General features: G+C 37.7%; 8 protein-coding genes across 18 annotated transcripts; 4 read left to right on the forward strand and 4 right to left on the reverse strand.

Annotated features, from left to right (window-relative positions):
* Window positions 1-16,940: 16,940 nt before the first annotated feature.
* On the reverse strand, window positions 16,941-24,020 carry LOC311299464 (E3 ubiquitin-protein ligase TRIM39-like). Its single transcript, XM_084423037.1, has 7 exons — window positions 23,815-24,020; window positions 21,829-22,382; window positions 21,619-21,714; window positions 21,167-21,400; window positions 20,937-21,075; window positions 18,042-18,068; window positions 16,941-17,886 (listed from the first exon to the last, which is right to left on the reverse strand). The coding sequence occupies exons 2-7, from the start codon at window positions 22,378-22,380 to the stop codon at window positions 17,336-17,338; spliced, it is 1,599 nt and encodes a 532-aa protein (XP_084279163.1). The 5' UTR covers window positions 22,381-22,382; window positions 23,815-24,020; the 3' UTR covers window positions 16,941-17,335.
* A 582-nt stretch (window positions 24,021-24,602) lies between these two features.
* Window positions 24,603-29,486, reverse strand: meaf6 (MYST/Esa1-associated factor 6). Of its 2 annotated transcripts, XM_084423057.1 has the most exons (8): window positions 29,298-29,486; window positions 28,606-28,721; window positions 28,429-28,516; window positions 28,293-28,338; window positions 26,768-26,957; window positions 25,842-25,871; window positions 25,524-25,557; window positions 24,603-25,002 (listed from the first exon to the last, which is right to left on the reverse strand). In XM_084423057.1, exons 1-8 carry the CDS (start codon window positions 29,385-29,387, stop codon window positions 24,988-24,990), a joined length of 609 nt encoding a protein of 202 aa, XP_084279183.1. In that variant the 5' UTR covers window positions 29,388-29,486; the 3' UTR covers window positions 24,603-24,987. The 2 variants fall into 2 exon arrangements, with proteins under 2 accessions (XP_084279183.1, XP_084279184.1); XM_084423058.1 differs by lacking the exon at window positions 25,842-25,871 and having other exon boundaries at window positions 29,298-29,481.
* Window positions 29,487-29,623: 137 nt separating this feature from the next.
* stpg1 (sperm-tail PG-rich repeat containing 1) lies at window positions 29,624-34,220 on the forward strand. Its single transcript, XM_084423066.1, has 9 exons — window positions 29,624-29,714; window positions 30,911-30,969; window positions 31,068-31,174; window positions 31,261-31,359; window positions 31,577-31,756; window positions 32,169-32,280; window positions 32,692-32,860; window positions 33,799-33,989; window positions 34,121-34,220. Exons 2-9 carry the CDS (start codon window positions 30,939-30,941, stop codon window positions 34,192-34,194), a joined length of 963 nt encoding a protein of 320 aa, XP_084279192.1. The 5' UTR covers window positions 29,624-29,714; window positions 30,911-30,938; the 3' UTR covers window positions 34,195-34,220.
* A 5,546-nt stretch (window positions 34,221-39,766) lies between these two features.
* Window positions 39,767-80,551, forward strand: LOC311299444 (uncharacterized protein). 4 transcript variants are annotated; one of them, XM_084423010.1, is made up of 19 exons: window positions 39,782-40,117; window positions 60,695-60,889; window positions 62,549-62,617; window positions 62,940-62,960; window positions 65,463-65,626; window positions 65,879-65,987; window positions 67,613-67,717; window positions 71,908-72,027; window positions 72,923-73,065; window positions 73,615-73,745; window positions 74,683-74,921; window positions 75,090-75,372; window positions 76,242-76,401; window positions 77,995-78,099; window positions 78,225-78,275; window positions 78,364-78,412; window positions 78,539-78,617; window positions 78,727-78,959; window positions 79,996-80,551. In XM_084423010.1, exons 1-19 carry the CDS (start codon window positions 40,051-40,053, stop codon window positions 80,004-80,006), a joined length of 2,334 nt encoding a protein of 777 aa, XP_084279136.1. In that variant the 5' UTR covers window positions 39,782-40,050; the 3' UTR covers window positions 80,007-80,551. The 4 variants fall into 4 exon arrangements, with proteins under 4 accessions (XP_084279137.1, XP_084279138.1, XP_084279139.1 ...); XM_084423011.1 differs by lacking the exon at window positions 62,940-62,960 and having other exon boundaries at window positions 39,767-40,117; XM_084423012.1 differs by lacking the exon at window positions 67,613-67,717 and having other exon boundaries at window positions 39,780-40,117.
* Window positions 80,552-81,700: 1,149 nt separating this feature from the next.
* thrap3b (thyroid hormone receptor associated protein 3b) lies at window positions 81,701-98,735 on the forward strand. Of its 3 annotated transcripts, none has more exons than XM_084423005.1 (11): window positions 81,701-81,911; window positions 89,131-89,277; window positions 90,108-90,884; window positions 91,335-91,910; window positions 92,002-92,177; window positions 92,327-92,438; window positions 92,537-92,612; window positions 93,744-93,904; window positions 95,539-95,821; window positions 97,119-97,265; window positions 97,465-98,735. In XM_084423005.1, exons 1-11 carry the CDS (start codon window positions 81,841-81,843, stop codon window positions 97,693-97,695), a joined length of 2,757 nt encoding a protein of 918 aa, XP_084279131.1. In that variant the 5' UTR covers window positions 81,701-81,840; the 3' UTR covers window positions 97,696-98,735. The 3 variants fall into 3 exon arrangements, with proteins under 3 accessions (XP_084279131.1, XP_084279133.1, XP_084279132.1); XM_084423007.1 differs by lacking the exon at window positions 81,701-81,911 and adding an exon at window positions 83,886-84,028; XM_084423006.1 differs by lacking the exon at window positions 81,701-81,911 and adding an exon at window positions 85,772-86,083.
* Window positions 98,736-101,231: 2,496 nt separating this feature from the next.
* On the reverse strand, window positions 101,232-107,386 carry eva1bb (eva-1 homolog Bb (C. elegans)). Its single transcript, XM_084423061.1, has 3 exons — window positions 107,177-107,386; window positions 102,398-102,529; window positions 101,232-101,785 (listed from the first exon to the last, which is right to left on the reverse strand). Exons 2-3 carry the CDS (start codon window positions 102,462-102,464, stop codon window positions 101,370-101,372), a joined length of 483 nt encoding a protein of 160 aa, XP_084279187.1. The 5' UTR covers window positions 102,465-102,529; window positions 107,177-107,386; the 3' UTR covers window positions 101,232-101,369.
* A 3,389-nt stretch (window positions 107,387-110,775) lies between these two features.
* On the reverse strand, window positions 110,776-129,024 carry LOC311299467 (U7 snRNA-associated Sm-like protein LSm10). 5 transcript variants are annotated; one of them, XR_014629131.1, is made up of 12 exons: window positions 128,761-129,024; window positions 128,034-128,063; window positions 127,541-127,695; window positions 123,023-123,190; window positions 122,524-122,604; window positions 122,226-122,329; window positions 121,913-122,047; window positions 120,937-121,006; window positions 120,599-120,756; window positions 120,275-120,335; window positions 116,668-116,825; window positions 110,794-111,388 (listed from the first exon to the last, which is right to left on the reverse strand). XR_014629131.1 is itself a non-coding variant. In XM_084423040.1 (12 exons), exons 1-11 carry the CDS (start codon window positions 128,870-128,872, stop codon window positions 116,706-116,708), a joined length of 1,188 nt encoding a protein of 395 aa, XP_084279166.1. In that variant the 5' UTR covers window positions 128,873-129,024; the 3' UTR covers window positions 110,794-111,388; window positions 116,668-116,705. The 5 variants fall into 5 exon arrangements, 4 of the variants coding, with proteins under 4 accessions (XP_084279168.1, XP_084279169.1, XP_084279166.1 ...); XM_084423040.1 differs by having other exon boundaries at window positions 121,919-122,047; XM_084423041.1 differs by lacking the exon at window positions 127,541-127,695 and having other exon boundaries at window positions 121,919-122,047; window positions 128,761-129,018.
* A 6,127-nt stretch (window positions 129,025-135,151) lies between these two features.
* On the forward strand, window positions 135,152-142,913 carry zc3h12ab (zinc finger CCCH-type containing 12Ab). Its single transcript, XM_084423019.1, has 6 exons — window positions 135,152-135,304; window positions 136,237-136,792; window positions 138,571-138,710; window positions 140,242-140,476; window positions 140,585-140,685; window positions 140,968-142,913. The coding sequence occupies exons 2-6, from the start codon at window positions 136,272-136,274 to the stop codon at window positions 141,876-141,878; spliced, it is 1,908 nt and encodes a 635-aa protein (XP_084279145.1). The 5' UTR covers window positions 135,152-135,304; window positions 136,237-136,271; the 3' UTR covers window positions 141,879-142,913.
* Window positions 142,914-144,179: the final 1,266 nt, after the last annotated feature.

Here is a 144,179-nt window from a genome sequence, read left to right on the forward strand (position 1 = left end):
GCACGAGCCACAGGATGAGCGAGGCATTTGCAACAACACCTCGCGCTCTTTTAGATGCAAGTGTGTCGCGGCGGACACACAAAACACACAACACAGAGCAAGAAAAGGATATATATGCTGGATGGCGCAGCAGGCAGGGAAGGCTGAAGGCGGCAAGCGGCCGGCGTCCTCAGGCTGAAATCCTCGGCGTGCTGGTCGCTTGATTCGACGGCGGCTTCCTCGGAGATCAGCGATGCGAAGAGCTTCGCTGAAGAGACAGAAATCAGCGAAGCAGCCTCTGTACCTTGCTTAAATACGCTAAGCCACACCCCTATGACGGGCTGTGACGCATTAAGCGCGCCAAGCGCGCTCATTGGACGTGACGTCACGCGCAAGGCTCAGCCATAGGCTGCTGCAGTTGCCGCAGAGCAGCCAATGGGCACGCGATTCGCCTGCCCTAGGTCTGCAGGCTGCCGCACTGCGTTGACAAGATTTAAAAAATTAAGGATAATTTTTGGCTTCAGTATCTCGAGAAAGGAGACTTTCCCGCAGCGTAAGCTAGCTTACGCAATACGAGAGAACCTCTCGTAAGAGAACATATTCTGTCATTGACCCGATTTTAGCAATAACAAAGATAACTGATGGATCCTTTATGGTAATACATATGATATGGTACTACAGCGCAATGCAAATAGTAAATATAAGATAAAGTGAGAAGTAGGCTAATAGTAAAAAGTTTAGTCAATAAAATAAACAAACAGTATACAGCAAATAAAATAGTAATGAAAAGTATAAATATATAATATAAATAATAATAAAATAATAATAATATATTGATAATAGCATATAGTTTATGTATAATACTATAATAATAGCAAAAGAATATGAAATATCAATTACAGAATATATAGACAATAAAAAATAGTCTTTAAAATGTATAAGAAGCTATACAAGCCAATAAATACAGTAAACGATTATTCAGTCAAACACACAGCAGGCTACAACGTTAAAGTTAAATAGCCTAAATAAATAAAGTTATGAAACTTCACTTTGCCCTCAGCCAAAACAATTTGCCAAGAAACAAATTATAGATTAATGAGACTAAAGATCGCTCATGTTTAAGACATCAGATCAAGCGGCGAACGTCAGAAGCACTATAGCCGAGGTAAGGCTGTTCTCGGCGGGGTACATGAGCGCTGAGCGCCCGGTGATCGCTAGATCTCACAACTCCGAAACCGTCAGATAACATTTTTAAATAGGCGCTATCTTTATAAATAAACCACAGATTTGAGCTTTAACCAACTACATTGTCGACTGAAAAACTCTTAAAACTACATTTCGTGACACAATAACAGTAGTATTTTTAAATTTCGCGGCCTTTCTCCTCTGAAAATAAAAATAGTAAATGAAATGCAACCAAAAAACAAATTTTCAGTTTTGCTTGAGAAAGGTAATTCCCTGAGACCTGTTTTCAATTGTGTGGCGATTTGTAAATCCCCAAGCAGCACACGAAATAGGCATTTTTCTCAATTCTCGTTATGAGAGGTATGGGAAAGTTGCCCTCCGCAGTATGGCGGCGCCGTTGACGTACGATCCAGCGGCCAATAGGGCGTCTATGTATTTATTATGTCTATGGTTACAACCATAGACATAATAAATACATAGACGCCCTATTGGCCGCTTTGGAACGTTGCTGCGATACGTCAACGCGTCCGCCATTTTGCGGAGGGCAAGACTGCGCTGTAATCAATGCAAATGAACAGGTGAGCTGCGGTTTTTCTGGATAAAAACCAAAAAAAATATTACTTTTATCAACCGATTTCAGTGGTTTGTATGTGGTGTACAAAAAAGTTCCATCTCTAGTTATTTAAAATCTCGACAGTTAGATTTATAAAATATATTTTTTTAATAAGGAATGGCCAAAGCTCAGGCTTGTCATGTATTTGGCTTTTTATTCTTGGATAAGAATTGTGAACTGAGATACTGAGATATTATTTAATTTTCACATTAAATTAAATAAAGTTTTCTTATTGTGGAAAAAGCATATTCTGTCATATTGACCAGATTTTAGCAATAACAAAGATAACTGATCCTTTATGGTAATACATATGATATGGTACAACTACAGTGCAATGCAAATAGTAAATATAAAATAAAGTGAGAAGTAGGCTAATAGTAAATAGTTTAGTCAATAAAATAAACAAACAGTATACAGCAAATAAAATAGTAATGAAAAGTATAATTATATAATATCATAAGTACTATAAAATAATAATAATAATATATTGATAATAGTTTATGTATAATACTATAATAATAGCAAAAGAATATGAAATATCAATTACAGAATATAGACAATACAAAATAATAAGTTAAATAGTTACTATGGATAGTACAATAATTTAACAGCATAACTAATAGATTGATAATCGCAAGTGGTATATTATTATAATAACAATAATAAATAATGTAAATTTATATATTTTAAAATATTCTTACATAGGCTATATAAAATAAAATGATGCAACCCTGTCTCTTTTTGTTAAATTTCAGTTTTTAAAAGGTATAAGACGCTATACAAGTCAAGAAATAAAGTAACGATTCAGTCAGACATACAGCATGGCTACAACGTTAAAGTTAAATAGCCTAAATATATAAAGTTATGAAACTTCACTTTGCCCTCAGCCAAAACGATTTGCCAAAGAACAAATATAGATTAATGAGACCAAAGATCGCCCGTTAGATATACACAAGACGAATTATTCTCATGTTTAACCACTAGACTAAAGACATCAGATCCAACGGCGAACGTCAGAAGCACTATAGCCGAGGTAAGGCTGTTCTCGGTGGGGTACATGAGCGCTGAGCGCCCGGTGATCGCTGGGTCTCACAACTCCGAAACCGTCAGATAACATTTTTAAATAGGCGCTATCTTTATAAATAAACCACAGATTTGAGCTTTAAACAACTACATTGTCGACTGAAAAACTCTTAAAACTACATTTCGTGACACAATAACAGTAGTATTTTTAAATTTCGCGGCCTTTCTCCTCTGAAAATAAAAATAGTAAATGAAATACAACCAGAAACAAATTTTCAGTTTTGCTTGTGAAAGGTAATTCCCTGAGAGCTGTTTTCAATTGTGTGGCGATTTGTAAATCCCCAATCAGCACACGAAATAGGCATTTTTCTCAATTCTCGTTATGAGAGGTATGGGAAAGTTGCCCTCCGCAGTATGGCGGCGCCGTTGACGTACGATCCAGCGGCCAATAGGGCGTCTATGTATTTATTATGTCTATGGTTACAACGGCCAACTTTTGTGAGATAGGACTGAAGGTGTTTCTCAATGTCAAGGATACTTCCTTGGCAGGACTGATCCTTCCAAGTCACTTCCTTCAGAGGCTAGGCGAGGCTCCTCTTTAGCATTCGGAGAACACGTTTTTCAACGGCTTTGGAACAGGCTAGCAAGTGCACGTCAGTGCGTCATTACGTCAGTGAAAATGAAAAACAGAGCGTTGCTATGGACGCAGTTCTGGCAATATAATCGTTTTTAAATCAATAAACTCCTTTTTAATCATATTGATTATTTGACTGTCAAGTGTGTTTAAACAGTGCAGGTCAATTTGATCCATAACATAATGGATGTAATTATTTTTTTAAAACAAATGTTTGGTAACGTAAATATATTTACATTTGAAAGCATATTGACCCGTTAACGCTCCGACTCCGTTAACGTCCAACATTTTGAATTTTTTGAACAAGATAGCAAAGCTGCGCGCATAGGATTGTGGGTGATTTGAGAGCGTGAAGAGCGCGAAGGCTACACATATGCATCCTTTCCTGTATATGGGATATTTTTCGAACGAAGGACTCAGTCCTTGGTGGAAATTCCGAGGATCCTCGACATTGGAACAGTCCTTCGACGGATGTCGATGACGTAGCATCCTCGAAATTCTGGCTTCCGAGGATCCTTCCTTGACATTGAGAAACGCCTAGTGTCTGACTGCAGCATGACAGTCTGAGGCCGGAAGTGAGCGCAGCAACGTTTCAAAGTTTAAAACAAAGTTATTATAAATATATTTTTAACGATTTTATTGAAAATATAATATATCTAAAATATAAGAATTATGTTTTTTCCTATTAACAAAATACAGGCCTATACTGCAACAAATGTTAAGTTTTTTAAAAGTTAAAATTATACTTGATCCATTTGTTTTGTTGAGTCAAATGATTAATGATATATTTTGAAACAAAGAACAAAGCTTAAGCGTTATTTGAAAATATTTTTTAATACTCAAACCATTTTACAACTAACCTTTTTTTTCTTAGACCATAAATTATATGATAGACTGAAAACTGTGAAAAGTGAAAGAATAAAAACTCCATACAAATTGAGTTAATCCTGAGGCACCTTTCATCTCCTACCTACTAACTCCAAACCTACTCAAACTTATCCTGTGTGTTTGCATGTTGAATGGGATGCATTCATAGATCAATATTATAATAAAATATAAATACAGAAATATATAATTGGTTGTTTTGTAAGCTTACGTTTTAGTGTGGATTGTTTATGTAACCTTTACGTTAATGAAGAATTTAATATTTTGTCTACTCTATATCATGCAGAAAACCATCTAATTCCAAAGAGACTAAAATTAAATATGTGTATCTGATTCTGCGTTCCAGGCAACCTGTAACCCGTGTTTTTCCAACACGGCTATGTGACGTCAGAGCTCGTAACTGAGAGTACATCAATCTAGTACGAGTTCACGGGTGGGAAGTCACGGGTTTGACTGCCGTTCCAGTGCACTTTCACGGGTATAAGTTTGTAGAAACACGGGTTACAGGTTGCCTGGAACGCACACAGGTTGTGAGTCGTGGTTTGAAGTCATGATTTACGAGCTCAAAAACCTGCCTGGAACGCAGCATGAAATGCAATTCAAGTTGCTTTGAATAAAAGCGTCTGCCAAATAGATAAATGTAAAATTATAGGCTATCTATTGCCACTGTACAACTACAGATTTTCACACCTCCATCAACAACAAAGTGGGCCTTTTTAAAGTGGATTTTAATGGGATTATTTAATTTGTCTTTTTAAAAATACCGCCATCACAAAAAGGGCAATGAAAATTTCTGCAACATGTTGTGCATTGCTCAAAGTGGTAGCGCTGAACCTTTCTAAATTGTTATGTGGTTCTCTAGGTGAAATAAAACACAATTAATGCTATTCTCATGGTCAGAAAATTTAATAAATGCTGTAAAATACAACGCCAACAACAAATTAAATCATACATATTTGTGACTTAAAGTGATACAATCCAACAGTACATACAATCCTTGGACTAAAAAAGGGAAATCGTAATGCTTTAGTATAAGAAGACATTATGTATGGTTTTGTACAATGCTAATCTTTTTTTCTTTTTTCCTCAGGTAAAATATGTTTTTTTCCTTAGGCAAAAAAACAACAACACTGCTCTGAGGTAAGAATGGCTGATCAAATGCATGATTTCAAATCAAATTTGAGACGCAAGGCAGTTAAATCAGTGTCTAATTTGCTGCAGGGTATTGAGAACGACAGTAAGCTTGTTGACAATGATCTGACTGATGACCACACTGTACATGACTTGCATGTTGATTTAAACTGTGACAACAGTAATGACTTTATTTCTGACTGGAACTTTGACAGTGACTGTGATGATAAAGAGGGACCTTCTGAGGATAGTCCTAGACCTGACCTGGCTGATGATTTAGTTAATTGGGCTTTGCAGTTTAACATCACCATGGTTGCACTTACTGCCTTGTTGTCCATCCTAAGGCTTCACCACCCAAATTTGCCAAGAGATGGGAGGACTCTCCTCAAAACAATCACAGACTACAAAATCCTACCTGTAGCAGGAGGTGCCTTCTTTTACTTTGGCATATTGAATGCTATAACAGGCCTTCTTGAAAATGTGTGGATGAAACTCCCTAGCAAACATTGCCTGCAGTTACAGTTAAACTTTGACGGGCTTCCATTGTTTAAGAGTAATAACCAGCAGCTGTGGCCCATTCTAGGTTTGTTGAAGGAAGTAGGTAAATATCCATTCATGATTGGTGTTTTCGGAGGGGATTGCAAACCCAAATCACTCACTGAGTAGCCTACTTGAGGGACCTGGTGAGTGAGTTGAGTAGTCTTCAGTCTGGGTTTTGGTTCAAAGGAAAGCAGTTTTTTCTGAAAGTCTGTTCTGTTGTGTGTGACGCTCCAGCCCGGGCTTTTGTTAAAGGCATAAAGAGTCATTCAGGCTATTCAGCTTGTGATAAATGTGTACAGACTGGTGTATATATAAGCAACCGCATGACTTTTCCACAGACTGACTCCACCTTAAGAACGGATGCTAGTTTTAGGCAAATGTTGGATGAAGATCATCATGTAGCACAGTCTCCTCTGACTGGACTTGGCATCGACATGGTACTTGATTTTCCTCACGATTATATGCATTTGGTGTGTCTTGGGGTTGTACGTCGGTTGTTTGACCTGTGGTGTAGTGGGCCTTTGCCAACTCGCTTGTCTGGTCAGCTGGTTAAAGCACTATCTCAGAACCTACAGAAACTGAAGAATCACATTCCGTGCGAGTTTGCTAGAAAGCCTAGAGCTTTTGAGGAAAGAGGGAGATGGAAGGCTACGGAGCTACGGCAGTTCTTGTTGTATACAGGCCCTGTCGTTCTTGTAGATATTCTGGCTGCTCCAGTCTACTACAACTTTATGCTGCTGTCGGTTGCTATTTTTATGCTGGCTAATCCTGAGGTTGATGTAGGGATATGTGACTATGCAAAGACACTACTTGTGTCATTTGTTGAACATTTTGGCAGACTTTATGGTGAGGGCTTTCTGGTGTACAATTTGCATGGCCTTGTTCATTTGGGAGATGATGTTAAGAGACATGGATGTATTGATGAGATATCTGGGTTCCCTTTTGAAAATTTTCTTGGCGAGGTAAAGCGCATGGTGAGAGGGCCAAATTTCCCAGTTGCCCAGATTGTCCGTCGCTTGTCTGAGCGTACCAATAACAGAAGGGTCCATGAAGGCGATGTGAAAGCTGGAACTGTATTAAAGAAAGAGCATGTCGGTGGTCCCTTGCCACAGGCTGTTAGAGGAGGAATACAGGAGTTTAGAGAATTGCACAGGGATCAATTTTGTGTTAAAATTACAGAGGGGGATAAGATAACTGTATTAAAATAGGTAATGACATTGGCTTGCTTCAGAATATCATCTTGCTTGAAGGTAATGTGCACTTGGTGTATTATCAGTTCTGTGCTGTTGAGCCATTCTACACATACCCCCTCAGTTCATCTAGCCTAGGTGTGTTTCTTCTCTCACAGTTGTCAGAGAGTTTGAAGTGTGTTAAAGTTGACGATGGCCTTCGTAAATATGTCCTCCTCCCTTTCAAAGACAAACATGTTGGAATGCCTTTGTTGCATTTACATTAGGCTTAATTGTTGCGTTAAGAGATTAAAGGAATAGTTCACCTCAAAATGAAAATTGTCATCATTTACTCACCCTCAAGTTGTTTGAAAACCGGTATGAATTTCTTTCTTCCGCTGAACACACAAAAAAATATTTTTAAGAATGTTGGTATTTATCAGACAGTTGATGGTACCTATTGACTTCCATAGTATTTTTTTCCTACTGTAACTTTCCACATATGACAGTGACTGTTAAATGTCACATGAATCCAAAATGAAATAACCCAAAATACTCAGAGAAACGTTAAACACAATACTATGTACAGACAAATATACCCACCCCATAGAAGGTACAACCCATTAAATAATATCAGAAATACAAAACCATCAATCATAAATTACTGCACATATATGTTAGTTAACATCTTTAACAGTAATATATATCTTTAAATAACATGGATGGCAAATATAATTAAAGAAATGTAATAGATGCAACAGTGAAACCCCTCCTCACCTTTTCACAAGGAAAACAGAACTGCTCCACCCATGTGAAGAAGAATGAAACCCTCTTAGAGCACAGCTCTCCCTTAAGGCTGGGAGAAACACAGATCTTTCCCTACACTACTATGGAAGTCAATGGGCTCCATCAACTGTCTGGTTACCGACATTCTTCAAAATATCTTTCTTTGTGTTCAGCAGAAGAAAGAAATTCCTACAGGTTTAAAACAACTTGAGGGTGAGTAAATGATGACAATTATCTAGGGCTGTCAAACAATTAATTATGAATGAGAACTCTGGTTAGTTAGAGTGTATCCAGCTGGGTTGTGTATACAATCCTTCCGACGGAACACTATTTGTTGTTTTGTTTATTATTTTGCCTTTTTTATTTTTAAGGGTTATCCTGGGTGGAGATTTAACTCTCTGTAGGGGGTACGCTTTCGGACTTTCAGTTCAACTGATTGTTGCGGATTTCAGCATTTAATGAGGCCCCGAGCCCAGTACACCTTTGAAGACTAGGTAGTAAATAGTTAAGTGTTTTTTCATAGATAGGAGCTGGAGTTTCTCAGATTATAGAGGTGAACCCATTCTACAAATATTTGTAAATAATTTCTTGTGCGTGTGCGTGTGCGTGTGCTTGTGCGTGTGTATAGTCTTCTCTTCTTCTCTTTGTTGTTCTCTTCTTTTTTTTCGTGCCTACAATGTGTTTTGACTTGCAAGTCTTTGGAACCTAGGTTACATAATCTGACATTTCTTTTTTATAGAATGTATCATATCGTGGAATTTGTAAATTCAAAGGAGGTTGAAGTTGTCCATTCTAATTGGCTGAAAGAAGGCGAAAGTTTCTGGCCCCCTTTTGTTTCTCTTGCAAAGCTGCGTAGGGCAGCTAAAGATGGAGTGATGCCAGGTGCTGACTGGACTCGATTCAAAGTCCGTGTGATGTATTCGCATGGTATAGTAATGCTTCATTTTCAAATAATACAGTTTTACACTTAAAGGTGCATTCAGCGATCTCACACGTTTTTTAAATCAGAACATTTCTGTTCACCTACCGCAAACATCTCGTCACTATCCGCTAGCTGGCTGTCTCCTGAACACACTGTAGAGAAACGAGGTCTCTGCAGTCAGTCTAGTCTCCACAAACGCAGCTCAAACTGAGCAACAAATAGTTTGACCCTCAAGCATAAAACATAATAGACTGTTCCAGCCAATCACTGACAAGAATGATGTGGGGTGGGATTTGGGGGGTTTGAGGAGGAGGGAGGGGCTAGCTAGCCTCTGTTTTGTTTGATAATAGTTCAAACATCAACAAGAGGTTACGCCAACTGGGTTCGCTGATAGCACCTTTAATGAATTGAAACTTTTCTGCACAAGTAACACAAGGAGCCCTTCCATTTCGGGCTGGGCAATATTATCAATGACATTGTTATGCACATCTCATCAGTAAAGCCGGTTCCTTGATTAGTAGTAAATCACCATCACCTGCTTTCAGATGGAGCGGTATTTACTACACAGAGCCGTAGTTCACTCACTGACAAGCTGAGCCATATCACATTAATTATCGCATGTGTATGTAGTAAATGCCACTCCATCTGAAAGCAGGTGATGGTGATTTACTACTAATCAAGGAACCGGCTTTACTTACGAGATGTGCATAACAATGAAATCGATAATATTGCCCAGCCCTACTTCCATTTATACCTAATCTGCATTTGTGTTGTTCACAGATGTGTATGAGATTGCCTGTGCAAAGCTGCTAGAGGCAACAATTACCTCTGATCTAAACACTGAAGAAGAAGAGGATAACAGGCCAGAGTACATGAAGAGAAAGAATAGGTAGGAGTGTCCTATAATTTCCTTTTATGGCCGCTTCAAAAGTTACAATATAACTGGGCAAACAATTAGGCAATGCCTTACAATGCACTCCTGACAAAACAAACTTCATCATTTATAAATTAATTTATTATTCATTCCAAAGAAAAACTGACATCCCTATGTAATCAATGATAGAGGCTGTAAAAGAATCGTATCCAGCAGTGAAGAGGAGGAAAAGGAGCAGGGTAGGACTGCTGCACCTTGTGCTCCAACCAAAAAAAAAGAAATCTTACACTCCACTTACACCAGTCCCCTGCATCCCATATCTTGGTGGTAGGCCTGTTACAATTGTTACAGTGGTTTAGATTAATCTTTTATTAAGCATCTGTGTGAAACTAACACAACTGCCAATTGTACCTTTGTGACAGCTCTAGGTGATGGGAGTCAGCTAGCTGGTCAAGGCTTTTGGTCACCAGGCCATATTTCAGAGACCACAGTTGATCTCCCTTCTGATGGAAACAGCTCAGCAGCAGGTCCGTGGGCTTCTTTCCCGTCAGTGAATATCACAGCAGCGGCTAGTCCACCACCGTGGTCTCCAGTCTCAGTCTCCACTACCAACAGCCTGAGGGCTCCTACTGACACCCCAACTTATGCAGCAGCTGGCAGTAGTCGGTCATCTGGCCAAGATAGATATCAAGTAAGAAGGGCAAGAAAGCTATGCTAAAGCTTATGGAAATAAAAATTCACTTTGGTATGTGTGTAATGAGATATAAAACTTTTTATTTTTTTTCATAGAACACTCCACAAGTACATGACCCTCAGAACAGGTCTTCTCGGGAGGCGGTGCCTACAGGTAGAAATTTTACAAAGCGATCCATCTCTGTTTACTCTGACATATCTACGTACAATGTTTTGCTACTTTATCTGCTTTGCCTGCTTTTTCATGTCTTACAGCAATTGCCAAGGAGATCCTCATCCAGCTCGACTCGATCAGAGAGCAGCAGTTGCTCATCCTGGTGCAGCTCCAAAAAATCACCAGCAGTCAAGCTGTTCCAGACGTCATACCAGACCCAACACATTTTGGGCTCCCGCTTTCAACTATAGAGGAGCTACAATGCTTGGAGGAGACATTAAAAAATCCAGATGAGAAGAAAAATCTGGTGAGTTAAATTATGCATTAATCAAATAATTCCTAAAAGTCAGTCCCCACTCTCACTCGCGCTATATTCCTTAAATCACTAATGATGTACATGTCTTTTATTTCAGACTGTTCTCCTTGGAATGATTGGAGGCATGACTCTTAAAGACACTGTGGGAAGGGTCCTGAGAAGAGCAATGAACACTTCACTGGCGAGACTCATTAATTGGAGTGGGGCCAACCGAAAGCCTGCGTTCAAAGGGCTCACTTTGAAAAATGTGGTTCTGGGTAAGTGTCGGTGCTGTATTTGTATTGAAAAATTGTACTGACCATGTTTTTTTACTCCAAGCGACAGTGAATAAAGTATGTAGGTGCACCAGTGCAACTGACCCGATCAGGTTCTATGGGTGCACACTAGGGCTGTCAAAATTACTCAAATGACATTAGAATATTCCCTCTAAAAAAAACACACATTCCAACATCTGGTTGCACATTTTGTCAATGTTGCGTTATGTCAATAACAAGTAAGGGTTGCACGACTACTAATTTCTGCTAGTCGATCTCTTATCAAAACAATGATTGTTGTTTATTTTGCGCGCTCAAGTTTATTTCATTATATGTTCATATAAGTTTATCCTATCGTTTATGTTCATATAAGTTTATTTCATATTGTGCAGCAAGCGCACTCATAATGGAAGCGATGCGGTCACGGCTCGGTCGTTTTTGCCAGGCACGCTCAGGTAAAAATTTAAAAGGAACTGAATAAGATGTCAAATATAACCCTCATGAATAAAATCAAGTAGGCTAATATTTAGGCAGAAAGAACAGTTCACCTAATAAGTGGAGGCTTTAAATCATTTTTGTGGCAAGTGTAAAACTACATGTTTACTGGTCTAATTTGCCATTTAAAGGCATTTCAAAGAAGTAAAATGACTGGCTAAGATATATCTGTCAAATATAATAACCATGAGCGAAATCAGGTCATTTACCCCAAACAAAATATCATGACTTATGTCTATTTACAGGTTATGCCCATTTGTTTCTGATAAAAGGAGTGTTAGATGTGTATAAACTGGGGCAATACAGCTTTAACACGATGCACGCTGACTTTCGGCTCATTCAAGCCAGCAAATTTGCAACGAAATACGCTTCAGGTGTCTTTCACATATAACGTACCCATGTCTTAATGCCAGACCCGCAATATATCTTTTTTTTTACATAACTAACCCTCTGATGGTCTTCGTTTAGCAGTCACACTGGGGGCCTTCCCGGTCATAAATGACCGGACACCTAAAAATGAAACTTCCTCCATCCCAGTAAAAACCAATGCAATTTATTTTTGTTCTATAATATTTATTCTTTTTAATTTAGAATTTTGAGACAATTTGATTGAACTTATTAATATTTATGCAATATTTATAGTCCATTTTTTGACATTGAAGATAATGATTTTTTTTCTATGCAGAAAAAAAAATTCTATGCAGTATTTTCGGGTAAAATAGAGACTAGGCTTTCAGAAAAAAAAAAAAAAAAAAAAATTCATCAATTTATTAATCATAAAATTAAATAAAACATGATATTGCATGGGTTTACCACTAGATGCCTGTATAGCTCTAAATGGAGATGTTTGTGAATTCTAGTTGTTTTTGGACCAAATTACTTACTTTTAAGATGTGGATTGAATGTATTTTTTTAGAAATTCTCAAATAATACTTTTTGCCAAGGTTTATAACATTTTATTAATTATTATTTTAATAATTTTAATAATTATTATATTAATTATATATACATATATTAATTATAATTATTAGTTATGTTATGTTTTTCACTCTTGATGTTTTAGAGCTTCACCCCTTCATTGCTGAGCATTTTTTTTCTGCATCGTGGCTGATTTGTAGAGAATTTGTGTTTTTGTCAATTTCCCATTCATTTCCTATGGGGGTAATTTTGACCGAAGACCAAAATCATAACTAATTTTTTTACGACCACTTAGCATGCTCGGATCATGAACAAAATTTTTTTGTGTGTTCACATACCTAATGCCAGAAAAGTCACCAAGTTTCGTAACATTCTGATGAAGCTGTGATTTTTAAAAATTCAAAACAGATTTTTGTAATCTGAATTTATTGGTGTGTATGTGTATAAACGTGTGTTTGTATGTGTGTGTGTGTGGGTGGGTGTGAATTTTTTGCACTCTTGATGTTGTAGAGTGTCACCCCTTTACTGCGGTGTACTTTTTTTTAGAATCGTGTCCGATTTGTAGATTGTACAGACAAAAATTCAGAGAATTGTGTTTTTGTAAATTTCCCATTCATTTCCTATGGGTCGGTCATTTTTGACCGAAGACCACGAGTGTGACTATTTTTTTTACGACCACTTAGCATGCTCGGATCATGACCTCAATTTTTTTTTTTGTATTCACATACCTAATGCCAGAAAAGTCACCAAGTTTCATAACCTTCCGATGAAGCTGTGATTTTTTTAAATTTCAAAACAGAAAATTATTCGGTCAGAAATGACCGAGGACCATCAGAGGGCTAATTCAAAGTAAAATGTTGTTTCATCAGTCATCTATATCTCCAACTGCTGTTGGCTCACAGTGTGTACGTGGTTAAACATAACTCGTGGCCACAAGAAATAGATGTTTTCTCAAAATATGAAGTCGATGCCACAAGATAAATATATTGTTTCCTCAACATATGATCTCGAGGCCACAACTTTGCATCGTGTGGCCACAACATGATGTCGTTACCGCAACAAAATTATCTCGTGGCCACAACTTAATATCCCACGAGATATTATGACGTTCCCACGACTTAATATCAGGTTCCCACAAGTTTATATGTTGTGGCCACGACAAAACTAATTGAACCGAACATGTCCCTTCCCGGTCACCATACAAATCAACTCAGTCAAAATCAAGTTTGTTTAGTTATGCAAGATCGCAAATTATCTTCTAACAATATTACAGACATGACATGATTGTGCAGTGATATATTAAGGGACTTACATTTTAGGGACAGTGGTCAGATTTATGCTCTGTTTCAACAAAAATAGTTCAAAACAAAATCAAAGCTAAATGTTTGGGCATCTCTAAACAAGTGTTTCGTTAATGAATGAATGCGTTTTCATATTAATCTAGTGAGTCTATGATTCAATCACCCATTCATAAAGACAGTCGCTTGCTTTTGTCACTGAATATTCAATCGATTTGTTTAAACTGGAACTAAGTGGCAAAGAAAAATGGGGCGTGGCAACTGCAGGACAGAGAGGAAAACTTCCAAACACTACTGATTTCATTTGATTGGTAACTTTTGTGTCTTATTATTCTAACTCTATTTATGAATTTGTCATAAAAGATGAAAATTAATGATGTTAAAAATGCAATTTGACAATTTATAGTAAAATATAAATCCCCTTATAAAGGGAAGGTGGATTTGTCATTGATCAGAAGGTGCTTCTAAACTTTTTAAATTAAAAATAAATGTAAGAGGAGAGGAGAGCCCTGCATCCAAATTAAGTTTAGGATCTCACATGGTAATGCTGCCCTCTTCTATCTTGTGTTTTTCTCAGATGCAGTCCGACGGAATGCCCTGACCAAGGATTCCACAGAGAAGGAAATTGAGATCCTCATCACCAGATGGCTGCAGCTTGCCTCTGATAGGGATGGTGGCCGGAGCCAGAGGGCAAACAGGCAGACAACATAGACCAAAGTGTGTGTGTGTGTACGTGCGAGCGAACGTGTGTGTGTGTGCGTGTGCGAACGAACGTGTGCGTGTGCGTGTGTGTGTGTGTGTGTGTGTGTGTGCGAACGAACGTGTGTGTGCGAACGAACGCGTGTGTGTGGGTGTGCGAACGAACGTGTGTGTGTGTGTGTGCGCGAACGAACGTGTGTGTGTGCGAACGAACGTGTGTGTGTGTGTGTGTGTGTGCGTGCGAACGAACGTGTGTGTGTGTGTGTGTGTGCGTGCGAACGAGCAAGCATGATGAGCCGACTATGGTTAAGTGTGATCCAATAAAAAAATGCATTTAATGAACCTGTCTTCCTTGTGCTGTTTTATTTTCAGTTTATCTTGCATAAATAACGGTTGCTAAGATATTTTAGTAGGCTATTATCCTGACATGAATGAATTAAATAAGGTTTAAATAAGCCCTCTCACTCGGGGTTCCGCAATCGGGCCGCATTAAAACCGAGCGCTCGCAGAGCAATCGGACCTGCCGAGGATCGGCCGAGTGTTTAATCGGGCCGCGTCAAAACCGAGCGCTCGCAGAGCAATCGGACCTGCCGAGGATCGGCCGAGTGTTTAATCGGGCCGCGTCAAAACCGAGCGCTCGCAGAGCAATCGGACCTGCCGAGGATCGGCCGAGTGTTTAATCGGGCCGCGTCAAAACCGAGCGCTCGCAAAGCAATCGGACCTAGATTCATGCCGAGGATCGGCCGAGTGTTTTTGCCTTAATGGGGCCGCTGTAGGCCCGCGCCTTTTTTGCTAGTTTGTGCTGTAGTTAAAGCCCGACTCCGACAAGTCGAAAATAAATGTGCGTTTCCAACAAATTAATAATGTTAAAACGACAATCTCACGAGTCACGGGAAAAAATATATATCTCAGAAAGTGCACTATCGCGCTGCGCTGGACTTCCCGTATCAGCTCCGCTGCAGTCTAATCCTGTTTACATGAAATAAGCCTGCTCCCGAGCAGGTTTAAGATTGCGCACCTGTTGCTATGACAGCAAGTCCAGGATGAGCTTCGAAGAACCAAACAATCCAAGATCATGCCAAATCACCAACAATCAAATCCAGCTAACAAATCCAGTTAGCGACGTACGAAGAACGGCCCCAGAGGAGTAAGTTACCGAAGTCTCTGATTCTTTGTTTTGAGGTAATGAGGGCGTTTACAGGTCTGCATTTCTCCGCGTGGATAATTTGCATGTCAATCGCTCGTGCGCGCGTGGGCGTGGTAATATTAGAGTTAATGAGGAAGCATTTGAGAAACTGTACATGCCGCTGCTTTCATACAGATTACTTAAACAGAGAATATTTGTTTTTTATATAACTTTAAAAATAGAGACTCCAAGCATTGTATAGACATGCGTTTCAAGTCTGTGTGACAAATATTCGTAATTTTTTAGGTCATTTTCTGTCGCGTTTCAGAATGAGTTTCACATTGAGAGAAACGGCAGAATGCGCATCATGTTTATTTTCTTTATTTTACGAAAAACACAACATTTTGTTTTATTATGAGTGTACACAAATAAAACAAGACATTTAAGCGTTTTGAGTGATGTATAACACTTACATGTAAAATCAAAATCAACAGACTATTTAGACTCTCTTTTGTACTGATAAGAAAAAAAAGTGAGCTGGTATCGCTGGCCCCCAGGGGGTTAAAGAGATAAAGTTGTGTGATCTCTCTCAGAACAATGTGAAAAGACCAGAATGTGACTATTTTCTTTTTAAACAATGACCTTATTTTATCACTATCTACTGTAAAAAGAAGCTGTCCTCAATTTTCATACAGATCAAAATACATTAAACATAAACAACAATATAAAGGCTTCTTTAATAGAATACTCCCTCTACACTATGTCTTGAAAGAAGGAAAATATTTTTATAAGGTTTCCTTTTTGTATCTCTACTTCATATCAGCAACATCAGATATTTAACAGTCCTATATTTTATTTGAAGATGTATATAACTGTATCAATAAGAAATTAGCATTTAAATGAATCTGATGTGTGTTGAAATGTGTCTATTATTCTATTCTATTCTATTCTTATGGTTAAACATGCCGAGTTTTAACATGGATTAAACATTTTACGTCACCTAATAGACCTACAATGTGTTCTTCTTCTTCTTTTTCAATTTTTTAAATATTTTGTTATTACCATGATCATAATATCATGGTGTTTTTTTAGGTATACTTTGAAGATCCAGAGTGTTGTGAATGAATATGGTAATCATACAGTTCTATGATATTGAGGTATTACCATCTGATTTACCACAGTATTATCACAGGTCATTTTGTAATTGAAATGGTAGAAACAGCTTTGCTATCATTTATCATGTAATCATAGTTTGGTTTATTTTAATGTAAAAAAAAAAAAAAAAAAAAAAACACTTTCACTTTGTCAGGTTGAGATGGGAGAAAACAATGGCATGAATAATTATGAAAAGACGAAAATAAAATTGTTAATTATAATTTGCAATTATTTGTAATTTGTTAATTAAAATCACAGGCACTTTCATTTTGTCAGATTGAGATGAGAGAAAACAATGGCATGAATAATTAAAAGTTCAAAATAAAATAGTTAAACAAGCATTATATTTTCACAATATAATTTGCAATTATAGCTATAGATTTTAACAATGAAAAACGAATTATGAAAATATGGCAAGACATTTAGATTTGTAATTACTGTATATAAATCATTTTCATTGAGTATCTCATATTAGGGCTGTGAAATTCATTTATTGTGTTTGACAGGTGTGATGATCAATGGAGTTGAGTTTTCACCTCCATCATTAGGGCACGGGCTAAAATATGGATAGAGTTTCCCAGTGAAAGACTGATCAGTGAAAGAGTAGAGATGAGAGCTGGACTCCACATCATAAAAGGAGACCAGACCCTCCTCATAATCCACAAACACACCGACCCGCTGCGGCTTCACTCTCACACGCAGAGAGACATCAAAGGGATCATCACAGGCTTTATATTCATTCTCATTCCTCAGAATCACAGTCCAGTATCCATCACTGGGACACAGTGTGATCTCTCCCTTCCTGTCAATGGATTCTCTGGCCACTCCTAATTCCCATTCAGTCTTTCCCTTCACCTGCACCTCAAAATAAAATCTCCCTGAGGAGAATCCCTCCTTTCCCAGGACATTTACACAGTAATCAAATCTCTCTGGGTTGTCTGGAAGTTTCTGCTCAATGTCTTCATCTCTCACTTGTTTTCCATCATCAGACAGGATGAGATTAGGATGAGCTGTATCAGGATCCAGAGTCACATCCACTGAGAAAACAGAGAATATGAATCACAAATTCACAATACAGATATTTAGTGCTGATGTTTGTAATATGTAATCAGTGTTTAATCATACTGTCGGTCAGTGATGAAGCTGTGAGTATCTGAATGTAATCTAGTGTAGTGCAGACAGCACACTGTACCTGCATACTGCTGTATCCTCTTCAGTTCTGTAGAGACACATGACAATAAAACACCATCAGATCTTTGACATGTTTATGTGTGAATTATAGACAAGATGTAAGATTATATTTAAAGAATTGTACAACATCATGTTTTATCTGATCAATGTGTCTCTGCTGATATTTGGAGAATCCCTGAACTCCTATTGTGTTTGAGCTCGAAATATTCCTCCTTTTAGAAGATCTTTGGGAATGTTTTGTGAAACATTTTATGAAATTTGTATTTTAGATATTTGTATGGCTAATGTTATTCATCTCAGTTTTGGAGTGGATTAGTGTTGTGGTTATTCACTAAAGACAACACTATAAAAAATAATCTTTAAGAAAAATGGAAATGAAAATGAAGCCCAGCACTGCGAAGCTGTTTGAACTAGAGGTCAGAAATATTCTAATAAAAAAAAGAAAAAATTTGCATCTTAAATTCATGATGTCTATCGATTTGATCTTCTTCTGCTAAACTGATTTTATGATCACACACTTCTCTTATTTCAGCTTTAACAGACTCATTCTTCATTACTGATATTAAAGGGTCATGAAACCCCCCTCTTTCAGCTCAAGTCTAGCACAATCTTTTTGAAAAATGCTACTTAAATGGGCGTGGTGGCTGTGAGAAGAAGGGAGGGGAGTGGGTGTGGTATGGCACGGCAGGGGAGAGGAGAGGAGAGGAGAGGAAACTGTCATCGCCAGTGGCCTGCATATCGACTGTCACTAAAAATCAGTGGTAACACGTGAGGAAATGCTAGATTTTGATAGCTGGAAAAGTTAAAGTCTAATGAAATACACGGACACCTTATTTTTGTCCTTTCAAAAGTAACTGAATGCCCTGCTACATATATTAGCCTACCTACAGTAATCATAATTGTATTTAAATCAAATAAATTGTTTCTATACACACTATAAATGCATTTATTTGAAAATAATAAATTTTCCGTTTAAAAAAAAACCTTCCGTACACAGCCTAGATCTACGCGCTCCCTAAACCCACATAAGATGGACAGTGACAGAAATTTTCACAAATTAAGCATTCGTTTCGTACAATTGAGGTATTATCGAAATATCTAAATTTTTAATAACGAGTGATTATTTAACAAAAGGCAAGTAAAACAGTCAGGGTAACATTTTAGATACACACACACACACACACACACACACACACACACACCTCTGAAGCGATAGAAAAGTCCTCGGGACCGCATCACTAGACGCAACCTGCATTGGTGTACAAGGCTGAAGTCCACCATTCTCCCGTTGAATGGTTGCTACACACACAGAGTTTAGATGTGTCCGTGGTTGATGGTCAACCAACCGCCCGCAGTCAGAGTCTAGCCCGGGCAGCATCGCGGGGAAAAATGCACTGGAACTTTTGCACCACGAAAACAAACGCGCGTCCCATCATTGCTCTCTCATCTACTACGCAATATCAGTTTGACTGTCTGTTCCACGTGGTATCATGAATAATTAAGAGAAGTGTCTTCTCATTGGATAAGAAAACTCAGTACATGAATAATAATGAGACACCGATGAGTCATCAAAGTACAGCCTGTGACGTGGACACGATGAAGATTTTAAACCCGGAAGATGAAAATAGCGGAAAAAAACTAAATTTTAACCATTTCCCCCCAACTATTAAATCTAACAGATGCTAACATTGTCTTCAATGGTGTTCAACACACATACTTCTGTTAAAATCTCAGAAAATTTGGCTTAGGGTTTCATGACCCTTTAAGTAGTAGTATATTGATGCTGCCTTCACGTGCTATGGAAAAGATGATATTTTCCACTTGTGAACTGGTATTTACCAGTGTGTTGTGTTCAAGTGCTTTTGTTGTCGTAATGTAGTACCCGCAAGGTCTGTGTCAGTAGAGTATCTTTTTTATCTTTACAAAAAAAAAAAAAAAAAAAAAAACGTAAGTGTGGTGCTTTCTGATGATTAAAACATAATTAATAATTAAAAAAAATAAAACATGACATAAAATGATTAAATATGAACCAAGGAAATTGCGGCGAAGTTGAAAATTGAGTGTTAACGCATTATATTACAATCGTTAATGACACAACATTGTATAGGCTACAAAAACTATCCGCTAACAGTATTCAAGACTCTTGCGTTGCTCTCCGCCATTTTGAAAAGGTTAAAGGTTATCTCATCTCGGCAACTCGTGCATCAAAATATTCTACGAGTTGCCCAGTTGAAAATACCACATGAGGGGGTGTTCATGTGCATTTTCCATGTCGGCTTTTGGTATTTACCATAATTACCATAGCACGTGAAGGCACCATTATTGTCCCTTTAGGGAAATTCTTTTTCACATTTTCAAACGCTTTTTATTGTACATATTCACGGCACATATAGACATACATATTTCATACACAATAGACATTTGACACAAACATATACTTATATCATTGGGGTTTACATGGGAAAAACATTATTTCACTGCATACAATTATTTATCTGTGTGGCTTTGTCTTGTTGAGTGTTTGGATGGCTGAAGGGATTAGGCTTCTGCTGAAGCGGGCTTTATTGCACCTTATGCTTCTAAACCTCCTGCCAGAGGGTAGAAGTAAGAAGTATCGGCTGAGTGGGTGAGTAATGTCCAGGGATATTACATGAGCGATACGTGTGATGGCTTTGGTGTTTAGTTCTTGTAGATTTGGAGTGGGCAAACCTATTATTTTGGTGGCAGTATTGGTTATCTGGGTAAGTTTGTTACGGTTTTTTACAGTAAGCATGTTGAAAAAGCAGGTGGAACAGTATAATAGGATGGGTTGAACAATGCTGATATACAGTAGTAGGAGTAAATGTAAAAGATGATAAATATATGTATCTGTACGGTGTATTTGATATTGCTGTACCAGTTAGTGTGAGTTTCTCCTGTAGAGAGTCCTGCAGTTTAGTCAGAGCTCTCCTCAGAGTCTCCAGACTCTCATCAGTCTTCACACTGATCTCAGACCAGTTCCTGGTGTTTCTAGAGCTGCACAGGGATGAGTAAATCTACAGCAGGAGAGAGGAGAAATCCTTCAGCATGGGGAGTGTTATGGTGTCATATACTGCATTATCATTGATCAGAGAGATGTTGACTGACCTGTAGGAGGTGGAGGTGATCTTCAGTGTGTGAGAGCTGCTCCAGCTCAGTGTTTCTCATCTTTAGCTCAGTGATCTCCTGCTCCAGCTCTTCAATGAGCTCTTCCTCCTGTTTCTCTGCTGCTTTCTGCTGCTCCTCCATCATCTCCAGCAGTTCAGTCTGACATCTCTCAATGGAGCGGATGAGATCAGTGAAGAGCTCCACACGGGCTGCTTTCTCCTTCTCTGTGTTTCTCTGCTCAACCAGGACAATCAACACATTATTAGTGGTGTTTGTTAAGAGAAGAATCAGTGTTATTATTTCTCATACTTCAGTGTTTTTAGGTGGTTTTCAAAATCTTCAAGATATTCAGACCAGCAGTGTGACTGTGAGTGTGAAATTGCTTTTATACAACAATTCAATAAACAACAATAGATATTAAAATTAATTTAATTTAATTATTTTAAACTCACTTTTCTAACTTCTGCTGAGTGTTTGACATCTTGAATCTTCTTGATTCTGTCCTGGATCTTCTGCTGTGTGTCTTTCTGTGTCTTCATCAGTTGAGTCTATAGACAGAGAACAACACACAATATGTTTTCATAACTGATTCATTTATATTTAAGAACATGGGATTCCTCATGATAAGAGCCATTTAAAATCAGTTTGTCAGTAACTTTTACCTTCTTCTCTTCACTCTCCTCTTCTAAAGAAACAGTGTTGTGGTTCTTGTGTTCTCCTTCAGTGCAGAACAGACACACGATAGTCTGATCATCTCTACAGAACAGCTCCAGAGGTCTCTCATGTTTCTGACATATATAGTCCTCCAGATTACTCACAGGATTGATCAGTTTGTGTTTCTTTAAACCTGCCACTCTCAAATGAGTCTCCAGGTGAGTTTCACAGTAAGAGCTCTGACACACCAGACACGACTTCAGGGCTTTCAGCTTTCTTTCCTCACAGACATCACACAGAACTTCAGCTTTTTTCGCAGGACTTTTCTTTTTACAGTGATCTACGAGCTCTCGGAGTGTGGTGTTAATCTTGAGATCAGGTCTGTGCTTGAATGTTTCTTTACAATATGGACAGTTGCAGGTCTGGCTGTTGTCCCAGCACTTATTCAGACAGGTCTTGCAGAAGTTGTGTCCACATGGAGTGGTGACTGGATCAGTGAACACGTCCAGACATATAGAGCACTGAAGCTCCTCAGTCAGTGGACCGCTGGAGGAAGACATCGCTGGAGAGAGAAATGATGAAGATAAATCACCTACACTAGTGTAAAGTCAAAACCATCTTGAGAGAATGTCCAGAATGTACAGAGATTGAATCTAAACAATGCATGGCTATTTTCAAGATAAAATATAAGATAGATTTGAGTGGGTTATTGACTCATGGAGGATCACTCCCTTTCCTTTCTCATTTTTTAGTTGATGGTGGGAAAGATTCTGCCATTGTTCTTCTCCCTTTTCATGCCTTTTCAATGCAAAAGAAAACAACAACAGAATAATCTTAAACAGGAAATTATGTTTATATTAAAGGACAAGTACAGATAACCTTTCCCCCAAAATTAACAAATATTTTGTATGTATTTTGTAAAAATGTCTTCAAAATAAACTGATGTAAGCATAGCTGCCTTTTAGTAACTAAACTGAATTTTATTAGGTTTAGTGACAATGTTTACATGGTACAATTTCTGGTAAGCTACGCTTTTTTTATTATTTCAGTTCAATTATTGTGATTTGTTTTAATATTGACCCATTTGGATAAATATTAGGTAGGCTACACAAGATAGGTTGTAACGTTGTATCTTTCAACAGTGTTCGTGTTTATTTAGGCTATTAGTTGAGATGATAGGTTCACGTGCGCTAGGGATCTGTCGTCACATTTACAAGCGCCAAAACGGTATTCATTGTTTGAATTTCGTAATAAAATTGACAGAATCTGAGAGCTGAGATTTTTTTATATCATAAAATAACCTGCTCGGTCTAGTCTGTCGGTCTCCGTGTCCTCTTTGCTTCGCGATTTTTCTGTGCGTGAGAAAATGGATGTGTGGCGTGAGAGCGTGTGAAAAGTGTCAATTGCGTGTGTCTCACGGTGAATGCGTGAGAGTTGGCAGCTCTATGTCAAGTGCGTGTCTGCATTCAGTCATACTTTCTTCACCCTTCATAAAGTGTTTGACACATTAGTGCACAAAACTTTGTAACCGGTTCAGCAGGTTTTGTGTTCCGGTTACTTCCTGTTTCTTTATGTCTTATGATAAATTTAAAAAAGCTCAAACTTTGCGTCACAACCAATCAAATGACATAATTATACAATTCTGATACCATTTCAGTGCAGTAAAGAAATAAAGTAGTTGAGTGAGTATTTGACGATTACTTCCTCTGGGAAGTTGCTATTAAGACTGTCTAAAGAACTAAATCACAGTTATTTAGGGGTTATCGGTCTTACTTTTTGGTATCAAATTAGACCAACCTACGTTTTCATTTAACTGACTTAAAGTTATGAAGTCTTAAAGAAAAACATTTGATTAACTTGTAAGACAAGTCTTAGCAGTTTATGCAAACAGACCCTGATTCTGTTCAATTTTTGTTTGACATAAACCAACTAAACCAGATCACTTCCATTAGAAACCTGTTCAGCACAATCTCTCTTATATTTCTATCTCTTACCTGTGAGGATCAGATGTGTCCACAAGACTCTTTGAACGGATCAATAAATATTCTGTTGTTTAAAGAGGTTGATCGTTTCAGGCGTCTATATTGTTGTTGATCAAGTTAGTTTTACTTTCTCTGAATCTCTCTGAACTACAGTGATGTCAGAGCTCCTCCTGTATTCACACATTTACATTTGTCCCTGTATTCGGTGTGTTTGGTTCATTTGTTTATTTGTATTGGGACTGATGTTTCTGTCAGGTCCTGAAAAAGAAAAATAGCAGACTTACAAAAGCTTGATTGTTGTTGTTGATTGTCAAATATTTTCTGACAAAAATGTCTTCCCACAAAATACACTGATGCATTATTTCTTGTCAAGTGCGTGTCTGCATTCAGTCATACTTTCTTCATTCTTCATAAGGTGTTTGACAAATTTGACAAAAGCTTGATTGTTTGGTGATATCTGAAGAGTTTCCAGGACAAACGCTGCTCAACTTACAGTTGTTTCATAAAGTCATAAGGATTGTTAGTCAATCTGTTGCTCTTATATCTGATATTTAATGGGACGGTCTGTCACTTTCGTAGAGGCAGGGTTTAGTCGATCTGCTCTGAGAAACACTGCTATGATTTTACAAAATCCAAATTAAAAGGTTTATAATGTCTCAAGCAAAAGAAAGCAGCAGTAAAACGAGTTTCTCTACATAATTTATCTCAGTGTTTGAACAACTAGCATAAATGGTTTTAGTAACATTTATCAAGATGCTTACAGTCCAGTTTTTAATTTAAGAATTGGCCACCAAACAACACACTGTCTCAGTTTTATTCAAAACAAGATGGTAAAAAAACAAAACAAAAAATAATGACATAACCAATTTTTTACAATAGCTACACAAGTTTGATGGATATCCAAAAGCAAAAGGCAACGGTCTGGATCCACTGATGCATCTATGTAACGTAATAAATAAAAGAATTCCAGCATTATGAGCAGTTCTGGAACCTCATTTTTGCAATATATATCATGCAATAACAGACTACAAATCACATGAGAGCTTAGGAAAAAGGGAAGGTAAAAAGCAAACACAAGTGGAGAAATGCAGGAGAAGATCCAGACGTTCTGGACCAGAGAGAATCAGGATTGACTGAAGAGGTTTGGTTTGTGTGAATGTCTGTGAGTGAGACTGAGGGGATCCGTTAGGCCGAGTAATCCTGCAGAATCACACAAATCACACTATTACACTCTGGAGAAAAAGAGGTGTTAATATGTGTGAAAGCTTCGACAATTCAAATTGACATTATTTTATTAACAAAAAATTTACCAATATATTAAGCAGTGGGAAAACATCAGAATATGCAAATACTGTCATCACTGATTGGTCTGTAGTGACATGATCTAGCACATTCAAACTTTAGTTTATAATGGCCCGGTTTCACAGACAGGGCTTAGACTAAGCCAGGATTAGACCATAGATCAATTAGGACATTTAAGTAATTTTTATAAACATGCTTAGAAAAAAACATTACCGATGTGCATCTTAAAACTAAAAAGGCACTGATATATTTTTAAGATCAGTCAGTGCAAGTTTATTTCAGTGGAAACAGCTCAGACTTACATTTTAGTCTAGGACTAGTCTTAAGCCCTGTCTGTGAAACCAGGGGATAATATTATATTTAACAGCAAATATTTTAAGTTATTTACATGTGTACGAGATGAGTACATCTGAACTTACCGCTCTGGGTTTCTTGTTCATCTTCATGTCAAATCTGTAAGGAGAAAACAAATGAACTCCATCATGGTCAGATCAACTATTAATACCCGTTTAAAACCCTGCATGCAACTCACTAAAAAACCCAATATGTCTATGAACTCCACAAGCATGCAGCTGAAAAATAATAAATGCAAAACCAAAACAAAACTGCAGCAACATCTGCGAATGATGAGGCAGAAGCAAGCATCACAGCATTAATCCACGCGACGTGGACGGCCCTACGCAGCTAACGGACAGAAGACACGCGACTGAGAAACAGGAAGTAAAATTTAGACTTACTCAAAGTCATAATCAAACATGCCAGAGGGGCTGAAGGGGGCAGCGTTAGGAAGGAAGAGAGCATCAGAGGTTAGTGCACTAGACGACCAGCACATCAATCCCACAGTGGACTAGATAGGGTTTCAACACTTGGGTTTATATGTAGACACTAAAGCATCCTCTATAGGGCATCAGTGAATATCAGACCCTAACTAGTGCTCATCTTATTTAATGGGAAACAATCCTGGATGCAAACTGCTCCAAGGCAAACCACACATAACAAAATCAAGATTTGCCATCATTTTTGTGGCTTAGTGATAGGATTATATCAGCAAATGGATTTTGTACAACAATAAAGAAAAATTTGAAAGGGTTGGAAAATAGTCAATATATTAGACCCAGTTATATCAAACCTTCCAATCCATAGTAATTTTCAATAAAAATCTATAAATACAGTAAGGAAATGGGATGTATATCCTCTGCACTCAGTGAGACGTTGAAGACTAGCTCCTCAAAAACTTCCTTCTGTCCATCTAACACAAACACAGATTCAAACGGTTTCATTTGATTCGGTTTCATTCTCTAATCAAACCGGGCGCTTATAGGTCTGAACTGGACCAAAACAGCATTAGATAAACATTAGGACAGTGAGTCTTTAGGCCAAATCCATAAGAGAGGAAAGAACAAAAATAAAAGAACAGAAAGGAAAGAACAAAAATGAAACTGAAGTAACTCCTCCCGTTTGGGAAAAGAGGCGTGGCAATCATAATCATCTATGAATATGTCAATTTATAACTGCTCCCACATCTACTCAGAGGAGTCCACAGGTTATTACATCAAATATTTCACAGCCTGTTCTGAATTAGCACTGGATCAGCTGGAATGAGGTCATAAATAAATAACCATCTTATATCCTGGACCCCAAGGGCATGCTGGAGATCAGGTACCTGTGTCTGTTCTTGTTCTTGCGTTTCTTGTGGCTGTTGTGGTGGCTTCCAGAGGAAGACGAAGCGGCTTTCTGGGGTTTCAGGTCCTGTAAGGCTCCGTCTGCCTCCTCTGTGTCTTCCTGGCTGGGTTCGTTTTCCTGGTTCTGGAGGTCCGGGGACGTGTCGCTCTCTGTCCCGCTGCCTGGCTCGCCTATAGGAGCAGAGGAAAAGGAAAGTTTATAAACATAAAGTGATTACCACATCAGGCCACTAAATACACTGAATCAAAGTAACTTACAATTCTTGCAAAACAATCGTCAAATTGGCTGTTTCTCTTTAAGGCACACTATGTAACTTTTTTTTCCTCAATACATCATCAATCCTTCTTCCAAAAAGTGTTTTTGTCTTACCCTACTAAACATGTTGTAAGTGTTTATATTTTAGACCTGAAGGGATGTTTTTTTGCGTGGGCAAATTGGCAAATTGCATTGATTGCGTGTCTCGTCATATCCGTAAATAGAAAAAAGTTGCTCCGGCTACTTTGACACGTGTCTGGTGTGGGAGTGGCATAGATTAGTTTTCACAACGAGCGAGAAAGGTTGACATGGAGCAGCTAAATCTCAAACCTCTGAGAAACTGCTGGCAAAAAGAGAACATGACAGAGCTCGTAATAAAACAAGAATCAACATCGGCTTGGCTTTTCAGAGATGCCGAGAACTGATTTAAAATGTTGTAAAGGCGATGTGGAGATGGTGTTTTTATTATTCAACAGGTGGATATTTGATTGAACAGATAAATTGTCATTTGTAGCCCTCTAACAGAGTTGATTGTAAAGCATTATCTATTGTGAAGGGTTATGTCATTATGGTTGTTGTAGCGCTGTACTGTAATTTATGTTCAAGGAAGTACAGTGTCTATTAATGGGTAAAGCTACAGTAACGTCTTCAGCTCGTCAGCTTGAGATCCTTTCCTTCTAAACTGGTTATATCTCTTAAGACTAGTAGTGAATGTTTTATGAGCAGTAGAATAACCATATTCATCCGCACAGTCACGCAGAGCCGAAGCACAACCAGAACAATGTTCTTCAGCAAAAGTTCCATTGTGTACCTTTAGGTGTGTTCGACGTAAAACGAGACAGAGAGAGATGCAGGTCGGAGTAATGGTGTGAAAAAAGGTGTGTTCGACTTGAAGTGGTGCTGTGAAGACCGATCGGTGTATGACATCAAAGCACTGCGAGAGCGATTCGAAACCATACAGAGCCGTCTGCTCTCGTAGTACTTTGGTCTGCGCAGTCCAAGTCAAACACACCTTTTACCTTTGTGAGCTGCCAACCTAGACAGGATTTCTGGACTTCACATGCACATTCTGAATGTTCATTTGACAATACCCAAAAATGCTGCCTAGGTAGATGATGAGCCTATGAGGGAGGGTAATCCCTACACAGGCAGCTCACTAGGTTTTAAAACACAGTCCATTTAACAATAAATGAAGATTCATGATTAACTGAAATTCCTTGCAAACACAAGAAGATTGAGATTCTACTCACGTTTTTCATTCATATGATCAGGAATCCCTCCAAGAGCACAAACAGCCTGTAAGACAATTCACACAAAAATAAAGCTCTTAATTATTGTTTAATATCTTTGTTCTTATTTATTATTATATATTTCTAAAATACTGACCGCCACTGATGTGACAGAGGACTTGCTGAAAAGACGTTCCGCTTCCTTGAACTTCCTGTTCCTCCGATCAGTCTTGCTGTTGGAATTCCTAAAGCAGAAGAAAGCTGATGCTGACCTGGATGACTTTAAGATTTATATTATACATCATTAAACCACATGATGTCACTTTACACTCACTTTTGATTGGTCAGATATCGGTCCCATCCTCGAATGATGTTCCCGTACATCTGAGTGTCCTCCAGGTAACTGCCTTCAAATGCATAAATCTGTCTTTCCAGATTCACCAGAGTCTCCTAAGAAAAATACATGCAAAATCTGTAAACTATATATATACACTCTGTGCATACTGTTCATTTAAACATAGAGCTAAAAACGAAGTCAAGCCAAATAATTGTAAGCTGCAGCTGTCAATCATACATGGCCTACATATGATCACATCGTAATAATATTAATTTTACTGTGCAGTTCTACGTTCTTCACTCATTTTTAAAATGTACAAAGTAAACCTCAAGCTATGCACAAGTGGCATGTCTTTAATGTTGTATTTCTGCTGTATGTTGTGCATCAGGAGGCGCCATAACAAAAGCGGCTAACACAGTTAGCATGTTAACATAAATATACAAGATATACAGCAGTAATTGGCAGAGTCATTTTGATATATGTAGCACAAAAATGATTATCTAAGACTATCCGATTATTAAATACAAACACACATGCCTTCATTTTAAATAATGTATGTACAAGTCTATTTCAGTCTCGCGTTAGCATGCTTATCACAAATACGGGTATTCCAGTCAATATACGCATTATTTAGTGCCGGGTCAATATGGATTTAGGTCTTTTGGATATTTAGAAACGTGTATAATTACCGCAAGCTCTTGCTTTCTCTTGACCAGCTCGGAAAGCTCGCGGCGGGTATCGGGGATCTGCGGTGGAGTCGCTTTGGCGTGCATCGCCATGATGGAACTGAACTGGTCAATGACCGAGAAGAGCTGATGCGGATCCTTCTGACTGGAGTACTTCACATGTCCTCCAGTCCGACAGGGGACGCTCGCTCCCTTCCACAGGAGATTTCGAATCGAATCAAATGAGGGAGTATTTATTTTATTTTTTTATTCAAGAAAGAAAAATTACAACAGTGCAAACACGCATCTCTTAGAAATCTAGAACATTTCCAACAATGTACAAATTAAACAAGTAAAATCATTCTTGCACAATCATAGGACAAAAATGAAAAGAACGAAACAGAGAGAGAGAAAATAAACAGCAAACAGATATTAATCATGGTAAGTTACATGAAAGATCTCATCATACATTTTCTATTGTCAATTATTCTTAGTGATTTTATTAAATATTCTACTTTACATTTGTGAAAATAAAACTTTGCCACAAGAATAAGAAAGTTAACAGTAGATTCTAAAGATTTGTTTGGGTTTTCAAAAAGACAAAAAATGATCGAGTATTCCTCCAAACCTCTATGCTCCAGCTGTAACGGGACCCTCCAGGATTTATTGATTTTTAAAAATAGCAGTTTTCGATTAATATCATAAGGTATGTGAGTGATTAACCTTAACGGAAGACGTTTGTTTTCTGTTGTTATCCCTCTAAATTGAAGTTCTTTAGGCCTTTCGGTTTGGCTACGATCAGTTTTATGCCAGGGAAATATAATAATAATATTCTGACGGTGGGTCTATACAATTGAAGCCCATATCCATGTGTGTCAATCAATGTAAATTACAATAAATAAGAAATATAACATTTATCAGATTTTAATACTCAATGAGATTACATAAGTATGTGTTTCCATGTGACGTATCCTCTTTGACCAATGAAACACGGACACTAACGGATAAGCCACGCCTTCGTGATATTTTATGTTTGCGTTCTTTTTCTTTCTAGCCAATATGAAATTTCTATGCCTTCAACTAAATAACATGGAGCTCGTGCACAACACGATATCGCGCTTTCTCCCGCTTTTTTTTTTTACTTTCCCGTTATTTTATCCAGTAGCCACCAAGCGGCGCCAGAGTAACTTATTTGTTATAAAAGCAACTAGCCTTGCGTTTACTAATGTAAAAGCATGCCTTTGGGGTAAGATTTAGGGAGGACAATGGAACGAAATGAAGAAAAAACTAGCATATTAATAAATTATTTGATTAATTCAATATCCTTTTAAACCTAATGGGTCGTAAAATTGTAGAATTTTCTAAATCATTTAAAATAGTTTACTTTTTTATTTGTAGATAGTTTTGTGTATTTGTTTTGTTTGTAATGCGTTTGCCAAACTATTTTTCTGAACCCGCAGCGTGACGTTTACATGTTGCCATGGCAACAAAGAGTAAGACCGAAACTCTTGAGCGAGTTCACCTACAACAGCCTAAAAACACGAGCACAGGCAGTTCTCTTGATGTTTAATCTGACTGGTCATTAATAAATAAAGACTTATTTCTGTTTATCTTTTTCTTTCTCCCTCTACACATAGAGAACTGCATGAACAGGGAAAGGAAGGCATGGGTAAACTACACAAAGGACTGAATGAATGTGAGTGATTTACCTCTAGTGTCATTAAATCTGCTGAAAAGTTTTTTTTAGTACTGTATTTATTCTTATTCACAGTCGTGTATCTGTTTCTATAGTAGGTCAGGGATGTACTTCATCCATTCCTACCAAGTACCAGACAGTCATCATCAGTAATGAAGAGAAGAAAGGCTTTTCCTCACAGACAAAGAGGTTTCAGGATCACCTGGTGAGTTTCATAAGTAATCCAACTCTCCCACATTCAATAAAAAAAATAAAAAATCTGTCTGTCTGTCTGTCTGTCTATCATTTCAGAATGAGAACCCAGGTCCTGGTTCATATGTCTCACACGCAGCTGCTGAGGAATGCAGTCCTTCATTCTCTAAAAGAGGAACGGGCAGCTTTGCATCAAAAGTGAGACCCTGATCATCAGACACTTTAATTACTGATTTATCTTACATTAATCAATGCATGTGATGTCTGTTTTATCATTATGTAAGGTCTTAAATCTTAAAAATTCAAAACATACTTTCATTTTTAGACATTAGGCACTTTATATTGTTAAATAGGTTCATTCCTTGCAGCTCACTGAAATATGACATAAATATAACGACTGTTTTTACATCTCAAGGCTGGTCGTGTGCCCCGTAGCTTTCCGAAGTTATGCCCAGGACCTGATGCTTATAACCTCCAGACGTCTCTTCTTTACAAGCACGATTTTAACAGAGGAGAATCCAGAACGTTCCGTCTGCCTCTTGCAGTAAAGAGGGAAACGCAAAAAAGTGAAAATCCTGCACCAAATCAATATGATGTACGTAGTATCACTGATTACAGTAAATATGACTTTAGCAAGTACTCCAGTCTTCAGTGTCACATGATCCTTCAGAAATCATTCTAATTAATATGCTGATTTACTGCTCAAGAAACATTTATTATTATTATCAATGTTAAAAATAGTTATGCTGATTCATATTTTTGTGGAAACCATGATACATTTTTTTCAGGAATATTTAATGACTAGAAAGTTCAAAGAACAGCATTTATTTGGAATATAATCTTTTGTAACTTTTTAAACGTCTTTGCAGTGACTTTTGATCAATTTAATGCGTCCTTGCTAAATAAAAATAAGAAATTATTTAAAATATCTTACTGTCTCTACATTTTTGAATGGAAATGTATGATTTATTTAATTAATTAATTATTTTTTTTTTTTTTGCTGTCAGGTTTCTTATGATGTCGTGAACAGAAATTCAACTGTTTCGGCTCAATGTGCATTTCGCTCCAAAACCAGACGCAGTGTTACTTTAATGGACAACTTTAAAGGACCTTCTCCCTGTGAGTAACTCACATATTTGACCAGTTTTAGAATAATTAAGTTAGAGGTGCAATCCAAAATGCTAAAATTGTCAACACTTCATTAATTAACAGTAATTAAAACCATTATTTGAAAGCATATGAATATTGATGAGTGTTGTCGGCTTTTCAAGGGTGTGAATGTTCCTTTGCATGTGCATGTAATTACAGCCACTGTACAGTTGGAATTATGGGTTGTATTTTAAATTCAGTAGTGAAATGAGGTATAGTATTCTTTGGAAAAGAAGAGATATGTCTTGCTGTAATCACAATCAAATATTGTAATGCTATTAATCTATTTATTCATATGATCATGTTTAAAGCTATCTACTGCCAAACAAACGAAAGATATTACAGATTATGAATCTTTCTATCTCTGTCCTTGTTCTGAAGGCCACTATAAAGTGAGTGATGCTTTGGTCCAGAAGACTCCTCTAGTTCCTGTCTCCTGTTTTAAATCCACCACTGCCCGGATCCAGCCGCCAGTGAGAAACAACATCCCCGGTCCCGGGACATACAACCCCTATCAACCACCAGAACCCGTGAAGAGAACCGTTCTGCCGTAAGTGTTCAGTCACAACTGGACTGCAATAAACTTAAACCAATCAAATACATTTTATTTCATGCTCTTAAAGGGACAGTTCCCCTAAAAATGTAAATCCTGTCATCATTTACTCACCCTCATTTGTTCCAAGCCTGTGTGAATTTCTTTCTTCTGCTGAACACAAAAGAAAATATTTGCTAACACTTTAATATGGGGAACACATATCCACTATTAACTATGACTTTTGCCTCAATAAACTCCTCCTAATTTACTGTTTATTAATAGTTAGTACGGCAGTTTTTGTAGAGTTTAAGTTTAGGAATTGGGTAGGATTAAGGGATGTAGAATAAGGTCATGCAGAATAAGGCATTAATATGTGCTTTATAAATACTAATAAACAATCAATATCCTAGTATGCATGCTAATTAGCAACTAGTTAATAGTGAGAATTGAACCCTAAAATAAAGTGTTACCAGAAATGTTGAAAGATGTCAGTAACCAAATGGTTGATGGACCCCATTGACTTCCATGTGTTTTTTTCCCTAAACTATAGAATTCAACTGTTTGGTTACTGACATTCTTCAAAATATCTTCTTTTGTGTTCAACAGAAGAAAGAAAATCATACAGGTTTGGAACAACTTGAGTATGAGTAAATGATGAGAGAATTTTCATATTTGGGTGAACTATCCCTTTAAGAGCAATAATGCACTGGTGGAACGTCTACTATAAAATAATAACTTTTTGGCCGTTTAAATATTGCTTGCAAAGAATTTCATCAGAATACACAGCTACTTTTGAACATATTTGACATATCACAGCTGCTTTTATCATTAACTAGTTTTCTAAAGCCGTATAAAGATAATCATGATATCTCAGATGTCTCATCATTCTTCACACTGGATTAAGCTGTTTTATGTTTGTCACATAAAATGATCAAAGTTGTATCGCTGTGCAGAAGGAGACACTACTTAGGATTATCAGCGCCACCTCTGATACCCGCCAAAGACCCACCCTTCCCCGGTCCGGGACACTATGACATAGTGAACAACAATCCTCCAGCCAAACACCTCGTGTCCAGCGCCGCCTTCCTGTCTGGAACAAGCAGGTGGATACAGGAGGACAAAGGACAGGACATACCTGGTCCAGGTAACACTTACATCATCTCTGCTTCATTGAAAAATCAGGCTTTTTTACTTAATTTAGCTGGAGCTGGCTAAAGAGTTTAAACTTTTGATCATGGAACGATGTACTGAATATCCTAAATTTCCTCCTCCCAGGTTTCTATGAACCCACAGTCCTTTCAAAGCCATCGTTCTTGTATAATCCTGCAAAAATATGGATTCCTGCTTAAACAGCCATAGTAAAGAATTTACTTATTGTACTCTTATTTCATAAAATGTCAGCCACAGTAAGATTATTATTTCTTCTTTTTTCTTATTGTGAATTATTATATCAAATTTTTACTATGACAGGTTAAGGACTTTCTAAATGTGTATCACTTTAATAAAACCATGTCTAGTAGCTTTTGAACTTCTAGCAGACATGTCTCGAGTGATCTGAACGAATCAAAGCATTCTCAGAAGCGTAGATCTGCTCTCTCGGTCTGACTCACGTCTGAACAGCTGAGCTCCAAACCCTTGATCCCTCAGCAGCTGATCCTGGACCTGCTGGACAGTGACCATGATGCTTTGAGGGATGTGCTTCAGCTGATCCTGGGTCAGTGGTGTAATGAGCAGCTGTTGTGGGACTAGAGGAGGGTGTGGAGGTCTGTGCTCATCTGAACAATGCCAAAATCTATGAGGGGATTTCAGACGCTCATGACTTGAAAATGTCCTCTGTCGCTTCAGGGAATGACCTCTGCGCAAGGTCAACATGATGCATAAAATGATTCATCAGGGCTGTTTATTTTCTCTTTTTTAGATTATGATGTCACAATTTATAAGATTATTCGATTATGATTTTGCTATGTATTATTGACAACATGCTAATATACACTAAGACCTTCAATGTTTTTGAAAGGTCTCGTCTGCTCACCAAGGCTGCAATTATAAAAAATAAAAAAAAAAACAGTAAAAACAGTAATATTGTGAAATATGATTACAATTTAAAAGAAGTGTTTTCTAAGTTAATAAAATGTAAAGTGTAATTTATTCCTGTGATCAAAGCTGAATTTTCAGCATCATTACTCCAGTCTTCAGTGTCACATGATCCTTCAGAAATCATTCTAATATGATGATTTCTTATTTTTACCAATGTTAAAAGCTGCTTAATATTTTTGTGAAAACTGAGATAATTTTTTCAGGATTCTTTGATGAATAGAAAGTTCAAAAGAATAGCATTTATTTGAAACATAATTTTTTTGTAACATTATAAATGTCTTTACTGTAACTTTTATCAATTTTAATGTGTCCTTGCTGAATAAAAGCATTCATTTCTATAAAAAAAAATAAAAAAATTTCTTACTGACCTCAAACTTTTAATGGTCGTCTATAAGCTAATACATTTTTTAATAATAATTATGAATACATATACTATAAATCTTCCATTTTGTAAGCTTTAAGATAAGATCTACAGTATTGAGGTCTTTTTAACTGTGTTGAATTTGCATTATTTATTTAGTTACATTTAGGGCTGTATTTAGACATTTCATTTCTGAAATCTGAAATTGTGTGGTTTTTCCCTGTACATATTTGTTATAGGTGGGTGCCAGGTCATTGCTATGCAGTTGCTAATGTGTTCTGGGTGATGTTGGTGGTGGTGATGATGGTGGTGATGTTGAGTGTGATGCAATCAGACGTTTTAGTATTAAATTAGACCAATCTACATTTTTATGCAACTGACTCTTGTCAATGTGATGACTAGCAGTTTATGCAACGGGCCCCAGATATTATCCCATTTGAAAGCCTTTAAATAAGAATTTGCTTTTAAAGAACTTCGCTTCATTCATACTAGATCTAGCTGTTGAAATATTTGAAGTAATAAGAGTGCAGAAATGCAGAATGTTCACCCATCCCGTATGTCGCCTGTTGGTGATATCTCAAACCCCGCAGCTGTTCGGACCACCCCCGTCAGCAGCTGTGAATATGTTCAAATGCTGACCTCACCATTGTCCGATACAGCTTTATCTGCATATCATACAGATTTCATAAACTGGTCTTAGCTGATAATGTGATGAGATGTTTTTGAGATGAGCATGCTATTGACCAACATATTCTAAAAGGTAATCTTACATTACATGTGAGGAGGGATCAGCTATAATGAGGTTTCCTTAATACAATAATTCACCTTTAAATGAAATACATCTACTTATAATCTGCTCATCCTTATGATGAACCTATAGGTTTTTGTGTGTTGAACATAAAAAGATGATTGCACACAATGAAAGTAGAATGTCACCAGTTTTCCAAAAAAGTCCCATTAAAGTAGTCCATCTAATTTTGCCGGCAATAAGTCAGACTTGTTCCCGGTGCATGTTGGACTGCCCAGGGCTGGGCTGCCCTTTGTCGCCGGTTCTGTTCATTATTTTTATGGACAGAATTTCTAGGCGCAGCCAGGGGCCGGAGGGTGTCAGGTTTGGGGACCACACGATTTCATCTCTGCTTTTTGTGGATGATGTTGTCGTGCTGGCCCCATCAGACCAGGACCTTCAGCATGCACTGGGACGGTTTGCTGCCGAGTGTGAAGCGGCTGGGATGAGAATCAGCACCTCCAAATCCGAGGCCATGGTCCTCAGTCGGAAAAGGGTGGCTTGCCCGCTTCAGGTTGGTGGAGAGTTCCTGCCTCAAGTGGAGGAGTTCAAGTATCTTGGGGTCTTGTTCACGAGTGAGGGAAGGATGGAACGGGAGATTGACAGACGGATCGGTGCAGCTTCTGCAGTAATGCGGTCGATGTACCGGTCTGTCGTGGTGAAGAAAGAGCTGAGCCGCAAGGAGAAGCTCTCGATTTACCGGTCAATCTACGTTCCTACTCTCACCTATGGTCATGAGCGAAAGAACAAGATGCCGAATACAGGCGGCCGAAATTAGCTTTCTCCGCAGGGTGGCTGGGCGATCCCTTAGAGATAGGGTGAGAAACTCGGTCACTCGGGAGGAGCTCAGAGTAGAGCCGCTGCTCCTCCACATTGAGAGGGGTCAGCTGAGGTGGCTCGGGCATCTGTTCCGGATGCCTCCTGGACGCCTTCCCGGGAAGGTGTTCCGGGCGCATCCCACCAGGCGGAGACCCCGGGGAAGACCTAGGACACGCTGGAGGGACTATGTCTCCCGGCTGGCCTGGGAACGCCTCGGTGTCCCCCCGGAAGAGCTAGAGGAAGTGTCTAGGGAGAGGGAAGTCTGGGCATCTCTGCTTAGACTGCTGCCCCCGCGACCTGGCCCCGGATAAGCGGAAGAAGATGGATGGATCTAATTTTGTATGAACAATAGCCCAAGATATACGTCGTTACTCACTTTTCTGTATGTTCCAAATTTGCCATTTGGCAAATAATTTTTTAACTGCTCGATTTCCATCTTGGAAATGGTGGATGGATGGTTCACTCAAAATGTTTAATTCTTTCGTCATTTACTGACCCTCATGTTGTTCCAAACCTGTATTCATTTCTTTCTTCTGTTGAACACAAAAGAAGATATTTTGAAGAATGTTGGTAGACAGTTGCAATAGCCATTGACTTCCATAAGTCAACTGTCTGTTTACCAACATTCTTCAAAATGTTGAAGAATCTAGAAACCCCTGAGCCTAGGGGCCTGTGTAGACTTTAATCCGCCCATGTAGATGACAGACGGCCACTTCTGAGAACAATGCAAAATGCATTAGATTGAAGTGCTGTGAAGGTGTTTTAAAGGAGACGTCAACAGGCTTGGGCTTCTTCAAAAGCACATCCAAAAACTCCATTATACTCCAGATGCATCCCAATTCACATACACTATGCCATTTTGTAGACTAAAATAGTGTGAGTAGTGTGTTCACAGTGAAAATTCAAACAATTAGAAGTGTACTTCAAATACCTGGATGATGCATTTATTTAACCAACCAGAAAAACGAAGTGAGGAATGTTGACCCTTCGTGCACTTAATTTGCACCATTTTAATTATGTAGCGAAGGGGGAGGCGCTATCAGCTGTATAAATGTATACACTAGACAGAGTATATAGTACATACTAGTAGTGTATGTCATTTGGGAAACATCATCAGATTTGCCCTTCTTATCAGTGATGGTGGTGCATGTTAGTTGTTGGGTAGATAACAAAATACCTCACATTTTGTCTAACCTCTTTTACCTGTAGTTCTGCCTCTCTTTTAGGTTTATTAGCTGACCATATAAGAAGAAAATTTTGATGTGAAATCTTTACAAAGCACTGCACATATATATAAAACCCATCAGTATCTACTCTTAAACCCTGATTTAAGATGAATCACATTTGTAAGTTGCTTATAGCGTCAGCTAAATGGTTTGGTGGGGTCCAGTAAAGACTAACCTGACCGCATTCTCACCTATATGACTCAACAAAGCCTCTTTTATCACATATGTGCTGTTCTCCATAGCAGCGAGACATAACAGATGATTTTAGGAAGGGTATACGTAACGAGTGTGCGATGACGCCGGATACACATCCCCAGGGTTCTGCGCTCTACAGATCTCAATTGTTTAACTCATGACTGATTGGATCTACATTTATCTCGAAATGCCCGCAAGCATGGACTGAAAGCAGACTGAGAAAAATCTCCTCATGACTGCGTTGCATGCGGTTTTTGACCTCTGTGTTATTTTTTGATGTCTGCTTTAGCTGCATTCTGATGTCTGCGTGTCTTTTTTTATCCATTTGACCATTTTTGTATGGTCTCACACAAATGTAAGTGGTTTAATGCAGGTATGCTCCACTAGTTCAGTGCTGGTATTGTTGGCTGAGTTATGTCAGTGGTACCAGATGGCTGATTTACTCCGTGCTGCTATCATGGCCTGATTTCAACTCTTAAATGCTCTAGTTAAAGTATTAAATAAGACCAGCCTCACATTTGCTTACACATGACCCAATCCAGTGGGAACCGTGATGACATTTCCAGCAGTCTCAGATTGTTGTGGTCTCAGTTAGAAGGGTCTGAGGGTCTTTGATTAATTATTATAATTTGTGTCTTGGGCATGGTTCACTTTAGTACATCTTTAACTGTAGTTCTAGCAAAAAAATTTTTATTAAAATGTAATTTAATGTGATGTTTGATGGTTTTTTTTAAGAGAAATAATAATGTTATCAGTTTGCTACGACTAGTTTCAAGGCAGACCTGGTACTTAATTAAATAAATGCAATATGAATTGATTAGTTAGTTTGAGATATAAGGCAACCTGCTTTTAATTTCTTTGTTGTTGTTTTTGGAGAACTATATAAAAAGCTGACCTGTAGCCTTTGTGTAAAAGAAGTAGGCTAAATGAGCAACACATTCGTTAGTATATTTAATCATATATCATAATTACCTTAATTACTTATTATTAAAATAGTAAGCATTTTTACAGAACAATTGTTCAGCTAAATGCTCAAATTTATTATATATATATTTTTTAATCACTCTAGTAATCATATATGTTGGGTTTGCAGGCCCACCAGTCATAGTGTGTGTTGGATGACTTCTAAAATATGGAATCTACCTCAGTTTTCCAGTGGGACGCGTTAAAGGACGTGTGTCCCTCCATCCTTCTGCCGCAGATCCAGCTTTTAGAAAGCAGGGGGAGCCATGCTGAAAAGACCAACAAAGCTACCTTTTTCTTTACAGCACGTGGCAGACTCCAGTATTTTCCTTCGCTTATTGAAACAAATTAGATATATACAACCAGAAATAGTTTATATAAACACGAGAAGCCTTTTTAAACGTGGTAACTGTGTGTCAGTGCCCCCCATGCAGGTCAATGGTGCGGTCCGGTGGACAGGCAGAGACCGTCCCGCATTGAGAAGCTGTATTCGGCGAACGGCTGCTGTGTGGTGGGCAGGGCCCCGGACCTGGGCCCCCCTCTTCTTCTGTCTTTAGTTTTCACAGCTGAGATTACACAAATTAGTGGGAATAGCGAATTTAATCAATCGTCGATCGGTTTTCTCTTTTAATAGAGCGCAACTGTTTGTTACTGGTAAAATTTAAAGGGCTACTGCATTCGGGTGTGTTCAAAACTGGGAGTTCCTCTTTTTACGCGTCTCTTTTGGACCCTGTAATGGAATGACTGACTACAAACCATGAACAAAATGGAGAACAAGGCTCTAGAGAGCAGCTTTGAAGAAAAACTGACGCTGTCAGACAAAGGTATGTAGCCTACAACTGAAATTAAGAAATACGAACACAATGTCCATGAAACCCTGGATAAACGCACGGGTTGTCAAAGGACACTGAATATTTCAGGGGAGTCTTCGTATGTACGCATCATTTCTGTCATTTTATAGTGTTTATTCACTGTATGACCCTATTAATATGTTAAAGGTGGATGTTTCTGTGCCGCCTGTCATTAAAAAACGATAAAAGTAGCGGCTCAGTTGCGCGTGACCTGGATAGCGGTTATTCGCATTTCTGTGAGGAAAATTTGTCGTGTATTGTGAACGCTGTTAATTTGTTGTCCCTAACATGATTCGGACAATATATACGTCGTTTTGTTCATTTGATCATTACTATATTTACACAAAAAAAAAAAAAAAACATAAGTGCGTTTATTAAGAGGTTTCATAGGTCTAAGCGCAGTGCCGGTGTGCGCAAAAACAACCACGCGCACGACTGTTTACCCGCTACTGTCTATTACAGTAATTATCCAGCAAAAAAAATGAAAGCTCACAGCTTTTTCTGCCATCATCATTAACCATCCTGCTCATGATACAGCACTCAATGTCATCCTGCAATTAGTAACTATCTATCATTCTTAATCAGTATTTTTATATTGTTTGCAAGTAAAAATATATAAAAATACAAGATTAAGGTATTTGCCAGTGGGGTAAGAAAAATACATTATTATATGTAACGTTTGCACAGTCTTATAGGCTTATCTTTAATTTTTCATTTTGTATAAGAAAATTAGTATAAATGTATCAGCATGAAATGCAAGTTAGGGATGTTATTTGACACAGACTATTAATGCACATCATAAAATAAAATGTTCTTAATCAGTATCTTTGTCTTATTAAAAGATATTAGATGAATAGTATATATATATATATATATATATGTATATATATATAGTATTATACTATATACTATACATGTATACTATACTATACATATATACTATACATGAAAGAGAGAAATTAGTTTATAATTGTGCATTGGATCGTATTTAAATGGATTCTGTATAGTTGTTATAGATCTGTGGTTTAAACTCAGAGGTTGCAGGTTCAAATTCCATTAGGTGTGATTCGTGAACTAGCTATTGTGTCCTTCAGCAAATCATTTAACCTCAGGTTCTTGTCATAATGCACAGTAAGTCTTTTGAAATAGGATGCAATCCCTTAGGTTTCACTAGAGTCCTCTCATAAATCACCTTTAATGGCAAGGTCAGAGCTTCCAGATGTGTGCTTGCAGGTAGACTAATGCCAGTAGATCAGTGTGTGTTATGCTAAGAAAACATCCTATAGTCATTATCTCACAAGATCTCACATTCCTGTCTCTTGATATTCGCCTGGTGGATTTAAAATGTAAAATTCAAAAAGGGTGTTTTGAGCTGGCATACCACATGTACACTTGTGCGGCCCTAAATGATAATAATGTTCAAAAGAGGAGGAATCTCAGTATAGTGTAAATGCATTCCTATGTGATGACTGTGTTAAAAACAGACCTCGTTCTCTTAATTTTTGTTCTGGGCCAGTAAACTTCAGCCTAGCAGCAACCATGATGATGAATGTTACATTGTAAAGCTCCTCTACTATAATATAATATTCTTGTAGCTCTTTAATAGCCTCATTCCTTCTTTTTCAGTTCTGATCTGGTTCCTCCCACATGTTTTTCTGGTATCCGTTATTCACATCCTGTGAATGTAAAGCTGATTCTAGATCAGTGGCAGCTGTATGTCTCACAGCTTCGGCTATTTGAGTCACGGACAGCAGTGTGGCGTTATTATTGTCCTTGTCCTGCAGTCTAAGAGAGAGAGAGAGAGAGAGAAAGACAGGTCAGAGAATCCAGCAACATTGATTGCTTTGTAGTGAGTGTTTTGGGCACTGGACTAAGACTCTTCAAGACTGAACTTGTTCAAAAGGACACTGTTTCCCCATCACAGATGAGACGGTACAGCTCTCTCTACAAAGACTGTCTGGTTTTCTCTCTCACACACTGGAAGACATTTTCTGTACACTGCACATAGAGATTCTACTTGATTTTGTACAGTTATATATCTTTGCTGTCTTGCAATAAAAACCAAGAAGATTTTAGAGCCTTATGCCAGACGAGAACCTTTAGGTTATAAAACGTTTCATTCTCTCGTTCACTAGGATTGTATTTATAATTAAACGTTTGCAATTTCAGCAAAACAGCTATGTTCGTCAGCTAACGTTATTCTTGTGACGTATTTAAATCGGCAGAATTTGCAATAAAAATGTTCATCCGTACAGCCGAAATGTCTCTTGAGAAAGTGCAGAACCACTGAAGAACCTTTATTTTTAAGAGTAAGCCCAGTTGAGAACATTTGTGAGGTTTATTTCAAGCTGAAGGCTTTTGTCTATGTTAGTAATGTATGACGTGGATATTCTCATTCTCAGACACTCAGAGCCACTGACGAAATATTTCCTGCTTTTTTTTCCAAGAGGTCTTCGAGGGTTGGAAATTTCAATATCTGGCCAAAGTGGCCAGCTCAGCAAGACTGCACTGGATTCTTGCGACAGGTTTCATACATAGAATTTCATAATAATATTACCCAACAAACTGCTATAACAAAAGAAAAAGCATGCTTTAAAAAAATTCTGTCTAAAGCAAAGCAGTTTAAATAACCTGAAAAGCGTCCACAGATTTGAATCATCTAAATTGCCACATCAAACCAAAATTTGCCATTATAAATATAGATCCAAGAAACGCAAGAAATTTTTACTTCTGCTTTCAGTGGAAAAATGAGTAGTTTGTGGCATATCACCAGATTTTGTACGATTTTATGTTGAATACATCATGGCAGTAAGTAAGTGTGTTGTTTTCCAATGTTGTTATATACAAGTAGACCAAGTAATGAGGGGATGACTTCTATTTCTGGAGGTATCTTTGGCATGGGCTGCTTGTCATAACCGTGTGGGAAGACGGAAAAGGAAAGGGAGGAGGAAGGAATAGAGAGAGCAGGGAAGCGGCAGCATGGAAGGATTTCATTTGAATGTGAGATGTTTGTTTCCAGAGGCTTGAATCTGAAGTTTTATGTGGGCGGAAGAGCAACAAGATGAGACAAAAAAAAGACGAGAACTAGAGAGAGCTATAAAATCTGCCCGGAAACAGCTTGGATTGTGGCACTATATAGGACAGAGTATGTTTTCTAATAATATTCATTTGCTGAATTAATATCAGAGATTGAATTTGCAAGACTTATGAGATAGCAACCATTCAGACCATCTTACCAACCAGAAATGCATTGTTATTATCCTCAGTCTTTAAATAATTCCTCTTTATATGAGATTCTTGTTTTTCTTGTTTTTCATTGTAAGTTCTGCAGATCAGTATTGTGGTTTCTTCAACGCACTAGTACATTTTCAGTGTTTAGTTCAATATTTCATGGTTAAGAAGTTAGTTCACCCAAAAATGAAAATTCTGTCATCAGTTGTTCACCCCAGTGTCGGCCCTAGATTTCTGGGGGCCCTTAGCAAAACTTTAAGGGTCCCCTGTCAGTGCATTGATAAAAAACACAAACCTCTGATTCAACCGATTCAACCTCTTGATCTGTTTTTTTTTTTTTTTTAGCAGGTAAAACAGTAATACAATAAAAAAGAAGAAAATTACAAACAATAGGACAAATACAGTATAAAAAAAAGATACAAATGAAACATTTCTCAAAAAGAAACCACTGCATAGTCTTCACGGTATGATTTAAATATACATTGATTCCTATTAAATCTGTTAAAGTTATTCAGTGAAGAGCAGTGAATGATTCTCTCTTCTTTTTGTTGTTTTATGAACAATAAATGACAGACAGCAGCAGTAAGATGCACAGATCTAATATAAGCTATTGACAAGCAATCAGTTTGGACATAATTTAATTTGTTAAAGTGAAAACTCCCCAAGATGAACATATTTCTACATATTTATGTGTGTTTTTGTCCAGTTAAGTAAACGCCTGAAGCTCAGAGTAGACTATACTTGTCCATGTTTTGCTCTATCTCAGAGCTTGTGCACAGAAAGCCTCCTTCGCAGTTCAATATGATTTAAAAATAATAATAATTTGTATCATGCAAGTCCGGCAGGAGACTGTATATTACACGTTACATGATTTAACTTATTTGTATAACACGTAGGAAGCCTTAAGGAACGGAATGTGGCATAATGTTTTCATAATCGTTGGAAGCAAAAATCAAAAACGAAACAAAAATGATATTAATCTCACAGCCCTATAGGCATTAAATCATCTTTGAGAGCAAGGGGCCCCACTGGTGGTTTGGGGCCCTACGCAACTTGCGTACTTTGCTATAGGGAGGACCTTCATTTGTGTTCTGAAAAAAAAAGGAAAAAAGGTCTTACGGGTTTAGAACAAAATGAGGGTGAGGTAAATTATGACATCATTTTCATTTTTGGGTGAACCATCCCTTTAATTATAAGCTATCCTATAGATAACCTCAGAGATCCACAAAGATTTGAGTCGTCAAACAAGAGAGATGTTTAATAGAGTCCAATTTTTGCATTCTGCTTTAGTTTTATACAACCGTGGGAAGTTTAGGAAATGCACATCCGGCTCTACTTGGACACTAGATGACCTGGATGTCCTTCTTTCCTCTAACATCAATAACAGACTTTTCAATGACCTCTTAATAACCTTAAGCAGCAATAGGCAGACAATGAAGTCATTCTAACATGGAGATACACCATCATTTGGCAGTTCTTTCCACTCCGCGCTCTGTTTACCCTAAAGCTCATAATGATGGTGCGCACTGATGTTTTAGATCAAAACCATTTCTTTTTTAAACTGACAGTGTGCGCTATGAAATTAGAGATGAATCGTCTTCTGCTTCAATGATGAGGTGTGGCGTCTGCAGGGCCGTGGAAGTCAGGATCATGTTTTTGTTGGCAAAACTGTTTTGTCGCAGCAGCTGAAATGCAAACAAAGTGAGAATTTGTGTGATTAGATCAAGTCTTCACTGTTGCACAATGACTTCTCTTGGCGGCAGGAAAACAGTGGAAATCTGTCTCCGTCTTACGTAAGCGGGGCGTGTGAATTCCTTTTGAGTCAGAACATGAGAAAACAGGATCTCCTCAAGGACAGAAGATTTTACATGAACCGGAATGAATATGTGTTTACCAACACAGAGATCTGAAAATGAGGTCAAACTTTGAATAATTTCTGAATAATGCATTTCATTGTTGGTGCGCTGAGAGAATGTTTGTAAACGGTGGTTATGTATGTTAATTTATGCAGAAATGCAGTTAATTTTTCTGTAATTAGAAACAACGCTACATGCCCAGAGTCCATTATATTCAAGCTTGTGGCGTTCTAGCAAACTTTACTCAGCACTTTCAGTTTAGAGTACATTGGTTTGATTTCTTTCATCCTTTCAGACCAAAAGGGATTTTCAGACTTCTGTAATCTCCTAAACTTCTACAGAATAGTGGAGAATTTAAAATTCTTGCTGGTTTTCAAAGCTTTCTTTTGCTCTGTAAATCCTCTGACATAGTGTTTTCTTTGTTGAAGTGAACTTTTAGAGTTTACTCCACTGGTCCGTGGGCTCTGTTTATTTTTTTACGCCTTGTCTACAGGGTTGGTGGTCTGTATGTAGAATCAACAAAGTGTGGTTTGGAATTTAAATTATTCCAATTTAATTACATTTAGAATTTAAAATATGTATTCGTTTTTCTGATTATAGTATCCAAGTATTTTACTGTGATAAAACAATAAGCCATTACAGGTTGTGCTTAAAAGGTGATTTTACCAGTGTTAAGTTTTGTTTGGAAAAGCACAATGCCTTAAACGGGAGGGGGTTGTGATACTTAACATTTAATAATATAATATTTAGGGGTTCAAGCATGAAATGCTGAAACCCTATTGTAATTGTAAGGATTCGTAAAACGCATCGTGCAGGCCGAACCGTAAGGCCTAGAGACGTGAAACCTGGTCAGATGGTAGGCCTCAATTTGGGGACAACCTATCAGAGTATGACCCCGATTGGCCCATAGGTGGCGCTACAGCAACCAAAAGTACAAAATCGCTCATAAATCTTAGGCCGTTTGACCTAGACTCAAGTGTCTTACACCACTGTGATCCCTGTGAGAAATGGTCTTTTTCATCTATGTCAGTGGTTACATGCTTGCTAAATAAAACTTAATAACTTTTGATGCTTTTGTGCTTAAAGGCCTTAACTGCTTGAACCCCGATAAATGCTGCTTGCAGCTTTAATTTGTTTTGTTTTTTTATTCAAAGCCGATGGTTCCATGAAGAACATTTAACATCCATAGAACATTTCCATTCTGCAAAAGGCTCTTTAAAGTCCCCGTGAACCGGAAGTTGCAAACGACTTTTCTCCAGTGTTGTGACGTATTTCCAAGTGAAAGGGAATATTGAACAGAGGGCAGGGTTTAGCGCTCCTCCTCTCCATCTCCGCTCATTGCAGACTAACGGTTTGAGGAGTGGTTAAGCGTTTTCAACCCGAGCCGTGTATTTTTTCTGTGTATTAACTTGCACGGATTAATTGTTCTAGACTAGTAATATGCGCTAACAAAGTAAATAGGGTCAATTTTGATTTCATGTCGACTTTAAAGTGGAAAAAGGTTATTCTTCTTTAGATTATTATGATGTTCTTCACACTAAGAAAAAAATAAATGTCCACCAAAAGGTTCTTTGATGAACCAAAAATGGTTCTTTTATTGTATTGCTGCAATAAAAAAGCTGCAATAAAAGCTTCTGAAAATCAGGTTTATTTCTGGCCCTGGTTTGTATATGTTGAACACAGTGTGTGTTAGTGTCAGATGCTGTTGTTTAGTGTATGCTAAGGCTGTTGGCATGAACTTTGTGTGGTGCACATATGAAGTCTCAACTGGTTCACCAGCAGCTGTAGCCATCAGTGCGTCTTTGACGAGAGACATGAGTGTTTAAGAAAGAGAAAACAGCCGTTAGCATGTGCTTGTGTGTGTGTTCGCACACCCCGTCCGTCGCCTGTCCCTCTCCAGTGTGGTCGCAGAACTGGCCTACTAATATTAGCTCCGCAGCTGCACAAGTGCGTTGGCCCCTTTGCTCATCATTATTGCCACATAACGCTGATCTAGAAACAGCATTGCCACACCTTAAAGTGTTTCAGCAGTCGTAATATAATCTAAAACAGATGCTCTATGCAATTGCTAAGAGAAACATCTATTATGATGTGGTGGGAGAGAGTCTGCAGCATGTGTCGTGATCTCAGAAGGCGTTTCCTGTTGGGAATGAGTCACATGACTCAGAATTTCTTGGGTTCTTTCCCTGATGTTCCCACATCTGCTTCTGGTGACCTTCAAAACGATTCTTGTGTCGCCACAGCATGTGCCGCAGGACGACTGATTAACACTTTCCCCCAAGTGTGTCTGAATATTTATAGACACGGTCATATGATGAATGTAATATTAGCTGCTCTTCACAGAACGCTGCCTGATCTTCTGTTTTTATGTTTTAAATATCGAGTCATGGTGGCTTGGGTAGCCGCCGGTGTCATTTCCGCATTCGTCTTGGCTTGGGAGAGACAGGTTGCCCGTCCTCCATTAAATGACCTCGGCATCAAGTGGCTCCTAATGGAAGGAGCGTGCAGGGAATTACAGGGCCATTTCCTCCTAAACACTTCGCTTTTTGCTCTGTTTGGCTGCATTTTGACAATTGCTTTTTGTTTAGCAGGTACTTTACTCTAAAACAGATTACAGTGCTCTAATTGCAGGGTGCACCTGGAGTAATTTGACCTTTCTAAAGCGGTTTGCTCAAGGTGATGAGGTGTATTGTTCGTTTTATTCATCCTCTTGTTTACAGAATCAAAACACCTGACGTCCAGAGATCTAACCATCTGATTCACAGTCATTTTCACTGGTTTTCATAATTATGACTTTCAAAAGCCATTTAATATTGTGATATGTCAGAGAGCATTTACCCCTGACACTTCTGCCAGGATAAGCTGTTATGACAGGCATGCATCAGTTTGCTCTGTTTTACATATTTATATCTGTCCTCTTCTGCTTCAGTGCACAGAGACAGCTAGACATGACACGGACAATGCCAGATATACACTCCTCTACAGCCATGTTGTACATTTTCAATTTTTTTTTGCATGAATTTAAACACACAGTGTATGATTTGGGGCACGATTCTGCTCTCTGGGACTAATTTCGGTAACACGAATTTTGTCGTAGGGCAAATTCTGCAGTAAAAAAGCTAGTATAAAGCTAGTATCACATAATATTATTCATTTTGCCTCTTTTGTCTATATATTTTAATTAATATTTCCAATCATTTTTTTATTATCATTCAAATGGAAATGGTACAGTTTTTTAATGATCTTTTTGAATACATTACACTTAAAAATTTTTATTTGTTTTTAATTATTTTATTCAGCAAGTATGCATTAAAGGGACACTTCACCCATTTGCATTAAGCTTTGCATTGTTAGAAACCCAGTCATACTATTGAATGGTTGTGCAACACTCTCTCATTTTCCCCTGAGACGGGAGAAATCCGTTATTTACCTTTTACACTTCCTCCTACAATGACGCAAAAATCGTCATTTTGCGTCATTGTAGGAGGAAGTGTAAGAGGGGGGGATTTCTGTTGAGACTACAAGCACTAGTTCCTCATCTTTCCCAGGGGGCGGGACCCGCTCACGCTACAGACCTATTACAGATCAGTGGGTGGGACTTTACTCTCTGAAACTGAAAGCAATATCCTCCATCTTGTTTGAAGCTAAGCTAACAGGCGCTGTGGAGACAGATGTAAAGTTATGACAATAGCGGAGGAGAGTGCTCAATATGATATAGACTAGAGGAAGAGGATTTCGGAAGTCTGATGCTTGAATCAGGTGTTTGTGGCTACCTTTATAAGCCGCATTAAAGCGAAGAGCAGCCGAGGCAGAAGACCTGCCTGCCGCGGACGAGGAGCCCGGGCTGGCTCGGGTTAGGGCGGACTGGTGGCGCCGGTGATCTCACTATGCAACTACGAACCGCTACGAACACAGAGATAGTCTGTGGCAAAGATTTTCAACGATAACAATTTCTCCTGGACGAAATCTCTGAATCAGACGAGGACACGGACGTTTGTGTTGTGAACTAGTTTCCTAGTTTCGCGCCGCATATGTTCTGACTGAACATCCAGGTACCATGCAATAATTCACCTTTTCGAAAGAAATACAAACGAGGAGTAATGCACTAATGAGTTCGCCAACTAACTAGACATTTTGTGTGAATGTGAAATTAATTTCAAGCTCTGGTGGTAGCTAGACTTGTAGACGGAAGAGTGATTTCTCTTATAGGCAGATATGCGCTTTCTGGATTAGTGGGAGTGGCTTGCGGAGCTGTGCAATGTGGTGCATTGTGGGAGTTGTTGTCTTTCATACAAATGCGTCCTGAAGTTATTTTTTGTCTTTTCTCGGTCACAAAGGCACCAAATTCAAAATTTCTTTTACATTTCGACTACATATATGACCCACTTTAAATAAAAAACAATGTTCAAATGGGTGAAATGCCCCTTTAAATAGATCAAAAGTGACAGTGAAGACATTTATAGTGTTACTTAATATATATATTTTATATTTTTTCAATAAATGCTGTTCTTTTGAGTTTCTATTTATCAAAGAATCATCACGGCAACTGTTTTGCAAATTGATAATAATAATAAATGTTTCTTGAGCAGAAAATCAGCATTTATTTCTGAAGGATCATGTGACACTGAAGACTGGAGTAATGATGCTGGAAATAAATTTTCAACTGTAATCATATTTCACAATATTACTGTTTTTACTGTATTTTTAATCAAATAAATGCAGCTTTGGTGAGCTTTTTTTGTCAATTTCACTCCTTAGTGGATTGTGATTTCATGATACCTTTCAGAACGGATTGTTTTCAATTCATTTACGCTTGCCCATGACATGGGTTGAACAGAGCTGAGAGTACTGCACTTTTATTGTTAGCAGAAAACATTGAATAAGCCAAAACATTCTGATGAAATTTGTTGAGGTTTTGGTGGAAATGGTTGTGTGTGGGCGAGGACATAAATGCTGTTTTGTGCACAGCTCTTCAAAATGATTCTGAACCCTTGCGCATGGGATTTTTAAGGGGTCAATCTATCCCTTTTATTTCTCAGAAGTCCACTTGGAATTTTAGTGAAGGTTTACTTAATATTGTATATATTGTATTATGTTGCACTTACAAGATTACAAAGACAGACAACTTTATTCTGTGTGATAACATTATGCACATAGCCTTCCTGTAGCTCGAACAGTAGAGCATCTCACTAGCAATGCCAAGGTTATGGGTTTGATTCCAATGAAATGCATGAATTGAAAAAGATGTATTGCTTAAATGCAATGTTGCTTTGGATAAAAGTGTCTGCCAAATGCATATATTTAAATAAGCAGTAAGTTCAGAAACATTTACTAAGAAAAAGTAAACCTGTTGACATTTCATATATGTGGCTGAAGGCAGCTGCCATAACATGTGGACGGATAGATGTGGGTCACTGCTCATATAAACAAAGTCACTGCCGACATCCTTCACGTCCACACACATAAGACATCCTTTATGTCTACACACATAAACGCACAGTTTAAGCATGCATATATACATTTGGATGCTCTTTCCATTAAACCACTCAAGAGCAGCTTTAATATAGAAGGATAAAAATCACTTAAAGCGGCTTATTTTATTTTCACTGATCTGAGGTCAATGCTTTTGGACGTTTGCTGAAAAAAAAAAAAAAGCCATAAAAAACACAAAGAACTGTTGAAAAATGGCATATTCTGAAATATAAAATACAATGTATTTTGAGTATCATTGTGCCCTGAGTGAGTTGAAGTGTTTATTGATGCTGATTATTTCTAGATGATTGATCTTGATAATCACACACCAAACAAGCATGAAGCGTCTCAGTTGGAGACCAGTTAGCAAATGATGCAATACTATAACGCTTACGGGTGTCGTGGTTTAAAACGCTTGCCGTTGTTCTGTTTGCTGTGTCTGTAATCGGGGAAACCGTTCAGGTTCTTATTGTTGGATTGAGAATAATTTTGTTTTGTGCCATGAGCTGTCTAGTTTGAAGAACACCTTTTAGCCGTGAAGTCGGTCTTGCCCTACAATCTCACAGTCATATATCAAGATATAGGCCGTTTCTGAGTTTCCATTTGTGCAAGAGTCTGACTTCACTGAGGGGGAGAGATGCAGAGGGTTGTTAAAATATTAATAGTGTTTGGATGATTCCAGCACTTGTCTGGCTCCGTGTGTGTGTGTGTGTGTGTGTGTGTGTGTGTGTGTGTGTGTGTGAATGCAGATGTGGGTAACCCAGTTTATCCAGCATGTTGATCAGCGAGACAGATTGTTGCCACTCCACTGGATGCTTCAGAAAAACCAAACGTAATTCTGTTGCTTTCATTGCTCTGTTTTGTATTTCTAGTGCTGTGAATGTTTTTACTTGCATTGCTTTTTGAAGTTATCTTCAATTTTGTGCTTAGCCACGTCACATGGCGAAGACCATATAACAATACAGATGTTCAGTATTAGACGTGTAGAAACAGGTGTTATGGTTTAGGTAGCAGTGATTTGCTGCAGAGTTTCTTCTTTATTTTACAGTAAGTCTGTTTTTGTATCAGGGCTACTGAAACACTGAGATCTTTATCGTGTCATATTCCAGCTTTGTTTGGAGCATCAAATATACACATTTTCACATGATTATTCCTTCTGTATCAGAAGTATAACTGGGTCATTCTGAAGAAATGGTGCTATTCGTTCCTGAAATTTTCAGGAAGATTATTCATAAACTGTTCTTTACATTAATTAGATCAGCATTAAGTCACTGTGACACAAATAGGCAAAAATGACAGCGTTTCCTGAGAATGATCCATGTGGAAAGACCGAAATGAAGTTTATCAGCTGCAGGACATTTACAATTAAATTATTAGCAATACGTATTTGTGGCATTTTCAAGTGTAAACAGTAGAAGAAATACTCTGTGTCCTTGTTTATGTGCGCCGCTGCTCTCTGACGGTCGTGTGCCTGTGTTGTTCTCTGTTGCCATCCACACAGACTGTAGAGACGCATGCCACACATGCCTGAGGTCCGAATGACCCAGATCCACTCAGCCTTGTGACTTCCCTCTGCTGTGGACAGGCCGCTGACCCACTTCACACCATTGTGTCTGTAAAGCCCTTCACACTTGTGCAAAAAACACAGAACTGTGTGCATTTACAGCTGTGTATTTAAAGCATCAGGGTTTTCAGAGATATCCACGTGCATGTAGGAAAGGAAAAAATACAAATAGGATCTTGTTAATGTGTCGATTTTTTCCTCTAGATAGGAGATGGACAGTGTCTTCACTTGAGTTTCTGAAGAGATCTGAAATTGTGCTCGGTTTTGCTTGATTTCAATATATATTCAAATGTTTTAATAACTGGTCTGAGTTATGTATTTTATACCCCTATGTCATTAGTTGTCTAATTTCTATTTTTATTCTCCTGTTGAATTTTAGGAGAAACATCTCACGGAAATGATAGAATGGCAGTTTCTTTCAGTTTTTCTCCTTCATTTGCCCTAAAACACTGTGTTCGTTGTCATGCAGTTTGAAATGGTGACTGCAAACACACAGGTTTTTCATATTTTCTGTCACGGTGTTCTCTGATATTCTGGATATCTAATTTGATTTTATCAATAAATTCCACTAGAAACAAACCTTGTTGTATTATTTTAATTTAATACTGTGAAGCTGCTTTGATACAATCTGTATTGTGAAAAGCGCTATACAAATATACTTGACTTGACTTGACTTGACTCTTCATATTTACGATTCTTTACTACCTTTAGCCACTGCCTACACGCTTCACTCCTTCACTGAAAACTGAAAATAATTCTTTGAATTCTTGCACATGGGAACAATACAAGTCGACACCATAATGACTAAAAGTTTGCTAAGAAGTATTTCCTACTAAAGCAATGCACTATCTGACTGGTAAGCATATCCATAGCAGACTGGTGGGAGTGGCCTTGGACGGCAACATGCCCAGTGCATTATGGGTGTTGACGTTTTTTTTACCTATTTGGCAAAAGTGAAGACAATAACATTTTTTTTTCTCTGTTTTCTCTAGTCAGGTAGCACAGATTACAAAAATGTTTTCGCCTTTCTACTGGTAGCCAAGTTTTATTGAAAGACCTTTTTGCTAGCGGTGAAGTTTCCCTTTAATTTGTGAAGTTTTCCAATTGGGACCAAAAACAGTGTCGTGTGACTTTTGCTCAGATGCCGTATTTCTGTTATATTTATAGTTGAAAGAGACATATTTTGTGGCGCCTGTTTAGAAATGCCTGCTTTTAGTTTTCAGACTTCAGACTTTTTGCCTGGTGGATGAATACATTATGTCTGGTGTAAAAAAACAAAACAAAGACTGACAATAAAGGAGAGACCTGAGCCATATATTATAGTTTTTATTAATATTTTGCATTAGCTTTTATTTTTAAATTTAAATTTTTTTGTTTTCATTTTATTGTAGTAATTTTATTATGTGCTTTTGTCATTTCTATTCGTTTTTTATTACTATAATCTATTTAAAAATAAAATAATTTTTATCTTTTATTTTAGTTCTTATTTTGATTTTTTTTGTTCTTATTTTGATTTCCACTTAGTAATTTTAGTGCTGCAACTTAATTTGGGTTCAGTTTAACTTTTTCCATTTGATATTTATATTTTGTTTTATTTTAGCTTCATTTAAATGAACAAAAATGTTTTAATAGTTGTATAGTTAACAATAATAACCTTGCCCCACCTACTTATAGCAACAATCCAAACCACTTTAGCAACAACTTAGCAATACATAGCAATACAATGCATAGCAACACCTTGGCAACCACCCACAACACCCTATCATGGTTGTGAGTTTTGCATGAAAAGATATCATTTTTATAGTTTGCATTTCTACTATATATATTTTTATATATTTTTAAAGAGTTTCAGCTCCTTTTATGGCTGATGAGGGATTGTGGGGTCTATTTTTACTGTGAGCTAGAGGTGAAACTCGATCGGGCTGCTGTGGACCTGGCAGATCAGTGTCTGCCCGTCACGTGAACTTTTACACTCATACGCAGGTGTGTGTGTTTAGCTCACTGCGGTCAGGTCTGCCGAGACAGTGATGCCCTCTGCTGTGACTGTAGGACTGCTTGCATGAATCACATTATCAGGGTGAAGATTCCTCCTTGTGGCCTTTTCTCTGAAACACTAAATGTATTGCAACACGAAGCCTGTTAGGTCAGTGAGATCTTTCTCTTTTTTGCCACAAACGCCAGACCTCTCGTCACTGTAGTGAGGTTTTCCTTTGCTGTGTCTCAGATGATCTGCCCAGACACGTCCTAAACCCTGTGTATGCTTTAGTCTCGGGGTTTACTGCTGTTTTTATCTCTTTGTCCCTCTGCCCAAACATTGTCTCATCCCTGGATCACATGCAGTTTTTCTTTCTCTTTCAAGCTTACTAAACTTTGGTATCAACCTCTTTTCTACATTTTCCTAGTGCATTTTAGGAGGTTTCGTATTTGTTCCTGTTGCCATGCTGATGGGTGAAGACAACATGAAACATTATAATTGATACAATTAATCATACCACAGCGCTGTTGAACTAGCATCGTCACCACAGATTGTGCATTAATGAAGTCTTTCTTTCTTTCATTCATTTTTTTATATTTTTTTATTATAACCCAACTTTTACTATCCAATCAAATCCCAGTCAAAATTATTTCCCACTGTATATTCTGATTTTGATAACTTGTTTTTAAGGATACTGAGCTTGGGGGAAATTAAACTTCTCACTTAGTTTCCCTAAAAGTACAATAAAATTTGTGTGTTTTTTATTCGGTTTTTTTTTTTTTTTTTGAGGGGATACAAATTAAAGTGTTAAATGTAAAATGTTACGGGTTAAAATGTTTGGCCCATAGCAAAATTTGGCCCATAACCACACCATAATAATAATAATTAATTGTGTTATTATTATTATATTTCAATTATTATTATTACTAAATAAAAATATTAAACAAAATAAGAAATATTGCTATTGTAATATTTAACTGTAAAATAAAAAAACTTATAATGAAAAAAATGAAATGAAAAATTATATAATGATAAAACTATATAATATAATGGTAAAATTGCTAAATTACTTATGTATACATTTATGGCTGTTTTTATTTCTTCATTTTCAAACATAAAACCATTGAACTTTTTGGCGGTAAACCACAAGGTTTTTTTTACATTTATTTGATATTTATTTCAATTAATCATGCAGCCCTGACTAACTTTGTAAAGAAGACCATTCTGCCCCTCAAAATGACTTCAAGCCCCCATGTTACCCACTTTATGTGTACTTTAATATATCGTAGGTAATCGCGCAAAATTCTGTGGAGGTCTCACACATCATTGGAAATCATAACTATAGAGGCTGCTCTTGTTTTCATGAGGAAGATTTGAACTTTTGACTTTGGCGATCAGTAGGCGTCCTGAAAGATTTCCCGATACATTAAATCCCCGTCCTAAATTTGCTGTATTTTTCTGATAACAAATCAGTGTCTGCTTATGGTATCTCACATCTAACATGCTTTATGTACCAGCCTAATTGCTTCTGTGAAGTACTAATTAATTCCATCTCCAAATTAGAGTAATTTAGCATCTGATTAGTGCGAGCATGTCTGTTTCTAAGCAGAAGAAAAATGGCACACTTTCTGTGTCTTTCCCGGGACAGATGGCGTTTCTTTGTTAATGCAGACAGTTTGTCCCCTTGGTCTCGATGGTGAGACATTGCCCTGCTGCTAACCTTTACAGACTGAACATGGGAACTTGACTCCCTCTAAAAAGAGCACGGAGGGGAAGCTGGCACTTATCATTGGACTTTGATGCGTGGCTAAATGTTTGTAAGGGGTCGAATTGCTAACAGCGCACTTTATTTCATGGCATATGTTTTTCTCTGAGTTATTTACAGTAGTAAAGCTCAGCGAATGTCTCTTTCCACTTCTAAACAGCAGTTGCTTCTGTAGGGAATCAAGCTTTTTGTCTTCCTGTCATGAGATCTGCCCTAAGAAGACGACAGCTGCACAGTCAAAGACACAAACCTCATCGACCTCAGAAACAACTGGAGAAACACAGACGTGTCCTCTAATCGAAACAGGATGTTTATATACATGCTGACCTCATGTTTACCCTGTGAGGTCAGAGGTCAAGATGCTAGTCAACTTTAACATTTAAATAATGATTTTGGACTTGGTCTGACACAATAGATAGGGCTGACACAAGGTCAGCGGTCAATTTTTAAGTAGTTGTTTAACAAATGCTTTTTTGCAGCTTTTTTTTTTTTTGTGGTGTTTTTGGGATAGGACAGTATAGAGTAGGCAGGAAGCAAAGTGGGAGAGAAACGGGAATGGGATCAGGAAAGGCCCACGAGCCGGTACTCGAACTTGGGACGCCTGAAGCTTGTCTGAGTGCTGCCCACGAGGCTATCGACTACAATGCATTTTTTCATGTAGTACATTTTAATTTGCATTTCTTAATCATTCATTTTATTTGCATAATTAATCTTGCATATCTTTAAAGTTATTTTATTAATACATTTTTGTGAACGATTCCTGATCAGTTCTGGTATTCAATGTTTACTTTTTATGATCCAACATTTTTTCTTGTTGAATATCCATTTTCACTTGGAAATATGTCACAAAAAATGGTTCTACTTGTTACTTGCAGACCTCCCTCATGGAAAACCCTGATATAAGCTATCATTTTGGTGTGGCACTAAAACTAGGCATTGAACGTGATTAGTATTGGGGAAAGCTACTTTTAAAAGTAAAGTAATGCATTACAATATTCCATTACTACCTTAAAAAGTAACTTACTGTGTTACTTAGTTACTTTTATGGATGCGTTACGTAACGTGAATGCGTTGCGTTCTCCCCTGGACTGGGCTTGTGCAAATTCACACCTGTACAGTAGAGGGCGCAGCTCGAACAAACCATTCAGCTGTGCTGCCACTCTGGGGTGCGTTTCCTGAAAGCATCGTTAGCCAACTATGGTCGCAAGTTCCGTCGTTATCAGCATAGTTCAACGATTTGGTGTTTCCCGAAACCATCGTTCCAACGAACGTTCGCAAACACCATCGCAAACTTGTGTGGTTGGAACGACAGCTCTCGAGCTGTGGTTAGAAGCATAGTTTCTAGTTTACATGAGATGTAGACTGAATAAATCCTTATCTTTAGCAAAATAAGCAAGCTGACATTCAGTACAACCCGTGTTATTTATTTATAATACATACAAATGTAATTTACGTCTTTTAGTTTGTCAAGAGATTTAAATCACCGTTTTTGAAGACTGCGCATGTGCGAACGTGCTCTACTATGTAAGAACAAGCCAAATATTGAGTCTGGTAAATAAAGCACAATTAGAAATGGTCTTCAGATGCCATGTCTGTAACTTATATGACAAAATCTAGCGTTAATTCGATCTCAAACAGATTAATTAAAATAAGTTATTAGTCCACCATGTGCGAGACGTCATAAACCAACGTGGTTGAACGATACTTTGCGACATACGGTTTCGGGAAACAGTCGTGACTAGCTAGTTGATTTCTCCAACGATGCATCGTACTATGGTAGTTAAGCAGCGAGCTATATAGTTGTACGGGAAACGCACCCCTGGGTGGCAGAAGAATACGACACAGCAGTTGTTTTTGTACGAGTGAGATGAGTAAATGCATGCTCACACTTAGTCTAGATCCAATATGTGCACACAACACCTCTGCATTTACTCCCGATTTCTCTCAACATGGGGAAAGGAGAGGTGTCAGTCAATAAATTGGAAGACAAAGTAACTTTTGTTACTTATTTGAAAAAGTAACTGATATTTTGTTGTAAATTTATAAGTAATGCGTTACTTTAATAGTTATTTGAAAAAAGTAATCTGATTATGTAACTCACATTACTTATAATGCGCTTCCCCCAATACTGATCATGATATAGAAGCGTTTGATGCTTTTTCAAATGGTTTCTTCATGTACCCATCATTCAGCCATGTTACAAATGAAAATGACTTTTTAGCAATGACTTTTTTGCTACATATACTGTCTGTTTGAAACCGAGATGAAGCTGTTGACTAGAGACCACCAGCTCTTTAATTGCCCTTCATATATCCTCTCCAGCGGGTCTCAATGCGCCAGCGGACCTTCAAAGTGTCTGAAGCTCTTCCCTACATCTGATATTAAGACAATAAACATATTTAGTCAGCTGTTAAATGAGCGGTCACTACTGATCCTGTTATTTAATTACATTCACGCCACGATTATCCAAACTCATCTGAGGGGCTGCAGTCATGGATTTCTACAGTATAGCATTCGGTTTAATCCTCCAGAAGCCACTAAATCCATTATGGTGCTGATGGGGGAGGGTTTAAGACTTGCATTTAACTAATGAAAGCACTGTGTTGAAAGGTGTAGCCTTGTGGTTAAAGACCCGATGAAGTGGCTTGGCTAGTGCATGTTGATACTGCTGATATTGACATTAGTGTAGCGAGTGATTCCCCTGGCCTCATCCACACCTTTATATTCAGAGAAAAGAGATACACAAGAGGCTAATGATTCTCTGCTGTGTTTCTCCTGTGAAAATCCTGCGGGAGTGGAGATCACAGCATATTTTACGTATGAGTAAAGTGTGAACAGGATGCTAATGCCCTATTAATGGGGTTGAAGTGTTTTGCTAGTGAGAAAGCAGAGATCATTTCTGCACAGTGAATCTAGGTGAAAATCTGATACTGTCTGCATGCTGGACACGTGCAAAATACTGTATTAACATTCCTGCACATTCTTTGTTGATACACACAAGTTAACATTGTTCTGTAGTCGTCAGGGCATTATGCTGAAAATCATGATGTTGTTTAATATATATCCTGATGATGGTAACCATAGTTTCAGTATCTGCATATGATTACTGCTTTGCACAGTTTGCAGATGATGTAACATGTAACAACATCCCATAGAGATTTAAGGAGGGACACAAGAGACAAAAATATCAGGGAGGACTTTTTTGACTTGGCTAGTAAGAAACCACCGAGCACCTACCGTCCGTTAATTCTATCAAACACCCAGAATACCCTAGCAACACACAAAAATAATAATTCATTTGTTTGTTTCTTTTATTCTAAAAGCAAATACAAAAAGCTTAGTAAATTTGCACAAAAAAAAAATGAACCATTTCCATCATAAAGAAATTGAAAAAAAATTAAATATATGGTACATACAAATGTTCATAACAATAATAAAATAATGTAATAATAATTATACATAAATAAATATATATATATAATTATTTTTATGATAATGATGATAGTCGAGTCACATTTATTTTGCGCTTTATGCAATACTGATGTTTCAAAGCAGATTCACTGTAATAAACAGGAAAATAACTGTTAATATTGCAAAATTTGATTATAAAAACGACTAGATTCAGCTGTAATGCGGCTCTACACAAGACAATAGTGTCATTATTCAGCTCAATTTAGTTGGTTTAGTTCAGTTCATTAACAGTGTCAATGTTTTAAGGTTCATCAATTATGAAACAAATTAAGTTCAGTTAAAGCAGCTAGAAGACAACAATAGCTGTGTTTCCATTACCCTTCAAATTGCACAAATTGAAATTGCGAATTGAAAATACGCCCAATGGAAACACGTCAATTTCGCAAAAACTCCCATTTATCGCAAAAAAGTTTTTACGCTCGCATGAGGAGGTTTTCCAGGCAATTCGAAAAAGAAATATTTCGCAAAACTGCAATGGAAACAGTTTTTGCGCATTTACAGTCACCTGACGTAGATGACGCGGTGTGTTTGGACAGAATACGAGACAGAGTTCTTTATTAAATTCATATAAGACGAAAGAATTACAGGAATAATGGATTCTAAACCTCAAATAAATGCCACAATCAAGACCTCGAAGCAGATATGAGGGAGAAACACCCAGAAACACCTCATATGTGCCGCTCACAAGTATAATAAGGGTCGTTCCTTACCATTAATGCTTGGAAAACACACATACATCTCCTTCGATTAGACGTCCGTTGCCATGGTTTTTGGAATGATTTTACTTATCGCGAGAGGAAAAAATGAAGTTTTAGTCGCATAAGATCGGTCAATGGAAACGCTGTCATTTCGCAATCGTTTTTTGTCTACATTTAAAAAAAGTGATATTATGAAATTCAATTCAATTCAATAACAGTGTCAATGTTGAAAAGTGCATCAATTATAATAATAATGGCTAGTCCAATGATGAGAATAGTATTTTGCTGGAAACTATTGTTACCCTGGTAAATCTTTAGTTCATTTTTAAAGCATGACTGTAGTTTTAATTCCTTTCAGAATTAATTCCTTTAATTCCCTTTGAAGTTCTTGCTAAAGTTCTTGTACTCAGACTGTATGATATCAGGCTTAGATTAGCTGAAAGTGCATTGTTTCCAGTTTCTTTTCAGTTTTATCTCTTCACTGTAAATCATTTTCTTTTTTTTTCTCTTTCTCTCAGTTCTCACGTCTCCTCCAGAGACGAGTGGCACTCTTCAGAACGAGAACGAGCTGGACAGTGAGATCCTGAAAGCCGACGACACAACGGTCACAGACTCATCCTTCATAACAGACCCTCCCTCAAAAACAGAACCAATCAGATCTGACGCAAGAGTCAGCACAGCCGGATCCAGTCCCAACCCACCGGCAAAAAAAGGTACTGAGAAGACTGTGTCTCAAAAACTGTGTTTCATTAGCTTTCTGGTATTGGTTAATTGGATATATCCATTCATATGCATTACGGTCTTGTGGACTTACAATGGCCGCCACATGCACATGATTGTGAAAGGGACAGTTCACCCAAAAATGAAAACTCTTGTCATTAATTACCCTCATGTCGTTCCAAACCCATAAGACTTCCCTTCATATTCGAAACACAAATGAAGATCTTTTTGATGAAATCAGAGAGATTTCTGTCCCTCCATTGACAGTTTACGCAACTACCACTTTGACTCATTTATTTATAAAATTAATGTAGTAGAAGGATGAACAGAAGAATAAAAGAGTAAACGTATACGAGGAATCCATCTATACGCTCTCGGGATTGTAGACCTCATGCATGTGAACATGCACCAGACTGACCCTTCTAAATTCGTCCTAATCAGACGGTCGCGGCATCAAGCCAAGTCATTGTTTGTGAAGAGGGCGAGACGTGGAAACCCGGCATGGCCGTGCATCAAAGCGGGGAGCGAACCTTGGGGTGTGTGTGTTTGGGGAACGTTCGCTGAGTGTTCTCGAACAGTCTCGAGTGTATAAGGCTTAGTCAAGTCCTTTTGATGGTGGGCGCGGGGCAGACCGGTTGCCATAGCAACAGTTTGATTCACTGGGAAAGAGTTGCATATATATTTCATTACAAGGAGGACGTGCTTAACAAGAAGATTGCATAGATGAAACACTGTTGTATGCGTCTTAATTGAATTGAGCATCCTTTACCTGTGACTGTGTGACTCGCCACATTTCTCTTCAATGCCGTGGGTTAAACCATCTCTGCAGTTAAAGAGCCGGAGTCACTCTTATCTTGATTGAATCAGCTCACTCCTGAGGCCAGGAAGAAAATGGAAAATGTCAGTTACAAGCCTCTAATTTACCAGGAAAGAGAAATGAAGAAGAGGGGGCGCTTGAGAGACAAATTACTCAGCATATGTCTTAGGTATCATGTCGACCAGCTCTCATCAGATTAAAAGCGCCATACTCTACACTTTTTGAAGCATTTTACATTTAAAGTTGACTTAGAATGTCGTCATTTATGCTGCCTTTTTAATCTTCTAATCCTTAGAATCACACAGGTTTTTGATACTGTACCTTTTGTTTTTGTTACTGTACCTTTATACAGTAAATGATAGCGATTGACTGCCAAAATGTGGCCATTTATCAATAAAATAAAATTCAGCTAATTTAAATGACAGGCCTGCTTTCTGTCAAAATGTGACAGCAATGTGTCAGCATTCATATATTATATCGATATTATATCGATAACGATATTTCACATATTATACCGGTATATGAATGTTTACTTGAATAATTGATGCACTATTTACCTAAATTGTATTTGTTCTATCGTTTATAATTTTTTTAAATATATGTTTTATGTTATTACTTTTTGATATTTATAATAATATAAGAATATTGTATGTTTAATATACATTTATAATATGTACAATATTTAACATTTTAAGTTTTTTTTACCCCAAACTTCATGGGTACTGACACTTGAAAACTATTTGCAAACGACTTTCATATGTCATTGTCAACTTTAATGTAATTCGAAAGCTATGAAAAGTACATTTTAAAGGTTACTCTGCTTTGTTCTCAACAGATGGGATGAGTTCGGAGCAACGACAGAAACAGGCCAAAAAGCGGCGAGAGGAACGGGCCAAATATCTGGGTGAGGCTTTATAAACACAACTTCTGTCCTGCCCTGTAGATCTAATGATGTGGTTATACAACACAAAACATCTATCTAGTAGCGATTGAAGTACATCAAAATATATAGAATTAGGGACTACTGAGACTACAAAGTGAAGCCAAATAATAGTTAACTCAATTATACACTATTACCATGTGAAACAGTTTGTAATTAATACAACTTTAACTGCCAATACAAAGCCAACTGGTTTCTAATGATGTTCGGTGAAGTCAGCAGCATCATGTAAAGTAGAAACTGATGTGACTGACAGATGTCCTGTGATTTGTGTTTACTGCTGCAGACCAGCGAACCCAGGAGCAAGGTAAGATACGTCACAGGATCAATCATTTGATTAAGTGGATCGTTTCCATTGTGTTCATGTCCTGTGCTCTTTGTTTTTCTCATTTGGTTGTGTCCAATTTTCTTTGTCCACAATTTCATAAATCATTATGGTTAAGGAATAGTATATTAAATATACCTCATATGCACAATAATACTTTGCATATCTTTTTTTCCTGTTGTTATGTTTTTCCTATTGTTTTCCTATTGTTGTGTTTCCCCTGTTTCCTGTGATTATGTATTTTAACAGAGTTCATGCTCAGTTACAATAAACTACCTATCATTTTTAACATCTATAGCAGTAGCTCAAGAACATATGCAATCCCATGCTACAAATGATTATGAATACATGCATATTTCATCATTCCCATGTGCAGCAGCTTTCATAAATCCATGCATGTGTCTCGTATTCTCCACTTCTAACTATCTGATAGATCCCTGCAGGCACAGGGTGAAAAATGTGCCATCATTACAGTTCATTTAGCCATGCCCCTCTCTCTCAGATTAGCTGTAATTACTTTTGCCATTAGCATGATTAGCCTGCTTGGCTATCAGCTCACTTTCAGCTGGAGAAACGCAGATAAACCTCAATGTCTAGCCAGCTGTTTATCAGGTCGACAAGTCCAGTCATGCACCACAGCTGTAGGCTTTACATAAAGGGTTTATTGTAGTTTGGGACGAAACATCTTAGCTTGACATATGCTGTGTATACAAAGATATAAACCTAGCTTAGCTGTTAGAACGAAGCAAGCGTTGTAATGCCGGATTGCTGCTACATTGAATTGCACTGAGAATAAAATCTATTTTTCAGTGCAGTCGCACTGTCATATTGCATGAAACTAATAGGATTAGTGAGCGTGTTTAGCTCGCTAGCGGTTCACTGCAGCTGAGACCAGTGGTTTAACGTGAAGGCTGAGATCATCTTCTTTCGAAGGATATAAAACAGAATTGTTATATCATTTATAAAGGACTGAAGAGTTTTATGTAATTGGATTTAGAGTAAGTCTACTTATTCGGAGCACAAACCACATCTCTGCCACACAGTTTTAAATAGTCTGTATAATATACTTTTTAAGTTAATGTTAAAAGAAATGTGTGAATCTGAAATTTGTGGTACAATATTTTTATGTAGTAAAAAAAGCAATATAAAAGCAATATCTATCTATCTATCTATCTATCTATCTACCTATCTATCTGTCTGTCTCTCTGTCTGTCTGTAAAAAATGGCATTACCAAAGTACCCTATCCAAACAGCTTACTGACACATTACCACTATGGTAAAAGTACTTTTCCTTTTACTTTACTTGTCTAAAAAGATGTTAATCAACAAAATACAGACGCATTTTCTATGTGTTCAGATTTTTGTCATGTTTGTGCTCAATCAAATTGTGTTCTTCAGTGCTTCTCATTCACATATAGCTTTTGTGTGAATCACAGCTCATCTCATTACTGAGTCACTGCATTTCCTGTGTTATAAAGCCGATGTGCTTCTGAACTGAAACAGGGTAAAGTAAATACAGTGGGTCGCCCCACATGGATCTAAAGCAATGTTGTGAATGGAAGCAGTTCCCCTGTGTCTGTATTCCTCAACTCAAATCCCATCTGGACTGCTGTGTGTGTGTAGACTTAGTTATGGTTGAGGGACTGAAAAACAGGAAATTCCACTGTGTGATGTCTCGAGTGTTCCTTAAATCGGGCCTGTGAGCAGAATGCATCCAGCTGCCGCTCAGCGTGCTTGGGGTTTTAAATAAAGAGCTTTGATTGGTTTTTAATTGTTTTTGAAGTCAAACTGCACTGAACACACAGAGAAAAAGGCTGTTTTATTAGCAGCTTAGGTTTTCCCCAAGCACTGATTTATAAATATATAACTATAAAAAGTATTCAGTGGTGATTAAATCAACAGCTATGGGTGAGATTGCACAATTGTGAATGATTATTAATGTTAAATGAGCGTAAAACAATCAGTTCTGATTTCCAAACAACCATAGATAAGATATTCACAATTCATTTCTGGTAGACACTAATGAGAGTTTTGATAAATTAAGACCTTTGCTGAAGACCCCAGCTAACAAAAGTATGTTCTAAGAACAATTGCTAATGTTCCCATTAAGTTAAAAGATGTTTTTTATCGGTTATACGAACATTAAAAAAACATTTGATTATTTCACAAAAATTATGGGAATGTTACACGTAAATGTTCATGTAGAAACGAACATCCAACTAAAACGTTTCAGGAAAAAGGTTCATCAACATAAACAATGTTTTTTGCTAATGTTTTGAGAACATTATTTAAAGACCAGATAACATTGAACGAACGTTCTGTTTACGTTACTTAGTGTTTGTTCATATTTTTGAGAGAACCTCACCAGAACGTTAGCCAAAGATCTGAGAACTGATTCTCTGTAATTGTTAACTCTGACAGAAACTGACATAAGAAGCAGTAGACAGCATCACGCAAAAACTCTCTCTCTCTTCTCTTTCTCAGCGGCGAAGAAAGCTCAGTGGCTGGAGAAGGAGGAGAAGGCACGGCGTTTGCGCGAGAGCCAGTTGGAAGAGCGCAGGAGGAAGTTGGAGGAACAACGACTGAAGACAGAGAAACGAAGAGCTCTGCTGGAGGAGAAACAGAGGCAGAAACTGGAGAAGAATAAGGTGTGGAGACGCCATGTGCTCAGGAACGGGGGGCTGTGGGAGGACAAACCAGCTGCAAACATAATGTTCATTGAGCAAGTGACATACAGTTAGGGTTAGGGTTAGGGTTAGTATTGCAATGCAAAGCTTGTTAGGTCTCAAATTCAAAAGTCGATAGTTCAAATTTGATGAACTACCAAATTTCAGATTCTTATTCGGTGAAAAAAGTAACCAAAATAGGGTTCATCCTTGTGATTGTCTTTTTCTCCACAGGAGAGGTATGAATCCGCCATAAAGAGGTCAACCAAAAAAACGTGGGCTGAGATCCGTCAGCAGAGGTGGTCATGGGCCGGCGGCTTGAACCAGACCTCCCGCAGAGAGAGTAAGTGTTGCTAGTCAAACTTTACAGTCTCATACCACTTTAGCAGACAAACTAGAGTCATTATATCCATCTGAAACAATACTGATATGAATTTGGAAACTTCTTATGTTGACACAATATTGTTTTTGACTCCAGCAGTGTTTGTTCTGTGTCAGTCAGTTTGAGTGCTGAGATTTTACTGCGGTAGATGGTTAATAGGCGTCACCATCTGGTTATGATTTTGTTGATCCATTTTAATTTTCAAAAAGACATCAAAAAGTGAGGGAGGAAAATCATCGTATGGTGGTTTCACCAACAAAAACTTGCTAATCATTGGCATCAACATCATTTCTATGGTTTAATTTTATGTTTTACTGTGGTTTTTGTATGGTTTTTATTCTTTAAAAACATTATTTCTGGTGTTGTAGTAGCTGTGATGGATGTATGTAGGCAAAGGACTGTGATATCATCTCTTTCTCTTGCTAAGATGTGATTTTCTCCATATTATTAGACCAAAGAAGTTAAAAGAGATGGGCGTTGATGTGTCTACTGTATGTATGACAGTGTAATTATAACACAAATGATAAGAAGTCTATTCTTTTTCCTCTAATTTAATGCTGATGTGTCTTCAGTGACCAGTGTGTAACAGGAAGTGATGCCATGTTGGATCACTTTGTACAGTTCTACCCTGTTGAAAAGACCAGATCAGACTTATAAATTTCAAGTATGCTGGTTGGAGTTGGTAATGATGGATGACCAACATGTTTTTTACGGTTAAGCTGGTTGTGGACACCAGGATGCCATGCTAGAAAACATCGTCCATAAAAAAAAACACATGCTGGTGATAATGCTGGTCTTATCAGTAGGATAGTGCTGATTTACCTGGATAGTCTAGTATACACTGCTGTTAAAGAGTTTGGGGTCAGTAAGAATTTTAAATGTATTACTTTTATTCAGCAAGGTTGCATTAAATTGATAAAAAGTGACAATGTTACACAAGATTCTATTTCAAATAAATGCTGTTTATTGACTTTTCTATTCAACACAAAATTATGAAAAAAAAAATGTATCAAGGTTTCCACAAAAATATTAATCAGCACAACTGTTTTCAAGATTGATAATAATCAGAAATGTTTCTTGAGCAGCAAATCATCATATTAGAATGATTTCTGGATCATGTGACACTGAAGACTGGAGAAAATTCAGCTTTGCATCACAAAATTACAAAATAAAATAATAAAAAAATAAAATATATTCAGTTATTTAACTTTTTACAAAATTACTGTTTTAACTGTATTTACCATCAAATAGTTGCAGCCTTGGCGAGCATAACAGACTTCTTACAAAAACAATTAAAAAATCTTACAGACCCAAACTTTTGATCAGTAGTTTATCTAAATATTTACCTACTTTGGTCAGCATTCATGTGCCCTAAAAATGGTTGTTAGCATTGTATGGAATTTAATGTACATCTTAAATGTACGATCATCTTACATGATCACAAGTTGATGCAAGAGTGGCCCGCCTCCTCCAGCTCTCCCTCCTGCAGTCTGCATGTCCCTCCAAGCGCTCCAGCTGTGCGCCCCGTCCCGCCGTCACTCACGGGGTCAGTATGAACGCTCTGCTCTCTGTGTTGCGTTCTGCAGGCAGATGCTCGGCCTCCACGGTCAACCTGCCGCGGCAGACGGAGCCTGTGATTAACAACAGGCTGTCCAAGTCCTCGGCCACGCTCTGGAACTCGCCCTGCAGAAGTAAGAACGGAGCGGCTCCCGCGTTTCACCTCCCTCCCAACCCTCCGTCTGTTTTTTTTTTTTTTGGTTCTTCAGTTGTGTTTTTCTCATGAACTACTTTTGATTTGCTCATTTCTGGTGGCCTGCTTGCCTGTGCCTGTGCCCGGTGATCGATGGTCATTCTCACACCTCTCTTATTCACTTCCCCACCCCACAACCCCCCGTTCTTGTGTTGCATCGTGGGTAATCTCTACTTCCGTGCACTTTTTGATCAGCGCTCACATTGTTGCATCATAGTCTGTGATGGTTATTTATCTGTGGTCCAGTAAGTGGTGGAAATATTTCATTTCTTTCTTATTTTTGTGTTCCGGTCATCATTTTCAGTCTGTGGTGTGGGTCGTGGTGCTGGTGGTGGGTTTTTTAACCTGAGTGTGTGATTTGAATGGCTGATTATTTATCAGTGTTCATAAAACAGTGGTCTGGTAACTAAGTTAGGATACATAATATAGTATGTGCCACTTTAATTGTCTAATCTGATCTTAATCAGTTCAATGGATTGATCGATTCATATAAATAAGAGATGCTGTGCAATAGTTAAGTATTTGTAAAATGTATCTGGCTGTGTTCAGATTGGAATACTTGCATACTGCTTACTGTGTACTGCTCATTTACACTGTATACTAAGGATGGGAATGTAACAGAATTTATTGCTCATTCCAAATCCACTTAACGCTTCTGGCTTATGTTTTTTTTTTTTGTGTGTTTGTGTGTGAGATAATTGGGGTGAGTTCCAAAAATTACTACATTGCTGTTCAAAGTTTGGGGTCAGTAAGATTTTAACATTTTTGAAAGAAGTCTCTTATGTATGGAGCCACACACGACATGCGGGGGGGAAAATTATTTAACAAATTAACAATTTGTTTCCACAACTCACTAATACGTAAGAACGTTTTACTAATTCGTTCCCTCGTTTTGCTAAATCATGTCCACGCTGTAATATTTCGTTAAAGCGAGGAAAATAATTAATTCAACATGGACACGATTTACTAAGAGGAGGGAACAAATGAATAAGTTGTGGGAATAAAATCTTAATTTGTGGCCACGATATATATATATATTTGTCCACATGTAATAGGCTCTCCAAGGCTGCATTTATTTGATCAAAAATACAGTAAAAACAATGTTGTAAAATATTGCTACAATTTAAAATGTTTTCTATTTGAATATACTTTTAAATGATTAAATCCTGTGATTGCAAAGCTGAATTTTAAGCAGCCATTAATACTTTGCTGCTTAATATTTTTGTGGAAACTGTGATACATTTTTTCAGGATACTTTGATGAATAGAAAGTTCAAAAGAACAGCATTTATTTGAAAACATTTGTCTTTGTAACACTATAAATGTTTTTACTGATACTTTTGATCAATTTAATGCATCCTTGCTGAATATAACAAATCCCAAACTTTTGAATGGTATGCATATATACTAAAGAAATATGTTTAGTATAGTGTTTAGTATGAAAAAAACACTAATCAAGTTAGTGCAATCAACATTTGAAAACATCATTCAGTTATATACTTATTTATTTATATATTTATGATTCTGGTTAAGAACGGTTTCTCATTTCCCATCCCTACTGTATACTGCACGCTATTTTAAAAAAATATTATGTGAAACAGTATAGCATTATGCAATGCTAAGCACTCGCAAACAGTAGTATGCTACATATCACTATGTGTAAATAACAGTTATTGTCCGCATTTTCAGTCCACTCTTGTTGATCCAATCAAATTAAAGACAAGAGGTTAAAAATCATAACACTCATCATTCTGCAAATGAAAGGTCAGTTTAAGCACATTGCATTATGTACACAGCAAAAGTAGTATGCCATCTCGATATTCCATGCAAATGGATAAATGCTAGAACCTGCAGAGACAGTAGTAGTATTGTAGTTATTCTGAACATACCCTTATTTTAAGTTTCTCTCTAAGGAAATAATGGGTTTTCTAGAATGCTGACATCCACATGCAGCAGGAAGTACCGGTGATAAGTCAGCAAAACTGTAGCTATGCAGATGTGTATAAATCAACATAATAACAGCATTGTGCACCGCATGGCAACTGTGTAGCTCGTGGTCTGCTCTTATTTCCCTGTCATTAGAGATGACCACTCAAACTGCACTTTTTGCTGCGATATAATATGTAATATTTAGGTTATGTTATATTTAGCTGCAGTCTTGTGCGACTTTCTGACCATTGAGGTTTTTTTTTTTTTGCAACAAGCTTCCTGGAAATACGGCTAAATATTGTTTTCATAACTTATAGAATGAATATAGTTTAGAAGCAGGAGTTTATATCCTAGATCGTGATCAAACCTTCTGTTACAGTAGTTCAGGCAACAGCACGGTTTGCCGCAGTGGGGGAGAAAAAAAAGCAGCTGTTGCCTAGCAACGGCCAGTGACCAGCCGTCACGAAGTGTTGTAAATTTTCTCGTGTTGCTAAAGTGTCAGATCGGAACACCACCTCGTTGCTACATTGAGAACAAGGGTCTGTTTTGAGACACAGTATTGTTTTAATGCTATTTATTGCTACATTCGGAGTCTGTTTCTGCCTGTTGGTGCCCAAGTGTGTGTGTGTGTGTTTGTAGCAAAGGAGCATGGGAGAAAACGAGTGTCATCGAGACCACAGATTCATTTCTTCGTCACTTCACTTGTTTTTCTCATGTCTGTAGAGAACTGTCATTCAGTCATCTCATTTTATTGTGCTCTCAGAGTATTAACACCGCATCCCATAATTCCCAGAATAAAACCAGTTTTAACCCGACTTTGAACATGTGAATACTCTAATTGTTCTGCTTTTAGAGTGCTGTTCGTCTAGACATGCAGTTAAACCATGCAGAAAATTCACAAATGAAATCTCTTAAATATTGCAAATGTTTCTCCTAGAGAATAATGAGATTAAATTGGGAGCAAAATTTTACTCCTGAGAAATTTCTCCTGAGAAAAAGACTCATATTTGTCTCTTCTAGAAGTTGAGAAAAGATCTCAATGATGTCTTAAACTGTGCTCAGACTTGCAGAGGATACTAAAGTTTGCGATCAAAAGATCTCAATATGAACACAAACTTGTCTCATCATATTTTTGGAAGACTAAATAATCTAAATGATTAACACAACCTTTCAAAGGTTCAAAGTCGGTAAGGTGTTTTTTTTATGTTTTTGAAAGTAGTCTCTTATACACATCAAGGCTGCATTTATTCAATCAAAATGACAGTAATATTATTAAAATGTAATTTATTCCTGTGATCAAATCGAAGCTGAATTTTCAGCATCATTACTCCAGTCTTCAGTGTCACATGATCCTTCAGATATCATTCTAATATCATGATTTGCTGCTTAAGAAACATTTATTATTATCAATGTTGATTTAAAAATATATATTTTTACATTATACATTTACAAGGATTCTTTGAAGACTAGAAAGTGTTCGAATTTATTTGAAATGGAAATATTTTTTAACATTATAAATGCTTTTTCTGTCTCTTTTGATCAAATTTATGCATCCTTGCTGAATAAAATTAATAATTTCTTTAGAAAAAATCTTAATGAACATTAACTTTTCAATGGTATTAAATAAATTATCGCTCTTTACTTTTAATATGTCAACGATTGGCTCATTTGTGTCTGCTTTTAGTTTTTACTAGACATTTTAAGAGAAAAATCTTAAATGAAACGTGTATTAGAGCTCCATTTTGTCTCCTGATTTATGAAAGAGAAAACTTTGAGCAATAAAGCATTAAAGTCTAACACACTTAAACTTTAGTTACTGTATCATTGATTTAACCAGCATGAGTAAGATTGCTGGTTAAATTCACTAATTAAGTTGAAACTTCAAGTCCCGTGAAGTTACAATGAGCCGATAAGCAAATAAAGTTTGTGAATGTGTTTGTAAAGAAGTACAGCAAACACAATATTCACAGTAGTGTAGATTCTGTGTCTTGCAGGAGTCCAGATCAAGACATCACTGTCAGTGTTCACTCAACGAAGGGCTTGAGAATTCCACTTCCAGTAACAGCCTCTCTGATTGGTCAGGCTCCTCGTTACTGGATGTGACAGGCAGCCGATTGGCTGAACGCTTGCTTCGGCCCTTTGTCGAGTGACCTGCGGTATGTTGTCCACATGTGCCGATGCTAACAGCTCCCTCTTGTGTCAGCCCGCAGCTTGCGTCTGAGCCCGTGGGAGAGCCGCATCGTGGAGCGCTTGATGACGCCCACTCTTTCCTTTCTGGCTCGCAGCCGGAGCGTCGCCACCCTCCAGAACAGCAGCGACCCTCGTGAGTTACACAACACACATGCACTTGACATGTCAGGAGCTTAAGGTAATGGTTATACTCACCACATTCGGGCACACACCCATGTAATGAGTAAAACACACATCATAAACAGGCCTCATTGAGTGCAAACAAGCGATTGTTCTCATTTGCTGAAATCAAACAAGAGATCTGCAGGTGAAAGTGTGAACAAGAGTATGCACTTTCACCTGCTTCCATAGTAAATATTATTAACCTTAGTTCAATGTAAAGCAGTTTTCATTTCAAACCTTCTACCTGTTTTCTTGTGTTTGAGCTTAGTATGTGTTTGTCTAATGCATACATGAACGTTTAAATGTTTGCATCTGATAGAATTGCGTGTTTTTTTTCTTTAAGATTTCAAATGAAAGTTCATAAATTTCAGACCATATCAGCCAATTACTATTTCATCTGCTGATTTTCTCTTTGATGTTTGGAGTTTTGGCTTACTGCATACTGCAGTGCACAGTTTAACCTATTGTACATTTTGTTGAATTTAAATAAAACATTACGCACTTTTACGTTGAGTATACATTTTGCACAGAAGTTCCTTATTACCTGCGTGTTTAACTCAACAAGTAATGTCCAGTTGTCACTGCAGAAATAAAAATGGTTATTTTTCTTTTTTTTCATCCAGTTTTGTGTCAAAATGTCTGTCCATTTAAACATCATAGTTTATTTTTTAGATTGGAATGCAAAGTCAAGTTGAGTGCATTGCATTGTGGGATATAAAACCCTGTGCTTTGTTTATATACTGCATATTTAGGAATCTTACCAACCCTAAACGTTTAAACAGTAGTGTGTATTATCTCAATTAAGTATGTAATGTTTTGAGCATTATTAAGTGACTGTCTGTAAACATCTCTGTGTCTGTTCTCAGATCAGTGTTCCCGCTCTGCGTCCGTGTCTCCTCTGACGCCCTGCTCCCATCATCATCCTCACCAGCACAGCGCTGAACGCTGGAGGGTCTCGGCCAGCACTCCCGACATCACACAGCGCGCGAACAGACGCAACTCCACACCGGTAAAACACAGTAACACAAACAATGCAGAAAATATTCAGATATAAATGATAATATACACTCCCGACTGTATCTTTGTAAGATTTTTTTATGTTTTTGACTTAAGTCTCTAATTCTCACCAAAGTTGCATTTATTTGATTTAAAATACATTAATATTGTAAAATGTTATTACAATTTAAAATAACTGATTATATTTTAATGTATTAAATTTATATATTTTGAAAAGTCATTTATTCCTGTGATTCCTGTGTAATTTTTAGCATCATTACTCCAGTTTTCAGTGTCACATTATAATATGATGATTTGATGCTCAAGAAACATTTATGATTATTAAACAAGTGTTGAAAACAGTTGTGCTGCTTAATATTTTCATAGAAAAACGTGTTTTTCAGGATTATTTGACTTTTGATTAACTTGATATATCTTTACTTATTAATTTACCTTTTAAAATAACTTAATGATATTAATAATATTATAATATTTCTCAAGAAAAAGTCCTGGTTTTAATGATTTGACTCCTTTAAAATGATTCATCAATGTTTTCCTCTAGTTTGAGAAGAAGAAGAAAGAAAAGAAAGACAAGGAACGAGAGAACGAAAAGGAGAAGAGCGCTCTGTCTAAAGAAAAAGTGGAGAAGAAGAGAAAATCCCAATCCATAACCAGAACAAAAACAGAAGCCAGGTGACTCTCTCTCTCTCTCTCTCTCTCTCTCTCTCTCTCTCACACACACACACACACACACACACACTCTCTCTGAGCTCTAAGCTGCTGCAGGTTAAATACTGTGCGCTCGCGAGCCGAAGAGAGGCTCTGATGTGATGCAGCCCAGCGAGGCGTCTGGCAGGCTGTTCGTTTTTATTCAGGCCTTTGTGTTCAGTTGCTTTGTGGAAAAGTGATAAATTAGCCATTAAAGGATTAAAGTTGTACTCTTATTATGGCTGTCCATGTCCTGCCTGATTATTTACACTGAGTCCAAACCAGACGCCAAGGTCTCAGTGTAATTTGTTTCCTCACTGAAAGTGACAAAATCCACATTATTAGTGATACTTGCTAAGGCAGGCGTCACTATAATTATTGTTCACACTTAGGGTTAGTGTATATAGGTGTGTGTGTGTGTGTGTGTGTGTGTGTGTGTGTGTGTGTGTGTGTGTGTGTGTGTGTGTGTGTGTGTGTGTGTGTGTGTGTGTGTGTGTGCAATAATCAGGGTTAGAGTGTGTGTGTGTGTGTGTGTGTGTGTGTGTGTGTGTGTGTGTGTGTGTGTGTATTATATTATAATTTTTGAAGCACTTACATTACTAACTGGAAATAATATGTTTTGGTCTATATTGGAAGGTTCTTAATTCTATTCTCGTTTAGGTTATGAAGACAGAGCTTCATCACCTAAATAAACAACGAGAGTAAACTAAACGAGTTAATTCGCTGAAATTACTAACTGGAAATAAATAATAAATAAATCTAAAACTTAAAAAATAAACCATTTTTAATTGAATGAAAATGTAAAATATCAAAAGAATGTAATGGAAATCAGAATCAAAATACAAAGTAAGAAAATAATTTTTTATTGTGGTTGTTTTGATGTATGTTGGGATGTGTTCTTAATTCTCTTCTTTTTTTTTAGCCCAAATATCAAAGCTAAAAACAGAGCTTCATCACCTGCGACGCCCAGGAGTCGCCCCCTCTCCCCCAATCCAGCGGTGTCCCCCAAACCACCCTCATCTTCAGGCCGGACTCCTCCTGGCACCAAGACCCGGCCTAAACGGGCTCAGACTCCCGCCCGCATACAGGCCCCCGCCGTCGCCGCTGTCGCCGTGGAAACCAAGGAGCCCCGTCAGGCTGACCCTCCCAAGGACACAAAGAGTGAGTGTGATCATCATGACGACCGAAGCTCTTAGATAAATCTGCATGACGGCTCAATGGTCTTCAAGGAGCCCAGGGCGACTTTTATAGCTTTAATATGTATGAACGAAACGCAAGTGCTTTTAAGGATTTTACTCTTCTTGATGGACTGTTGTTTTTTCTATTTAGCTGCTCCTAGTGTTCCTGACATCACTGTCTCGTCTGCTCCGGCCACGCCCGTCACTACCTCTGCACCAATCACAATAGCTCCTCAGACACCAGAGGTGGCCCATGTGGCCGCCACTCCTTCTCGATCGCTCTCTCCTGAGCCCGGCCCTCCGACCGCCAAGCCCACAGCTGGGACCAATGATCCTGAGGAGGCGGCCAGGGTTTTGGCGGAAAAGAGACGTCAGGCACGTGAGCAGAGAGAGAAGGAGGAGCAAGAGAGACGAGAACAGGAACAGAAGAGCAGGTTAGTTGATTGGAGAGTGTCAGTCTTGCATATCAAACACCCACTTTTCAAAGAACCACTCATTTAGATTGACTGACATTTACTGTGATCACAGCAGAATTATTTTATACTTTATATGTATACTAAAATAACCCTGGTTGACAGAGTTTCTGTTGCTTTCAATGGTGAATTTCCAAGACTTTTAAAGTTGTTTGTGATTATTAGAAAAAAAGTCGATTTTTTTTTATTTTTAGATTGCATTCACAAAGAACAAATTCAGAAATATTTTTGAGCTGATCATAACCGAATAAACTGTGTATTATATATATATTTACATTTAGATTGAATAATTTATCAGACTGTGATTTACATGATTTTGTAAAAGATTTAATTAATTTCAGTTACTTACACATTTGATTTATCTATAAATAATCAGACGGCCCATAAACAATCCATAGGTGTTCCTATGGTCTAAAGTCTTCTTAACACTGTTATATTAGGCTTATTGAGATACTATTCATATTTAGTCAATTCATATTTTCCATTTTTTATTTTCCATTTCATACTTTAGTCATTTTGATGTTTCTTATTTGTATTAGTTTTTTTTAGTATGTCTATAGTTTTAATTATTTTTATTTTAGTTAGTTATTTTAGTACATTATGTTCAAATAAATGAAAATGAGAACTGAAGTTATAGCAGATTTTTTTACATTTTATATTATTTTCAGTTAATGATTATTTTAATGATTAATTATTTTATTTCAAGTAATCACAGTGTTTTTTTGTATGGGTTCAGTTTTAGTTAACTATAATGACCCTGCATCTGAGGTGTTGTCTAAGAGTATCGAGCATAAGTCTCTAGACGCTAACCCTGCCTCATCTTCATCCAGAGCGCTGCGCGAGGAGCACGCCAGACGTGAGGAGGAGGAGAGGAGGCGCAGGGAAGAGGAGGCGCGCTTCATGGCAGAGCAGCAGCGTCTGCAGGAGGAGAAGGAGGAGCAGGAGAGAGCAAGAGCCGAGCACGAGGAAAACCTGCGTCTGCAGAGACAGGTGAGCAGTGCATCATGGGTAATGGCTAACATTTATGACAAACTTCAAGTCAAATCCAAATAATGTGCATTGTGGGCTTTTATATGGCCAATGGCAATAATGAAATTTCGAAAGCAGATGGACAATGTGTTGCTGAATCAGAATCTTCAAATTTGCTCAAATCAGCTTTATTTCTTCTTTTCATACATTAATTCCAAAATCTTTTAAAATCCATCTGCAGTCTTCTGTAAAATAATTTGAATACAAAAGACCTTGAAGGCATCAAGGTGACTGAGGCACAGGCAGACAGAAGGGCATTAACGTGAGTGCTTTCATACGACGGCCTCAGCTCGAGTCTCCCGCAGTGCATTAGCAGCCGTTCAGACCCGTACACACACGAGAAGAGAGTACGCAAGCCTCCGGGCGACTCTCATCTGCTGCCCTTCACACTCGCCATCAGGTCGCGCAGAGCCCCTCTGACATGAAGCCTGTGTGTGTTCTGGTTTGATCTGATCATGCAGGACAGGCCTAATGGCTCTGTTTGTGGCTCTCTGGATGTACAAAGGACAGCTGTGGTGTCTGAGCAGCATCAAAAATGATTTTTTTCAAGATCTAAACTGTGACAAGGGTGCAGATATACATAAGCAGATTAAACTTGATGCCACATCTGGATTTATTGGCAATAAGATTAAGCTAAATAGTTTTTGGCAGTGTACTTTAATGCATTTATGTCTTTAAATTGTATCTAATCCATTTTCTTAAATGCAGTTGTAAGGTACTGTGTCTAGGTCAGTGTTATTGTAGTATTACAGGTGAAACTCGAAATATTAGAATATCGTGCAAAAGTTCATTTATTTCAGTAATTCAACTTAAAAGGTGAAACTAATATATTACATAGAAAATCACATGAAAAAAAGTAGATATTTCAAGCCTTTATTTGTTATAATTTTGATGATTATGGCTTACAGCTTATGAACATTTAAAAAATTTCTGAGATTTTGAATTTGAGGTTTTCATATGTAATGAGCCTTTGTAATATATTAGTTCCACCTTTTAAGTTGAATTACTGAAATAAATGAACTTTTGCACGATATTCAAATTTTTCGAGCTTCACCTGTATTTTTATACTAGTTTTTGTTAAGTTGTTATATAATTTATTTTATTTTAGTTATTTTAGTTTTAAGCTATATGTTTTTAAAATAAATTTATAGAGATTGCATTCACAAAGAGCAAAGTCAGAAATATTTTAGAGCAGATCATAACCGCATAAATTGTGTATTAATATAAATTTACATTTAGATTTAATAATTTATCAGACTGTGATTCACATGGTTTTGTAAAAGATTTTACTCATTTCCGTTACTTACCAATTTGATTAATAATAAATAATCAGACGGCCCATAAACAATCCATAGGTCTTCCTTCTTAACACTGTTATTTTAGTTTTATTGAGATACTAATATAGATTTTATTCATATTTTCAATTTCATTTTTAAGGAACAAACTGAACTATACAAACCAGCCAAACCTTGAGTCATGTCATAGGGCTTATGGGAAATTTAGATATGTGTAATGGCTTTATGGGTAATGAAGTTTTATTCGTGTCTTTGCCAGCGAGAGGAAGCCGAATCCAAAGCCCGAGAGGAAGCGGAGAAACAGAGGATAGAAAGAGAGAAACACTTCCAGAAGGAGGAACAGGAGCGCCTGGAGAGAAAGAAGGTAAAATGAGAGACTCCTCAAATGCTTTTATTGAAAGAAAATTAATCTCATTACTCTCTAGGAGAAACAATTGAGTGGTTTCCCTTTTCTGTGGATTCGACTAACATCCATGTTCACCTTTCTAGCGTCTGGAAGAAATCATGAAAAGGACTCGTAAGAGTGACGCAGGGGTACAGGTGGGACACGTCTGTTTCATTAAGTCTGAATTAATCTCACACACCCGAGTAAAAGGAGAATGAACCTGCTTTATTTGTTTCTTCGCAGAAAGATGTTAAGACTCCAGCTCAAGTGAATGGCAGAGTCTCTGACAACGGTAAAAATCAGTTTGTAGTATTGTACATGTGACGTAACCCTTGAAAAAATAACAATTTTCTCTATTAAAAATATTTTAAATGAGTTTAAAGGAAAAATAAAAGCTGTTAATTCTCTTGTCTTGCAGTAATCCAGAAAAATCCTTCAGAAACTCTCCATAGTGGTGCGACAAATTTCAACCAATCACAAGGAGACGTGAAAATGAGGTAAACAAGAAGCTGCACGATTAATTGCATCATTTGATTGTACTAAATACTGTATTTTGAGATCATATCTAATAGAAATACGAGAATTACACCCATGTTTCTTTCTCAGCTCTGTGTCCTGGGACGCGGCACCCGTCATTAATGGTGTCCAGCCCACCAAACATCAGAATGGACTGTCCTCCAATGGAGAGGCAGCAGACTTTGAGGAGATCATCAAGCTGTCCAATCACAGTGGCAGTGGAAACAGTGGGCAGGGTCAACCTGCTGACCCAATCATGGCCTTTGAGGGAGGGGAACCGTTCATGATGAAGGCGGGACCTATGAAACCTCAACATGTGGCAGGTAAGATTGGACATTTTTAGATTAGACAAGACATTTTATTTAATTAATCTCATGACTAATTACCATAATACTGTAAAAAAAAGTAAAATACTGTTGTATTCTTATAACGAATGCTACAGGGATTTACACAAAATACTCTGGATGTACACTCATGTATTAAATATTATACACTGCCCGGCCAAAAAAAAGTCACTGTTTGGAATTAAATAGGAAAATGCTTATGAGTCTATGATTGGATCACTATTGCAGTGATTATTATATTTCTAGCATGTTATATGTTTGGCAACAGTTCTTCTAACCCTAATTGATGAGTGTGTAGCTTTTCATTTCTTAAACAACCGTGCAGGAAGACACATCATGACCATGGATGGACCAGGACCAGGATGACAATGTCATGATTCATCAGGCTCAAACTGTGAAAGAATGGTTTAATTCATTGAAAGTCTTTGGGATGTGCTGGAGGAGACTTTACAGAGTGCTGGACTCTTGCATTGGCAATACAAGATCTTGACCAGAAATGTATGCACATCTTGAAGCAAATAACATCACAACATTTATTTTTCATGCTCCCTCTCAACCATTCTTTCACAATTTGAGCCTAATAAGTCTTGACATTGTCATCCTGGAATCCTGGAATATATCCTGATACTGCTATTATGAAAAAAATAAGCTTGTTAACACCATATAAAACATGCCTGTTACAAGCATTCAAAGCATAAAACTGAAATTTACTGCAGTTACAGTTTCATCTATATTATTGAATGATTATTTATGTGAATGATATAGTTCACCTAAAAACAATTCTGTCATTATTGACTTTCTTCCACTGAACATAAAAGAAGATTTTTGGAGCTTGACAGTGTGAATCACTTTTTTATTTTCATTAAATTGAAAAAAAAAAAAAAACAGCCTGGACATTTTGCGAAACATCTCTATTGATCTCTAGTTTCATGGTACAACATGAGGGTTCTGGGTGAACCAACCTTTAAAGTCTTAATTAAACTTTAAACTTTTGTGTCTTTTATTCTCTCTGCAGAGGTCCTGTGAGAGAGCAGAGCCTTCGGTGAGAGAAGAGAAGCCTTACGCTACCACTGCTTTCACCCCTGACGTGTGCCAAACCAACAAAAAGACTGCTTTAACTTTAGAAACACAGCAAGACAGAAACCGCCGATTTCTGTGCAAGCACTTTGAGAAAGTGGAGGAGAACCTTAAAAAGACACTTATATACATATACAACGTTTGCAAAAAGTCTCTGTCTATTTCACTGTGTGTCATGGTGCAAAGTTTCTTTAAAAAGTCACCTGCCGATTGTGTGGTGCACCTTAAAAGAGTCACTATATAATGAGTTTTAGAAAATACAACTTGGAAATACACGATGTTTGGCTATCATTATGATATTAATTGTTGTTGTTGTTGTTGTTGTTGTTGTTGTTATGATGTATTGTTATTGTTCTTTTAAATAGAAAACCGTGTGTGTCTTGAATTATTGCGTTATTTAACGTGTGGAGCATCAGAAGAGGGCAATATTCTGTATGTTAATGTATATTTGCCTGATTATGACAGACCTGTGGAATAAATCTTTATAAAAGGGACCGTGTGTTAAGTAAAAATGTTTTTTGTTTCCACAGTTTGTGTTGTGGCATGAAATATGTTTGTGCAGCGACTCCACACGAGTGTTACTGAGAGTCAGAAAATCCAGACAGTAACAGACAATTTAAGGTAATAAGAAATATTGTAAAATGTTATATTATGGAAGCTTGTTTTCTGCTGGCTCGGACCAGACGGGATGGCCTTCGTTGCCCTCGTGCATCGATGAGCCTTGGGCATCCAACACCCTGTCACCGGTTTGTGGTTTGTTCCTCCTCAGATCACTGTTGGCATATTCTCAGCCCTGCTGACCGGGAGCGACACACACAAGCCTTTCAGAGATACTCTGATCCAGTCGCCTTGCCACAACAATCTGGCCCTTGTCAAACTCACTCAGATCTTTATTCCTGCCCATTTCTCCTGCATCCAACACACTGATTACGAGAACTGAGGGCTTGCTTACCATCTAATCTACCCAGACCTTAATATATGGCTTTGTTAGGAGATGATCAATAATATTTGCTTCACCTGCACCTGGTCATGATTTGGGGAACTTGCACTTTTTACATTTTGAGTAGTAGCCTACTACATTAACCTGGAGGTTTGCTTTGTTTCGAAACAGGACAAAATGTTACAGTTTATACTTTTTTAAGTACAATTAAATGTGGGAACCTTTTTACTTTCAATCAAGCATGTTTACACGTCAACTTTAAATTGAATAATTTTTTGACAGTGTAGACATACTCATATAATTCCTTGTGCAGTGAATAACTTCAGCCAGTGGAGGGCAACACAATCCTGCAGCTCTGAATCTAAACTCCAGCAAAGTCACTTATGTATGCTGATTCTGAACAATATCCAGTTTATGATGTCGTGCACTTACTAGTGTACAGTACACTTGCATTCATCTTGCCCCATACCTATGTATGTTTTATTTGGGCTGTTTACAAATTAGGCTGTGTCTTCTCGTTCTCCAGTGAGAGTCTGTGCATGTGTTGACACCCAGTTCTGGTACTTCAGTGCGAAATGAATGCACATATGAAGAAAACACAGTGACAGAAAGCTAAGTGTATTATTTACAGGGTGGGGAAACATTGTGGTTATCCTTAAATCACATTTTCCCAACTCTGGCAGCAACCACCCGAAGTTTCACCACCACACACCAACTGACATGGTGTTGGCGCTGATGGTCCGATGGTCATCTCAAGCACTGTATTTTTAGATGGATGATAACAGATACAAAGTGAGTTATGACTAAGGATGGCACTGTCAGCTGGATATTAATTCATTTGGCATGACAGGAATGACCAGGATCTTAATGAGTGACAGAACACGCCATCTGAGTCCACAGAAAACTGCTCTCAGGTTTGCATTTGATTTGAATAACCCTTAGGAAAATTCTGTTGCTGTTTTAGAGTTTGGGAGACTTTTCAGTTCATGCATCAACTTTGTCGTAGATGTTTCTCCTAAAACTGTTGGGGGAAGTTAAAATAGACACAAATACAGCTTTAAAATCTCTTGGAAGATGAGAAATGTTCGAGTTCATGCTGAAATCTATGACTTTTAAAGCAGATTTGGGTATGTTGGAATATCTGAGCAAAGTTTGAGACTTTTGAATATCTAGATGAGACACTTGAGAACATGGGTTGAGAACATTAAATCCTATGTTCCTATTTGTTTCCCATACATTTTAATTTTAAGAGGGTTAAACTTCAACGTTGTAAAGCACAAAGTTATTTTTATCTAAATTCCAAACTTTTACTATTAAAAATAGTTTTCGTTCATTGAAATAAATATTAGATGAAAAACTTACAATTAAAAAAACTTGAAATGCAGCCTTGGCAAGTAACTGAAATTTACACTAAATACTAAAATATAAAAAACAAAAATGAAACCTGAAAATATAAAAATAAAAGCTAAATCAAAATAGTGATAAATACTAAAATAGTATATAAATTACTAATCTTACAACACAATTTTGCATTGCAAATTGACCAAGATGGCTGACAGAGCTCTGAATCCAAAGGTCATATTTGTCTCTAACCTTTGACCTTTAAAGGGCTGTTAAACAGTATGTTGTGCCACAAAATCTTGGCGCACAAGATGGACGACATAAAGCCTCACTGGAGTCACTGCAAGGTGTGAAGACAACTGAGAATTCACTGTCTGTTTGTTTTGGTTGCTGTTGATAAGTGTGTGAATGAGTGTGTAAATGTGGGTACATGTGTGTGCGCGCTGCATGCATTTGCATCTAAACACACTCTACGTGTCATATTATCAACCTCTCTATTTAAATGTGGTCTTGCAGCATGTTTCCGTCAACCACACATTTGCTTCAAACAAACGAAGTTGCCTTGTTTTATGCCTCTATATACCAGCTGCACTGTGAAATATTCTAAGTGTCCAGTGTATCTCTTCCTTTGGGTTTTAGGATAGAGCTTCCTAAATACACAGTTCTGTGGCCAGTTTGGTTACTATTGTGGACTGTATTTTGATTATTGGGCTGATGTCATAGATAGTAGTAATGTGAGCCACGCTTGAGAAAACTTTGTGCAGAGCAAAACCAACGTATCGGACAAACTGTATGAAACAGAATATGGAACAGTGAAATATTATTGAAAACTTAACTAAAGAAAAACAGCAAACTCTACAATTTGTCATTCATAAAAAATAGGTTGAAATAATATTTGATATGATTTTATTTTATTTACCAGCATGAATCAAATCCAGTTCACTTTGAGTCATTAGCCTAGGGATTCACATTTTCCCACTTTGCACTGTAAATGTTTACACAGTGTGTTCAATCAAGACAATATGTGTTTTATAAAAAAAAAAAAAAAAAAAACTGTTTGATTTGGCTGAAAGTCGAATTAAATTGAATTGCCTTTTTTTTGTGTGCCTGCAGCTGAATTGTTTACATATCAGTGTTATTTTAGTATTGTTTTATATACTAAAGTATTTATTCATATTTTTAGCTTCGCTTTTTTATATTTCTTTCCATTGTAATTTTATTTGTTATTTGCATTTGCCATTTTTATTAGTTTTTGAAATATTTCTATTTAGCTTTCATTTTATTTATTTCCATTTTAGAAATTTTAGTACATCAACTTAAACTTATTTTTAATAAGTTTCCAAGTTTTTCATCTAATATTTATATTTTATTCAAATACTTTTGTTGTTGTTGTTTTAGGTTATGACAACACTGTTCTAAATATACAATATATTTCTGCTTATCCCTCACGAGCTTGGTGACAGTCAGAAGCTCTAATAATAATGTTCTACTCATGGAAGGACCAATAATAAACACTTTGTGTAGTTGGTTCTTTTAATAAACTTCATATAGCAGGCTGAATGCATCTGGCATACAAGCAATAACTTAGCATAGCTTCGTCCATCAAATACAGGAAGTTCTTTGTTCACTGCATATACGCTGCATTTACTTTTGCTTTCTTTCATATTCCTTCCACTCCTGAACACTAGAGGTGAGGCTGCTCTCTTTGTTTTGTTCATATTTCTCTTGTGCATGTTTGAACATGTTTTTAAGAATAATTGACTGTGATAATTGTTGAGATGAAAATGTATGCACTCATGCGGCTTCACTAAAATTGTAAAGGCCTGGAAATTCACAAACTAAACACCTTGCAAGTTAAGCAGAACATTAAGAAAATGTCTCAAAAGGTTTTATTTTTTGCTAGCTTGTCCTAAATCATGTTCAGTGGATGTAGAAACCTGAAAGAGAAATATGGCTTTAAAAGACATTGCTTCTGAACAGAGAGTGGGGAGAAACAGCACATGGTTTTAGAATGGAAAAATAGTTCTTAACCGAACACAAAACCACAAGACGAAGTTTCCACTAAACGTGTGCTACACTCTTTTGAAATAAATAGCACAGGAACTCACTCTAAATTTGGTTGTGGTGCACATATAGATATTTAATTGTGGTTTTTCACATCGAAAAGCTTTTCTAGCTCATGCTTTGTTTCATCACACACTAGTTCTGCTTTGCATGTGTTCAGGTTTGAGCATCCAGGCGCATTCAGTTTTTCTTTGAGTTCATCTACATCAAAAATAAAGACTTTATTGGAGATGAATTAAGCTAACATCAAACTGTCTGGATGCAGTTACCCCCCTAGATCAGTTTGGGAATGTAAACAGTTTGCCAAAATGACAGGCAGGATTGCAGTCGTGCAGCTCAGCGATCTTTCATTTATTTATAACGTGACACTCACTGATAACATTACAGGACTCCAGTGTTCAGGCCATATGAATGACAGAATAGAGTTCAAATTGGTAAATTTTTATTTATTTATATATTTTTTTGACATAATTGATATCATACACCCCTTGGGTAAGACCTCTGGTGATTTAAATACAGAGCTGAAATTGGCTCCAAGTATATATAGCCTATGGCTCTCAGCTTTATGATCCCAAAATTACAATTAGGATAGGCTATATAATAATTATCAACCTGAATCTCCTATAAAGAATAAAACAAATGAACCATCTAAAAAAGGAAAGTGAGATTAGCATATAGCTAACAACTTTAAAACTGTATCCAACTTCCTGAAACAGATTCAGGAAACACGTGCACACGTTGGAGGGCAAGACCTATACAATACATCCATTCATATATATTTTCTAACAATATATATATATATAGCCAATATATTTTTTAAGGAACCCCTAGAAAAGGCCAGTATCTTGTCTTACAGAAACATATGCATCAGTAACAATGGTATTTTAGCAGACATGTGTTGTTAGACAGATTCTGCAGACAAATTGGCTCACTCTCCGTTGTGTTTTCTCTCTCGGTGAAATACTGCCTGGTGCTGGACAGATTTCTCTGAACTGGCTCAGCGGCCTGTGATTTCAGCTGTCAGTATGAGAAGCTTTCAACAGGTGTCTGAAATAGAGGCGCTGTGTCTGTTTTACCATGTGTAGATGCTGCAGTGGTGCAGCAGAGGAAAGAAAATAGCCATATATTATATTAACATGCAGGTCTTGTTTGAAAATTAATTAAAGAGAGAAAAAAGTAGTTGTGTTAAAATGTAGGCCTAAGGAATTCTGTGTAATTCGAAATTGACTGAAGAATGTGTAAACGTAGACTATCTCTATCAGGCCCATAAAAACCTTCATACTTTAATTTGAATTTTTTTCGATTCAACATCCATAGGTTTTTTAAGAAAAGGAGAACATACTTATTAAATAAAAAATAATACCAAAAAAGGGGCGTGAATAATCCTCTGCGTGCGCGTGCGCGCGCGTTTACTGCGTTGAATGATCAGGAAGCTGAACTGTCTCGGAACGAAGCCTTTTGCGTTTCCTGAGGCGACCAAATGGGCACTTCTCATTTTCATTACTACGAAACATTTCACAACTGAACCCTTTTAGGTTAGAAGGGCGAAATAGAGCAGAATAAATAAAATCAGACGTACGTTGAGCCGCATACGACGCATAATACACGTTATTCCTCCGTCGCGTGCTCGCAGCGCCTCTGCTCGTGAGCTCGCGCTAATCACATCTGACTAGCCTCTCAGGTGAGTCTCTTTATACACATTTTAACACTATATCACTATTTTCTCAATATTCTCTGCTGGTGTTTCTCCTTAAAATGTTGTTTCGTGTTATTTTGTTGATATTGTGTCTGGTTTTGCGCGATTTATGCCGTTTCAGATTAGCAAAGGGGCTAATGTTAGCATAGCGGCTAACAGTAGAAATGTAATATGACTTGTAATATTCCGTATTTTGGAGCATAAAAGGGCGACACAATGTGATTGAGTTATTTAACTGTTAAAAACCAATACAATGCCTTTTATTGCTCATCCAGATTATGTTTTTGTTATTCTGAACACGTTGAGGGTGATGAATTTTATTTCTGTTAATATCCTTTATTTTGTTATTAAAACACACCTGAGCGAGGATGGCTGCAGATGATGATCGTGTCAAGTCGGAGTTGCATTTCTATTGTGATTGTATTATCCTAATCTCATTTCTTTTCACCCTTAACACGAAAGAAGTGAAAATGAAAGTGTTTTGAAATACGTCTTATAAAATGGACACAATTTCTCTATCTAGTGAGCTGCCTATCTAGACAGCAAGACCAATACCTAGTCTGTAGTCACTTGTTTGGAGGTTTTTAAGCATTTAGGGACCTATATATAATTTTAGGATCTCAAAATGTCTCAAAACCTAGTAAAATGTCTATTGAACTTCCCTTATGGTGCTTATGGAGTCTCAAGTGGCTGGCTAGGTAGACAACTCAATATGTTTTGAGACTCAGCCAGGGAATGTGCTCTGTACTGATGATTGCATCAATGCAAATGTTTTTTTCCCAAGTATTTCCTGAATAGATTAGTATCTAGCTACACTGGTTGAGCTGGACTGCCTCTTACACTAAATGACTGGGTGATAATTGTTTGGCAGCAGCTTTTCCTGTTCTGCTTTGGCCCCCGATGCAAATATATAGACATACGCACACAAGTCTTTCATACTAGAAGACACACCTTGTGTATCCCACACTGAAGAATGTTGCGTATCAATTCACTTAGGCTACTCATGTTACAAGATAAATGCACTGGAAAACCAGGCTTTGTGATGTTAACCACTCGTAGAGTAGGCCTAATTGTTTGACCAGCTTATGCAAGTAATTTTTGCTATATATTCTTTTCAGACACTGTTCAGTCCTTTGTATGTTTTGCAGATGTACTGGCTGTATGGTCACTCTTTTATTGCAAATGACTTCTGCATACTTTGCATAATATTAAAAGGAAGTGTGGTTGTTTTGAATGTTTAAGGATCTGAAACTCTTTCACCCATACCTTCCAGCTTGTTGAATCTGTATGGCCCTCATCTTTGTCCTTATCTGCTGCATAGTTTCAGGTTTTTTGTTGTTGTTGTTGTTAATATTTGATTTATAAAGTAAATTCGTAGTGGGTCAAGGTAAAAGAAACCCTGATCGTAAATGTTGATCAGTTAGGAAATCAGGTGCAGATGTTTGAAGATAAATAGTGTGTTTTAGTTGCATCAGTTACCGTAAACTGGAATTTGTTTTGGCAGGTGCCCGTGTTCAATACTAATGTAGTGTACTGGAGAGATAACGGTTATCATTGTCAGCAAGGCCTATAAATATTACAGTGTTGAAAAAAAACCATTAGAAAATGCCCAAAACAAAGATGTAAATAAATTTACAACCATATAGATCTCAGAACGGCTTATATAAAGCATTTATATTAGGGCTACTAATGATTTTGATAAGAATCCGCTGTCAGTACTTTCCTTAGTGTATATATATATAGCCTATAATATAAGGATAGTAATCTTTCTCATAAATGTATGACCTGAAGGATTTTCAGAAATGTATTTAGTAAATGTTTCAAATATATATTTTTTGCTACTGCAAAGTCACTCATCAATAAAAAAAAGAAGATTCTGTTGATTGCAGCCCTATTGCATATAATGGCATAAATATGATTTAGTTTGTGTCAAAAAAGCAAAAAATATAAAAAATTTAAAGTTCTATAGCCTCTATCATTTATCGGCTCTTAAAGGGATACTCCACTTTTTTCGGAAATAAGCTCATTTTACATCTCCCCCAGAGTTAAACAGTTGAGTTTTACCGTTTTAGAATCCATTCAGCCGAACTCCGGGTCTGACGGTACCACTTTTAGCATAGCTTAGCACAGATCATTGATTCTGATTAGTCCAGTAGCATTTCTTTCAAAATGACCAAAACGTTTCAATATTTTTCCTATTTAAAACTTGACTCTTCTGTAGTTAAACCGTGTACTAAGATCGACGGAAAATGAAAAGTTGCGATTTTCTAGGCTGATATGGCTAGGAACTACTCTCATTCCAGCGTAATAATCAAGGAACTGTGTGTCTGTACCATGGGTGCAGCAGGCGTAATGATATGACGCAGCGCCTGAAAATAGTCCCCAGCTCGGTAACTTCTTCCAACGTGACCGGGACTAAGTTTGTCTAACCTATTAGACCTATTTTCAGGCGCTGCGTCATATCACTACGCCTGCTGCACTCATGGTACAGCCGCACAGTTCCTTGATTATTACGCCGGAATGAGAGTAGTTCCTAGTCATATAGGCTTAGAAAATCGCAACTTTTCATTTTCCGTCGATCTTAGTACACGGTTTAACTACAGAAGAGTCAAGTTTTAAATAGGAAAAATATTGAAACTCTTTGGTCATTTTGAAAGAAATGCTACTGGACTAATCAGAATCAATGATCTGTGCTAAGCTATGCTAAAAGTGGTACCGTCAGACCCGGAGTTCGGCTGAATGGATTCTAAAACGGTAAAACTCAACTGTTTAACTCTGGGGGAGATGTAAAATGAGCTTATTTCCGAAAAAAGTGGAGTATCCCTTTAAGCATAAAAATAGCCTGTATCCATCAGTCTCTGTTTTGCACAACAAAAAGATAATTGAGATGTTGTAATGCCTTTGTTCAACTACGTACCTTTTAATCGTTTTTTTCCTTTTTAGGGGACTTTTCTCCATAGTCCTACATTTGTGTTTATAATGGCATACTGTGCGAGTGTGATAGCCTTGTGTTCATGTGATTCCCTTCTCAGGTCTAAAGATACTGTGAGCACAGAGATGTCCAAGCCCCCGAATTCTGCTTCTCGGTCCCGTTCTAGGTCTAGGACTAGATCACGGTCCTACTCGCGGTCTCACTCGAGGACTCGCTCCCGCTCTAGATCCAGAAAGCGTCGCTACAGGTAGGCAAATTTAATAGATTTCAGCCACTTCCTTTGCAACAAATTGATGATTGAATGGCATTTTAAATGAGAAGTCTGATTTCAAGACTGACATAACTCAGTTTAAAAACAGCTGCATTAGAGTGCTTTATCCTGCTCTTGAAATAGTCATTTAATATTAAAATAGCACTGAGATGAGAGATCATATTTTTCCTGAAGGTTGCTTCTCCTTTTCTAAGTGTTTCTCCTCTAACAGCCCTCCCTTTTTTGTTGTTTTTTACGTGTCCAGTAAGAGTTAGTTTAAAAACGGTTTCCTTTTGTCTGGTGTGTCTACCTCTTTCCACTGCATGTGGATTAGCATGTCTCTTCCACAATCCTGCTATGCTGGTCGATTAACATTATTCTTAATAATCAAAAAGGCATTTTCCTGTTAGTGAATGCTTGGTCTAGTCACTGGTAAATTTGGACCATGGTGCCTATAGTAAAGCTTGAAAAAATTCTTAACTTAATGTATTGCCACCAGGTTTAGGTAATGAATTCAAGTTGCAGTTCCATTTATAGGAAATTTCCATATGCAACTTTAGAAGATGTGATGAAGGCATAATCTTTTCTTCTGTGGTAAAAGGTGTTGTAAGAATTGCATCAGTTGTGAAATTCAACAGGAAGTGATTTAACACTTTTTAAACATTTTGCTCGTTGCAAAAACCCAAAAAGTGAATTGTTCCATTTGTGTGAATTTTGATTCTGTAGCGCCATCATGTGGTCATGAATCATAACTGCATCTTTCTCTTTTTTTTCTAATCTTGCTCTAATCCTCTTTCTGTGCTTTGCATCTTCCTCTTTTCTTTTAGTTCTAGATCAAGATCCCGTTCGCACAGCAGGGAGAGGAACTATCCTTCTAGAGATTTCCAGGGCAATCGTGGTTACAACCGTGGTTATAACCGTGGCTACCGGAGGCCCTTTCAGTACAACCGGGGCAGAGGACGTGGCTACTTCCCACGAGGGAACTATTATCGAGGTGGGAGCAACTATGGTTACCGTTCCAACCATGGTTCTAACTGGCACGGCCATAGAGATCAGCAACAGCCATACGACCACGCGTACAGCCCTAGGAGGGGGCGCTCGCGTTCCCACACGCCGCGGAAAAGATCACCAAGCCGAAGCCATTCACGTCATTCCGGTAAATCTTCCTCGGGGCGTTCCAGACGTTCCAGCTCCTCCTCCCGCTCCTCATCCCCACGACGACGCAACTCAAGTGCGGGACGACCTCATGCCAAAGAAGCCAAAGGGAGGGCTTCACCGGGTGAGAACAAGGGAGCCAGCAAAGAAGCATCCAAGCCTACGGGAAACAGCCCAGAGGAACCCGGTAGTAAGTGGGAAGGCCTATCTGACTATGATGGCAGTCCCAAACGCAATGCTGCATCTACTGGGAGTCAGTCAGAGGTTAAAGTGTCCCTTTCTGGAGGTTCCGGCAATGGTGGTCCACTGTGGCGAAGCATCGGCCCTGCCAGTAAAAGTCCACCGGCAAAGACGTCAAGTTCGTCAACACCAACTGGCTTTGGGTTCTTCACAAAAGACGACCCGAAGACAGAAGACAAATCGGCCTCCATCTCAACTGCTTTCAAAAAGTATGTTTTTGATTTTGGCTTTTGGATGTTTTCCCTCTTTCTTTTGTCCTCCAGGCAGTTTTTAATCAATCATCATTCTCTCAAATGTGTTTAGTCCTTGTACAGCAACAAAGATCCTTGGAAGAATAGAGCTTATAATGGAAACCAGCTAATTTCAAAGTCAAATGTCACAAATGGGCCTTTACCTGTGCTATGAGGTTGTTTGCAATCCCATAATTTAGGAGATAAAGTTTTATTGATGTAAGTATGGAAAAAAAAACCTCCATCTTGGTTAGTCGTGTCTGCATTGCTGAAAAGTTGATCCATAATTGTGCGCATGTCTTAATTGTTGTTGTAAGTAGGCTTTCTTGTTTTGCTGTTAAAGGTTAGTGCCAACTGGTTTGAAAATGTACATGTTTTCTAATACAGTCTGCTCCTTAATAATAATTAACACGTGATCGTACACCTCAGGTTTTTGGCAGAAAAGAAAAAGCCCTTATCAGACAGGGATAATGGAAGGGGTGAGTCTTTAAGCTTGGGCGACGCTGACAGCGAAAAGAGCGGCAGTAAGTCGAGGAGCATGTTCGAAGCGTCCGAGTCTGGCTACGACGGCCCAAAGACTGACAAAGGACTTCCTTTTCTGGATGCCGAGGAAGAGGAGTATCGCCAGGAAATGAAAGAAAGGAAGACCGAGGAAGAATCCAAGTATAAAGAAAAAACCATTGTCACGATGCGGGGCTTAACCGAAGAGCGTTTCGGGAAATGGGACGACTATCTGTCCAACAAAGATGTTGAAGAGGATCTGGATGAGGAACTTTATCGCAGTCGGAAGCATGCTTCTAGAAAAGAAGAGAAGGCCTCCAAGAAGAAAGAAAAGAAAAAAAGCAGGATCAGTCCATCCGCTCCATCTCCATCTAGTGTGTCAGAGAATAGAGGCAGGCCACTGTTTCCAGCTGGAAGAGAGGCCTCGCCCCCGGCTAAATCCTCAGGGAAGAAAGACCCACATTTTAATTTCAGTATAAAGGCATTCACTGATGGTGGAGAAAGGTATACATTTAAAAAATCATGATTTATATAATAATTTTTTTAAATGTATGACAACTGGATACATGTGTATGACTCCACTGCTTTCCCTCAGCTCATCAGGTCCATTAGCTAAAGAAAGACATTTGTCACGGGATCTTGTGCACCCTGGTAAAAAAGATCATGAGGAGTTTCGCTCGATCTTCCAGCATATTCAGTCTGCTCAGCTTCGCAGGAGCCCTTCAGAGCTATTTGCTCAACACATAGTCACCATAGTACATCATATTAAAGGTAATACCAGTCCAATCTAGTGGTTATGTGCAATTTCACATTTTAATTCTGTGCTTTGAGGTGCCATTTTTCTTTGCAAAATATGGAGAATTTTTTTATTTATTAAAATGGTGGCATGTAAGAAATTTTCTTTCTCTACTCTCTTGTAGCTCAACATTTCAAGTCATCCGGGATGACTCTGAATGAGCGATTTGGAATATACCAAAGAAAAGCTGCAGAGATGGAAATGATGAAGCCGAGAAAGAGTCCTGAGATCCACAGGTAGGTGTATTTGCACTCATTCATGTATCTTATTGGTTTAGATGCCTTGTTCCTCTCGTCCTTTCTTAATATATATTTTTTTGCATGTTCTTTCACAGGCGAATCGATGTGTCTCCCAGTGCTTTTAAGAAGCACTCTCACCTGTTTGAGGATTTCGAAGAGAGCAGCTACAAGGTGACACAGCGTTTTCAAATCTGAAATTCCTGCCCAAATGTGTACCAACTGAAACTGCAGAAATGTGCTATGTGGTGTAAAATGCTAATGCACAAGAGCCCCAATCTCAATCTTGTATTACTGAGCGTTACGCTCTCACCCTCCAGAGTTTGTCGTATGATTAATCGTGGGTACATACTTGCCCAAACAAAATGGCTAAACAAAAGGAAGTGAAAATTGATCCTGTGTCCAAGCCTTTCACTGGACCGCTAACCAATGCAATAGTAAGTATATCTCCTCAAAAATGTGTTTATGAAAAAAAAAAAAAGTGAGGCTCAGTACTAATCAGTATTGGGAAAGCATGGAGCATGCTGCTTTCCCATGAGATCTGTGCGTTTTTGTTTTGGTTCGTTTTTTTGTCACATGTCTTGATAGACGTCTGTCACATTTTCAGTGGGTGTCGAATATATTATGTTCACATTATTTATTAAAATTGCACATATTTCATTGGTTCCATCACAACTTGGCCAAAATCAGCCAGAACTGTAAAGTCATAGAGGGTGACTAAAAATGAGGATTGAATTTGAGGTTATTCCTAAAAATGACCAATAGATGGAGTATTTCAGCTGGGTTTTGACTGTCAGTGTCATAAGCATCTGCCATTTCAGTGTGAGACAAATGTTCTCAGTCTCTTCTTTTTGTGTTTAGGTTTATCCAAAACGAATAACATGTTAATTAAAATAATGTTAAAGGGTTAGTTCACACAAAAATGATTTTATCTTTCAAATCTGTATCAGATTCTCCCACATGCTCTTTCTCTGCAATGAAAGTGAACAGGGATGAATGCTGTGTCAAGTTGCAGCAATCGCATGAAAATAGTCCAAACAAAGTAGTCAGCCTTCACTTTCATTGAGCATGCTGGAGATTCTGCTAAACATCATCATCTGTGAAAAAGGAAGTTATGGGTTTGCCATGACTTAAATAAATTAATACAATTTTATTTTTGGACTGAACTATCCTTTTAAACTTAAGTTCAGTTGAAATCATATATTTCAACACAAAATAAAGAAGCTTGTACATTTAGTTGTTTACACTGTGTTGATTCAGAAATCAAATGTGTTAATTATTATGGACATTATTGTGTCTCCACAGGATCATGGTAAAAAACATGAGGGCGAATCTTTGGACCTTCGTTTGGCGATTGAGCGCCGTAAAAAGGATCCTAAACGAGAGGGGGGAAAGAGTTCAGCTGGCTCACGCACGCCCAGTCATGAACTCTCCCCTGACAGATCCTCCAAACACAAGAAATCAAAGTATGTTAAAGATGTCCTATTCTTTCTGATGAAAAATATTTGCATAGAACTTGATTTCTGAGCCTGGGTCTTATTGTCTTGTGCTCGTTTACTGGACTGTGATGATTTGTGGCTGAATGTTGATTTAACTTGTCAGTTTTATTTACAGTGGAGCACTTTATTCATATCTAAAACCATGTTTGGAAGGCAGCGCTGTATTATTCTTCAAACATTCTATTTTTAATGTTCTATATTGTAATTCCTGTAATTCTCTAGTTCTAATGTTCTAATTCGGCTGAATGTACAGACTCACTTTAAATTTTGTAGATAGTTTCAGCATTACGTATGTGTGTGTGTGTGTGTGTGTGTGTGTGTGTGTGTATATATATATATATATATATATATATATATATATATATATAATTTTATTAGGGATGGGCATTTTTGTCAATTTCTCATTTCGATCACTGATAGGTCTCAAAAAACGAGTACTCGGAGTCCATCATGGAGATAATGAAAATATTTTAAGACTGTTACAAAAATGTATGTTGACAAATAAAAACACGAAAATTAATCTTGACAAATAAAGATAATGAATATATTTTAAGACTGTTGCGAAAATTAATCTTGACAAATTGATGCATCATAATCTTGCAGTGTTATTTTTTCCTAGTCTTATGTTCAGTCACACTGCTAGATTATGATGCATCAATGTTTTTGAAAAAGAAACTGACCGTCTCTGCATTTGAGCTGAAACTCTGAATAAACACCACCCTGCAGCGATTTGCTAGAGAGTTAATAAACTTAACCAAACGCATCCTATATTAGATTGATCTGATATATAGACTACCACCTATTACAACTTACATCTGCACAAAAGGACACGAATGCACACGTGAGGTTTGCACCGTGCTAGTTTGAAAGGGTAACTCGATCCCATTGTGGATTCGCTCTTCCCTTAACGCTGATACACGGGCAGCTAAGGGTGCTTTCACACCGGGGCTCGTTTGCTGCGGTCTAACGCTAACCAATCAGACCTCTGGTACCGCCCAAAATGCTGTGATTAACCAATCAGAAAAAAATACAAATATATTCTTTTAGTCAGGGCAATCATTGTTTTCATGATCAATCGTCGCTGTCACGTTCGAGTACTTGTGCCCATCCCTGATATACCTATGTATGTATGGTGTATGTATGAACAATGTAAGTCATTTTTCTTAAATTGTGAATGTTTTGGCTTACCGAATTGGGATTTGACATTTTATTGCATTTACTTGCATATTTAATTGCAATTTGTTTTCTTTTTAACTTTATAGTGCAAAGATGGTGTCATGTTGTGTGTCTATTCTAATATTTGTTCAGTTTCCATTGAATCATAGCCTAAAACCTTAGTCTAAGTTTAACACTCGTTCCTTTGCTGCCTTTCAAGCACTACTATCTCTTTTGGGAAATGCAAATATATACACTCATGTCATCTTTATCCTCATATTCACCTCAGTGAACCTACTGATCATCACTGTTGTAGAATCGCTTCTATTACAGCGTTTGCTTAGGCTTTCGGCTATTCTGTCATTTCAAAACATGCATTAATCACAGAATCATTTCGCAGTCACTCAATAGAGTATTTTTTTACTCTGTTCTCCCTCATTCTAAAGGAAAAGCAAGAAGAAGCGTGAGCGCTCACCCTCCTCCTCCTCATCTTCCTCCTCCTCTCCCTCTCCTCATCCATACAGAGGAAAAGAGTACCATCCGGAGGAGCACATGGAAGGAGGAGGGGGTTTTAACAAGGCCCGCCTGGGGTCACGGGAGTTTCCCGGGCCCATGGAGCGCGGCCCTCGGGACTACGAGGGCCACATGGACAGGGGTTATGAGAGAGGCAGAGGAGGATACGACCGAGGAGGATATGACAGGGGTCGTGGGGGTTACGATCGGGGATTTGTGAGTATCCTACAGTTCTCGTGACATTGATAGGAATTATTGATCATTGATGAGGTACAGATGGAATTTGTTTATGCAGTTATCACTGCTTAATGTCGAGCTTTGTTCCTCGCTGGCTTCATTCCCAATCCTGAGTGTTTTAGTTTTCAGAGAAAGAGTCTGATGCTAGCATGTTGCTAAGCTATCATAAATAAGCCTAATCTGAAATGTCGTCTTGGTAGGCAGCTCACTATAGTTTAGGATCAATACAATTTTCCCCAAATTCTCTTTTGTTAATTTGGTTTTTATATGTTTTAATCAAGTTTTTAATAAAAAGCATGTCTAATTAATTGAATTCATAACCATTTAATATTTTATTAAAACTATCAATAATAGTGACCAATGAAATTTAACGTAATTTTTTCAGATTTTTTGTTTTTTTCCCTTTAATTTTTTTTGGGATTCTGTGTTTCATGATTTAATACAAATATATTATCAAAAATTGTGGTAATCAAATGAATGCTTAAATTATATAATCTTTTAAAGTGTAAAGTTTACTGTTTAAATTAAATCATAGATGAAACATTTATATAAAAAATTGTTTTAATACATTTTATCATTACTTTGAGAAGTATGATCTACTGTACAATAATAATGTTTTGAGTAAAACTTTCATGTGGAATGCAGACTTCCATAGCAGTCTTTTTGCTGGTTTAAATCAGATTATTATTATTATTACACGGCTCTGTGGAATACTTGATTCTGATTGGTCAATCCTGCCATCCATGTTATTCCCTGACAAAACCTGCTGAAAACATAAAACAGGCTCATCCGGGTTACTGAAGTCAGCGGCACTATACGCTTGCTAGGAACGGTTTTTCTTTTTGCGACTATTGTTTTGTACACTGTTGGATTATAAGATTACAAACTGGTATGATTTTAAAACAGTTCAATCTGAAACCAACATCTTTTATCCAAATAATTATGTATGTGTAATAAGTGTAATAAGACTGTACTTTATCCCTTAAATGTCCGTCTAGTTTGAACTTGGCGCGCTAACAACTTTATTCTGAGATAACCGGCTGGATGGACATTATCCCTTACTTACTCCATAGCACAATTTGACTAATTGTATGTAGAACTACTTTTGGTTTATTAATCCAAAATGTGCCAAATTCCGAGACTTTCCGCGTTATACAGTAAATTCCATTTTTACAACTGGATTCTGTAATTCCGCCTGCTTTTGTATTTGTGGCACGATGATCCTGAAGTTGCTGTCTCACATATCAGTTGATCTGTGCTTCTCTTGTATTTGCAGCCCAGAATGAGAGGAAGAGGATGGAACCGAGGAAATTACCCTGGCAACAACACCAATAACAACCCTCCAATTATGGGCGGCCCTTCACGCCCCCCGGAGGAAGAGTGGGACCCCGAATACACCCCCAAGAGTCGGAAGTACTTCCAGGTGTGATTACTAGCTTTGATCTCAGATACACGCGCCCCCCCCCTAAACTTTACGCTAAAAGCAAAAACTGGTGGTTGGTTGCTTCACATGTCACTCAGACAGTCTCTTCCTGTATAAGTGCGCAATTTTGGGACAGAATAAAAGCTGCATGGTGGCCAATAGGAGAGTTTCAATTTACTTCTCTCTCGTCTAACTGCAGCATGACGACCGGGACAAGGAAGGGGAGATGAAGTGGGTGGACACTCGGGGGCGCGGCAGAGGCAATTTCCCCCGCAGCAGGGGCACCTTCATTATTCGCAAAAGCAGCGGCAGCCCCAAGTGGACCCACGACATGTTCCAGGGCAACGCTGAAGAGGGAGAATTGGGAGATGGCAGCTCAGAGCACAAAGATGACGAAAAGTCTGGGGAAAGCACTGCTTCCAAGCCATAGACGGATCAGCAACCATTTGTGTCTGTTCTCCTCTACCGTCTCTAACTCAACAAGAGCCCTCGTGAGAAACGCATCCTCGTGTGTTCAGGTGTTGGACTGTGAAGCCCCATACGGTAGAGCCATGTCGTTTATAGCATCACACAATCTGCTACTTTTTCAGTTTTTGACGTTGTTTTCGCTTGTTTTCGAGGTTGTGGGGGGTGATGATTTGAAGGAAAAAATTCAGTCATTCATAATTGATTTTCATTTAAAAAGTGCAATAAAAAATCGGTGCACTTGTGCCTTAGATTTAACTGTAGTTTTATGATTCCCTTTTTTTTTTTTTTTTTTTGTGATAATTTCTGCCAGTAGATTTTCCCCTTTATATGTTTGGAATTGCATGTAAATTCATTCATTTATATTTCTTCCCATTTTATTTTACAATGTCATTGGTGTACGGTTCAGTCTTATTGGAGCATATCCCTTGCGGACCAATACACTGTGTACTGGGCCGATTTTCTCCAGAAAAGTGTCTGTTAAAAATGTACAGATTAAGATTGTCCTTGTGCTAACGAATGGGTTCTCGACTATATTTAACGTCCAATTTTGTTAATTTTCTTCCCTTAAATGATGCCACTAATGACTTAAAATAGTCTAATTACTTTGTGGGAAAAAAAAATAATCTTTTTTTCTATTTTGAGCAAAAAAATCTTGTCAGTTTTAGATCATTCATCTGATTTTAAAGTGTAGATAATAATAGAAACATGCAAGACGAAGCTTGTAATGAAGCAATTATTGCATTGTGTTTAAACTATCAACCAAAATGTAAAATAGTTCATGCTGCATGTGTTTAGATCATGTGGTTTTTCTTCCATTGATCACTGTATGCTGCACTGTTCAGTTGTGTTGTAAGGATACTCTGGGGGACTGACTGCTTTCTTTAATCCTGCTTTGTGATGACATTATGCTGTAACGCTGTGACGTTCTGTTAACATTTACAAACTAATTCAGTGCTTTCAGTCTCCATGGTGAATTTGAAATAAAGCCCGTCCTCTGTTTTACACGTAATCTTTTCTTTCGAGTTGCCTTGGTCTTGTAAGACACATCGGTTATAACAGCTGCTCTCAACAGCTGGTGCCTTTTAGAGAAGAGCCTTTATGACGAGGTTCAGCTGTAGTACTAGTTATACAATGTCATGTGAGCGTTTGGTGATTAAAATCTCATGTTGCAGTGCAATACAGTTACTGTTTTGTTTCAGTTTTTTTTAAACATTTTAAGTGTTAGGGTGTCCATTCATGCTCCTGCAGAGATTCGCTCTAACCTGCTCGAACACATCTGCCTGGAAGTTAATTCGCTGATTCAGGTGTGTTTGATTAGGTTTGGAGCTAAACTCTGGAAGTTTGCCCTCCAGTTGCAGGATCGGACACCCCTGGTTTACAGCAAGTATATTGCATTTAAAGGGATAGTTCACCCAAAAATGAAAATTCTGTCATTTACTCACCCTCAAGTCGTTCCAAACCCGTAAGACTTTTGATCATCTTCGGGACGCAAATGAAGATCTTTTTGATGAAATCTGAAAGATTTCTGTCCCTCCATTGACAGCAACGCAACTGACAGCAACGCAACTGACACTTTGACGCTTCAAAGAGTTTGTGTGAGGAAAAAACCTCATTGGTTCTTGCTGAAGCTCAAACGTGCTGCGTAACACGAGGATGAACCTCATTGGTTCTTGCTGAAGCTCAAACGTGCTGCGTAACAGGAGAATGAACCTCATTGGTTCTTGCTGAAGCTCAAACGTGCTGCGTAACAGGAGAATGAACCTCATTGGTTCTTGCTGAAGCTTAAATGTGCTGCGTTACACGAGAATGAACCTCATTGGTTCTTGCTGAAGCTCAAAAGTGCTGCGTAACACGAGAATGAACCTCATTGGTTCTTGCAGAAGCTCAAACGTGCTGCGTAAAGCCTGTTTTATGCTTCTGCGTCGAACTGCCGCCGTAGCTACGTCGTAGGCTGTGTGTAGCGCGCGTACCCTACGGCGTACCCTGACGTGCACCTCTCCAAAAATGTAACAACGCGTCAATTCTACGCGGACACAAGCGCTGTGATTGGTCTGCCAGAACCCCTTCCTCGGGGTTTCACACGCTCCCTAGGTACGCGTCAACGCGGACAACGACACAGAAGTATAAATTAAAACCAACACGTTGCCTACGGCGTATAGGCTCCGGCGTAGGTCCGACGCAGAAGTATAATGAGGCCTTAACACGAGAATGAACCTCATTGGTTCTTGCTGAAACTCAAACGTGCTGCGTAACACGAGAATGAACCTCATTGGTTCTTGCTGAAACTCAAACGTGCTGCGTAACAGGAAAATGAACCCCATTGGTTCTTGCTGAAGCTCAAACGTGCTGCGTAACACGAGAATGAACCTCATTGGTTCTTGCTGAAACTCAAACGTGCTGCGTAACAGGAAAATGAACCCCGTTGGTTCTTGCTAAAGCTCAAACGTGCTGCGTAACAGGAAAATTAACCCCATTGGTTCTTGCTGAAGCTCAAACGTGCTGCGTAACACGAGAATGAACCTCATTGGTTCTTGCTGAAGCTCAAACGTGCTGCGTAACACGAGAATGAACCTTTTGAGTCTTACGGGTTTGGAACGACATGAGAGTAATTTAATGACAGAATGTTCATTTTTGGGTGAACTATCCCTTTAAGAATCTTAATTAGTTTTTTTTTTTTTTCATATTCACTTTTGCAAAGAACATTAATTTTATTATGGTGCTAAATAATTTACTGCAACTGAATGAATGGAACTGTTCAATGCTCAATTTCTAAAAAACCTTCCAGGTGATTTAAAAGCATATATGTTTTAATAAGTGCTTCCTATTATATCTTCCACATAAAATTTATATTTGTCTAATGCATTTAGTTGTGCGACTACTGTTCTAGGTGTATTACCTTCTGATTATTTATTGTATCCTTTAAGATGGGTGAGTAGGGATATGGAAAAATGAAAACATACATTTTCCCATAAATTTAGCGTTATGGAAGGTGAAGGGTGCATCTTCCACCATGTGTGAAGATTGGGTGAAAATATTTGTTTTTATTTAAAAAATACATAGTTTATATACACAAACATTTAAATTTTAATATGTATTTATAGATATAAAATGTATTTAAAGATATATAAAAAAATGCAAAAGAAAATTGATCCATCAAAACTTCCGAATGATCATTCAGAAGACAAAGGCTTGTGAAACCAACCTCAAAACAGACGTATGCAAATCAAACTCTCAATCCTTCCCTTTTTAAAGGTATATTACACCTAAATCTGTTGCACAGATAAATGTCCTGTGGCATTTCATATTTGCATGTGGTGATAGGAAAAAAAATATGAGATGGGAGGAAAAATTATGTTTCAAATTCAATGCGTTCTCAAGCAAAGGTATGGTGTTCCCCTGAGAAACTTTGAGTTTGCTTACAAAACCACTGAAAAATAGTTTTTCTTCTCACCTCATATTATATCCATCACAAGTTTTGCAACAGAACGCAAAGTTTCTCAAGAGAATATAAATCTTTTGCCAAAGAAAAAGCATTGAAATATAATTTTTTCCTCCCATCTCATTTTTTTTGTAACACCACTATGTAGGGTTCTCTGTATGCATGAAACAACTGCGTCCTGAAGGTAAAACACACTACTAGTGATAGTGAACTCGACCCAGTGTGCCTGTTCCGGTGACTAGTATATCCGGCTGTCCGTTCCTCCAGATCTCCCTGACGATTCGTTCTCTCTCCTCCAGTCTTCTGGCTCTCTCCAGCTCTTCTGCCGAAGCGAACACATTCACGCTCTTAATGGTTCCGTTCAGCTGGGTCTGATCGCTCAAGGGACTCACGGTGAGCACTGGGACTTCTAGATCCTCGTCGTCTCCTGCCTCACTTTCCTCCTCGTCCTCATCCTCGCTGGACTCTTTTAGTCGTGTCTTGTCCGGTGTGGAGGGCTTCTTTGTCTTTGAGTGCGATCGGCAGGTGATGCCCAGCAAGAGGAGGACCAGAGCCAGCAGAAGACCTGAACACACACCCAACAGGAAGTACAGCGCGAAGCTCTCCATGTTCACTGTATTAAACACGGGAGGGAAATGGTCAAGAGCATGATTGAGTGATATTTGAGACCAAACTCAAAATAAAGATTCATATAAAAATATGAATGTATTAATTTACATACAATTTTTGAAAGAAGTCTCATAATCAAGGCTGCATTTTTTTTTTATCAAACAGTAAAAACAGTAAGAAATATTATATAAAATAACAGTAAAATGAAATATGTCATTTTAAAATGTATTCTCTTTTAATATATCAGAAATAATTCTAACATGCATCTGATTAAGAGTAAATTTCTTCAGATTTTTTTTTTTTTTTTTTACAATGTGGTTTCTTAATTTACTAGACTGATTTGACTCTAAAGAAAAATCTTAAACCCCTGAGAAAAAGAGAAATAAGTCTTTAGGAACATGTAAGCCGTGTCTCATGAAGTCAGAGGTGTGAAGCCAAATCAAACAGAACACTAAAGTCCGTGGAATGGCTTGTTATTTTGTCCTTGAGGCCAGAAGTGCGACGGGGCATAAAGTCAGTTCAGTAAAACCGACCCAAATCTTTGTTTAGCCAGGTGCCTTTCAGCACTTGGGTTCTGAACCTGGGCATTAATGAACCATTTGTGTTGCTCTTTTACCTTTTATATGTGCGTAAGTGGCCATGCTGTTACTCAGCAGCTCCATGTCTTTCCTTATGGGGTTCATGATGGCTTCTTTTTCTTTTCTTTTGTGCTTTCTTCTCTACTTTATCGCACCTCGACCTTCAGCCACTGTGGTGGGGGAAAAAATAGATATGTTTAAGAGAGAGCGGACATATACGTTTAAATGTTGGGTAGGCAATTTTTCTTTATAAACACTTTTTGTTATACTGGTTAAAACTCTCTTCACATCCTGATAGCAATCAATAACAGAAGTGGTCTAAATAATAAAGTATGTACATTTATCTCCTGTGGAAGTCTCAGGACCAAAACATTTTGGACCAATCATTGCATTCAGTCCAAATGCAATGATACGATGTCCCTAATTGCCTGTCAACGTATTTCCATACCTCCATGCACTCAGGATAAGTCATGATATAAAGAGTTGTAGACAGACAGTCACACTCACACACCACACAACAGCCACCTTTTACAGTTCCTCCTGAACCAAAACAACAAGCTTATGCTGTGTTCACGCCATGTCATAACCGTAATTATGAGATGGCAACCTGTGAAGTTCAACTCGCAGCGGTTCGCGCCCTCAAACTCAGATTTATGCGTTTCAATGTCAGCACTATCAACGGCGAAATGAATCTGCAGTGGTCAGGTGGTACAGGTGAGTGCTCTTTAAGTTGTTTATGATCATTATTATCGCAATGGGATGTGCTTTGAAACATGAGGTAATATAACAGCGTCTCTCATGAGTCATGACTCGCTGCAGACTCTGCCGGCTGCTCTGAAGGGAGGGTGGGATCTCATGCTTTTAAAGCTAGCTTGCTATTGCTAGCCTCTCCGAAATTGCCTACCAATTGAAGAAAGAACCCTTTTCAAACTTCTGGGTGTTGTGGCTGGTTTGCCTACATGTTGCTATTCTGTTTCTAGGGTTTTCTGAGTTGTTTCCAGCGTGTTTTGGGTGGTTGCTATGATGATTTTAGGTAGCCTATCATTCGGGTTAGTAGCCCAAACAGTGTTGAGTTGCGTGCAAAAGTTTACTTTTGGTTATTGTTTTTGAATACTTATACTTGCATGCTTTAGTATCCCAAGGACAACTGAAACAACATGGCCGGCCATGCTTAATTAGAAAACTCCCTAACTTGTTTATTTTGGCCCCTGAGGCTGAAATTGCACATTAAGGAGTGCTATTAAGGATCATTATATCATTTCTTTCCACACAGGCCAATTGTTATTGCTGTTGTCCTTGCATTGACCCAGGACTCACTGTTTGCTCCCAGGCAGACTTTTCAATTTTTTTCCCACAGGAACCGAGATTTTATGAAGACGTTCACATGCTGCTCGGGGTCTGCGTGGGACTCTTCCCTGGGAAACTGGGATGGATCCAGCTTGTGTCACTCTCTCCAAGAAGGAAAAGAGGAGGAGGGGGAGTCTTAAAGCTGAACATCTGGAGCCACACGAGTCCTGGATGTGTGCTTGGCAAGAAACTCCTCCGGCCCAAGCGAGGAAGCGATAAAAAGCATCAGACTATAAATGCGGCGGCTCCCTGTGTGCGTCCACACCATAAAACCCGCAGTCGCTGAGACCATGCCGAGATCACGGAAGAGGTGCCATGTTGTTGTCTTCCTGTTTGTTTCCTCTTGGGTCTGTAATTACAGCAAACTGTAATCTACGCCATCAAGGCCCAAAGTCTCAGCCGCCCCGATCCCTATCTGCAGCGCTCTTGGCAGAACAAGGGCACAAAGTCCACTAGAGCGAAGCACATTATGTTGACTCAGATTGTTTGTCCTTTTGCTTTTTTATGAGTCAAAACGCTCTACTTTTCTCCTCACAGATGCCTAAAGAAATGTTTTATTTGCTTTCCAATAGCTTATGAGATTTAATGAAGATCTCATGTTTGTGTAATCAATTATTATCTCAGATGTTAATAATAATAAACAGACACAAATAAGAACATCTTTGTGCTTAAGAAATCACAGACTAAATATCAAAATATGATCACAACATGAACTCACTTTTCTCATTCTATTTTTCCAAGACCAAATTATAATAATGATCAAATTATCATGATAATTGTTTTTAAAATTCTATTTTTTATTAAATATGATATGATTATATAAATATTATTGAATATAATAATTGTTATTGTTGTTATACAATATTATTCAATATAATGATGATGATAATTATATTTATAATGAATGTTTATTATAATTATACAATATTATTGAATATAATAGAAATAATAATTAGTAGTATATTGCATATTACATAATTATATTAAATTAATAAAAATAAGAAGAATAACTACAGTATTATTGTTTTTATTATTATTAATACATTTAATATAATTTTACTATATTATAATATATTTATAAATGATTATGATTCGTATACCGTTAATTATATAATATTTTATATATATATATAATTCTACAATGATAACAATAATGATAATGTTGTTAATGATTCTTAAAATTATGTAATATATTATGTAATATATGTATTATTTATATTTTATTATTAATACAATAATATTAATATATTATATACAGTATAATACTAATGATAATATTTTTTAATAATATTTATATAATAGTAATAATAATAAATAGTAGTGAAAGTATATTGAATATTACATAATTATATTAAATAAATAAAACATAAGGATAATAATAACAACACTATTATTATAATACATTTAATATAATTATAACAGTCTATATATATATATATATATATGCTTGTTATAATCATTATAATAAAATAATATATATATATATATATAATATTAATTTTATCATAATTATACAATAATAATAATAATAATGTTAATGATTCTTGTAATAATATAATATTATTAATTATATATATTTATTATTGTTTATTTTAATTACACAATATTCAATATAATTATTCATATTAGTAGTAGTAAGTAACAGTCATAGTAGTATTATATTGAATATTACATCATTATTATTAATAATAATAATACAAGAAAAACAATAACAATATATATATATTTTTTAAACATTATTGGTATAATAATGGTAATAATTCGTTCTAATACTTTATATAAACATAAGGAACAAAAATTCTATTGAGCACTGAAAAAGCCATTTTTAACAATAAACTGTTCATCTAGGATGTCTGAGAGACTAAACTTCCAGTAGTGAAATATTTAAACGCAGGGATTCTTGTCTTTGAGTCGCTCTGCAATCCTGTAAAGCCCAGAAACACTAACTGCATCCCCACACATAAACAAATGACAAACAGGAACCATGATACCAGAAATTTAAGATTACACTAAAAACTTGTAAACATTGTCAAGTTCTGCTCCAAGTGCCAATTAGCGTGGGACGTATCATGCCACAAGCTCCAAAAATACTCCCGTCAGCGACACAGCATTCCAGACAGAGGCTCACTGGCCTGAGTGAATCATCAGCACAGGACGAAACAGCTCTCGAACACACATACCATCTCACAGCTGTCAGATCTGTTCCCCGAAGAGCAAACCTGCAGAGGGGCATGTAGCAGCAGATGTCTGAGGCTGCTGAGCTCATGCTTTTCTCTGTTCTCCAATCAGCAAACTGATACAGCATCTTTTGCTTTGTCTTTTCAATGTCACAAGAAATATGTTTTTCACAGTCCCATTTTAAAAACATTAGCAATCAGACAAAAACTAGTGTGTTCAAAAAGTTTATTTATAATTGAAAGTTGAAAAACATAAGAAATTTAGAAGAAAAAAAAAATTCAACAATCTTTTTGTTCTAAACTCATGCCTCTATGGAAGCCTGTTTCTGCCACGGAATAGAAAAATGAAAAAGGTAATTGCGACTTTTTTCTCGCAATTCTTACTTTTTTTTTTTTTAGGAATTGCGTGATATAAAGTCACAACTGCGAATCATAATCTCTGAATTCTGAGAAATAAAGTCAGTCTTTTTTTTCCTAAGAACTGGACTTCATAACTCGCAATTGCGACTTTATATCACGCAATTGCGACTTTTATTCCAAAAGTACGAATTCAGAGAAAAAAAAAAGTCAAGACTGTGAGATAAAAAGTCGCAATTCCGTTTTTTCATTTTTTTATTTAATGGCGTAAACAAGCATCCATATTCCTCACATGATTTATATGTAATCAAAACAAAGCAAACAAACAAACTAGATTTGTATATTTTCTGAACAAAATGCGAGTGGTCCTTTCTCACAGCCAGGGTGCTAGGGTGTTGTTATGCAGTTGCTAGGGTGTTGTGGATGGTTGCCATGTTTTATCTATGCAGTTGCTAGGGCATTGCTATACATGTTGTATACAAGGTGCTGTGGGTGGTTACTATGCAGTTGCTAATGTGTTACTATGCAATTTCTAGGGTGTTGTGAATGGTTGCTTGGGCATTGCTATGCAGTTGCTAAGGTGTTGCTAGGATGTTGTGCCTAGTACCTATTGTATTTTAATGCAGGGTGTTCTGGGTAGTTGCTAGGGCATTGCAATGCAATTGCTAGGTTGTTGTGCTTCTATGAGTGTTGTGGTTGCTGTGCTGTTGAAGTCAGAAGAGTCAGCCCTTACGTCCCTGTGATACTCTGGTCTGATATGACTAGTCTCTCCTTCAGACTGTGGGATTTTTCAGCAGACAAAAATAGTTTAAAAGTAATAGCAAGCACTTTTAAAGTATACTAATCTACCCACAACGTCACATTTTATCTTAATTTAAAGTCAACTAGTTTTGATGTTTAATCCCTTTAACAGAAATGAAGTATTTCATTTCTTACCTTATCTAACGAACCATAATTTCTATCCAGAATGTCCCGGCGGAGGAAAGATGAGTCCCGTATCCAGAGGCGGTGTGACCTCAGCACGCTGGAAGATAAAGCGGGAACACACGAAACACTGAGAGGTGCTTAAGTTCCCGTTTACACACACGTCTGTGCCTGACATCAGCAGAAGCAGCCCTCTGTGGTCACACACACACACAGCGTCTCTCTCACTGGGACCAGACCATAGAAAAGCAGTTTGGGTGAAGGGAGGTGTTTCCTGTCAGAGGGGAAAATAGAGTCAGGGAGGGGCGCGCGACAGGAGAGTTTACACCCTCAGGATGGCAGTGAGATCCAGGCCACATTTCACACCCGCTGGTCCACACATCATTGTAAACCTCTTCTTCACGTCCACACATGTATATTTGAGTGTGTGTAGGTGTGCAAACCACAGTGAAACACACAACTTGTTTTCTTTAATCTCAGACAGACTATCGATGCTTATCTGAATGAAGTAAGCGTAGTTTAAATGTATGGTCTAGTATTGTCGTGTATACACTAAACAGCGGCTTCAAATAAGAAACGGTTTGATGCCAAGGCCCTAAAATATGACAATCCGCTCGTGAACGGCAGTTATATAAGGAAAGGCCCTAATAGAAAATAGTTAGTATGAAATTATAAAGACAACATTTAAAAAAAGTGCTTATGTTATATTAAAGCCAAAATTTATTTAAATATTTAGATGCTTTTCACAATAAATATTGGTCCAAATCAGTTTTACACAAATACCATAAAATCATGCATACCATACTATACAGTATATATGGTATGCATGATTTTATACTTTTATATTTATATATACATACATTAAAGACAGTAATAGTGTGAAACATTATTACATTTTAAAATAGCTGTTTTTTTTGTTTTAAATATTGTAAAGTGTAATTTATTCCTGTGATCAAAGCTGAATTTTCAGCATCATTACTCCAGTCTTCAGTGTCACATGATCCTTCAGAAATCATTCTAATATGATGATTTGCTGCTCAGGAAACATTTATTTTTATTATCGATATTGAAAACAGTTATTTTTTGTGGAAACTGTCACTTTTTTCAGGATTCTTTGAAAAGAAAATTCAAAAACATAATTTATTTGAAATAGAAATCTATTGTAACATTAGAAACATTTTTTAAAAAAAGGACCTCGAACTTTTGACAGGTAGTAGTCAAAACTACTAGTAGTAATAGTAGTCAAAATGTTTTCCTACATATGCAACATGCAGAGCTCAAAAGTAATGATAAATAGCAAATGTAAACCGCAAACCAGCCTCTTTATGTTTCTGTTTGTCTTTCAACATTCAAACACTCAGGCGCGGGCACCTAAATTATGTCTCTTTCAGCCAGCGTGTGCAGGCTTGAATAAGGCCGACCGCCCAGCCTCTGGGACGGGCCACGTCTAACATGCGCGAGAGAGAGAGAGATCTGTCTGTTGAGGGTTAACCCTGTGGGGTGGAACAGAGCAGGAAATGTAGGGAAATGCAGTGGGCACAGCGCCTCAGCTTCAGGCTAACGCAGGATTAAAAGAGCTCTTTGTGTTCCCTCCCGTCCACCGAGAAGCCACTCTGAACCGTGCGTCGTCCCAAGCCTAGCAACAACCAATGAAAACCTTCGATCTTTGACGGTACAATGAGCCATGCTCTTCAGATAAGTGTTTGTTGAATCTGACAGATATGAAATTATATAACCTTTCTGTCCCTCTGTTCACAGCTACACAACTACCACTTTAATGCTTCAAAAAGTTCATAAAGAGATCGTAAAACTAATCCATGTGAATTGAGTGGTATAGTCCAAATTTTCTGTCTGAAGAGACACGATGAACAGATAAAATTTAGGCTTTTATTCACATAAACATTCATCAATTCACACATCAGTTGTGGTAAAAGGAAGCTCAAGCATGTTCACTTGACGTGTGAGAACCAATGAGGTTCATTCTGGTGTTACGCAGCACGTTTGTGCTTCAGCAAGAACCAATGAGGTTCATTCTGGTGTTACGCAGCACGTTTGAGCTTCAGCAAGAACCAATGAGGTTCATTCTCGTGTTACGGATCATGTTTGAGCTTCAGCAAGAACCAATGAGGTTCATTCTCATGTTACGGATCATGTTTGAGCTTCAGCAAGAACCAATGAGGTTCATTCTCGTGTTACGGATCATGTTTGAGCTTCAGCAAGAACCAATGAGGTTCATTCTCGTGTTACGGATCATGTTTGAGCTTCAGCAAGAACCAATGAGGTTCATTCTCGTGTTACGCAGCACGTTTGAGCTTCAGCAAGAACCAATGAGGTTCATTCTCGTGTTACGCAGCACGTTTGAGCTTCAGCAAGAACCAATGAGGTTCATTCTCGTGTTACGCAGCACGTTTGAGCTTCAGCAAGAACCAATGAGGTTCATTCTCGTGTTACGCAGCACGTTTGAGCTTCAGCAAGAACCAATGAGGTTCATTCTCCTGTTACGCAGCACGTTTGAGCTTCAGCAAGAACCAATGAGGTTCATTCTCGTGTTACGCAGCACTTTTGAGCTTCTGCAAGAACCAATGAGGTTCATTCTCGTGTTACGCAGCACGTTTGAGCTTCAGCAAGAACCAATGAGGTTCATTCTCGTGTTACGCAGCACGTTTGAGCTTCAGCAAGAACCAATGAGGTTCATTCTCCTGTTACGCAGCACGTTTGAGCTTCAGCAAGAACCAATGAGGTTCATTCTCGTGTTACGCAGCACGTTTGAGCTTCAGCAAGAACCAATGAGGTTCATTCTCGTGTTACGCAGCACGTTTGAGCCACTTTTCCCATCATAAAGGACAAAGGATCACCTTTTCCTGTTTAAAATACTGCAAACAAGCTCTATTTGATAGTCAAACAACGCATGTAGTAAAAATCAACACCTTAAAAATAATATTTCCCTAATTGAATTCAAATGTCACAATGGGCAACATGTAATTTTTTATGTTGCGTAATGTTTTTGTTTACCAGAATACTCCTGGTTTCCTGTAACTGTGGCTTGTGTCCGAACAGGAATGAGGTTTATGAGTCATTTCAGAGATGATGATTATGTGGTCACCGAAAAATTCCTGCATACGCGATGGCAAAATGTATGAAGCATTCTGGAAGCAAAATAATATTGTTCCAAAATAAGATTTAAAACCTCTTGACCACATTGACCACAAGCTGAGACAAAAACAGAAGAATGAGGAAACTTAGGAGACAAAAGCATTCCTTGTTTTCAGTCTGATCTAAAGGCTCAAATTGATTTGATTGCTCATTTTACACAACTTTGCGTATAAGTACGTTTACTTTTCCAATAGCTTGCCAAGTTAGATGATTCCTCTCAAGTCTAATCAATGACTAGTTCTATTAGTTCTACTTTTTATCTTATTAAAATCCTAATATTTGACCACAAATTAAAAAAAAGTCCACTGCAAACAGTGTGTTGAGTTGGGCTTTAAAGTACCAATATTTGCATACATAAACTTAATCATAAGTGTACTTGTAACGAGATATTAACATCAGCATTAAGAATAAGAACACAGTAATGAGAGGCGTTGTCTAATCAAACACAACAAGAACTCATCAATCAATGGTTATTTCACCACATTCATCCGTTTATTGAATTTTCAAACCACTAGAGCAGTACAAAGTAAACAGAAATCACTTTTCCCACACTGTTCCTTGAGAACGCATACAGAACTCTTTCAGTTACTTACTAGCAACAGTGTACACAGAACATTTAGCTTCATGACTGCATTACAAATAATAGTGCGCGTTCCAAAAACCATACATTTGCAAGACAAACATTAATCTCACACATAAACTATTTTTTCTTCGAGTATTCTTTCCGTCCACCACCTGCTCCAAAGTTTCGCACGCGGTGTATTTTGGCCAGCTGGGACTCTATTGTCTCTCTGATGTTCATGTGGTCCGGGATGTGGACATAGCGCACGTTTCGGCCAGTGACAAACAGGTCGTCCATACTGGACACACGTCCACGTCTGTCCCTGTACAGAACCTTCTCCAGCCGGATGTTCATGAAAGCGTCCACGTTAACAATGCGTCCCCTGGCCGTGCTCTCGTCTCGCAGGTCAACGGTGGTCACCTGACCGTGCAGACCCTGCAGGAGAATCACCAGGCTGTTCTCGGCGATGGTGCGCTCACGAATCGAATGGCTCACTTCCATGTTCACCTCTGCACAGAGAAATCATTAACAGTCAGACAATGCCATTTGTCTAGCAGTTTTAAAACTTTCTTTGTATTTTACTTCTTTTGTACTGTTCATGACAAGTATAAGCAGATAAACACTGGTGATTCTCTGCCAATGAACTGTGAAACCGCAGCCCCAAATAAACGAACGATTTGTATTATTACACCTCCAGCCACACACTCAACATTTCTATTTAATGTTTTTAATTACAGGTTTCTGAGATGCTCTGACAAACCACATATAGCACCTTATTAAAATCTGCTAATTAGCTTTGTCAAGCTAATTTGACAAAATGCAGCATGAAAAAGTAATAGTCAATTTCTGTAGAAATTTAAATTAATTAACTTTTTGTTGTTTGTATATACACAAAATCTTGTTGAATTTTCATTTTGAGGTTACACATTTCCAATATGGGTCTCACTTCTTCCAGATATATCAGTTACAATATATCACTATATATTTTACCACCAGTTTTAACATTTATTACTTTAACTAGTATTTATATGTATACAACGGTTGATCTTTTTTTTCCTCTGTAGTGATTAGTATCTTTTCAATTTCACTAGCAACTATAAGATCCCCATTTGATCCCCACTGATAGCAGACTAATGCTGTCACAGACTGAACGCGCTGAACACGCGTTTGGGCATGATCAGTCATAAGTATCAAATTACATTCATTATGCAGTTATTAATGCAGTTATTAGAGAGAGATGTTGCAATAATGAGACAGAAAAGCATGTGCGTCAATATTATTATTTATTTATTAATTCAATTCGTTTTAATTAATTCGTTCATTCTTTTTTTTTATTTTTTATTATTGACAGATGACAGTAGACTATAGCCAAATAAATGAAACACAAAGCCCTTTTAACAAGTAGGCCTATCAATAATTATTTATTTGTTATATTATCTGCAATAAAAATCCGTGCTGCAGGACTATCCATTTATTTAGCCTATATTCAGTTTAATTTTCTATTGATTATAGATAGGACTGTACACTTTATTAAAATTAAACTGCATGTTTCTATCGATTGTGAAGCTAGACATTGAAAATTGCAGATCAAGCTAAATGCTTTTTCTTGTTATGAATTGTATCCTATTTTCCGTTATTACAGTTGACTACGCGGAGTGATATGGAACTGTAATGCGGTCAAGACCTGGAACTACTTCAGCCGTGCGTTTCCCTGAAAATAATGCACACCTTAGAACGTTCGTCAACCAATCAGATTCAAGCATTCAACGGCCCTGTAGTATAAGCATAGTTATTATAGTTATATTATTAACATTATTTACATAATTGTATGTTTTTTGCTGTCATGAATCTTGATTTCATATGATTCAATGAGTCACATGGGTCATTATCATTGAATTTAATTTTGTAATGTTAATGGTCAAATCATTCATATTTATCAACATTTTATTAAAGCTTTAGTATAGCTTCTGGTGTTTTAAGGTCAATTCTGTCCTTCCAGGTGCCTCTGTCTTATGAAGAGAGGCAGAGACGGTTCAGAGCCAGGATAAACGCAGATGCAGAAGCTAGGGCTGAGTATCTTGGAAAAAAGAGAGCAAGGTATTATAGTGATGACTCTGTGGAGTGATAATGTATCAGTAACAAGCAAACTTGAAATATTAATCGAAATAGGTTCACACTCCTATAAACTAAACACGTAATACGCATGTGCACGCCGTCAGCGTTCTCACAGGTTCGCGTTTTTAGAGTTTGCGCAGAGAGAACTTAAGGGTTAACGGTGTCGTGTTAGCGGCCCCTACGTTAATAACTAATGATCGTTGCAGTGGAAGTGAATCAATCAATCAAAACTAACTTTAGCTGGACAATAACTTTATTCTAGAGCTGCTATAAAGCCAAAACAATCTCTGTTACTTTAATTTCCTATTATAACTGTAAAGCTGCTTTGAAACAATCTCTATTGTTAAAAGCGCTGTATAAATTAAGGTGACTTGACTTGAGTCATTTGCAATAAGCCTAAATGTTTTAGCTGTATAATGTGTTGGACTATACCCTTGGCCATTGTTTATGAAGCATTATCATTTTACAGATTTACTGTAATTTTACAGATTTTTAAATGATTAAAAACTTGTCAGTGTCTCTTACTTTGTTTCAAGTTTGAGTGCTGGAAAGAGAAATGATACTGAGGATGGTTTTTATGGTAATCCTGAAAAATATTGCAGAATGTCCTTCTGTCTAACAGTATGTCATTCATTCATTCACACACAGGCAATTCATTTAACCCATATTTGTGTGTTAGATTACACAATTCAGTTTTTTTGTTGATTTAGTGATAAAACTAGTCTAATTTACTTTATTGGAAAACATTTTTATACATTTTCCAGCTTTATTTTAAATTTGGTTCTGAATTTTGAGTTATCAGCTGCCAAAAATGAGCCCGAAATCCCAAATTTATTATATTAATTGTGATTAAAATGTAGTTTTCCGAGCACTAATTGTTTGTTGAGCTCCAATTATGGATATCAGTACATTTGTATATATGCCAACAATGGTAGAAATTTAAAAATTCATTACGTTACCCAGGAATGACATTTTCATGGGGGGAAAAAGATCTGATTCACCCCCAAAAAAAGGTTAATTACATTCTTGAAATATGTACATACCATTGCATTTAATACACAACACTCTAATAAGTATAGAAAGTCCTAAAATTAGATTTTTTTGTTGTTGCAAGTTTTAACTGTCATTCACCCAGATAACTTACTAATATAAGTATCTAAATAAGTACCATTTCACGAATAGGTTGAAGTGAAATTGAAAACGATCCTAGTCGCTAATCATGAAAAGACGTCAACAAATATTAAACTTTCCTGCAACTGTAACGTTATTTAACTAAAGATATAGCATGCGATCAGAGAGGAAATATCTACTATGATCATTTAACTCTCACATAATCCAGGCTCACTCATAAATGTCTCTTGAAGTAAAAATATTCGTTTGATTACCTTACTTTGTGTTGTCTAACATGCTCAAAACATCATGTTTACATCCTAAAAGGTTTCGAGCTCCGCGCTTCGTCGCAGAGGAGAGTGACGTCATCAAGACGTACCGGTTGAAATCGTTCGCGCGCTCCCTCTAGCGAGTTGCTTGGATAGACATCATAGCGTCACGCATTATACTTTTTTCAGTGAATATTTATCTCGGTTTATAGTCTTATAGTCCAGTCATTTTAAGCCAAAATGGGGGTCAACCTTGAACAAATTGCAACAGAAGCAAACTCATCTGATTTTGTATCCTCAATATGTCCTGAGCAAGGAAAAAAAGCCCCGAAGAATCCCATCAGCCAGGGGAAAGTTTCTAAAAAGACCCAAATATAGCCTATTCATACGCCTATTCATTCTTTTCTCACATGAATAGGGTAAACATTTTAACATTTAGATATCACCATGAAAATTATGAGTTGATTACATCAAGACAAACAAAAAATGTATAACAAGTTTTTTTTTTTATTGTTTGAATTAGACAAACGGTGCATAATCTAATTGTGCTAATTTGCATAAATACCACAACAGATCTAAACATTGGGTATAGCCAGGTGAAAATGTCTTGTTGAATCTTGTTGACACTTAACAGTAAAATACTTAATGTTAAGGTCTGAATGGAACCCATTTAGGCTATATGAGCATTAATACATAGAGGCAGGAAGAAGTAGGCCTACTTTAAACCAGCCTTTATTAATTATTATTGCAGAGATGGGGTTTGGGGCTGGGTCCGTGGGACTGTTTCTGGGGATTCGCTTTTTATTTTGCCTACCTTTCGTCTTCTGCATTCTCCTTACCATTGTCTCCTGTTCTTCCCTCAGACTCGTCCCCCAGAAACAGTCTCACGGACCCAGCCCCAAACCCCATCTCTTAAAAATGAATAAAGGCTGGTTTCTAAAGTACTTCTTCCTGCCTCTATGTATTAATGCTCATATAGCCTAAATGGGTTCCATTCAGACCTTAACATTAAGTATTTTACTGTTAAGTGTCAACAAGATTCAACAAGACATTTTCACCTGGCTATACCCAATGTTTAGATCTGCTGTGGTATTTATGCAAATTAGTACATACGTAAGTAGATTATGCACCATTTGTCTAGAAAAAGAATGAATAGGCGTATGAATGGGGTATATTTGGGTCTTTTTCGTAACTTTCCCCTAATGGGATTCTTCGGGGCTTTTTTTTCCTTATTCAGGATATATTGAGGATACAAAATCAGTTGAGTTTGCTTCTGTTGCAATTTGTTCAACCTTTTTCATAAAATGACTGGACTATAATTCTTAAAGTTAAATCGGTTGATTTCTCTGTTGTTCAAGAAAAAAATACAATTCATTAACACATTGACTGATGTGGCGGGGCATGTTGTCACAATGGACATCTGCTGAGAATAGCTTTGTTTTTAAAAGTTAAAATACTGTCTAAAGTTAAAAAGCACCCACAACATACTTGTATTAATTGCTGTGTTCGCTACATTTGACTACAGCAATTATGACAAGTAGCTAATTACTTAAAACACAACATTTAAAACTGTGACAAATTGCTGCGAACTAAAATCTTATACTGAGAACACAGTTCAACAATTAAATCACATTTTTTACATCCTTGACAGTTGTCTAAATTTATGCACGTGTGGTTTTATTGTGTCCTTTAGTTTACCCAAAAGCTATATGTTTTTTTCTGTTATTTTAATCATGTCTGTATAGATTTTGTGATGGACATATCATAAACACTAATTAAAAAGCAGTGGCAGTGCCAGAAAAACAGGTTACAATGAGATTTGAATGATGAACAGCAGGAAGCCATAGTTTTTTTAGTCATCAGAATGAAACATGTTTTGTTCCAGCGAACTTAATAATTATTGACTTTCGTTTTGCTGTAAAAAAAATAGTTGACAGATGAATCAGTTATTGTGGGCGTAAATTAGAGGTCCAACAGAAAGCGAACATCAATCAACTGAACTGACATTTTAGACGAGTAATTTCCCCGTTGAAGACGTCCCCAGAAGAGATTTTGTCAGATCTGCCAGTTTCAGGAGACATTTTTCAAAAAAAATTCCCTTAATATAGCCTAAAAACATTTGCAAAAAGTTGCAAACACATTGCATTACGTATTTTATTCTATTTTATTTAAGCATAAATAAAATCATCAACAGTACAATTTTGCTTCCAGATTGTTCTTAATTATGATTCTGAATGTATCTATTCCAGGCATTTTCAAATCTCCCATTTATTTTTGTGACCTATCAGACCTACCTCATGCTTCCTGACTCATGGCCTTCAGCGACTGCCCTTCAGAGCTCATCCATCATGGCCAGCAAGTCGTCTCCCTTGTTCCCGGGTCCCTCTGTCTGGCTTCCCTCTTCGTCAAATTCTCCTGCTATGCGTGCCAGCTCAGTACTGGCCAGCCGATCCTGGAATACAAAGGTAAAAACTCAGGAATAAGTAAGAACTGATATTTTTTTAAATTTCTATTGTGCCATTTACTGAAGTTCAGTAATAATAAAATAATCGTATAGATGTGTCACTAATGTAAAAACAAACAAAAAATGTGGTCTCTTTACAGTAGTATTGATGTGGCTCAAGATTACAACAAACCCAGCGTGGAATTTGAATGAGGTGAATATAAAATGTTGGCATGTACTTATAATTTGGACAATGGTTTTAAACTTGATAAACAGATAAATAACGTTGTTAAAACCAGTTTCTATCACTTATCTTATCTCTTAAGCACTTTGAGTATGTGATTCATGCTTTTATTTCAACTCGTTTAGACTACTGTAATGCACTTTACATTGGCGTAAACCAAACCTCTCTTTCACGCTTACAGTTAGTACAAAACTCGGCCGCACGCCTGTTAACCAGAACTCGCAAGCATGAACACGTAACACCAGTCCTGGCCTCGCTGCATTGGCTCCCGATCCATTTTAGAATACACTTTAAGATCTTATTGTTTGTTTTGAAATCACTAAATGGTTTGGCTCCTCGCTGCATCTCAGACCTCGTACAAGTTTATACCCCCTCACGGGAACTTAGGTCTATTCATCAACTTCGGCTGGTCGCTCCAAAAACCAGGTTAAAAACCTGCTGCGCTTTTTCAGCTGCAGCCCCTAAACTGTGGAATGAGCTTCCTCCACGGGTCAAATTGGCCCCAACCCTCGAATCTTTTAAATCTCGTCTTAAAACTCACTTGTATTCCCAGGTTTTTACCCCAGCATGAGAACTGTGTGATTGTATGTTGATTTATGTGTTTTATATGTGCTTTTATGTTGTTATCCCTTGTTCAGCACTTTGTAAACCTTGGTTTTTTAAATGTGCTATATAAATAAACATGGAATGGAATGGAATAAAGTTATTGTCTACTAAAACATTATTGCAAACTCATAAAACATTCCTGAATTAAAGGGGTCATATAATGGTACATGCACTTTTACAAGTTGATTGTACTGAAATGTGTGTTGGCAGTGCCTGTACACAACCATCATAAAATGATAAAAATCCATCCAGTGTTTTTTTTTTAATCTTCTTATATGTTTTCCCCCATCTCAAATCAAGCCGTTCGATTTTATGACGTCACAAAATCGACGCCCCTCCCACGATTGTTGATTGACAGCAGCGTTTCAACACAGACCCGCCCTCGCTTGTGAGCGAGCTGTCATCATAGTCCGCGAGGACCAGCGCGGCCATTGTTGATACGCTGGAGCATTGTCTATGAGCAGAATGGGGTCTAAGCGATTGTGGTGTCCTGTTCTTGGGTGTAATAAGGAACACAGCAGTCATTTTGATGTTCCTAAATCCGAACCGCTGAAGACGCAGTGGCTGAGTTTGTTTTCGAAGGGAATATTCCCCACGATCAACGTCAATGCTTTCATGTTTGCGCGAATCATTTCACACACCAGACTGCTTTACAAACGAGGGTCAGTAACGTTATAAAGCTGGTTTTGCTAAGAAGCTGCTCCTGAAAAAAGGATCGGTACCAACTATTCGTGTTCCTGCTGCACCTCCAGAAGAAGAAGTGAGTGTAATGTTTTATTAACCTTTATATTAATATTTATATTAATCTTTGCAAATCGCTAGCTGCACGCTTCACGATGAATGCGGCTGTTTACACTCAGGGTACATTACGGCATGTTTTCTATGTACGACGTTCTCAATATAATTCATAATCCCACGTTTATAATGAACAACGCGTTATGGTTATTGTGTTATTATTAAAAACGGTGTACGCACAGAACAGAGGGGCGGGGTGAGCAAAGCTCATTATCATTTAAAGACGCATGCACTTAATGCTGAAAACAGTTGTTTTTGACCAGGTAAAATTTGTATTTTCTTACAATACTAATGAGAATTTTTTATTAAAGTATATTACAAACTTTTAATTTAGACCCTAAAGAATCATATTAGCTTGTACAAAAATGGCATTATATGACCCCTTTAACAGTAGCAAATGTGTGGTTACTTGTTTTGGTGTTAACTTCCTTGTAACTTCCATTTGAATGGAATTAAAATCAAATGTCAAAAAGCTCTCCAATGTAAGCTTACCCTGGAGCAAAACTGGTGTTTGGCTGCCAACTTTTAAGTTTAGCTTGGAGTGAGAATTATGGAAAATTATGGATAAGTGTATTATGATTGTCAAAATATTTGGTAACTAAACAGAAGCTCCATTTTAGTGACAACATGTTTTAACATGGTGCAACAACTGGTAGGCCACTGTTTTTATTATTGCTTGATTTCAATTCCGTGTGATTTGATTCCAATCTTGATTCAATATCGATTCATTTAGATAAATATTAGGTACAGTAGATACGTTAAAAGATTAAGGTTAAAAATAACAACTCAAATATAAATAATGCGTTTTTTATTATAATAACAACGTAATAATATTTTAATGATATAAGTAAAAATATAATATGTTACTATATTGCACATGATATTTAATTAAATTCAATTCACGTATAGCGCTTTTCACAATCCATTTCTTTTCAAAGCAGCTTTACAGAAAGTGCATGAGTCCATATTACAATTTAGAGTGATCTGTTATCAGAGGTAAGTATAAGTATTTGTAAGTTAAGTATTTCAGAAATGTAGGCTACATATACAAAGTCACAGTTAGCTAAAAATGTATTAATTTACACAATGTAATAATTTAATACAGAAACAATGAGCTCATTGAATTCGAATACTTTTGTTAACAAAAGATTATGACATTTAGAAAATTTAGCACTAGTGCAAAATTTAGCAAAATACTCCTCTCTATAGCCATATTTTCTAGCCAGCTAATGTGCTATGGTCATTAAATGGCTTTCCTGAGGTAGGCCTAAATGAAACGTTATGCGACATATGTTCTCCAGCTGTTTTATTGACCATTTCCACGGGTGAAAAACACTGATTGATCGATATTGTGTTTGAGGCATATACATTTCGGTAAGTTGTACTGTAACTTTCAACATACCTATTGTTCATTCGTGTTTATTTACTATTAACTCTAGTAGTAGTAAGAGTAAGAGATGGTCGGTTCACGTGCCGTGCCGCTTGAACTGAGGCGATCTGTCACGTCACATTTACAAGCGGCAAAACGGTATTTATTGTTTGAATTGACAGAATAAAAAAATTGACCGATTTTGACAGGTTCATATTTGTTTAATATGAAAAGTATCCTGCTTTCTCTTGTCTGTCAGTGACGCAGTGTCCTCTTCTTCGCGATTTTTCCTCGCATGAGAAAATGGATGTGTGGCATGAGAGCGACTGAAAAGTGTCAGTTGCGTGAGTCTCATTTACTAGAAGCATATCATTGCCAGCCCTTGGCAACAAAATAAAGCAAAACGAGGACATGAGCCGTTTTGTGCAGTGCATGACACATCACCTGTGTGACTTGTATGTTAATGACTCTAGATGACTGGTGCTCTGTTCCTTCAGAAATTCCACTGAAAAAGTTTGAGAAAAGGTTAGAGTAACAAACATTTTAACCTGTTATTTTTAATCAGTCCTTCTGTAAAATTATATTTTAAAACAACAGTTCACCTTTATTATTCTTTGCAACACAGAATTAGATGTTGAAAATGCTTTTATCCACACACACACACACATATATATATATATACAGTATTTATAAAGGACAAAGTATCAACCATGCCTCTGAGGTGGTGTGTGGACGTGGCAGGATTATGTCTGGATTAGTAATGCTTACATGCCCTCCTCCTCCTCCTCCTCCTCCTGATCTAAGGTCCACAGGTTGACCCTGAAACCAGCGTCCACATTCAAGAGTTTCTGCACCTCCATTCCACCCATCAGTTTAGCGAGTAGATTGAGTTCCTCTGTGGCCAGAGGATTGGGGGTTGTGTCTGCCTGTCCAGATATTCACACAAAAATACAATGACATCCAGAGAGCCTTGTGTTGCAAAGATAACTCTTCATATTAATATAACTTTAGTATGAAACATAAGCCTAATTTAGTTTTGTGCTTTTTCCCCTCAACATGAGCAGTCTGTTGGAATGTCCCATGATGCCTGCAGTGAGGGTGTGCACCTGCTTTAGTTTCCCTCTGCTGTTAGAGGTGCTTGATGGATCCATGTCTTCAGGTGAGGGTGTGCTGTACCTGTGCAGATGTCATCAGAGATTCACATGAGCGTGAATTAAGAAATATGTTTTAGGACGATAGAACCACAAACATAAGAGGTTATTTGAAGTGTCACCCACTTAAAATAACGTGTATTGGTCAAAAATACAGTAAACATGTAATATTGTGAAATATTATTACATTTTAAAATAGCTGTTTTCTATTTGAATACATTTTAAAGTGTTATTTATTCCTGTGATGCAAAGCTGAATTTTCAGCATCATTACTCCAGTCTTCCGTGTCACATGATTCATTCAGAAATCATTTAATATGCTGATTTGCTGCTTTAGAAACATTTATTATTATCATTATTAATATCAATGTTGAAAACAGTTGTGCTGCTTAATTGTTTTTTTGTTTTTTTCCAGGGTTCTTTGATGAATAGAAAGTTCAAAAGAACAACATTTATTTGAAATATATATTTTTTTGTGACAATGTAAAAGTCTTCACGGTCACTTTTGATTAATTTAATGCATCCTTGCTGAATAATAGTATTAATTTATAAAAAAAAAAAAAAACGTAGTATGTATAAGTATGCATTAAAACAGTAGTGTGTATATATAATAAAAAATAAAAAACATTGTATATTATACTCACATATATTTGGTATATAAACATACTTTTTTTATATAAATTAGATTATTTGAAAAATATTACTTATTGCTGTTTATTTGTAATAAATATAATAAGTATTAAACAATTATCTCTATTAAATAATTATTTTTTAAATGTATTTAAATGTCTACAATATATAATAACATATATTTATTATATTTTATTGTAATTACATTTATTATATATATTTATTATATTATTATTTACATACGTTTACAAATAATAATATTTAATATTGAAATTTTAAAAAGCATAATTATTCATTTTCACATTTACATGTTGGTGCCCAGAAGCGTGACCCTGTCTCCAGAGAGGTCAATGGAGCCCGGGCGTACAGCACTTGTGTAGCTTCCTCCACTGGGGAACCTTGATCTCCTCACCTCGCGCCCTTTAGCGTTAAACCACCTGCATGACAAGAATGCTTACTGGAATTCTGAAGGAACAAAACGAGTGTATGACTGTAAGGATGTGATCATATTCCCATGAAACCTCTGTGTTTTCCAGCCAAAAGCTATACTGATGAAGAACTAAAGTAAAGAATATAAGGAGCCTGCCTGCGACCTCTGACCTTCACCTGCTTTACCTGATTAAACCAGGAACCTCAAATCCGTGAGGCACCGGCCCTGAGGTCTGCATCACAAAATGCCCGTCAGGGTTCTGGATTTTTTCTTTCAAGAAAATGGAGATCTGTGAATGACAAATGTCACAAATTTCATTAAATCTGTATGCGTGACTACAACTACGTGACAAAATAACTACGCTTGAATGCTCTTACAAAAAATGGCATGACTTTTTTATGATTTGCATACAGCTGTATGATCTGGCAGCAATCCATTTCAAACACTTATAACAATAAGCTTTCACATAGGTAAATAGCTCACCCTGATTTGCATATCTTGAAAGAGAACCAGCAGCGTACGTCGGATGAGTTGAAACTCACCATCGGATAAGGGTGTGTATACCTTAGAAAGAGGTGCTTTTGAATTTCCAAGTACACTCTAGAAATAACAATAATCTTGGCACAGAAAAGCAACTTGATGTGCGATAGATTGTAGATAGAATTACTTCACAACAACAACAGATTTTAAAGAGATCCATTTCTATATTTTTTTACATAATGAAACTAGATGTTAACTCTGGAAGCTGGTTTCCAACACAGAATAAAAAAAAAGTAATTGCGACTATATCTTCCAATTATGACTTTTTTCTCTCAGAATTGTGAGATATAATCGTACAAAAGATCATAATTGTCAGATAAAAAGTCGCCTTTTTTATTTTATTGTATTTCCCGGCAGAGAAACAAGCGTCCATAGTTTACGCCACATTTAGAAACTAAGTGCAAAGCAAACTAGTTGTCGGCGGACAGCAGAGCACATTTACCTCAATAAGCTGCCGCTGGGCTTCGTTGATCTGGTTAACGAGGCTGGGATTATCCTTAACCAGTTCCTTGATGGCGTCCGTGTGGTTGAAGGTGATGAGCAGTAAATCTTGTGGACGTGGACACAGAACGATCTGATACTTAAAGGCCATAGTCATCAAATCATACAGCTACAATAAAGACAACAACACACATTTAAACAGGTCATCAGTATTAAATATAAACTGTGCTATAAAATGTGCTTCAAATTATTTGGTTTTATTCAATTTAGAAATATTATTGAATGTGCCTGACTACATTTAAGTAATTTTTCTGGGTTGGAATAAGAAGAAATAACACCATTCTACAGTTACAGAACAGTGTAAACTGTTAATGATTCATAGATCATTTAAATAATGCTAAAAACATTTTTTTTTTTTTGGTTTACTTAATATTCAGAAGTACAGTGTTCAGGAACACAAGTAAAGCCAAAATAATGCATTTTGTCTACTTTTTTAAGTTAAGCAGTGGAGTCGAACACTGCATGTTTTTTTGTTTGTGTTTAATTCATTAAAGTGGACAGTTCTAATTTTTGATGGAATATTGCAGCGTTTATCATAAATAATTTATCCGTGCACCATTATTTCTTTCAAATTAATTCCCTCCCTCTTGCAGTGACATCTCTTCTCTTCAGAGGTGGACAGTAACAAAGTACATTTACTTGAGTACTGTACTTAAGTACACTTTTTGAGTATCTGTACTTTACTTGAGTATTATTATTTCTGGAAACTTTTTACTTTAACCTCACTACATCTGAAAGACGAATATCGTACTTTTTACTCCACTACATTTCTGTCAAGGTCCTTGAGTAGAAAGTAGTAATGTCAGTCAGGGAATGATTTTGGTTGGAAATGAAACACGTGGTTGACGTGAGAACACGGCTGAAGTTGGTGTCTGACGTCAACACGATTTTCATTTTCAACCACAATACAACGTCTATCCAACGTTGGAGATTGACGTCAATCTGACGTTGGATTCTGATGTCAACCTGATTTTCATTTTCAACGTTGGCTTTGGTCTTCTAAATGCGAATTTTGTCATTGTTTTGGTGCACACTAGCTTATAGATAACAGTAAGGCTAACATATTCAAAGCCAAAAAACTTTAAATAGAGCACTCTTTGAGGGAAGAGCCATTTGGGTGTCCAAAACCATTGTGGACGTTTTATTGAGTGCACTTATTCAATCTCACATTCAATCCCACACTACTGGAACTGTGTTCTAGAAATAAATGTGATATTGATATGAGGGCAGGCATAGATTCAGAGGCATAAGGTACTGTAAGTATTACACACAACAATGCAACAATAATAAAACAATGCATTGACATTTACTTTTGATACTTAAGTACTTTTAAAAACAAGTACTTCTGTACTTTTACTTAAGTAAGTCTCGGTCTTTACAACTTTTACTTGTAACGGAGTAATATTTGACCAGTAGTATCTGTACTTTCACCAGGGCCGTGCACAGGGGGGTGGCCCGGTGGCTAGAGCCACTGCCCATCTGCCCTAATCGACTGAGGTGCCCCTCTTCCCCACCCCCACCGCTCCGCTCCACTCCACTCCACTCCACTCAAAGCATTCCGCTGATTCCACTAACCCGCTCCAGGTTTTCCCGCTCGCTCCGCAGCATCACTCACAGTATAGGAAGGTATGCTATACCTTTTACGCATTAAAAGGTAGGCTATGCAAGACGGTTGAATCTGCGAAATTAGTCATTTGGTATTTTAATTTTTTGTTGTATTTATGTCGGTAATGTTTTGCTCTTCGTCTTCTACTAGTGTTAACAACTTGTACAACATATCCACGTTCTTAGAATTAGCTGCTTGTCTAATCAAATTATTGTACTCTCGATCAGATCTAATACTAATAACTACATTTTCTGTTGTTGGCTCACTTTGTAGACAAGGTAAACTGGGTAAACCAAGCCCTGGGTATTTTTGAGAAAATGAAAGCTCAGACGGGCGAATCTAGAAAACTTCCCCTTATGTCGTCATAAGGGCAAAGGTCACCTCCCCTTTCTCTGCTGGCCCGCCCATGAGAAAATGAGCTGCGTGAGCGCGATATTGTTTTTTCCCCGAGAGACATCATGGCTTGCAAACGAGCGAAGCATGGCAGTTGCTCAGTGTTTGGATGTACAAATGAACACAAAAGTATTTTTTTTGTTCCTTCATCCAAGCCTCAAGAACTAGTGGGTTATGTGGATTTCTGATGTGTAATTGTTCAAGTTCAGACAGATAATCTTTCTCTCAAAGTCGTTCAATACTGTTTATGCATCAGTAAATCAAGCCAGTGACTAAACGATCAACTTCACGTCGTTTCTCTTAGTAGAATGAAAATAATCTTACTTAAACTGTGATTAATACAGAAAGTGATCAAAGAACAATCCCTTTCCAATCGCCCAAGCTGTCAATCACACAGCGCAAGTTTATCTGGACACTTGCCAAAACTCGTTATGAAATCAATGACACTGTTAGGCTGCTCAACGAAGCTCTTACTGTACTTACCTCATGTTTGCATTGGTGAAATCATTAGCGAGAGTGCAGAAACTGCGTTGCAATGATAAGATCTTCATTCACGCGATCAACAGACTGTCATCTGCTCAATCATCACTGCAACTTTTTATGTGATGGGAATAGATCTAAATACTTCTCATGATTCGTTAATCTTGATAGCTGTAATAGTAAAAACGTATAATAGCTGTAATAGTAAAAGTATTCGAGAGAGTTCCACATGTAATGCTAGCTATTTCATATGCAAGCATGTCAGCCAATCACAGCAGTGGGCGTTTACACTGAAGTCTCACAGCAGCCAATCACAGCAGTGGGCGTTTACACTGAAGTCTCACAGCCAATCACAGCAGTGGGCGTTTACACTGAAGTCTCACAGCAGCCAATCACAGCAGTGGGTGTTTACACTGAAGCCTCACAGCAGCCAATCACAGCAGTGGGCGTTTACACTGAAGTCTCACAGCAGCCAATCACAGCAGTGGGCATTTACACTGAAGTCTCACAGCCAATCACAGCAGTGGGCGTTTACACTGAAGTCTCACAGCCAATCACAGCAGTGGACGTTTACACTGAAGTCTCACAGCCAATCACAGCAGTGGGCGTTTACACTGAAGTCTCACAGCCAATCACAACAGTGGGTGTTTACACTGAAGTATCACAGCCAATCACAGCAGTGGGCGTTTACACTGAAGTCTCACAGCCAATCACAGCAGTGGGCGTTTACACTGAAGTCTCACAGCAGCCAATCACAGCAGTGGGTGTTTACACTGAAGCCTCACAGCAGCCAATCACAGCAGTGGGCATTTACACTGAAGTCTCACAGCAGCCAATCACAGCAGTGGGCATTTACACTGAAGTCTCACAGCCAATCACAGCAGTGGGCGTTTACACTGAAGTCTCACAGCCAATCACAGCAGTGGACGTTTACACTGAAGTCTTACACTGAAGTCTCACAGCCAATCACAGCAGTGGGCGTTTACACTGAAGTCTCACAGCAGACACGCCCCTTCAAACAGAGCGTTCAAATCAGAGGCTAAAATCAGGCTAGGAAATATGACTTTTATTTCTAAATTATAACCACTTTTGATCTAAAAAACATACTAACATTATAAGGGCACCCCAGGAAACATTCTAAAATAATAAAATCATCCATGCAATGGGACCTTTAAGATCTTTTAGGACATGGTACCAAATAGAAAGGTTTTGCTGTAAAAGGAAAAGATAAATACCAAAATGTAAAACGATAAATAGTTTATGTTATTATCACCAATGTGTAATTGTGAATCATAAAAAATGAGGTTATCAGCAAATAGTTTGTTATTATCAGCAATGTGTAATTGTGATGTTCTATCAAAACATCTACAATAAAGTCTAAAATGTATTTGAGCAGTCTTCTCTTTTAATTGTATATTTTGTAATAACTGGATAATTTATGTTAACAAGCAACCACCCCCTTAGTGCCCCTTTTTTTGGTTTAGGCCAGTGCCCCTCAAAATGTCTGTGCACGGCCCTGACTTTCACTCAAGTAAGGAAGTTGTGTACTTTGTCCACCTCTGCTTCTCTTCTCTGATGTCATTTTACTGGCTGAAGGGCCGGGCAACCTGTCACTCAAATGAGATCGACCAATAGCAAACCCCAAACTTCCAATCAATTCTCCATGGACAAAATTAAGTCCCACCCTACATTTTTTCTTGTTCGAGAAGCCGTTTCACTCGGATACACACTCACTGGCCACTTTATTAGGTACACCTTGTTAGTGCCGAGTTGGACCCCCTTTTCCTGGTGAGTGATCGTCACAATAAAGAAGAAAAGACTATCGCAACTTCAGTTTATGTGGACTTTAGTTGCTTTTTTTACTTTGTCACATTTAGTAACATGTTGATGATGGCATATTTTTAAGTCATGGCAAATTGACATTTTAAGTTCAGTCGAGACATTTATTTGTTTCTGCGTGGGGAGAGGGTGAGTTCATACCTTGTCCATGCTGGCCGGGTTAAGACGCATAATGGAGGTGTGCGCTATCCGTGTCAAAACTGTCCGCAGAGCTCGGTGGGAATACAGATCCTGCGGCCGCAAGAGCTCCTCTAGAAAAGCCTTATTGAACATAGTGCCCACTATATCATTCATAACTGCAACATAAAAAAAAAAAAAAAAAGAAGCTGCTGAAATTTGCATCATAAAATCATTTTTGTTCGGTTTTTTTTTTTTTTATGGTAGTAATTATGGTTTTGATTATGAATGATAGAGATTATATATAGTGGATCTTATTTTTAAATGACTTATTTTGGTATGTCACTTAGCCTACCTTAGAATCAGTGGTTGGGAATCTTTAATTTTTTATATATATTATTATATGGTGTGCTCAATATGCCTTTTTTCCCACATCAGATTCTTTCACACATGATCACGCTGCATGGCACATGTACGACATATCAAATATTTGTAACAAACTTCAAACTTGTTGTACCTCTTTTCCTGTCATCTTCTGTCCAACCACCTGCAAAAAAAAGAAATGAAACTGCGTTCAGACGAAAATCCTGTTACATTTGAGCGAGTCCATGCAATTCTCCATGGCTCGCATGGCATGCATTTCTACAGGACGTGTAATTGAAGATTAGACATGGTTCATTAATCTGTCTGTTACACAAATTACCCTTTGACACCAGCTGAGATTGCATGATCATGCATGTTAACATAGGCCTACTACAGGGCTAATTCCTGATATTTCTATAAAAACTTTAATTATATTTACTAGTCAGAATAAAAATATTTCTCAATTGTGTTCTTAACTGGTTTTGCTTCAGGGCACAGGTTTATTGTGTAAAGGTACAAAACAAACATTGTTATTTATTACTATTGCATAAGTCCAATAATGTGCAGAATGACTGACATCTGAATAGACTGAATAGGAAGATTAGCGATCAGTGGAACACCTGTGGATGTGGCTTCGATGGTCAAATAAGTTTTACCCTATTATTTGCTTTCTTTTTATATATTTGTATTATTATTTGCATTTAACGATTTCCCCCCGTTTTACACCAAGAATCACACATCTTTATTGTCTGTAGGCTACTTTAGTTGTTTTTTTCTCATAATACATTCATAAAAATACAAATACTGCCTACACATGAAGATGTGCAATAAGCAGTTATCATGGGCTATGGGGTTGGTTGGTTGGTTGGTTGGTTTGTTACCTCTCTGAGTTTTATCATCGTTTTCATCCTGCGCTCGGAGGCGCTGATCCAGAATGTAGATCATTTCTCCGCCGAGGTTTATGATGAGCAAAGGAAGAGTTCTTTGAGACATGCTGAAATGAGTTATTGTATTAGCTGCTCACTTTCACGAACTTATTACTGCAGTTTGTCAAGTTCATTTTCTTCTGGTTTAAAACACGCCGCAGAGACAGTCCCATCAAAGACGAGGGCTTTTAGTGGGGCATTATGACGTCACGTAATGCCACGCTGACCCGCTGCTCTTGCGCGCGCGCTCACACACACCTCACAGACGCGCGCGGTGGATGGATGCATATTCCACTGTATTGTTTATTTACTGAATCATATATGTATAAGACTTAAAACATGTGACAACTTGCCCTAACTGTAAAAGTGTAACCTTTAAGTTCAGATCTACTTTCCTCATAGAACAATTCTGTGCCCTTATTTTAAAGATATCATAAAAGCTGCTCATGGAAAATGCTTCATTCATTCTTCTTCTTAAATTCATCTGTCAGTTATAAAGTTTTTGATGATTTTCATACGCCGTCTGTGTATGGAGAATGAATGCAAACTATTTCAGGGCTCATTTTACATTGACCGTTTAGGCAAATGTAGTCAAATGCCATAAAACTGCATCAGTTAAAGATGTAAAGTACATGGGAAAAGGAGAGACGGCAAACATCACCGAACTGTCTGATGCCAGGGTTCGAATTCAATGTAAACCTATTCTAAAAACATTCTTTATTTCTACACATGACTTTGTAAGTAGCCTATAAATATTATTTGTTGTTGTTTGAAAATCATTATGTAACACATTCCTAAATATGAATTCCATGTGGTTAGGATGGCATGATGACTAAATGCAAATTACTTTTAACAGGGTAAACTCTTGCACTTTTAACATGTGGAACTGTTGAAGTGTGGGTTTTACAGGTGTTTGCTGTCAAAAGGGCGAAACTTGTTTTACAATAGCAATGTTCAATAATGTGACGAGTGAGCTCTCTTGAAATATTCAGACTAATGTTCAAGCCTATAATCTTTATATAACTATATCATTATTTTCATCTATATCAATGTATAATTTATTTTTTACAGACATTCCTGCTGAAGGAAGCTAAGAATAATGGGACACTTTCAGTACCTCTCTGTGTTTATAGTGTAAGTTCCACTGTGATGAGTAATATGCATATGACAAACATGAAAACATTTAGACTGATTGAATCTAAAGTGAGTAAAACACATAAGTGACACATTGTGCGTATTATAATCGATTTTTTTTTTTTACCTGCAGGGTGGCTATCTGTACGTGTGAGGGTATGAAACATGTCAGCATCTCTGAAACCCTCAGTTACAAGTATGTCAATCACAAGTGGATGAAGAAAATAGAAAATAACAAGCTTCTATCAGCTATATCAATCCCTGGAACACACCAAAGCAACAAAGGCTTGAAAACATCCACACCAATGTTTCAAGCATGGGGACTGCACAACCAACTGGATGCAGGCATACGCTTTTTTGAATTGCACGTGTCTTCCGACAGCATCAAGTATGATAAGACTGGAAGCGTCCAGGAATCAGAGACCCTTCGTTATGTTCTGAAAACTCTGCTGACATTTCTTGTGAAACAGAAGAAAGAGACACTGTTGCTTAGAGTGACTCCAGATGAGGGTGCTGTTGCTCAAGTCACAACATATTTAAGTAAAGATGAATTTCCTCTGTGGAGAGACAAAGAGATTCCAACAATGGGACAGGTGAGAGGGAAGATAGTCTTGATTCAGAGTCCAACATTACAATTAGGACTTCCTGTTCATATAACAGAATTGGATGCAGACATGGATACAAAAGAAAAACAAATGAGACAAAATATCAAGTTAGCTTCAGAAAAGTGTGATCATGAGATGATGCTCACATACACTGGGGCCAAAGGAGAAAACGAGGAACCGCTAGAAATTGCAAAAACACTGAATAAGCAAGTTGATGATTATCTCCTTGATCTTAAGGGGGACACCAACAGACCACACTGTGTAGGTATAATTGCTATGGACTTCCCTGGTCCAAAGGTCATCCAAACAATCATCAATTTTAATGGCAAATTAGGAGAGGGGTCAAATATAGTAGGTGACAGTAGCAATGAAGATGTTGCTCTACCTGATTCTGTTGAGAATGATGGGAAAGAAAAAGAAACAGAAGTATCCTCTTCAGACGAGGAACATCCTTCTCAACAAGAAGAATCTCAGTCTACAGGAGAGGAGCATACAGCAGAAGAATCTCAGTCTACAGGAGAGGAGCATACAGCTGAAGAATCTCAGTCTACAGGAGAGGAGCATACAGCTGAAGAATCTCAGTCCACAGGAGAGGAGCATACAGCCGAAGAATCTCAGTCTACAGGAGAGGAGCATACAGCCGAAGAATCTCAGTCTACAGGAGAGGAGCATACAGCCGAAGAATCTCAGTCCACAGGAGAGGAGCATACAGCTGAAGAATCTCAGTCTACAGGAGAGGAGCACACAGCTGAAGAATCTCAGTCCACAGGAGAGGAGCATACAGCTGAAGAATCTCAGTCCACAGGAGAGGAGCATACAGCCGAAGAATCTCAGTCCACAGGAGAGGAGCATACAGCTGAAGAATCTCAGTCCACAGGAGAGGAGCATACAGCTGAAGAATCTCAGTCCACAGGAGAGGAGCATACAGCTGAAGAATCTCAGTCCACAGGAGAGGAGCATACAGCTGAAGAATCTCAGTCCACAGGAGAGGAGCATACAGCCGAAGAATCTCAGTCTACAGGAGAGGAGCATACAGCCGAAGAATCTCAGTCCACAGGAGAGGAGCATACAGCTGAAGAATCTCAGTCTACAGGAGAGGAGCATACAGCAGAAGAATCTCAGTCCACAGGAGAAGAATCTCAGTCCACAGGAGAGGAGCATACAGCTGAAGAATCTCAGTCTACAGGAGAGGAGCATACAGCCGAAGAATCTCAGTCTACAGGAGAGGAGCATACAGCTGAAGAATCTCAGTCTACAGGAGAGGAGCATACAGCCGAAGAATCTCAGTCCACAGGAGAGGAGCATACAGCTGAAGAATCTCAGTCCACAGGAGAAGAATCTCAGTCTACAGGAGAGGAGCATACAGCCGAAGAATCTCAGTCCACAGGAGAGGAGCATACAGCTGAAGAATCTCAGTCCACAGGAGAGGAGCATACAGCCGAAGAATCTCAGTCTACAGGAGAGGAGCATACAGCTGAAGAATCTCAGTCCACAGGAGAGGAGCATACAGCCGAAGAATCTCAGTCTACAGGAGAGGAGCATACAGCTGAAGAATCTCAGTCTACAGGAGAGGAGCATACAGCCGAAGAATCTCAGTCCACAGGAGAGGAGCATACAGCTGAAGAATCTCAGTCTACAGGAGAGGAGCATACAGCTGAAGAATCTCAGTCCACAGGAGAGGAGCATACAGCTGAAGAATCTCAGTCCACAGGAGAGGAGCATACAGCAGAAGAATCTCAGTCCACAGGAGAAGAATCTCAGTCCACAGGAGAGGAGCATACAGCCGAAGAATCTCAGTCCACAGGAGAGGAGCATACAGCCGAAGAATCTCAGTCCACAGGAGAGGAGCATACAGCAGAAGAATCTCAGTCCACAGGAGAGGAGCATACAGCTGAAGAATCTCAGTCCACAGGAGAAGAATCTCAGTCTACAGGAGAAGAGCATACAGCTGAAGAATCTCAGTCCACAGGAGAAGAATCTCAGTCTACAGGAGAGGAGCATACAGCTGAAGAATCTCAGTCCACAGGAGAAGAATCTCAGTCTACAGGAGAAGAGCATACAGCTGAAGAATCTCAGTCCACAGGAGAAGAATCTCAGTCCACAGGAGAGGAGCATACAGCTGAAGAATCTCAGTCCACAGGAGAAGAATCTCAGTCTACAGGAGAAGAGCATACAGCTGAAGAATCTCAGTCCACAGGAGAAGAATCTCAGTCTACAGGAGAAGAGCATACAGCTGAAGAATCTCAGTCCACAGGAGAAGAATCTCAGTCTACAGGAGAAGAGCATACAGCTGAAGAATCTCAGTCCACAGGAGAAGAATCTCAGTCTACAGGAGAAGAGCATACAGCTGAAGAATCTCAGTCCACAGGAGAAGAATCTCAGTCTACAGGAGAAGAGCATACAGCTGAAGAATCTCAGTCCACAGGAGAGGAGCATACAGCTGAAGAATCTCAGTCCACAGGAGAAGAATCTCAGTCTACAGGAGAAGAGCATACAGCCGAAGAATCTCAGTCCACAGGAGAAGAATCTCAGTCTACAGGAGAAGAGCATACAGCTGAAGAATCTCAGTCCACAGGAGAAGAATCTCAGTCTACAGGAGAAGAGCATACAGCTGAAGAATCTCAGTCCACAGGAGAAGAATCTCAGTCTACAGGAGAAGAGCATACAGCTGAAGAATCTCAGTCCACAGGAGAAGAATCTCAGTCTACAGGAGAAGAGCATACAGCTGAAGAATCTCAGTCCACAGGAGAAGAATCTCAGTCTACAGGAGAAGAGCATACAGCTGAAGAATCTCAGTCCACAGGAGAGGAGCATACAGCTGAAGAATCTCAGTCCACAGGAGAGGAGCATACAGCTGAAGAATCTCAGTCCACAGGAGAGGAGCATACAGCTGAAGAATCTCAGTCCACAGGAGAGGAGCATACAGCCGAAGATGCCAAACATTCTCCATCAGAGGATGAATCTCATTCACTACATGATGAACATCTTGCGACAACTAGAAAAAAAATTATTAAAAAGGTAAAATGTCACAAAGTTCATGCAAGACCCCAACCATCTCCTTTACTTTAAACATTATAAGGGGAATCTTAGTCTTAATAGAATAAACATAATCACCACTTAAATGTTGAACTTCCACAATTTGATCTCTTTAAACTACAGCATATGTATCATAAGCAGCAACACATCCTGTCAGTTAAATAAAATACACAAATAAACAATACATCACAGTATTTGGTCATTCATTGTTTGCTTGTCAAGAAAAGATTCTTGCTTTGTGGTGAAGGCGTGAGAGGAGCCTCTGCAATCTATGCAACTGTGGTCTGAGTGAGTGTTCACTTAGGGCCTTCCCTTTTTTGCAAACCACAAAGGAAATTACTTTTAACACATACCAAAATGTTCATGATTCTGTAACAGTTATTCTCTTGACATTTTTATTCCTTGACCTGAAGATAACATCACTTTGCTGGTTTTGAGGAAATAATAACCTACAGAGTAATAACGAGAATGTACGAAAGCACCAGGAATTACACACTCACTTCTCACTGTCATATGTTGTGTGTGTGTGTGTGTGTGTGTGTGTGTGTGTGTGTGTGTATATATATATATATATATATATATATATATATATATATATATATATATATATATATATTCTAGGGGAATCAAAATTCACAAATGTAGACCATTTGCTTAAAAGGTTAATTTAAAGAATCATACTCCAAAAAAAAAAAAAAATACAATAATAACATCACAGACTAGGCCTATACTGTTATCTTCTTAATTATTATTAAGACTATTAAGTTTAAATGAAGATAGTTATTGATGTTTTTAGGCTATAGTTTCTTCAGATCATTGTATTGGTTTATGGGTTCTGAGGTTTTGTGGAAATAAAAAGTGGAACTTAAAGTTCTCATGACATCAGTTATCATGTGACATGTGAAACTTGATTCTAACGGGAGGTTTCATTTAAAAAAATAAATAGCCTATTTTTTACAATTGACATAAAATGTGTAAAACATGGTTTAGATTTGTCATATGTATCTCTATGAAATTAAATTCATACGGAGTACAGATAACTTTTTTCTTTTTTTCTTCTTTTTTTTTTTTACAAATATTAACACATTTTACAGCTTCTTATTTTTCAAAGTTAATATTGTGTATAATAACTTCTGCCTTTAAAAACAAAGGCTTATTTCACCATTACATACAACATTTAGCTATTAGAAGTAACATGTTAATTAAATGATATTCCTTATGATAAGATATATCATGAGTGGGAAAAGAAAATATGAATAAAACTTTTCCAAAACACAGTAGACATCTGGGCATGATAGGGCCCTTAATAAATGAACAGAAATCTAACCAAAAACAAGCCGAATGAGGACAACTCTAAAAATAAATGAAAGAATGTCCCTGCATATAAACCACAAAATGTACAAAATATATCAATATCACAAATAAATCTGTTTATAAGATATAATTTCAAGGGTAATATTTATAAACTGGATAAAAAATATACCAGTAAACACTATTATTCTTAATGGAGGAAAAAGAGAACTGTCTGGTAAAATCCAAAGGCCTCCGTGACGTCAACACGTGCGTGACTTACTTCCTGGTTTTGCGTTTTCTAACATAAAGGTGTGTCGAAACTCTCTTCAGCATTTTACTGCTTTGGGTTCATCAAGAGCGAAACGTATGAACGTATTAACTTAATTACCTCAAGACAGCAGCTCAAAACACAGAGAACAGATAAAGTTAAGGTGCGTATGACTTTGCTTTGCTTGTAACTGTTTTAACTTGTGTATCTCTACATTTAAGTACACTAGATTCGGTAAATTGACGTTCCTAATAGTTGTCATTGACATTTCTGATAGCGAACTGTTTAATGGCTACTTATTTTGTCAAGTAGTATGTAGAAATAAACTGTAAAACTTTTGTAAACAAAGTGATGAGGTTAAAAGGGGGGGGGGGATAGAGCGCGTCCGTGTGTTGGAATGCGGGAACGCGCCGCAAATAAAGATAATTAAAACTATGAAATAATGTGATGTCGGTGTTGTAGTGAAAATATAGAAGACTAAATGAGTTTAGAAACCTACTATTTTTAAAATGACTGTGAAACCTAAAGTTTCACGTCTGAAGATGACATTTCTTGTTCAAAAGGTACAGTAATAGTTTAGATACATTGATTTTTATAACTTATTTGCTTCTAGATGTCATTGATTTAATAAATATTTATAATTTTTTATAAGTTTTAATATAAATATACTCTAATAATTTATAGAACTAACTCATTTTAATAAAACATTGTTTATTTAAAAAAGATGTATTTTTTTTTGTCTTTATTTTAACCATATCAGAATTGTAGCTATTATAGTCATTTTTAATTGCTTTGAGATTCATAAATTCATAAATGTTTGAAATATCAGTCTGATTGTCACATTGTATTGCCATGTGATCTGTAGATGATACCTTAGTTTCAGATGATTTACATTTACATTTAGTCATTTAGCAGACGCTTTTATCCAAAGCGACTTACAAATTAGGACTAAATTAAGCGAGTCATCATGAAGAGGCAAAAACAACAACAACGCAATTATTAGAAAAGTTGTCATTTGAGGTTATAAATAAATATCTGAATTCCCCATAAATGCTTAATTTATCTTATCTCTAACATTGCGCTTTCTGTAAACAGGCGAGACCGACGAGGACGTTTTTCCAGATGAAGAGATGAGTGCTGAAATCGGCACCATCCCCACGTTACAATTGTATTTGGATTCCCTGTGGTCATCCGGCATAGGACCACACAAATCTGACGCAAACGCCACCAACGCATGGGTAACAGCGCCTACGTCTCTGTACAGCCCTCCCGTTTTCTGTGACATTAGAATGGACCCGGCTCAGCCCAGCCCGACTCCAGATGAATCCTCAGAACTGGGGTCTGACTTTCAGACCCAGCTCGACCTGTTCCTCAAGCTGGGGTTTTCCCAAACGCAGGTCCGCGCCGCTTTCCTGAAACTCGGCCTCAGCGCAGACACCAACAGGGTTCTGGGCGAGCTGATACAGGCTGCTGGGGAATCTGAAGAGAGAGAGGAGTCTACAGCCTCCCCGGTGCTGGTTCCACGTGGGGATGGTTCCAGTAAGACCCAAAATCAAAGTGCTCCGGCAGTGTCAAGTGCTCCGGAACAGCTGGTAGAGGATGAGGACGCACTCAGACCTATAGTCATTGATGGGTCTAATGTAGCCATGAGGTGAGTTTACTGTACACATGACATGCTTTCAATGACACTACATCTTCCATCCCGTTGCTATTACTATTTACAGTAAATTTAAAGGCAATATTAATTTTGACGACCTTTTCCTTTGTATCAAATGTTTAACAGGACATTTTAAATGTTAAAAGTCACTAGATAACAGTTTTCATAGAACTAGTACATATTGTTCTATTTAAGGCTGCTTTCGCTTTACATTTTGAAAAATAATTTGAAGTGTGCAATTTTTTTGCCATTTATAGCATCACCAAACGGAAAATGGTTTATCAAAAAGTTGCGCTAACGGTTTAATAGTGCCACACTTTTTGTCTTAATTATAGTTGGCTTTGCAAAATAATTATTACGATAGAAAAATCATTTTTATCAAAAAGTTGCGTTAACGGTTTAATAGTGCCACACTTTTTGTCTTAATTATAGTTGGCTTTGCAAAATAATTATTACGATAGAAAAATCAAGGAATGTTCAGTACATCATTATTGTTTACTGTAAAATAGATGAAGTGTTTACAAATTAAGGGAACGATATTGAGACATTTTTATCCTTTGTACTGTAGTATTGTTTTTTACAATCATGCAGTAATTGTCACAGTTTCATAAAACCCAGTGTTTCCTCACACGCATTCCTAAAAATGTGCAAATCAAGTCCATTTCCTTCTGTTTTTGTGAATACAGAGGTGTATTTGTGCTCATGTGAAGGGCAACTTAATGAGTCATGACTGAACGCTTATTTGAGCACGTATATATGTTTTTGGCAGTCATGTAACGGAAAACAGATAATCCTTATTGGACAGACTGAATGGTATTTGGACACTCCAAATCATAGTATTTTTCTCAACAAATTCTTTGCGTGGGATTTGTCGTAATGAGTAATTCGTTCCAAATGTCAGACCAGAAAATTAGGAAGTTATTTGGAGAAGTTAGATCATACGTTTCCAAAGCGAATTCACAGTTTTCTTGTGATCTTTTAAAGCGTGTTTTAAGACCTTTTAAAATCCTCCCTTCCCTTTGTATTTCACCTGCGCTTGCAAGTAGAGCCCAGATTTGCCCCTGCAGGCTCTTGTTGCTGTCATCACTCCAGTATGCAAATAATCTTATATGCAAATCTGTGGCGTTTCCAGTCCCCTCCCTTCCTTCTTTCTATCCTGAAGGAGAATGTCTGTGAAAAGTACGCTGTGAAAACGAACAGGCCCAACAGCATTGCAACACGTCGTCTGATTGGATAGCTCTGCCCACCTTTGTGCTATTTTTGTTCCTTTAAATCAGACACTTTTAATTACGTGGTTGAAACAGACAGTTTCCACTTTTCGCACGCCCTCTTCTGTTGATTTGCAGTTTGGATTTAAATGAAAATGTACTAATTGTATCTATTTTAAGCAAATAACACTTGCACCACTTTTGATTGTTTGATTGTACATCACCGCCCTAATGTCTACCACTGTCTAGAAGGAAGTATAACAACATTTATTTTAATTAACTTTAACATTCCCCCTTAGCTCAACTGGCAAGGAAAGAAAATGAACTGATATCTTCCTGCTTTCTTCAGCAGATCTCATAATGTCTGTCGCTTATGTAGTTGATTTGCTCTAAAAAAACAAACTTTAAATTTGAAAAGGTGAATATGATAAAATGCTTTTGATATTCCTTGCTTGTAAGTAGCTTTGGATGAAAGTGCCTGCCAAATGAATTAATGTCTGTGCAACATGCAATCAAATTTTATTATGCAAATTCAAACCTTTATTTCTAAAAACTGTTTCTTAGCCACGGGAACAAGGAAGTTTTCTCCTGTCTGGGAATTCAGCTGGCAGTGAACTTTTTCCTGGAGCGGGGTCACGTTGACATCACAGTGTTTGTGCCTTCCTGGAGGAAAGAACAGCCGCGACCTGACGTACCCATTACAGGTGAGGAAAAGGGAATGCACCTAGTGTCAGGAACAATTCCTGCTGTCCGAAAGGACATTCCCATCAGCAGTGTCTGTTTCCTCATAGCAACCAAATGGCCAAACAAAGAGGCAACAGATGATGCCAAGTTATGACTGATTTTTCAACTAAAGTTTACATGGAGCATGTTTTTTTTATTTCTGGTTTTAAACCCAATCAAACTCAGGTGTCAAATAATAGAACTGGAAGTATGGGAAAACCCCAAAATAATTGCATTTGTGTAGCTGACTGAATGAAGTATGTCATCAGATATATTGGCAAGTACCTTGGGTTTTTAAAACTTTCGTTACTTCCTCGTAAAACAAAGAAGGCCGCAGAAGAGCAGTGTAATAACGCGACTGCTGCTTTTGATCTGCATGTTTGCCAATCCCTCAAGAAGTTTGACCTAGCTAGAGGGAAATAATGCAACTTTGTGGTTGTAGTAATAATACCATGTAGTAATGTAACCGTGTTGATTTGTCTCAACTGTTGCCATTTCACTATGCAAACATGGCATAAATTTGTTTGAATTCCTGCTTCCTTTGAAATAAACTGTCAGTGTGTAAATGGGCACGTGCCCAATCGAAATCACAAGCAATTTAAGATGCCAAGAATCTTTCTCCCTTGGGGTGTTTGTTCTAGCTGCTCCAAAAGTATAATTGAATACCAACAAGACTTTAGTTTTAACAGAACAGACAGTGTGTTCCAAAATTGGCTGTAAATCAATAACATTATGTCAAACTAATTTAATTATATGGTGTTTATCTCATATGTAAATAGCAATATGTCAAACTAATAACATGATATGCTGCTAATCTCATGTCAATCAAATATTAATATTTGCTGAGGACATTATTTTAGTTTATATTACTAAGTGATTTTAGAAGTCAGTAAATTGTTTATTTTATTTCCATATCATGCACATACTGTAAACCTATCGATAACTGGCTTACATTTCACAGAATTTTTTTTTTATTTATTTAATCAGGGACAGTACACATTAATAATACATAACCATATGTAAAATGCGACAGATTTAGCGAACACTGGCTAATTTTACAATCAAGTTTTTTAATGTGTCCGAGGTTCACAATAAAAAAATTAAAAAACATTGCTATTTTTCAAATACCTGCTCTGTGTATATATATATATATATATATATATATATATGCATGAGACATAATGCATCTAGCCAGTGCATATATGTCTTACAGTTTTTTCTTCAGCATTTTGCACCATAAGAGCTGGATTTTTAAGGTATTTTTAATGGGTTTTTTAAGACATTTGATTTTAGAAAGTGCAAACATGATTTAGATGTTACTTTAAAATGCTCCAATTTCTTATTTCAAAATGTATATACAGGTCAGGGTGCATGATTAAATATGTTCATTTTATTATTGGTAATTTTTTTATAATTGTACTAAATTAAAGCATCAAAATGACGGCCCTAATTGTGACACAATTGCAAAACGCGTCAACACTCATATCAAATTTCATGAATATTTTTCTTCAGATCAGCACATTCTGCGGGAATTAGAACGGAGGAAGCTCTTGGTGTTCACACCATCCAGAAGGGTGGCCGGAAAACGGGTGGTTTGCTATGATGACCGTTTTATCGTGAAGCTGGCGTATGAATCCGACGGCATCATTGTATCCAATGACACTTACCGAGATCTGCAAGGAGAACGTCCTGAGTGGAAGCGTTTTATTGAGGAGAGGCTTCTGATGTACTCGTTCGTCAATGACAAGTAAGTGCTGTTGCATGTTGGTCATTGCAGCATAGCCATTTGATAAAAGCCCTGCTGCTAATTAATTCCAATTTGAGTAAATCCACTTTTTTCTTTCTTTTTTTGTAGGTTTATGCCTCCAGATGACCCTTTGGGAAGACATGGACCCACCCTTGACAACTTTCTGAGAAAGACTCCACGTATACCTAAGAAACAGCCCTGTCCTTATGGTGAGAATGTTTTTTTTTTTCTGACTTGAATGATTGACACTGTACAATCACTAGTGTGTTCACGTGGCCTTGTGGTGACATGTTGGTGTAATTATCAGGGTGTGGCATTTGTATTTGCTATAGCCCAGACAGAAAGGGATTATCCAGATCCAGGAAATTGATAAACAATATACACTGCTGTTCAAAAGTCATTCAGATGTATTTGAAGTTATGCTCACCAAGGCTGCATTTATTTGATTTGATTATTTGTGAACAAGAATTAAACTCCCATTTTCAATGCAGGAAAGAAGTGCACTTACGGAATCAAGTGTAAGTTCCATCATCCGGAGCGAACCAAGCAATCCCAGCGCGCCCTGGCCGACGAGCTCCGGGAGAAAGCCAAAAATTCATCCACACCGCACAAACCTCAGCCGCTTTCCAGTCAGAGTCCGTCCCTGGATGAAGTTATGGAACAGAAACTGTCCCTCGACGTGTGCGGATCTCTCAAGAAGAGTTACGCCAGTGAAAATGTCCTTGTCATTAAAGGAGCCCCCCAGCTAACGCAAAGGAAGTTTCCTTCGAAAAAAGAACGTCGGCATTCGCCAACAAGCCTGGATTCTTTTCCCAACGGAACTCAAGAGTGTATGGATTCTGGCTTGGGTTCTTACGAATGTCATTCTCATGAAGCTCCCCATTGTGATCGCTACTGCGACCAAAGGAAGTCCAAACCACCCAGCAATGGGCGGCATCACTACGTTCCAGCCAATAGCCAACCCTGCAGTTGCTGTTCCTACCAATCCCTGAGCGCTGGTGGAGCCGGTCAGCACCACAGGAGCTCACCAAACCCGGGTTACGGTCAACCCCGCTATCACTCCTACGGCGGAGGTCCAATTTACCCTCCTGCCAACATGTCCCAGTATTCATTTCCACACAGCAGAGGGCCTCCTCCCCACCAGGGCTACTGGTCCGACCATTATAGTGGCTATCCTCCGGCATCCCACAATGCCATGCACCCAGATAGAGGACATGGACACTGGTCCCCTTCCAGTCACAGTCCTCAGTGGTCCGAACGGGAGCAGGTGAGGAAGAAATTACTCGCAATTTTCAATGCACGTTTGGTGGACAGGGCCATGGACATGTTCCCATTTCTCCTGGACCCACAAAGACTGGCAGCAGAGATTTTGACCCTTCAGTCTCAGGATGGGGCTTTATGATTTTTGTTGAAAGACTAGATAACAAGACAAAGATTCAGGCACCGAGTGTGCTACATCAAGATCTCAACCTCAACCACAACAAGTGATTTCGTCCCAGTCTGTCCTGTAATGCAGGGTAGCTCCACCCACAGTGAAATCTCACTTGTTTTTTTTCACCATTTTCTCACTTGTTTTTGTCAAGTCATGCAGCGTTTCGCTTTCAGCAAAGACAGAAAATTAATTGACTATCAAAAAATTGTCATGCCGTTCCGGATGTTTTGAAATTTTCATTTTAATGTCTGCACAGCTTAAAAGTACAATGATACTTTAATAGATATTTAACCTTTGTCATGAAATGGACTCAATTCAAGCCAAGATTTATTTCTGTTGTATTTTTAATATTGTCATTTGACATATAAATGGTGAATACACTATTAGTTGTATTTAAAGGGTTTTTACCCTTTTGCTGTGGTTCTCAGTATCAGCCTTGTCATTATTTTCACGATAGATTAGATCTTATTTAATGATGGCATGAGTTTTTTTGGTAAACATTGTTTTGAGTTTGAAGTGTTATTATTTGTGGTTCTGCATGGACTGCAGTACCGTGTAGGTTGAACGTGTTGGCACCATGTGCCGTAACTGACGCTTGTTAAGCAGAACTACCAGAAAGGTAGAAGAGTACGCACCCTTTGGTGTATTTTCCCCATTTTAATAAGTGCTAACTTATAAAATGTCATAAAGCATGCAATCATCAGCAGTGTAAGTTCTCAAGGCAAATGCCAAAAGCATGAAACGTGCACAAATAAGACTCTCATGGAACTTTTGGTGCCTCTGTTTGTTTGTATTGAAGCTGTTTAGATTTTAAAAAGGGAGTCTGCAATATTGAGTAGGCAATTTTTTGCCATTGTTTCATTTAGTGGCATATCAGATCTTAATGTGCTCTTTGCTCATTTAAGTATGTCTTTGCTTTTTATGCTGTATCTCATATTATGATAAGTGCCATATTTATGTACACATATCAGTCGTTGACTTTTATTAAAAGTCTTGTCTGTTCAAGTGAATGTCTTACGTGTTGTTCCTCTGTGTGATTGTGTGAACAAACATACTTTATAACCAGCTACATCAGACCTGACCTTTATAAGCATTTGCGCTGCAGGAGATGGCTTTATCTGTGAAGGACGCATTCACTTAAATCACTGTTCCCTTCTAAGAAACCACCTATATTTAAATGCTATATATATAACACAGACAGGACAGATAGTTTCACACCACCTAAGCAAAGAAACCACATGCTAACCATTTTACCTCAATGATAATAGCTTAGTAATTGCATAGATGCCTAGAGATAGGGATGGGACTTTTTCTCGACAAAACGACCGACATATGATTCGACACATGCTCCACTCGACAAAAAAAATAGAGTGTCGACATGTCGAGGGGGCGGGGCTTGTGGGATTTCCAAATTGCATTTTTTTTTTTTTTTTTTTTTTGGCTTTTAATTTATTACATTTCCTCGGTTACTTTAACCTCGGTTCCCTGAGAGATAAGGGAATGAGTATTGCGTTGCAAACGCTATGAGAAAACTCCTTTTCTCGAGAAAAGAACGACCATGGTGTGTAAACAGAAGCAGCAGCGGAAATATGCACGATCCGCGAGTGCTGAAGACGTTCTGCAAGGCTTTGATGGGTGCGCGGGAGGACACAAATGGGCGGCGACAGCTTCTTACAGTGGCGGGAGCTTTTTCCTCAGCGCCGTCAACAGAAAGAGCGTTAACTGTAGGTACGTACACACCGCCGCCGACTTGAGCTGCAAAGAAGCTCTGGCCGCCCTGTCAAGGACGCTTGAACTTGTCAAAAAGTACGGGGAAGCTTGACCGCTCTGAATGGTGAGTGCGCGCGCGCGCGGCCGGGACTCGCTCTCTCTCTCTGCTCGTGCGTGCGCGCTTAAAATTTCATATTTTGTTATGAACATTCACCCGCCAGTGTGGCGGATAGCCTTTTGAGATTTACTCGCCAAACAGAAAATCTACCCGCATTTGGCGCTTGGCGGGTGTTAATTTCGGACCCTGATGTAGAATATTTTCCACCCTCCACATTGCTGCTGCTCTTTAAAAAAAAGAAAGAAAAAAAAGGCCGACAATCCGACAAAAAGTCGACACATGGGCCTTGACAGTCGATTTCCCAAATCCCGTGTCGTTCCCATCCCTACCTAGAGAATAATGTTGTTTCTGTCATGATGACTCTTGGAGTGTTTAGCATGGTAATGGATATTACAATGTTGATATGTTTGGTCTTGGTGGAATAGATCTGCTACGCTGCTGCT

This window comes from Rutilus rutilus (assembly GCF_951802725.1).
Source record: "Rutilus rutilus genome assembly, chromosome: 11".
Lineage (NCBI taxonomy): Eukaryota > Metazoa > Chordata > Actinopteri > Cypriniformes > Leuciscidae > Rutilus > Rutilus rutilus.

Bases quoted from the DNA above. Each gene is read 5' to 3' on its own strand.
- zc3h12ab (XM_084423019.1), top strand. From the start codon at position 136,272: ATGAGTGCTGAAATCGGCACCATCCCCACGTTACAATTGTATTTGGAT. The intron at 136,793-138,570 runs GTGAGTTTACTG...ACTGTTTCTTAG, and splicing joins GGGTCTAATGTAGCCATGAG to CCACGGGAACAAGGAAGTTT. The intron at 140,686-140,967 runs GTGAGAATGTTT...TTTTCAATGCAG, and splicing joins GAAACAGCCCTGTCCTTATG to GAAAGAAGTGCACTTACGGA.
- LOC311299467 (XM_084423040.1), bottom strand. From the start codon at position 128,872: ATGTCTCAAAGAACTCTTCCTTTGCTCATCATAAACCTCGGCGGAGAA. The intron at 127,696-128,033 runs GTACAACAAGTT...TTTATGTTGCAG, and splicing joins AGAAGATGACAGGAAAAGAG to TTATGAATGATATAGTGGGC. The intron at 116,826-120,274 runs GTGATGTGTCAT...TTTGTATTCCAG, and splicing joins TTAACATACAAGTCACACAG to GATCGGCTGGCCAGTACTGA.
- meaf6 (XM_084423057.1), bottom strand. From the start codon at position 29,387: ATGGCGATGCACGCCAAAGCGACTCCACCGCAGATCCCCGATACCCGC. The intron at 26,958-28,292 runs GTGAGTAGAATC...CTGCTCCTATAG, and splicing joins TGATCATATGAATGAAAAAC to GCGAGCCAGGCAGCGGGACA. The intron at 25,558-25,841 runs GTAAGTCTAAAT...TTCTCCTTACAG, and splicing joins ATGTTTGATTATGACTTTGA to ATTTGACATGAAGATGAACA.
- LOC311299444 (XM_084423010.1), top strand. From the start codon at position 40,051: ATGAACAAAATGGAGAACAAGGCTCTAGAGAGCAGCTTTGAAGAAAAA. The intron at 60,890-62,548 runs GTACTGAGAAGA...TGTTCTCAACAG, and splicing joins CAACCCACCGGCAAAAAAAG to ATGGGATGAGTTCGGAGCAA. The intron at 73,066-73,614 runs GTAAAACACAGT...GTTTTCCTCTAG, and splicing joins ACAGACGCAACTCCACACCG to TTTGAGAAGAAGAAGAAAGA.
- eva1bb (XM_084423061.1), bottom strand. From the start codon at position 102,464: ATGAACCCCATAAGGAAAGACATGGAGCTGCTGAGTAACAGCATGGCC. The intron at 101,786-102,397 runs GTAAAAGAGCAA...TGTTTAATACAG, and splicing joins CACTTACGCACATATAAAAG to TGAACATGGAGAGCTTCGCG.
- LOC311299464 (XM_084423037.1), bottom strand. From the start codon at position 22,380: ATGTCTTCCTCCAGCGGTCCACTGACTGAGGAGCTTCAGTGCTCTATA. The intron at 21,715-21,828 runs GTAAAAGTTACT...CTCTGTCTATAG, and splicing joins AGGAGAGTGAAGAGAAGAAG to ACTCAACTGATGAAGACACA. The intron at 21,401-21,618 runs GTGAGTTTAAAA...CTGGTTGAGCAG, and splicing joins ACTCAGCAGAAGTTAGAAAA to AGAAACACAGAGAAGGAGAA.
- stpg1 (XM_084423066.1), top strand. From the start codon at position 30,939: ATGGGTAAACTACACAAAGGACTGAATGAAT. The intron at 31,175-31,260 runs GTGAGTTTCATA...CTATCATTTCAG, and splicing joins AGAGGTTTCAGGATCACCTG to AATGAGAACCCAGGTCCTGG. The intron at 32,861-33,798 runs GTAAGTGTTCAG...ATCGCTGTGCAG, and splicing joins GTGAAGAGAACCGTTCTGCC to AAGGAGACACTACTTAGGAT.
- thrap3b (XM_084423005.1), top strand. From the start codon at position 81,841: ATGACAGGAATGACCAGGATCTTAATGAGTGACAGAACACGCCATCTG. The intron at 91,911-92,001 runs GTATACATTTAA...GCTTTCCCTCAG, and splicing joins TTCACTGATGGTGGAGAAAG to CTCATCAGGTCCATTAGCTA. The intron at 92,613-93,743 runs GTGACACAGCGT...GTGTCTCCACAG, and splicing joins TCGAAGAGAGCAGCTACAAG to GATCATGGTAAAAAACATGA.